This window comes from Spermophilus citellus (assembly GCF_964194105.1).
Source record: "Spermophilus citellus genome assembly, chromosome: 3".
Lineage (NCBI taxonomy): Eukaryota > Metazoa > Chordata > Mammalia > Rodentia > Sciuridae > Spermophilus > Spermophilus citellus.
In genome coordinates, this window is record NC_138184.1 from 2,817,009 (window position 1) to 2,951,184 (window position 134,176).

The 134,176-nt window shown below is 61.1% G+C and overlaps 7 protein-coding genes across 15 annotated transcripts in view; 2 read left to right on the top strand and 5 right to left on the bottom strand.

Moving 5' to 3' along the window:
- The first annotated feature begins 8,443 nt into the window (after positions 1-8,443).
- On the top strand, positions 8,444-32,352 carry HDGFL2 (HDGF like 2). 2 transcript variants are annotated; one of them, XM_081287808.1, is made up of 16 exons: positions 8,444-8,642; positions 10,299-10,375; positions 10,469-10,607; positions 18,440-18,640; positions 24,529-24,642; positions 24,735-24,806; positions 25,607-25,766; positions 25,920-25,995; positions 26,157-26,469; positions 27,686-27,789; positions 28,960-29,033; positions 29,317-29,387; positions 29,761-29,862; positions 30,045-30,258; positions 31,068-31,197; positions 31,808-32,352. In XM_081287808.1, the coding sequence occupies exons 1-16, from the start codon at positions 8,571-8,573 to the stop codon at positions 31,902-31,904; spliced, it is 2,016 nt and encodes a 671-aa protein (XP_081143934.1). In that variant the 5' UTR covers positions 8,444-8,570; the 3' UTR covers positions 31,905-32,352. The 2 variants fall into 2 exon arrangements, with proteins under 2 accessions (XP_081143934.1, XP_081143933.1); XM_081287807.1 differs by having other exon boundaries at positions 8,446-8,642; positions 31,805-32,352.
- On the bottom strand, positions 32,092-44,193 carry PLIN4 (perilipin 4). 3 transcript variants are annotated; one of them, XM_081287788.1, is made up of 7 exons: positions 43,588-44,189; positions 43,088-43,235; positions 42,255-42,331; positions 36,513-40,065; positions 36,235-36,422; positions 35,076-35,162; positions 32,092-35,003 (listed from the first exon to the last, which is right to left on the bottom strand). In XM_081287788.1, the coding sequence occupies exons 1-7, from the start codon at positions 43,636-43,638 to the stop codon at positions 34,674-34,676; spliced, it is 4,434 nt and encodes a 1,477-aa protein (XP_081143914.1). In that variant the 5' UTR covers positions 43,639-44,189; the 3' UTR covers positions 32,092-34,673. The 3 variants fall into 3 exon arrangements, with proteins under 3 accessions (XP_081143914.1, XP_081143915.1, XP_081143916.1); XM_081287789.1 differs by having other exon boundaries at positions 42,255-42,316; positions 43,588-44,188; XM_081287790.1 differs by lacking the exon at positions 35,076-35,162 and having other exon boundaries at positions 43,588-44,193.
- A 2,407-nt stretch (positions 44,194-46,600) lies between these two features.
- On the bottom strand, positions 46,601-54,181 carry PLIN5 (perilipin 5). 3 transcript variants are annotated; one of them, XM_081287810.1, is made up of 8 exons: positions 54,041-54,181; positions 53,225-53,305; positions 52,320-52,444; positions 51,458-51,540; positions 50,780-50,960; positions 49,895-50,094; positions 47,866-47,976; positions 46,601-47,551 (listed from the first exon to the last, which is right to left on the bottom strand). In XM_081287810.1, exons 2-8 carry the CDS (start codon positions 53,272-53,274, stop codon positions 47,018-47,020), a joined length of 1,284 nt encoding a protein of 427 aa, XP_081143936.1. In that variant the 5' UTR covers positions 53,275-53,305; positions 54,041-54,181; the 3' UTR covers positions 46,601-47,017. The 3 variants fall into 3 exon arrangements, with proteins under 3 accessions (XP_081143936.1, XP_081143935.1, XP_081143937.1); XM_081287809.1 differs by having other exon boundaries at positions 52,320-52,515; XM_081287811.1 differs by lacking the exons at positions 53,225-53,305; positions 54,041-54,181 and having other exon boundaries at positions 51,400-51,540; positions 52,320-52,446.
- A 1,248-nt stretch (positions 54,182-55,429) lies between these two features.
- LRG1 (leucine rich alpha-2-glycoprotein 1) lies at positions 55,430-57,917 on the bottom strand. Its single transcript, XM_081287813.1, has 2 exons — positions 57,645-57,917; positions 55,430-56,691 (listed from the first exon to the last, which is right to left on the bottom strand). The coding sequence occupies exons 1-2, from the start codon at positions 57,872-57,874 to the stop codon at positions 55,710-55,712; spliced, it is 1,212 nt and encodes a 403-aa protein (XP_081143939.1). The 5' UTR covers positions 57,875-57,917; the 3' UTR covers positions 55,430-55,709.
- Positions 57,918-59,872: 1,955 nt separating this feature from the next.
- On the bottom strand, positions 59,873-70,951 carry SEMA6B (semaphorin 6B). Its single transcript, XM_081287806.1, is given in 17 exon segments — positions 59,873-61,688; positions 62,238-62,296; positions 62,412-62,489; positions 63,210-63,356; positions 63,430-63,612; positions 64,023-64,172; positions 64,389-64,520; positions 65,100-65,317; positions 66,582-66,670; positions 67,226-67,345; positions 67,740-67,830; positions 68,225-68,326; positions 68,832-68,894; positions 69,003-69,063; positions 70,538-70,661; positions 70,808-70,864; positions 70,867-70,951. Coding segments are annotated over 17 exon segments (2,649 nt in total). The 5' UTR covers positions 70,928-70,951; the 3' UTR covers positions 59,873-60,774.
- Positions 70,952-113,227: 42,276 nt separating this feature from the next.
- On the top strand, positions 113,228-123,191 carry TNFAIP8L1 (TNF alpha induced protein 8 like 1). 3 transcript variants are annotated; one of them, XM_081287129.1, is made up of 2 exons: positions 113,228-113,344; positions 121,425-123,190. In XM_081287129.1, exon 2 carries the CDS (start codon positions 121,430-121,432, stop codon positions 121,988-121,990), a length of 561 nt encoding a protein of 186 aa, XP_081143255.1. In that variant the 5' UTR covers positions 113,228-113,344; positions 121,425-121,429; the 3' UTR covers positions 121,991-123,190. The 3 variants fall into 3 exon arrangements, with proteins under 3 accessions (XP_081143255.1, XP_081143256.1, XP_081143257.1); XM_081287130.1 differs by having other exon boundaries at positions 113,243-113,344; positions 121,422-123,191; XM_081287131.1 differs by lacking the exon at positions 113,228-113,344 and adding an exon at positions 118,537-118,558 and having other exon boundaries at positions 121,425-123,191.
- An 850-nt stretch (positions 123,192-124,041) lies between these two features.
- MYDGF (myeloid derived growth factor) overlaps positions 124,042-134,176 on the bottom strand; it is a 10,325-nt gene continuing 190 nt past the window's right edge. The window contains exons 1-6 of one of the 2 annotated variants that reach the window (XM_081287128.1): positions 134,141-134,176; positions 133,422-133,472; positions 128,852-128,913; positions 126,726-126,807; positions 125,569-125,641; positions 124,042-124,401 (exon numbers count right to left, since the gene is read on the bottom strand). The exon at positions 134,141-134,176 is cut by the window's right edge and continues 174 nt beyond it. In XM_081287128.1, the coding sequence (XP_081143254.1) occupies positions 124,322-124,401; positions 125,569-125,641; positions 126,726-126,807; positions 128,852-128,913; positions 133,422-133,472; positions 134,141-134,176 (384 nt within the window). In that variant the 3' untranslated portion in view covers positions 124,042-124,321. Of the gene's footprint in view, positions 124,402-125,568; positions 125,642-126,199; positions 126,325-126,619; positions 126,808-128,851; positions 128,914-133,421; positions 133,473-134,140 lie in introns of those variants that run through there. The other variant, XM_081287127.1, reaches the window with a different exon arrangement.

Sequence of the window (134,176 nt, forward strand, 5' to 3'; positions counted from 1 at the left end):
AAAGATGGGATGGGGTTGTGGCTCAGCAGTAGAGCGCTTGCCTAGCCCATGCAGGGTGCTGGGTTCAATCCTCAGTACCACATGAAAGTAAAATAAAGGTATTGTGTCCAGCAGATGGCAAAGAGAAATTAGAAGGTTCTAGGTATGGGAACCATATTTAATAGAAGGAAAAGAAAGTGTTTCTGGATAAGAAAGTCTTTATGTGATGAAGTAAATAAAAGGGTTTAAATAAGTCAGAAGGAAGATCTGTGTAAGTTGGTTATATATGTATGTAAAACAATCAGTCAAAGTTATTCAAGGTTTTTTCCCCTAAGGTCAAATCTTAATGTACTAATATAAACCAAAGTTTAATCTAGGTGTTAAAAGGACAAAGATTTCTTAAGACATTAACTTACCCATAACATTGTGTTCATTAAATTTTGGTTTTTTTTTTGAGCAAGTAATCTTGAAGGAATTAAGGCCTGTGATTAAACAATAACTTATTTTGGAATATTGTAATATGTTTTTACTCTTGTTAAATTTATTTTGTATTTTCCTTATAAACTGTCTAAATGTTGCCTGTTCATGTTTTGCAGAGGTATTCCTTCAAGAACACACAACCTGATAATAAGCCGTCACCTATAGGACAGATAGGATAATACAGAGGCCAATTAATGAAAGTGTCAATGACTGTAAGCTTATAGACATTGAAGTTCGAGCCCAGTACTCTTAATTTAAGACTAATGAGACTGACTTGCTGGATGTTTAAGATCAAGACTTAAAAATTAAAGTTAAATTAAAAGGGCCAAGAGAACCAATATTTTATTTGGCTCTTGCCCTCTGAGTCAGTCTGAATCCAGGGAACAGGGAACTACTCTGGGGCGGGCGATTAAGGAGGCCACTGGAGAACAGGAAGCCACTCGGTGCACTTGCTATGAAGAGGACAGTCACTGGAGAAGAGAGACACCCCTGATGCTTTCAAGGGAAGCCACGTGGTCAACAAGACCTGGACCCATCCTAGCGCAAATGGCACGAGCAGAGCTAAGCAGCTGCTCTCCAGTTCCCCAAGAATGACTCCCATGGGAACTCGGTGGCTTTTAACAGCAGATAGAAACAGTCAGTTTGACCTGCTTCGTCTTAAACACGTAGCAAGTCAGTTAAACCAAAACAGCCGTCCCTGAGCATTTAAAAATAATAGTAGTTAAGTGTCACTTTGGATATACATTTGTGATAGCCCCCTAAAATAAGTAAGACTGGAGGCTACAAAAGAGAGATTCTTCGGAAGGAATGCCTGATAACTACCAAGTGAAACTGCCAAGTCAGAAGTTTTAGTCCGTTTAAGGCCTACACATCTTCCTAACCTCCTTCACAGGTAGGATTGATATGTGCTTACGTGGGGGCTGGGGTTGTGGGCTCAGTGGTAGAGCCCTCACCCAACACATGCGAGAGGCCCTGGGTTGGATCCTCAGCACCACAGAAACATAATAAAGGCATTGTGTCCAACTACACCTAAAAAATAAATATTTAAAAACTGGCTAACATGATTATCTAGCCCCAAGTACAGAAATAAATGGTTCTCTACCAGACACAGAGGTCATACCAATAGAAAGGTTTTACAAGATCAGATGACATTAAGTACCTTAACAGCATCTTGAGAGGACGGACATCTGTGACATTAAAAGTTAACTGATGTGTTTATATTCCTGATAACTCTGGGGATGTTAAGGATTTATATCCCCAAGTAAGGGCCCTTGTCCTCTCCAACCTTGTTATGGGGACAGCTTGTCAGGCCTCACACCTCCTGGCGAGAGATTCTGGGCTGCTCTCACTTAGCAGCAGGTCTTCTGGGCCTGAACAGCTCCTGGGAAGTCCCTACTCTACTCGTATGAGCCCTGGACACAAATGGGCTATGCAGTTTGTTTCTCCATTGGCCACCCTGGGGTCATGGCAGGAATAACCACCCCTTGCCTGTTTCCATCACTCTCCAATCAGCTGGTAGGGGACATTCAACAGGTAGCCAGTCCACACTAACCCTCCAGAATCAACTGGACTCCTTAGCCTCTGTGGTCCTCCAAGACGGCCATGGGCTGGACCTACTAACAGCAGAGAAAGGCAGACGGTGTCTTACCTGCAGGAGGAAAGCTGTTTTTCTGTCAATCTATCTGATATAGTCAAAGACAGGATACAGCGACTCCAACCGGCCCTGGGACGTTGGAGACAACAGCTCTCCTCTCTCGGGGGATGGCAGCTAAGCACCCCCCTCTCCAGGGGCACTTCCTTTCCTGACCCCTCGCCTTGTCATAGGCCTTCTGCTAATGCCCCCCTTGCGTCGTTAGATTTGTTCAAGATCAGATTCAAAAAATCTCGAACCAAACCATGAACCAGCTGCTGTCACAGTACTTTCAACCCCTCACCAACATTGGGTGTCCAGGGTCACCATCACCTCCTGACCCTCACCACGGCCTCAATGACACCCTGCGCCCCTGACAAGTGTCCAGATGCCGCCCCTTCCCGGCAGGAAAAAGATTGGTTTACGCCCCTGTCCCTTAAGGGGCCCAATAACAAACAAAAAAGGGAGGAATACAGGGTCTTGACTTAACATCTGAGCAGCCACCTTATAAGTTTCCCTTTCCTGTACTTCCTTCTACTCAACCCCCACCCCAATTAGTGACCTACCCCATGTACCATAACCCTAAGCCAATTGCAGAAGGACATGACCCCTTGGCTCTGGAAAGCCCCAGGTGCCATCCACCTAAGCCAATCCCATGCTATTCCCACCGCCCAGCTCTGAGGTCCCCAGCCTGTCGCACAGCGCCACAGCTCCAGCTCCAAAGCCCAACCTCACAAAAGCTGAAGCCCGAACATCTCGGGGCCTCTCTCCTCTTAGAGGGGTGGCCTTTATTTGTCTGCTCTTTTTTTTAAAAATTTATTTATTTATTTTTATTTTTTATTTTATTTTTTTTAAATAGAGAGAGAGAATTTTTTAATATTTATTTTTTAGTTTTCAGCGGACACAACATCTTTGTTGGTATGTGGTGCTGAGGATCCAACCTGGGCCGCACGCATGCCAGGCGAGCGCGCTACCGCTTGAGCCACATCCCCAGCCCTATTTGTCAGCTCTGACAAATAAACTCTCCTGTGTAATCTCTGCCTGTTCTCCACCCTTCATGCCTCGATTTCCTTTTAGATATCACCTGGGCACTGTGGGGGAAGGGCCCTCCGCCACCTGATGATCGAAAACCAAGGAAGTAACTCCCCAGGAATAACACTCGGGCTCCTCAGCCTAACTGTGGCCATCCTGAGGCTCTGGGAAAGTGAAAGGCCTCATCCCTGTCACCATCCACCTTTGCTGCAGTCTGGCTGGGCACAAATAACCGGGAGGTCACGAGCCACTTGTAGGTTCAAAACAGGAACTACTTTATTGCCAGAACCCAACGGGAACTCAAGGGGAACTCCGCGAGAATTCAACAGGAACTCTTGGAGAACTCAAAAGTAGCGGGTACCCGAGGTAGCAGGAGCCGCCTTATTGCCGGACAGCAGAGGTTTATATACACAACTGAATACACAGCTTGTTTCAATTTAGCATCATCCAGTTACAGCAGTCAGTCATTATCTTAATAATTATACACAGCTTAACTCAACCATCATCATCTTTTTTTTTAAAGTGAGAGTGTGAGAGAGAGAGAGAGAGAGAATTTTTTTTAATATTTATTTTTTAGTTATTGGCGGACACAACATCTTTGTTGGTATGTGGTGCTGAGGATCGAACCCGGGCCGCACGCATGCCAGGCGAGCGCGCTACCGCCTGAGCCACATCCCCAGCCCCAGTTATCTGGAATTTTTTAAAAATTTGAGATGGGGTCTTGCTAGTACCAGGCTAGTCTCAAATTTGAGGGGCCAAGCAGTCCCCCTGCCTCGCCTCTCCAGTAGCTGGGACTGCAATTGTGTGGCCCTGGGTCCAGCTTTTCCTGGAACTGCTGAAACTCACCTGGAGGACCCGCCCGGCAGTCCCCTCTGGTGGAAGGGACCTCATTTGTCTAACTCAGTCCTCTTCTTCCAGAAAGCCCCCTGGCTACCTTCCTGATGGGGCTGACCTTCTGTGTCAGCCTGTGTTCTGTTACTTCAGTGAAATACCAGAGGCTGGGCACTTCATAAAGAAGAGAGGTTTATTAACTCACAATTGTAGAGGCTGAAGGTTCTACAAGAACTACCTAATCTTGACAGGGCCTGCCCCCATGACCTAATCACCCCACCTCTAAAGGTCTACCCCCCATCTTCACCCTATGAGGATCAAGCCTCCAATACACAGCCGCGGGGACACAAACCCTCACACCATGACACCTCCCCGTTGTAATCACCATTGGTGACAATTCCCGGGTGCTCACGACATGTCAGGTACTTTCCCAAGCGCTGGACTCATTTTCTGTGCATAATTTTCCCAGTGACCCTGCTGATAAGCTCTGTGTCGCTGTCAGTCAGGAGAGCCGCCCAGGCCGCAGGGCTCTTTAGCCAGAGAACAGGAGGACATCAGCTCTCCAGAGTCTGCACTGGGCAACCCTGAGATCAGAGACAATGCCACGCCCCCAAGGTGTCCAGGACCTAATCTGTGAATATGCTACCATTTGTGACAAAAGAGATTCTGCAGGTGGGATAATGAAGGAGACAGAGACAGGGTTGCCCTGCGTCCTCAGGGGAGGGATCAGGGAGAGTGCCTGGTGCTGGTCTGCTGGCTGAGGAGGTGGGGCAAGAGGCGGGAAGAGGCCAGGTGGGGACTCCCTGGAGCCTACAGGAGGAGCACCATCTTGCCAGCACCTTGGTTTTAGCCCCAGAGGATTCATTTTGGAATTCTGACCTCCAGAGATAAGGATGAATCGGGCGAGTTGGAGCAATTCAGATTGTGGTGATTTGCATGAGCACAGTCAGGCCGACGCCATCTTGGGCCAGGCAACCCTGGGAAATAAGGCCTGCCAGCTCTCAGCGCACAGGGACACTGCAGGGACTCAAAGGCTGCCTCCAGGCCTCCCCAGTGCGCCAGGGCTGGATTCACGCCCAGCACCCAGGGCTCTCTGACGATGGGAACACAGAAGTGCAGGTGCGGAAGCTGCTGGTCTCTAGGAGGCTGAGAGTCCACGTTCCCAACAAGCCCTCTACCAGATGCAGAGGTTGGTCCACATAGGATGGACAGGTCAGGGCGCTGCCTGGTGCTTCCGCAGCACCAACCAAGTCCACAACAGATGAGGATGTAGGCCTCGAGGCTCAAGTAGGGAGAAGCTCTGGCTCGAATGGAGTCGGGCCCCTCCCGGGTTCCATCCCCAGGTGCTCTGCCCAGTTCCCCCACCCAGACAGCAGGAATGGAAAATAACAGGTGACAGGGGAGCAAACCACCTTAGATTCATAGCATACAGGGTCTGGCACACAGTGACTGCTTAATAAGTGTGTGTTGTTACCCAGGGGGGTGCGGTATCCACCAAGCATTTCTGAGCTAAAGGTCTGGAGGTTTAGGTCTCAGTAGGTAAACAGGAGAGCAGAGGTCAAGCCCCTAGCACAGAGCAGGTGCTCCGGACGTCAGCTGATGGGGTGGGGGAGTCTGTGTGTCAGTCTGGAGTTGGAGCATTGCCTCTGCCCACTTGACCTCCCCTGACCAGGTGCGTCACCTCCTCAGGTGATGATTTCTGGCCCAATCTTTGCTTTGACCAGACTCTGTTTTGGCAAGAAGCTGGAGATTCCCTCTCACTTCAGCCTGCCACTGGTTGGCTGAGGGGTCCCTTGGGCCTCCCCTTGCTCTTGGGGAACCAGGTCCCACTTTCCATCTTTCTCTGGCTGCTCAACCTAATATAGCCAGGCCTGAACTGGCTCAGGGTCTGGGAGAGGAGAAGTGTGCGTCCAAACAGCAGGGTCTGGGGAGGGGGGGCAGAACTCGCAGAGGTGGCTTCTGTTCTTCAAACTCCCACAACCTGGAGCAAAGCCTGTCCCTCCCCCAGCCTCAGTCTTTCCATCTGTACCATGGTCTAGCCCAGGACCCTCTCCTGCATAGGGGCAGCTTCCATGCTGGTCCCCATGCTTGGGACCTGGAATTCAGACCAACCACCACCAATACACAGCATTAAATTTATGGTTTTACTTTTTTTTTTTTTTTGTACTAGAAATTGAACCTGGGAATGTTCTACATTCCCAGCCCTTTTTTATTTGGAGACAGGGTCTTGCCAAGTTACTGAGGCTGGCCTAGAACTTAGGATCCTCCTGCCTCAGCCTCCCGAGTTGTTGGTATTATAGGCATATGCCACCACACTTTTACTATTTTTAAAAACTACATGTTAGATATTTTTATCTGATGATATGTACATTTATTACACTTATTATTATGTGGCTAGGCAGTGACTCCAGGGGTGCTCTACCACTGAGCTCCACCCAGGCTGGTACCACCACACCCAGATTCTATACAGGTGTTTGTGTGCACATTTATTTTCATTTCTCTTGGGTAGATATCTATTGTGTTAGGTAGGGATGCTACAGCAAAATACCATAGACTTCGTGGCTTAAACAGACATGGGCAGACATAGTTCAGGGGGCTGGAGTCCAAGATCATGGTCAGGATCTGGGGAGGGCTATCTTGTGGATGGCCACCTCCTCATAGTGTCCTGTGTGTGTGTGTGAGTGTGTGTGTGTGTGTGTGTGTGGCGCTGGGGATTGAACCTAGGGCCTTGTGCACGCGAGGCAAGCACTCTACCAACTGAGCTAGGTCCCGAGCTTCCTCAGTGTCTTCACCAGTGTCCATGGCCTGGCCCCACACTGTGTCTTCATTTAACCCAGTCACCTCCTTGAGGCCCTAGCTCCAAGACAGTTGCCTCTGCTGGGCTTAGAGCTTCAACATAACTTTGTGGGTGGACATGATTAGTCCCATAGCACGTAGGAATAGATTTTCTGAATCACAGCAGAAGTCTGTCTGTAACTTTGTAAAACAAACAAACAAAAACTGTTTGCAGGCATGATGGCGCATGCCTGTCATCCCAGTGGCTCAGGAGGCTGAGACAGCAGGATCAGGAGATCAAAGCCAGCCCCAGCAATGGTGAGGTGCTAAGCAACTTAGTGAGACCCTGTCTCCATATAAATTACAAAACAGGCTCAGTGGTCAAGTGCCCCTGAGTTCAATCCCGGTACCAAAAAACAAAACAGAACAACAACAACAACAAAAAAACTATCTGCTAGATCACATGCATAGTGATGTTTTTTGAGATTCAGGTAGTATCTTCATACCTGGGGATGTGGCTCAGTGGTCGAGTGCCCCTGAGCTCAATCCCTGGTACCCAATAAATAAGTAAATAAATGTCATTTAATGCCCTGCTAGACTTGAATTCCTGGAAACCAGGGTTACAGCATTGAAAGCACCCAGTGTTACCTATTGCTAGACATAGGTAGTGCTTGGGGCTGGGGAAGTCACTCCACCCTCACAGCTCTGTAGAATCTGTACCGTTATGAGTCCCTTTTCGCAGGTGGGGAGACTGAGGCACAGAGCAGTTAAGGAACTTGGCAACGCAGTATTTTATTTTATTTTTTTTTACTAGGGATTGAGCTCAGGGGCACTCAGGCTGACAAGGTCTCTCACTGAATTGCTCAGCGCCTCGCCATTGCTGAGGCTGGCTTTGAACTTGTGATCCTCCTGTCTCAGCCTCCCTAGCTGCTGGGATTACAGGCGTGCGCCACCGCGCCCGGCTCATTCACTTTTTAAATCAACTAACGTGAGTCTTGAGTACTCTGTGGCCGTGGCACGCAGTAAGCGCTCGGTAAACTTCTCTTCGCGATTAAGTAAATAAGCGGAGCATTTTGAGGCTGTTTATCCTAGGCGATCCCACATGGCCCGCCCCTTCCCTAGGCCCCGCCTCCTAGGCCCCGTTTTGAGTTGAACGTCTCCTGGGGCAGCCAATGGAAGACGCCCTACTAGGCCCCGCTTCCTGTGGTAGCCAATGCTTGTTCCTTAGTTCGAGAGGCGGCTCTTGTGGTATCCAATGTCCTGCTTCACCATTTTGAGACCCTCCTCAGGGAGGTAGGCTGTCAATAACCCGCCTCCTACGTTAATTGGGCCTTTCTTCCTGTGGTATCCAATGGTTGGTCCCACATTTCACGCCCCTCCTCTTGCGGCGGCCTATGTTCCGCCCCTCTCCCTTAAGTCCCGCCCCTTCACTCCCGTAGCGACTCCTTTTCCCTCCTCATACCTTTTCCCTTTCACCTCCCGTAACCTCCGCCCCCTCCCATTAGGCCTCTGGGTCACGCCTCTGGATTCGCCCGTTACCCAATCCCGTTAATTTGCTCCGCTCCTACCCCTCTTCTCATTGGTCGCCGCGCTTCTCTGTCCTCGCACGTGGGCCTGAGCGACGGAGTCACCGGCCCGTGACGGCCTGAGGGCGGGACTTCCGGTGGCGTCGAGGCCAATAAGTGCGCGCCGGTCGGCTGCCTGTGCGGCCGTCCCGCCCCCTCAGCGTCCGGCTCCCGCCCCCGGCTTCGCCTCCCGCTGCCGCCGCTGCAGCCGCTGCTGCCGTCGCCGCCGCCGCCGCTGCCGCTGCCGCTTCCCGCGGCCTGGGCCTCCCGCCGCCAGCATGCCACACGCCTTTAAGCCCGGAGACCTGGTGTTCGCCAAGATGAAGGGCTACCCTCACTGGCCGGCCCGGGTGAGGCCGCGCGGGTGATGGGCCCTGCGGGGGGTGGGGCAGCGGGGTCCCCGGGCCTGAGGGGCCGCGCGGGGCTCTGAGGGCCCTGTGGTTCCCGGGGTCGGCGGGCGATCAGCGGCCTGAGGTGCTGAGTGCGGGGGTCCGGCGACTCCGCGTCCGAGGGCTCGCGCGCCGGGGGTCCGGGTCCGAGGGGCTGAGGGAGCCGCGCGCTGGGCTCGGGACCCGGGGCCTGAGGGGCTGGGTTTGGGCGCGCTGAGGCCGGGGGTCCGTGGTGGGCCTGAGGAGAGGGTCGGGTCTGGTGGGCAAGACCGCGGGAGGCGCGGCGGGGCCCCGTGGCCGGCCCCGGCGGGAGAGGCGGCTGGCGGAGCCCGCGGCGGGGGGTGCGTGGGGCGGCTCTCCTTCGCTGACCGCGCGGACTTCGGGTTCCCCTCCGGCGGCAGCCGGTGCCCCGCGCCTGGGAGTGCAGCGTGTGCGGTGGCCGGTGGCTGGGGTTGGCCCTGTCTGGGGGGCTGTGTGCAGCGGGGACCCCAGAAGCTCCTGTCACCCCAGGTCTGAGGGCTCCAGTGGCCCCGGGCTGAGGGTGGTGCAGTGGGCAGGGGGACTGAGGGAGGCTGGGTGAGCTGAAGACGAGCCCCTGGGCGGACGGGCAGTGGAGGGGTGAGGCCCAGGAGTGTGGCCGGGCTCGGAGGGCGCTCACAGCCAGCGCTGACCTCTGAGGGGTGGGGGCCAGCTGCCCCGGAGGCGCGCTGGGCGGTCCTGGGGCAGAGTTTGGGATTCTCTGCAGGAGAGGGCATGTGTGGCCGGGATGCCCATAGCCAAGGCCAGGAGCCACGGGCGGAGAGAGGAGTTAGAGAACCGAGGGACAGGGAAGGTTCCAGCGGCCACCCAGGAGCTGGAGAGGTGGATGGGGAAGGCAGAATTTGGTACCAGAGAACCCACTCCATCCTAATTTGCTGTCACTCATTTTCCTGGGGGAGACCATAGAGGTGAAACTTTACCGACACTTCCCTCCTTTCCAGAGCTCTAGCTTTTCCCTCCCCTGACCCCCCTTCTCCAGCTCAGAGAGCCCAGAACATTTCCAAGCACCTGATTGGAAGTGAAGGGGCTGCTACCCTCTTGTGGGGAAGTGACTGACAGCTGCTGGAGCCCGTGGGCCTGCGGGGAGAGGGTGGGACTTCCTGGATGCTCAGGGCCTGTCTCCTGCAGCCCACCCCCACCCTCTGCATCCTTGGAGCTGCCAGCTGCATCCTTTGGGAGGCCTCCTGCCTGCATGATCTCCTCTTTACAGGAGGGGTCCCCAGGGGAGGGTCCTGGGAGTTCACAGAAGCTGATCTTGGCCCCACCCCTTATTTTCTTCAGGGGGCTATATTTGGCTTTGCTTACGTGAAGCACCTGCCTTGGAACCAGCTTTCTCTGTAGGGGGAGAAAGATCACCTTGGGTGGGGGATAGGTGCAATGAGGGGTGTCTAGAAGAATGCAGATTCCTATTTGTAAAGTGATGTGGCTTCCTAGGTTGAAGGCTCCCCTCTCCTTTCATGCCTTTCCCCAAGTAACTTGGTTGGTTTCTTGGTGATTTCCTGGGTTGTTCTGTGAAGTTGTCTCCTGTCTCTCCCGCTAAATCACCCCCTGATTGGGCTGATTGACCTCTCACTATAGATTGATGACATTGCTGATGGTGCTGTGAAGCCCCCACCCAACAAATACCCCATTTTCTTCTTTGGTACACACGAAACGTAAGTGTCTCCAACTGGGGCTTGGTTACCCCCCTTGGTGCCTCTCAGTGTGGTCTGGCTCACCTGGAGGTGATCTGTTGTTCCTTTCTCCAGAGCTTTCCTGGGACCCAAGGACTTGTTCCCCTACGACAAATGTAAAGATAAGTACGGGAAACCCAACAAGAGGAAAGGCTTCAATGAGGGGCTGTGGGAGATTCAGAACAACCCCCACGCCAGCTACAGTGCTCCTCCGGTGAGTACCCTGGAGATGGAGAACATCCAGTTGGGGGTGTATGTGGGGCCCATTTGGGGATACTTCTTTACAGTGGGGGCTAGAAATAGCCTTTTCCTTATCTCGTAGGAAAAGGAAGTTTCTAGGGCAGGGTCTTTCCTCCTCAGTACTGTGGACTTTAAGGACCAGATTGTTTTTTGGGGATGGAGCGTTCTGGAATGCAGGATGCTAAGTGGCACCTGTGGTCCCCGCCCACTCCATGCCAGGGGTGCTGTGAAGTTCCCAGACACTGCCTTGTGTCCTCTGGGTAGGGAGAGAGGGTTGAAGAATCACCCTTTGCTGAGAATCACTGCTATAGAATGAGCTTTAATTGTTTGTGGTTTTGTTTTTGATTTTGTACTGAGGATTTAACCCAGGGACCCTCTACCACTCAGCCACATCCTCAGCCCTTTTTATTTTTTAGTTTGAGATAGGATTTAAGTTTAAGTTGCCCAGGCTGCTCTTGAACTTGTGGTACTCCTGCCTCTGCCTCTTGAGTGGCTGGGATTATTGGTGTATGCACTATGCCCGGTGAGCTTGAATTTATAATAGGATGTTATTAAAATTCTTATAAAACCTATTTTTTTCTAAGGAAAATAATTTCTTTAAAAAATCATTGCCTGGGCTTGGGGTATAGTTCGGTTGGTAGAGTGCTTGCCTTGCATGCACAAAGCCCTGGGTTCAATCCCCAGCACCACAAAAAAAAAAAAAAAAAAAAAAACTGCCTTTCTTTCTCCTTAGGTTTTGGATGCAGGAGAATAAATGATAGTTTTTAGATGTGAGAGTTCATGGTCAGGTGGGAAAAAATAGTCAGGAACCATAGCAATGGGGACATCTCACTGGCATATCAGTGTCTGGGAATGTTCTGGGAAAAGAAGAACTTTTGAAAAGTAAGTCATTAATGGAAGGCCTTGAAAAGCCATTTTGGAGTGAGGTGTGGGTGGAGGAAAGCTGGGCTGGGGTTCTTTACTTTTTTTTTTTTTTTTTGTACTGGGGATTTTACTCTTTTTTTAAACCAGTGCTTTTGTGGGTAGGGGGCAATGATGGCCTGGATTTAGAAGGGGTGGGCATGAAGATGGGGGAGGCCAAGGGAACAGATCTCAGTGAAGGAAAATTTGTTAAGTGAAGGAAAGGATATCCATGGTTGTCTGAGGAGTGGAAATTGGGAGTTGGTGAGCGTCAGATCTGGCATGTGTTTTTCATCAGCTGAAGATGGATGGAGTCATTTTGTCGCCCCTGGTCCTGCTTGAGAACTCAGGGTCTTGAGACGGTCTGGACGTGCCTCTCTATCTCAATCTGGGCTGGGTGCTGCTTGCGAGCAACCACTCATGGGTCCACACACGTTTTTGTGTTGACACCTGCCATGTGCCATGGGCTGTGGGTCTAGAATTTGGGATATACTCAGCAGATGTGTCCTGGACATTGATGGTTTGGTAGCCTCTTATCAAGGGGCTGGGGCCCATGTGTATTCATGTTGATGGTATTTAATTCTTGATAAAGAATCTGTGTCCAGGAGGTAGAGGGTTCCCCTGTTTGATAACTCAGCATCTTTCCTGAGGCTTTACTTGTCCCCAGTCTGGCTCTGTGGATCAGAAAGTCTTTAAGGCATGAGATCCTTTTCTGGCCCTGACTCAAGTTCTCTTTGGTTATGTCCCAAGCTTATTACCTCCTGGTGAATCATCGCACCATTTAATATTTATTGGAACCCACAGCTTACTAAGTACTGCATAGATGCTGCCCTCGAGGAAAGGAAATGCAAAAATAGTGCACCCTTGAAATGAAACAAGTTCTCTGCAGGTCCCCCAAGTAGCTGTAAGTGTTAGAGCTTATTTGTGCTCTTTGGTTCTCTAACCGTATGTGCTTTCAGTGGAACATTTGTTTAAAATGCAGGTTCCTTGTGATGTAGCTTTAGTAGTGTAGGACTGAGGCCTGGGACCATTGAGGTCTTCCCTGCAAAGTGCTGTCTCCGAGCCTTTGGATGTAGCCAGGGCATAGGTAGGTTTTTGAAGTCATCACTTTTTAGGAAACTGAGCATCTCTTTTTTTCATCCCCAAGGTTTTTGGTTTGAAAGGCACTGGTACCTCCATTCTAAGCCTACTGCCTCCTTTTTTTTTTCTTCCCAAGATAACCACAGCTGCCAATTCCTTGTATACCCTTCCAACATTCTTTTCTTAAGCATATAATTCTGAACTTTGATGTATTTACTCAAGAGTAAATCTTGAAAATTGGTCCATCTCAGCCCACAGAATAGCCTCAATACTTTGACAGTCTTGGCTAGGTCTCCCAAGAGGAAAGGAGGGCCAAGTTCTCATCCCCTCAGAAGTCAGCAGGTAAAAATGGCATCTGGGGTGTTTTTTTACTTAAGTGTGTTTTGGTCCCCACAGTGAGAGTGGCCTGGGCACGTGCTGTTTTTCCATTGTACAGATGAGCAGACTAAAGCCCAGAGAGTTTGCTTGAATATCCACAGGGCCCCAGCTAAAATCTGATAACCCTTAGACCTGGGCCAGGTTTCCCAATATTTGTCCTTTTTAGCAGTATAATAGTGAAATGTGGGGCCAGATCATTCTCTGCAATAGGGTCTCCCCTGTGCATTGTGACTGCTGAGCAGTATGGCTGGTCTTCACTTGCTAGCTGCGGTACTACCTGTCCATTTCACCCCAATCTTTTTTTTTTTTTTTCTTGGTTCTGGTTATTGAATATTGGATGTAGGGCTCCACTCATGCTAAGCAAGTACTGTAGCATTGAGCTACATTCACAGTCCTGTTATTTTATTTTATTTTTTGGCACTGAGGTTTGAACCCATGGGTGCTTTACTATTGAGCTACATATCCAGCCCTTTTTATTTTTTATTTGAGACACTGGCCTCAAATTTGCCATCCTCCTACCTCAGCCTCCAGAATTGCTGGGATTAGAGGTGTGTGTCACCATGCCCAGCCTTTATTTTATTTTGAGACAGGGTCTCATTAAGTTGCCTAGATTTGTTTGGAACTTGTGATACTCTTGCCTCAGCTTCCCAAGTTGCTAGGATTACTGGTGTGCACCAACATGGCTGGTTCCACCTCCAATCTCATTAACCAAAATATGTCTAGAAATTGATAGATGCATCCTGAGGACAAAATCACTCATGGTTGAGAACCATTGGCTTAGAAGGATCCCACTTCATATATCCTTGTTCCTTGATAGGTGAAGAGGCAGAGACCTGTACAGGGCTCTCAAGTTTGTCAGCAACAGAACTGAGCTGAGACCAAAGTGCAGGCCTGCCTCCCCCAGGCCCATTTTCTTTTCTTTCTGTGGGGAGGAGGAGGACCTGAGGCCTGCCCGCTCACAAGGGAGCCTGGGGCCAAGTAGACCTGGGTTCAGGTCCTGGCTTTGTGCCGCCTGCTGACTGTGTTCCTAGGATCATGCTCATGGTGTTCTCAGCCTCTCAGTTATTGGGAGGCTTCAGTGAGAAAATGTGCAGTAAGTGCTCAGTGGATAGCAGAGGCTACAATGGGAAATGAGGAGACCACGCGAGGTCCGGCCTCTTCTGCACCATAGTTACCTCCAGGCTTATTCAGACAGCCAGCTGTTTCTCTCATACCCATCCGATGCTGGGATGTTTGGAGGTGGCAAGCTTTGGCTTTTTATTTCTTCTGGGTTCTTCTCTGGGCCACCAGCATTCACATCCACTAAATGTTTCTGTGTGGGTCAGATTTCCCAAAACCTTTGCTGAAAGCCACCTCCATAAGATGCAGAGGTCCTGGCTGTACGCATGTACTCAGGGTGAGCAAGTTGGTCCCAATCGCTTGATGGGCTATGGAGGCCCAAACCAGACTGCAGCCGGTAAAGAGAAGGGATGAAGTGAGGAGGGGCTTTGACTGCGTGTGTGCCTGTGTCCAGTGGCCCAGACTTTGAGGCCAAAGCAGACCTGAGCTGTGTCCCTGCTCTGTTAGTCATTCACTCTGTTTTGGTACTAGGGATTGAATCCAGGGCAGTGTCCCACTGAGCTACATCCCTAGCCCTCTATTTGTTTGTTTGTTTTTTATTGATACTGGGGTTTGGACCCAGGGATGCTTAGCCACATCCCCAGGTGTCCCCCCCCCCTTTTTTCCTTTCTTTCTGTTTAAATATTTATTTTTTAGTTTTACGTGGACACAATATCTTTATTTTTATGTGATGCTGAGGATTGAATCCAGTGCCCCACGCATGCCAGGCGAGCGCGCTACCACTTGAGCCACATCCTCAGCCCTGTTTTTTTTTTTTTAAGAGAGAGAGAGAGAGAGAGAGAGAGAGAGAGAATTTTTTAATATTTATTTTTTAGTTCTCGGCGGACACAACATCTTTGTATGTGGTGCTGAGGTTCGAACCCGGGCCACACGCATGTCAGACGAGTGCGCTACTGCTTGAGCCACATCCCCAGCCCCCTGTTTTTTTTTTAATATTTATTTTTTAGTTGTAGTTGCACACAATACCTTTATTTAATTAATTAATTTATTTTAATGTGGTGCTGAGGATTGAACCCAGGGCCTCACACGTGGTAGGCAAGTGCTCTGCCGCTGAGCCACAATCCCAGCCCATCCACAATCCAAGTTTGAGACAGGGTCTTGCTAAATTGCTTAGGCCCTCGCTAGGTTGCTGAGGCTGGCTTTGAATTTGCGATCCTCCTGCTTTGGCCTCCAGAGTTTCTGGGATTGCAGGCATGTGCCACTGCTCCTGGCTTCATTCTGTTCTTGAGCTGTGACTTAACCTCTCTCTGACTGTATCCTCATCCCCAGAATCAGAGTGGTACTTCCCACCTGTTGCATAGAGAGTCATGACAAGCTCAGTATCACTTAAATAGTGGTAGATCTTGGAATGGTGATGTAGACCTTTGACAAAAGACCTTTGGTCCCATCATTCAGTCACTTAGACTCTCTGAGCTGCTGCTTCCCCTTGTGAAAAGTGGAGCTGAAGCTCTCCCTTCTCTACTCACCAGGTGTGCTCCAAGGGGAAGTAACAGATTTGAGAGCCTCTGAACTCTCTGAAGGAAAGGTGTGAGAGAAATCACTGTGAAAATGTTGTTATTCTCTCCTGGCATATTCAGTTTGGGGCTTGACCTATTTAAGTATTGTCCTTTTTAATAATCTTGTCAAAAATTATATAGGCAGGGGGCCCTGTTGCTGTGCCGAAGGGCCATTGGCCACAGTGGCAGAAGGCAGACAAAACATGCTTGGTGTTGAGCAGCGAGGTCATTTCAACACCTGTTTCTCATTTTTCTTCTCTGTTAAGCAGGGATTGTTAGCTTGAGACTGTGTGCAGAGGTTGGTGGGGGAAGAATAAGGGGCTTTATAAAACAGGGAGACTGGAGGGGGCAGGAAACTGAAGGCGGGCTGAGTTCCCCTCCTGTCATTCCATCGGTCCAGGTTCCCTCGAGCCCAGCTCTGCTACCCAAATTCTTCTTCCCACGTTTCCATTCTGTTCTGCCTGTGTGTGCGCTGATGTGCTGCAGAGACCTGACCTTCAGCATCTGTCTAGCCCTTCCACTGCTACCTCCCTCCAACACTCCCACTCCCGCCCACCCAGCTGCAGCACCTCGACACAGACTTGGCTCCTCTCTGCTTCTCCTTCCTGGTCTCACTGTCAGCATGTGCCTTGAAACTCCTCTCACATTCTCTCAGGCCCTTAGTCCTCCGTCCTCCTCCTTGATTTTACTTGGCCAGTAGGTTGCCATCTAATCCACTGTACCCTGGCTAGCTAGTTATAACAAGAGAATTTGCCTTTCTCTGTGATCTTTTTTAAAAAATTGAGATAAAATTGACATAAAATTCATCACTTTAGCCATTTTCTATTTCCTTTTTTCTTTAAAAAAATTTTGTGGTCCTGGGGTTTGAACTTGGGGCCGTGCACATGATTGGCAAGCCCTCTGCCATTGAGCTATACCCTTGGCCTCCATTTTAACCATTTTAAAACTCTACAGTAGCTTTAGTACATTTGTAATGTATATAACCATCATCACTCTAATTCCAGAATATTCCCCTGCTCCACAAAGAAACCCACTCACAGTCATCCTCAGTTCTCCCTCTAGCTCCTGACAACCTCAGATCTCCTGTTTTGATTCGCCTAATTTAGCCAAGGAATTCCTTTCAGTGGGATCTCTTGCTTTGGGGCCTTTGTCTATTTTCCTTGCTGCGCGGAGGTCCAGGTTTCCTCTGCTTAGAGTGTCAGTGCCCCCTTCCTTCTCTGTGCTTGACTGTTCCATTCTGTACCCCTGCCACGTGGCGTATCTATCAGTTGATGGACATCTGTGTTGTTTTCAGAGATTGCGGCCTTAAAAAAATCTTATCCCCGGGCTGGGGATGTAGCTCAGTGGAAGAGCGCTTGCCTAGCATGTGTGAGGCACTGGGTTCGATTCTCAGCACCACTTACAAATAAACAAAATAAAGGTCCATCAACAACCAAGATTAAAAAAAAAAATCTGCCTTCTCTTCTGTCTTAAGTGATAGATATTCAGAATAGAAACGACATGAAATAGCTTGGGTGGGTTTTACTCGGATACAGCTAGGCTGGTGTCACCCAGCGCCTCTGTGCTCGAGAACTGTTGTGGCATCCCCTTCTTGTTCTTGTGACTGTCTATTTACTTGGCTGTCTCCCCATTAGACCATGAGCTCCCTACGGGCAGGGACCGTGTCTTATTCGTCTCTAGCCAGGGCCTGGCACATAGTAGGTATTCCAGGATGTTCGTTGGATGAAGGAGTGATGGCTGAATATTCCTGGGGCTCCTGCGTTTTCCTTCCACAAACGTAAGACATCCTAACTGAATTCAGAAAGGGACCCAAGAAAGCCCCGTGCTTTCACTGTGCGCTTTGCCTGATGATTTTAGAGCCTCAGTAACACCTTGAGTGACCCACCCAGTCTCACTGTGTGCCTCTCCTTTGCCATCTCATCTTCCCGGGCCCGGGGAAAGCCATACCAGCCTCTTCTGGCTGCTAAGGGGACCATCATTCATGCCATTCCTGCTCTTTAGAGTGCATATAGCCTGTCCCCCTCTGCGTGCTGGGGACAGATTCTCCACTGAAATGTCATCCTCTAAAGGGCCTCATGGACCACCCAGTGCAAAATACTCCCACCCCTCAGTCTCTACAACCACATGCAGTGATTTTCTGCCCGTTGCCACAACTGGGAACCATATTTATGTTATCAGTCACTCCCGGGGTCAAGGGACCATGCCTCAGTCCCTTCTGTGTCTTCACTACCCCCTCATGTGGTGCTGGGCACATGGCAGTATGCTGTCCCACAAGCATTGACTGATGGTGTGAATGAGCCTGGCACTGGCCAGCACAGAGGAAGCCCGCAGAAGTGGTGGCTGTTCTTGTGCTTGCTGCTGCCTCTGCTGTCATTTTGAATGCAGTAAAAATTGAGCAGCACCTGGAAGGTGCTCAGAGGTCTTGTCCTAGGCCAGCTTCCTCAGGATAGAATGATTAAAAAAAGAGAAAGCAAACATTTCTGAGCCCTTGCCACAGCCTGGGCCCTGCCCTCGGTACTCCACGCACCACTTCAGGCGCACCCTCGCCATAGCCCTCTACGGCCAACACTGTGCTCAGATGTGGAAACTGAGGTACAAGAAAGGCTGGAGTTACTTGCCCGAGATTTAACCCTGGGTGCCACTTCATGACCTTGGTGTCTACCATCTTACCCTCCTGTCTCCTTCTCTGGGCATTCTGGGCCTTGGTTACCCCATTTGTAAAGCAAGGAAGCCAGGACCTGACATTTGAAACCCCACTGGTGGGTTCCCCCTCCTATTTGGGAAATCCACACAAGACTCAGGGTGACACGTATTCTTTGACCTCCACACCCAGCCGGTGAGTTCCTCCGACAGTGAGGCCCCTGAAGCTGACCCAGCAGGTGGGAGCGACGCAGACGAGGACGAGGACGACCGGGGAGTCATGGCCGTCACAGCCGTTACTGCCACAGCTGCCAGTGACAGGATGGAAAGTGACTCGGATTCTGATAAGAGTAGTGACAACAGTGGCCTGAAACGGAAGACATCAGCATTGAAGGTAGGGGTGAAGCCGGGGCATGGCCTGTGCGTGGCACAGGCACCCCAGCACCCTGAAACCTCTCCCACCAGCACCCTTCTCTTCTTTAACAAAATTGAGATAAAATTCTTACACCACAAAATTGACCATTTCAAAGTGTACAACTCAGTGATTTTTAGTATATTTGCAGAGTTGCCATCTTTTTTCTAGTTCCAGAACATTCTCATCACCTCAAAAGGGACCCCAGAACCATGCATGAACTGTCACCCCATCCCCTCAAATTTGCACCCACAAATTCCTATCTCCGTACTTTTCTGTTTTGGGGCGTTTCTTGTCAGTGGAGTCGGGCGTTGTGTGGTTCTCATGAGCATGATATCTTCAAGGTTCTTCATGTGGTGAAGAAGCGATGCTGCACTGTAGAGATGGCCCCCGAGTTTGTCCATTTGTGCTTTTTTTTTTTTTTTTTTAAATCTTTGTTTATTTTTATATGGTGTTGAGGATTGAACCCAGGACCTTGTGCATTCTAGGTGAGCGCTCTACCGTTGAGCCACAATCCCAGCCCCATGTCCATTTGTCAATGGTCATTTGGCTTCTTTCCCACTTCTTGGCCAGGATGGCTCATGCTGCTGTGAAAATTCCTGTACAGTTTTTTTTTTTTTTTTTTAATGCAGATGATGTGTGTTCAATTTTGTTGGGGACAGTCTTTTCCCTGTCTTTTGACTGCTTCTAAATATATGGGTACATGGTGAAATGACCAGGTTCTAGTAGTAAATTCTTTGATAGAGAAAGAAATTTAAAAATTTCTTTTTAATATTTTTTTGTTTTACTTTTTTGGTGGTGGAGATTAAACCCAGGACCCTCTACATGCTGAGTACCTACTCTACCACTGAGTTATCCCCCGGCCCCTATTGTTTTTTACTTGTTTATTTATTTATTTTTTTATTGTGGTGCTGGGGATCGAACCCAGTGCCTCATGCATGCTAGGCAAATGCTTTACCACTGAGCCACAACCTTGGCCCCCTATTATTATTATTTTATATCTTTTTTTTTTTTTAAAGAGAGAGTGAGAGAGGAGAGAGAGAGAGAGAGAATTTTTAATATTTATTTTTTTTTTTAGTTCTCGGCGGACACAACATCTTTGTTGGTATGTGGTGCTGAGGATCGAACCCGGGCCGCACGCATGCCAGGCGAGCGCGCTACCGCTTGAGCCACATCCCCAGCCCCTATTTTATATCTTTAATATGTGGTGCTGAGGATCAAACCCAGGGCCTCACACCTGCAAGGCAAGTGCTCTACCCCTGAGCCACAACCCTGGCCCCTTATTTTTATTTTTATTTTTATTTTTAGTGGTGCTGGAGATTGAACTCAGGGCTTTGTGCATGTGAGGTAAGCACTCTACCAATTGAGCTATATACCCAGCACCCCCCATTATTTTTATTTTTAATTTTTAAATTTTTTTAAATTATAGTTGGACACAATACCTTTATTTTATTTATTTTTACGTGGTGCTGAGGATCGAACCCAGAGCTTCACACATGCTAGGCAAGCGCTTTACAGCTGAGCCACGACCCCAGCCCCCCCCCAATTATTTTTTTATTTTTTATTATTTTTTTAGTTATATATGGGCACAATGTCTTTATTTTGTTTATTTTTTGAGGATCGAACCCACGGTCTCACACGTGTGAGGCAAGCGCTTTACTCCTAAGCCACAACCCTAGCCCCCCAATTATTATTATTATTATTATTATTATTTTAATATTTATTTTTCAGTTTTCACTGGACACAACATCTTTATTTTTATGTGGTGCTGAGGATTGAACCCAACGCCCCGTGCATGCCAGGCAAGCGCGTTACCTCTTGAGCCACATCCCCAGCCCCCCAATTATTTTTTATAATAACATTTGCTTTTGCTTCTAAAGCCATGAGCCATATTCATTGTAGGTATTTTGGAAAATGCAGAAAGCTAAAAAAAAAAAAAAAACGTTTCTTGCTATCTGTGGGGTGTTACTGAACCAAGCAAGGATACATGATATCCTGATGTATTGGGGAGCTTGTTTGTTGTATAAGTAGTGTTATGAGCATTTCCTTGCATTACATTTTGGTTGGTTGGTTGGTTGGTTATTAGAGATTGATGTCCTTGGGGCACTTAACCACTGAGTCACCTCCCCAGCTCTTTTTATTTTTTAGTTTGAGACAGTTTCTTGCTGAGTTGCTCAGGGCTTCGTTAAGTTGCTGAGGCTGGCTTTGAACTTGGGATCCTACTGCCTCAACCTCCCAAGTTGCTGGGATTACAGGAATATGCTCTTGTCTACATTTTGTTTTACATTGAAGTTTTCAATGGCTGAGAAATTGTCTACAATATAAATTAATTCTAACTGCTGTCCTAAGATTGTTGAGTAGTTTTTTCCCCAACTTTTTTTTTATATTTATTTTTTAGTTATTATGGGACACAATATCTTTATTTTATTTACTTTTTTTTAAAGAGAATTTTTTTAATACTTATTTTTCATTTTTTGGTGGACACAACCTGTTTATTTTATTTTTATATGGTGCTGAGGATCGAACCCAGCACTGTGCGCATACCAGGCGAGCGCGTTACCGCTTGAGCCACATCCCCAGCCCTTATTTACTTATTTTTATGTGGTGCTGAGGATTGAACCCAGGGCCTCGCACGTGATAGGTGAGCGCTCTACCACTGAACCCCAGCCCCAGCCTCAGCCTCTGCCCTTCCCCAACTTTTTATGATATGCTTTGACATTGTTTTTTAGAAGTTCCCATTTATTTCCACTTGTTGTTCGAGGAGTCACACAGAAATATATAGAATCCGTCCTCTCACACTTAGAGGTAGTCAGTATGGTTCAGTATGTATTCAGTATGTACCAATTTTTTTGCAATTTTGCTTTAAACAAATATAAATTATTATAACTCTTTTTAATAGCACTGGGCATTTGTTGGAAAGCCCTTCCATTTGTGATCTTCACTATAACATGCCCTTGGCGTTCCTTTCCTGTCTTTGGGGCTGTGGTTTAATAAGCAATCAGCTTTATACTCTCCCTTTGGCCACATTATTTTGTCAGAACTTTTCCTTGTAGCTGTAGATCTGGACTTCATATTTATCTTCTGAAGGCCCCATTGAGTACCTCCTTTTGTAAGGATTTTATGGGTTAAAACACATCCTAGGGCTATGGTTGGGCTCAGGGGTAGAGCACTGGCCTAGTATGTGTGGGGCACTGATTTCGATCCTCAGCACCACATAAAAATAAAATGAAGATACTGTGTCCACCTAAAATTAAAAAAAAAAAAAAAAAAAAGACATCCTAGACCCCCACCATGAGCTTTCTTGGAGTCAGGCCTAGCATGGTGCCTGGCCAGTAGGGACACTGAGCTGGTCTTTCCATCTGGACACTGCCTGTGTGCTGTTTTTGCCATGGTACAGAGCTGTCCTGCTCAGGGACACTTGGCGCCCACCCCCTGGCCTCCTCTTCAGCCTTCCATGTGCATATAGGAAGAGTGTGTCCTTTTTTAGAAGGCCCTGTCCAGGACCACATGCTGTTGCTCTTTTTTTTTTTTTTTTTTTTTGGTACCAGGAATTGAACTCAGGGGCCCTCAACCACTGAGCCATATCATCAGCCCTATTTTGTAATTTATTTAGAGACAGGGTCACACTAAATTGCTTAGCATCTTGCTTTTCCTGAAGCTGGCTTTGAACTCATGATCCTCCCGCCTCAGCCTCCTGAGCCAGTGGGATTACAGGCGTGTGCCACCACCCATGCCAGCTCAGTTGCCCTTTTAACATCCTGGTCGTCTTAGTCCTCCTGGTCTGCCCTATTGTCCAGGGCACCAGGCCACACCCCAGCTTCAAACGCTTAACCTTTCTCAGGGTCTGGAGCTGCTTCAGAATCTGATGGAAACCTGGAATTAATAACGTGAACTCAGGATACAAAAAATGTATAATTCGGGCATTCCCTGAATGCTGGGTTAAGAGTCTTCATCCTAATGCAGATGAGGAAGGAAACAAAGAATATTTAATTTCCTCGCTTCCTTTTTCTTGATGTCCTTTCTCTCTGACCTTGGCCTAAGCTCGCTGCTCATCTCGGCCCCCTCCTTTTTTGTTTTTTAGTACCTTTATTTTATTTATGTGTGCTGAGGATCAAACCTAGGGCCTCACACATGCTAAGCGAGTGCTCTACCGCTGAGCCACAACCTCAGCCCCCCACCTCCCTTTTTAAAGGTGTGGTGTGAGATGAGCCTCAGCAGGCCTTGGCTTGGCATCTGTAAGATGGGGTCTAACTCCACACAGCCTGTGCAGCCCTGTGGATCCAGCCCCAGCCAGAGCCCTGTCCTCTGACTGCCTGCTCCGCCACCAGGCCTTCTTCACATCTTCTGAAATTCCAGGCTCCTCATCCCAAAGGCCTTGGCACCTGTGGCTGTCCAGCCTCTGTTCCCCGTGTTCTGCCCCAGGCCTCATAGCAGCATCTACCTCTGAGCTCCTGATCTCAGGCATCCCAACCAGCCCTTTTTTTATTTTACAGGACTTCTTGTTCTAACAGAGTCTTCTTTAATATTTACATCTGTCTCTGGACTAAAATATAAGTCACCCAGGAGCAGGGGCTTCACCTCTCATTGAGGGGTCACCAAGTACACGTATGTGCTAGGTTGGCTGCCGCAACTGAGTGCTGCAGCTGGAACAGCTCAAATGGTAGGACCTTACTTCCCACAACCCTAGAGCCAGAAGTCTGAAATCAAGGTGTGGTGGGGCTGGGACTTCCTGATGTGTCCCGTCATGGTTGTTCCTTTGTGTCTGTGTCCTAGTCTCCCCTTCTTAGAGAGACCCAGTCATACTGCATTAGGCCTACCCTAGTGACCTCTTCTTACCTTGTGCCCTCTCTCAAGACCTTATTGCCAAACATAGATACACAAGTAGTCCCTAATGCTGAGGCCTCAGGTGGGGCACAGAGTAATCAACAGTTGTTAGGAAGATGAGCACGTCTCTGGTTGTGGCAGAATGGGCAGAAGTGCTTTGTGACTCTGAACAGATGTCCTGATGGGAAACTGTGCTGTTGTTACTGGGCAGGGATTGATTTCTAAGGCCCATTTCTCTTTGCTGCCTCAGTTAATCCTTTGCATGATTCTAAAGTTGTTTTCTTCATGTGGACTTCAGAGAACACGTATGTCCCTGAAATTGAATAAAGACTATCTGATTTTTTTTATTGACCTGAAGCTCAAATAACATCCCACTACCATTCTTTGTGTGTGTGTGTGTGTGTGTGTGTATGTGCGTGCACGCTCGTGCGCGCACTCGCGCGCCTAGAATTGAACCCAGGGATTTGCAAATGTGAGTCAAACGTTTTGCCCCTGAGCTACACCCCAGCCCCTCCCACCCCTTTTTTATATTTTATTTAGAAGCAGGGTTTTGCCGAGTTGTTTAGGACCTCACTAAAGTTCCTGAGGAGGCCTTGAACTTGTGATCCTCCTGTTTCAGCCTCCTGAACTTCTGGGATTGCAGGTGTGCGCCACTAACCATCCTTAAGTGTATGACTCAGTGGTATCAGGCACATTCATGTGGTGTGCGCCATCACTGCCATAGATCTCTAGAACTTTCCAACTTAAACTGAAGCTTCTTCCACTCAACACTAAACCCAGCCCCTCCCAGCCCCAGGCTCCTTCTCTTCTGCTTCCTGTGTCTGTGGCTCTGACAACTCCTGTGAGTGGAGTCCTGCAGTGTGTCACCTAGTGTGACAGGCTCATTTCACTGACTATTATGTCCTCAAGATTGGATCCCTGGTTTTTATTAGATTCTCAAAGATTCCCGTGAAAGCTTCTAGGATTGACCTCTACTGAGCTATGAGGAACCAGGTGGGGATCACAGGTTTCTCAGCCGCTGATATGACCAGACTGTTCCCTCACAGATGTCAGTCTCAAAACGAGCTCGAAAAGCCTCCAGCGACCTGGATGAGGCCAGTGTGTCTCCATCTGCAGAGGACTCGGAGAGCTCATCAGAGTCAGCAAAGACCAGTGACCAGGTCAGCAGGCAGCAGCTCCTTGATGGGGGGCTCGGGGGCCTGTGAGGGAGCCAGTCAGCAACGGACCCTGAAGCTCCTGTCTCTTCACCCAGGACTTCACCCCCGAGAAGAAAGCCGTGGTCCGAGCGCCTCGACGGGGCCCTCTGGGAGGACGGAAGAAAAAGGTAGACCCTGTCGGTTTTGTTCCCTTGCTCACCCAGGGCTTCTTGTCACGGTGCCAGGCCCTGCCCTCAGTGCAGAGTTTGGCCCTTGTGGGAAGGGGGACCGGGCCGCAGGCAGGTGCCACAGAGCAGCAGGTTTCTGAACGCCCACGTGCTCATGCTGCACCAGGATCAGGTGCTGAGAGGCCGCCATCAGGCTTGGAAAAGTGGATTCTGGAACGATACAGCCTCAAGGGTTCCTGTGTCTGATTGTGTGTGTGTGTCTGCTAATATGAGCATGAATAAGTGTGGGTGGTGTGTCCATGGATGTGTTTTGTGTGTCACTGAGTTTTTTTTGTGCATGAGTGTGTTGTGTGTTTGTAAACGTGTGTCGGTGTACCAGAGTGTGTACAAAGCTGTGTCGCTGTGTCCCTGTATGCTTGCACTATCTGTTGGGGCTGGGCGGTTGAAGGCAAAGGAAGCAGCTTGTCTGGGTAGCCCCTGTGTAGGACTGCACGACGATCCTGCCACCAAACCCCGGAGCTCTGCTCTGCTCCCTGTCACCTGTGAGGAAGTGAGGCCTGGGGAGAGGCCCTTTACCCCAAGTGAAGGATCCAGCCGTGGCCCAAGATGCCAGGGCTGCCTGTGGCCCTGTGTTTTCACTGTGGAGATGGGGGTGGATTTAGGGGGTGATGGGATGCTCAGAGTGAGCCCTGAATGGGGGGCGGGCCAGGGCAGATTCAGCCTCTCCTTGCCCTGTGTACCTGGCCTCCCATCCCACCCCTCAGCCTCCTGACCTCCTGGCTGGCCCTGTCACTTTCCAGAAGGTGCCATCAGCCTCTGACTCGGAATCCAAAGCAGATTCAGACGGGGCTAAGGAGGAGCCAGTAGCCTTGGAGAGGTCAGCGTCTTCCTCCTCCTCTTCCCCCTCCTCCTCCGACTCGGATGTGTCTGTCAAGAAGCCTCCACGTGGCAGAAAGCCAGGTAGGGCTGACCCGGGGCTGAGGCCTGCTCTCTGCAGCTGCTACTCTGGGCCGCCTCTGCTAGGGAGCTGGGGCAGGCTTCCCGTCCCTGTCCTCCTCACCCAGCAGCCCTGGGAGTGATGGTGGACGAACCACCCCCTCCCCCCTTCCACAGTTGAGAAGCCTCCCCCAAAGCCCCGAGGGCGGAAACCAAAGCCTGAGCGGCCACCATCCTCCTCCAGCAGTGACAGGTAGGTGTCAGCCAGGGTTACTTGTGGCTCAGTCTCGGGGTGGCAGTATGAGTTCAGGCCAAGTCCTCTGTCCACCTAGGACAGAATCCAGGTGTGAGGTGGGCTGGGGTCCTGGGGCAGAGTCCAGAGGGAACCAGAGGCCTCAATGCCATTTGCCCCAGCGACAGTGACGAAGTGGACCGCATCAGTGAATGGAAGCGTCGGGATGAGGAGCGGCGGCGGGAGCTGGAGGCGCGGCGGAGGCGTGAGCAGGAAGAGGAGCTGAGGCGGCTACGGGAGCAGGAGAAGGAGGAGAAGGAGCGGCGACGGGAGCGTGCGGAGCGTGGGGACGTTGAGTGTGGGGGCAGTGGCGGCAGCAGTGGAGAGGAGCTCAGGACGGAGGACGAGCCCCTCAGGAAGCGCGGCCGCCGGGCCCGGGCCCGTGGACCCCCGTCCTCCTCTGACTCAGAGCCGGAGGCTGACCTAGAGAGAGAGGTGTGTGCCTTGGAGGGTGGCAGGGGCTGCTGCCTGTGTTTGTCCCCATCACCCTGTTGTGGCCTTAGTGTACAGTTCCTTCACCTGCCGGGGAGGAAGTGCCGAAGCAGTGAGTGGGCCTGGAAGCCCAGGCTGGGGGAGCTGACGAAGAGCCCTAGTGACGTGGGTGTCCAAGGCTCAAACTGGAGAGTGGTACGGTTTCCATTTTTGTGGTGCTAGGATGGAACCCCGGGCTTTACACATGCCAGCAAGGCCTCACCACCAAATACATCCCCAGCCTCTTTTCCACTTTAAATAGGAGTAGATCCCTTAGTTGAGAAGGTGACATTTAAGGAAGGAGCCAATGAAGTGAGAGGGGATCTAGGGAGAAAAGCATTCTAGGCAGCAGTTACCACCCATGCAAAGGCCCTGAGGCCTCACATACTAGAGGCACAGTGAGGGGCTCCTGGCTGGAGCAGAGGGAACAAGGGGAAAAGAGGAAGGAGGGAGGCAGGAAGGGCATGGGGCAAGTCCTACAGGGACCTATGGGCCATGGGGAGGACTTGGCCTTTGACCCTGAGTGAGGTGGGAGCCATGGAGGCTATAGGCAGAGGGGAGAGAGGTCTGATTTTAGGTGTTCACACGTGCCCTCTAGCCACTGTAAGGGAACAAACAGCTTGTGGGTGGGTGTGGGAGCAGTTAGGGATCTGAGGAGTGGTGGCAGCTGGTCAGCCTGTTCTGTGCCTTGGGCTGTGGTCCCATTAAGCTCTCTAACTTGGGACGCTGGCAGTCTGGCAGAATTCAGTCTGGCCTCATAGTCTGAGCCCAGGGACCCCACATGATGGCAACCCCAGGCCAGGTCTTCTTTCTTTGTTGGAACCTGGAAAAATACCTCTTCTCTCCATCACCCCCTTTATTTACAAAGGGGAACCCAGCTCCTGGCAGAGGAGGGGTCCCCACCCCACCCTGAGCTGCTGGGCAAGAATGTGGCTCAGTCCCCCCATTGGTGGAGCCCTGGACTCCCAAGTCTGCTTAGCCCTCTCAGGGCCAGAGAACAGGAGTCGACCTCGGAAGGCCACACGTGGTTCTACCTCGTCCGCCTCCTGCCCACCAGCTGCAGGCAGGGAGAAGGGCCACGGAGTGGGGAGCTGCAGCTCTAGGTGGGGTGGTCTGGGGTCTGGGACCATGAGCCCCACCACCTATGGTCCAACCCCACCCCTGGCCCTGGCTGCTGTAGGCAAAGAAAGCGACCAAGAAGTTGCAACCGCAAAGCACAGACCCCCCGAGGAAACCCAGCCAGAAGGAGAAAAGAGGGCGGCCTGAGGAGAAGCCCAGAGCCAGGTCAGCTCCACAGCCCCCAGCCTCACCCCAGCCTGGACCCCGTGCTTCTCCGCCTCCCAGGAGGTCTCCTCCCTCATCGAGGCCTGGCTTTGGAATTTAGCCCTGGAGCCAAATCCACTTGAGGGTTCAAGTTGACGGGGAGCCAGGGCTCCGGGATTGTGGTCCTTCCCAAGGCTAGGAGTTCTGCCCCTAGGTACCCCTGGTGACACTTGGGGGCAGTGGTGGCTGTCATGACTGGAGGAGCTCCTGGTGTGGAGCAGGTGAAGGCCAGGGATGCTGCTCAGCATCCTGCAGTGCCCAGGACGCCTCCCCCAGAGGAGGACTCGGCCAGTGTCCACAGGGCCAAGGGCAGCAGCCGAGCCCCAGCCTGGTAGTTTTGGTTCTGAGACCCACTGAGGGAGGGAGGTGGAGCCCATCCCTGGCCCTCTTTGTAAATGGAATTCCAGCCATTGGTGAACCGACAGCCCGGGAGAACCGGCCAGCGTGGCCCTCTGACTGCTGTGCCGTGGAGTGTGATGTGCGACTTGCTTGCTTTTTTTCCTTGTTACTGGGATAAACCGAAGACGCTCTACCGATGAGCCAAGTTGCCCCAGTCCTTTTGGGTTTTTTAAATTTTTAATTTTTAAAAAAAAATTTTTTTTAAGTTATACATGGGCACAATATCTTTATTTTGTTTGTTTATTTTTATGTGGTGCTGAGGATTGAACCCAGGGTCTCACACGTGCGAGGCGAGCACGCTACCACTGAGCCTCAACCCCAGCCCCTTGTTTTTTATTTTGACACAGGGTCTTGCTGAGTTATTGAGGCTGGCCTCAAAATTGTGATCTTCCTGCCCCAGCCTCCCGAGTCACTGGGATGCCAAGCGTGCTCGCTTTCGTTGGAATATAACTCAAGCGCTTTCTGTTGCCAGCCCTCTGCCACAGGGGTAGAGGAGGAGTTCTAGCACACCGCTAGAGGGGCTGGGTCTTGGTCTACTTGAGGCCTGTAGCTGACTTGGTCCTGTCCTGGAGCTAGATAGTGACAAGCTCTGACCTGTCCTTGAACCCAGCCCCTGGGGCCTCCTAAAGGTTTCCTTCTGCCCTCTGGGTGGGTCCACCCCCAGGCGCTAGTTCCTGGGTGGGAGGACTATATGGTTTGCTGGGTTCCATATGATGGGGTGCCTCTCCACAGGCCCATGAAGGTAGAACGAACCCGAAAGCGGTCTGAAGGGTTCCAGTTAGACCGGAAGGTGGAGAAGAAGAAAGGTGAAGAGCCAGCAGCCTGGGCTTCGCATCCCGAGTCTGCTGGGGGTGGGGGCAAGTGCATGGAGGTGGGGTTCTCTGGTCCGAGAGAGCGCTAGGCAGGTCTTCAGCACCCCTGAGGCGGGGGCTGGAGCATGTGCAGGGTGGGCTTAGCTGCCCCCTTCCCTCTTAACCCCCTACCCTGGCTCCTCTGGGGGTCTTGAGGCATTGCCCCAGCTGGGTACTCCTGTGGCCTGGGCCTGGAGGCTCGCTAAGTCCTGCCGCTTACTGTCTTTCCTGGCCCTAGAACCTTCTGTGGAGGAGAAACTCCAGAAACTGCACAGTGAGATCAAGTTTGCCCTCAAGGTTGACAACCCGGTAAGACATTTTTGGGGCCATGGTATCATAGCACAGCCACTTCCCTGAGCCGTGTGGTCCCCTCTGCCACCTTGCATCCAGGGCTTCCTTAGAATTCTTGGGAAGCTTGGGCAAATCCAGGGCCCCACTGGTGGAGTCCCTCATTCCGTCAGCTGAAGGCCTGGGATGGCCTTGCCAAAGGCAGTGCCTAGCTTCACCAGCAGGGGCGCCTCAGGAGGATCCCCAACAGTGGGATTCTGGGTTCTCCCTGCCTGTCCTGAGTCCCTGCCAGTGGCACAGTAAGTGGCACTGCTCTGCAGGATGCAGCCTTCCCTGCAGAGAGGCCAGGATATCTCTTGCCCAGAGCTGCCATTTTTCACTCCCCATCCGACAGGACGTGAAGAGGTGTCTTAATGCACTGGAAGAACTAGGGACCCTGCAGGTGACCTCTCAGATCCTACAGAAGAACACAGATGTGGTGGCCACACTGAAGAAGGTGTGGTGGGACTAGGGATGGGCCTGTGGTGGGCCAGGCACAGTCAGGAATGCCTGAGCTGGGGTTCCTGGTGGGCTGGTGGCTGTGGGCACTCCATGGAGGGTGGCAGCCTCAACTGGAGAGGAGGGTCTGGGGTGGGCAAGGCCAGCTGCCTTCAGTAAGTGGGGCCTCCTGGTGGCCAGATTCGCCGATATAAGGCCAACAAGGATGTGATGGAGAAGGCGGCAGAAGTCTATACTCGGCTCAAGTCACGGGTCCTGGGACCAAAGATTGAGGCGATCCAGAAAGTGAACAAAACTGGAACAGAGAAGGAGAAGGCCGAGGCAGAGAAGGCTGAGGAGAAGCTGGCTGGGGAAGAGGCCCCCAAGGAGAAGGTGGAGGAGGAGCCCAGCACCGGTGAGGGGTGGGATGGGCCTCTGAGCCTTGGTCTCCTGGCCAGGAGAGCAGGTGCTTGCAGGATGTTTTGGGTGGGAACCCAGCTCTGCTCTCTTCCCCAGACTGTCTGGAGTGAGTGTTCCTGTTGGTAGCGTCTGCAGACCGGATTCCATCCCGGCATAGGTGGCAAAGGGTGTTCTGGCTCTGCTGAGTGCCAGACAGGGTGCAGGTGGCCTTGAGGCCTTGACAGTGCCTGCTCGTGATGGCAGGTGCCTGTGCTGCTTGTGGGCCCATAGCCCAGATGCCTGGGGGCCACACGTGCCCCTGGGATCCAAGTGTGTGTGAGGCCAGCAGCTGGGAGTTCCCAGAAAGGCAGCTGTGGCAGTGTGGGTGCGAGGCTCAGCCTAGCTTCTGGGCCCCAGGTGGCTGAGGAGGCTGGAGGCATTGAGAGCACAGAGGGATTCGTAGGGTGGCCAGGGTCAGGTGGTCCCAACTGTAGGTGCTCAGGTCAGCCCTTCATACCAGGTGGCTTGGCTGAAGGCCAGTCAGGACAGCCCTGAGGCTGCTCTTTATTTATATGTCAGGCTGAGATGTGCTCTTCCCTGTTGTCACTTGCGGCCCCCCTCTCTTAAGACTGGTGCCCTGAGGGCCTGGAGCTGGCTGTAGAAGTGACTCACCCAGCTAGCACCTCGTGGGTGACCCTTTGAGGAGGGTCGTCTGTCCTTCACCGTCCTTCAGCATATTGTCTCAAAGCCGACTCACTCTGGACAAAAAGGGTAAGGGAATCCCAGACCTAGTCCAGCAGTGTGCCATGGCCCTCTGTCCTCCAGGTCTCTCAGCGCCTGTGAATGGTGAGGCCATGTCCCAGAAAGGGGAGAATGTGGAGGACAAGGAGCAGGAGGACGGGCAGGACTCTGAGGAGGGCCTGAGACGTGGCTCCTCTGAAGATCTGCACAACAAGTGAGTGTCACCTGCAAGAGGGGAGCCTTTGTGGGAGGAGGCAGTGGGCAGTGTACCCCACTGTCTTATCACTGGTTCTTGATGGACCTGGTCTTGCTGGGAAGAGTCCCAGAGATGTTCCCTCCACTTTGGACCCCCGTCACAAATTCGCAGCTAGCCTTTGGTCCACCTGGCTGGCACTGGCCAACAGTGCCCCCCCTCGGGCAGCTCCAGGCCTTTGAGCTGCCTGGGCCAGGCGTCCTGGGCAGGTGCTGTTTTGCAGACCCGTGGGACAGGCAGGCACAGTTTGTGAGCACCAGTCCCTGCCTGCAGCCAGGGCTGAGGCCACGGGCTGTGTCTGGCAGGTGAGGCTGGTTAGTTCAGTGCCCACTCACCCAGCCCTGCTCTGTGATTGCCCATCTGCCTCCCACGCGGCACGTCCACAGCTGGTGGGCGCTGCGCTCCAGGTGCTCTCAGTCGCCTAGCAGTGGGCCGGGCAGGAGAGGAGAGCAAGGCAGTGCCTGGGGCCAGGACCAGCTCTTCCTCAGGACTGGCCCTGCCTGACAGCTCCAGAGGTAGGGACAGGGCCAGTACAGCCTCATGTGCCACCTTTGCTGTGCCCCACCAGCAGCCTACGGGAGGGCCCCGATCTGGACAGGCCTGGGAGCGAGGAGCAGGAGCACGAGAGGGCGCAGCTGGACTCGGAGTCCCTGGACGAGGAGAGCTGAGCCCGGCAGCCCTGGCCTTGGCCCAGCTCAGCCACAGTAGAGTCCTAGGCCTGCCCCGTCTCTTTCCCAGCCTCCCATGAGAGCAGAGAACTTTTGGGGAAACGCTGTGCTGTTTGTATTTGTCTCCTTGGGTTTTTTTCTGCCTAATTTCTGTGATTTCTGACCGACATGAAATGACTATAAAGGGTTTTTTAATGAAAAAAGATTGCTTTTATTGACTTGGTTTTCCAACATCACTGGTGGGGAAGCGGGGCCCAAGGCCAGGGAGCAGTTTGCAGCTGTCAGAGGCCCTTAGGGGACAGAGGGTCAAGCTACTGGGCCACCATGAACAGTGAGAGTGACTGTTTTTGCAGTACCTCAGGCCCTATGGTGCTAGTGGCAAAGGAGGCTGGATGGAGCAGGGCCCCCAGGAGAGGAGGAGAAACGAGGCTCGGAACGTCACAGCTCAGACAGAGGCTGCGGGGTGGCTCTTCCTGCCTTTGGCAGCCTGGCGCGGGCAGGCCAAGCAGGAACAGAGGTGGCTCAGAGGGCAGAGTGCAGAGTACACCTTCCCTGAATGTCCCAGCTTATGTGCCCTGACTCTAGTGTGTCTGTCGCCCCTAGGCTGTAGGAGGCATTGGTGCCTAGAGGGGTGCTGCAGTTGTCTCCTCTATTGAGCTTTTACCCCGCATGAGCCTTGGTGTGGGCCTCCCCGCTCGTGCCAACTGCGTTGCCAGCTCCTGTGAGCTTGGCGTGTGGCCTTCCTCACGGGTGCAAGAGGGTGACCCCACCTCATGACTCTGCTGTATGGACACCTATTACTTGGTAGTTCTTTCAACAGTGGCTTCTAATGTTTGTCCCCTGCCTGTGATGACCAAGTTCCCCTATCCAGATGGGAAGTAGGTGTGGTCTGCAGGGAGGAACTCCTGAGCCTCAGACCCAGGTTTGGTTTGGATGGACCTGATGTCCTGGCCCCGCCGTCTAGTGACTGCATGTGGCACAGACAGAAGGAGCCTTGGCAGAGCTGGCTGGGCACTCAAGAGTAGCTCTGTCATCTGAGGCACAGCTTCTCCAGCTTAGAGCTAAGCTGATGTGACCTGGTCCTGCACCACTCCAGGCATCCACTGTGACCCTTGGGCGAAGCAGCTCACCCATCCTGCACCTGCTGGAGCTCAAAGGACCTGGGTCCTTTTCTGAGAAGATGGTGTTTAAAAAAGAGATGCAAGTTTCGATGTAACATGGTCATCACTGTGCTGCAGGGTTCTGGGAAGGGCGGCTGAGCAGGTCTCTGGTCACTGGCTTTCCATGAGGCAGCTGCTCCCCACTGTAGCAGTGAGTGGGGCCCAGCAGCAAGGAAGCTCCTGGCTCATGGACACCCTGAGTGTCCCCATCTCTGGGCACTCGGGGCAAGGAGAGGAGAGGGTTAGAACTGGAAAGCGGGCTGGTTGGTCACCTGTCAGTTTTTCTGATCGATGCAGCTCCAATGTCCTCATCCCCCTCTCAGGGTCCCCCTGAAGATCAAGGGGAGTATGGCTAGGGAAGAAGGGGTCTCCATAGTTATCACCCAGGCAGGCCTTGGCCTAACCCAGATCTCAAAGCATGCTGAGCAGGCTCTGTCAGGCTCCGTCCCCTCTGCCTCCTCAAGGACCAGAGGACTGTGGGTAAGTGGCCAGAGACAGGAAGTAGCTTGGTTTGTCACTTCCCTCACCCAACAGCCAAGCCAGTGCAGAGCTGTGGAGGTGACTCTGCTGGCTGGCAGCAGCTTTGTCCTCAGAAAGCCCTTTCTCAGCCTCAATGGCTGCTAGCAGAGGTGACGAGCGTCTGTCTCAGAGTGGCCGTGGTATTCTAACACAATTCTGCAACGAGGGAGCAAGGTTCTCAAGACACCTTACGTATGAGGTATGGGGGTGCACCTGTCACCTAGGTAGGAGGCTGAGGCAGGAAGATCTTAAGTTCAAGGCCATCCAGGACAGCTTAGCAAGACCCTATCTCAAAATAAAAGGACTGTGAGCGGAGCTTAGCGGTGGGGCACTTCTCTGGCATGTGGGAGGTCTTGGGTTCCATACCCAGTACTGGGTTGGGGGGACCATATGGGTCGGGTATGGTGGCCACACCTGTAATCCCAGCAGCTCAGGAGGCTGAGGCAGGAGGATCACAGGTTCAAAGCCAGCGCCAGCCTCTGCAAGTTAGTGAGGCCCTAAGCAACTCAGTGAGATCCTGTCTCTAAATAAAATATAAAAAAGAGGCTGGGGATGTGGCTCAGTGGTTAAGTGTCCCTTGGTTCAATGGTTCAATCCCTGGTACCAAATGAGAAAAAAAGACTGTGGTTTCTCAGGGCTTTGGGATTGCTTTCAGAGCCAGGTGGTCGTGGGAGCCACCCGTAAGACAATAGCAGTGGAGCCACATTGAGGGCCTAGAAGAGCCCCCTAAAGATAAGGAGTCTGCAGTGGGGCAAGTGGGGCACACCTTACACTGGGCGCGTTTCCATTCTCCCAATTGACGTGCTCACTGGAGGGCTTCAGGCGGGGCCCTGGTCAGCGGTCTGAGCGAGCCCAGCTCCTAGGTCAGGAGAGGGGAGAAAGGAGTGGGGACACAGGCCTAGGCCCTGGAGCATGGTGGCTGAACTCAGATAGTCACGTGCCCTATGGCTCCTGTTTCGGCCAGCTCTAGCCTGTAGGGCCCAGGGCTCTGAGGGACCAGAGCTGGATTGGGGGCCAAGAGGAGGCTCTGAGCGTGGCTCCCTGGGCAGTGCAAGCAGTAGGAGACACTTGCACTCTGGTCTGCAGATGCCTATGGCTGCCCACCAGGGGCCAAGGCGAAGGGCCCCACCAGCCAGCCAAGCGGGGGCCTGTGCTGCAGGCCATCTAGCACTTGGTCCAGCCCCTGCCATGCCTGGCTCACTCTTGCTCGGCTCTGGGCCAGGCGCTCGGCTGGCAGCTCCCCAATGGACCCAGCCGAGGACACGATGCCGTAGAGCTCACAGAGGCTGTGCCGCATCTGCCCGACCTGCTGTTGGAGCCCGGCCGGCAGGCCCTGGAGGCCGGAGGCCAGACTGCTGGAGGCTGTGTGCAGCTGCCTGAGGAGGGTGCACACCCTGGACAGAGCCGCTGTGTCCTGCGCCTGTGGGAGGAAGGAGCACGGTGAGCGGACCCAGGGCCAGGCTGGAGGGGGTCCACCCAGTACCAGACACACCTCTTGGGGACCCAGATCTTCTGCTCTGGCACTTGATCCCCGGTCCAGGCACAGCTGTCCTTGTGGAGCCTTCATGGCCTTCTCAATCTAGAAAGAGAGATGCACTGGGGACATGATGGTTGCCTTGGCCGGGACTGGGGACGTTCATAGTGTGCTGGCCTTAGAGTCTCACAACCAGACCTTCCCCATGGCCTGGCAGAAAGGCCATGAGCAGTGGGCTCCTCTGTGTTGAGGACACAGTCCCATCCCCTGAGGTGCTCAGGTGGACTGCCAGTGGGATCATGGCACGCTCAGCCCAGGACCCTACATGGCTTCCCAAGTAAAACCCAAGTCCTCACTAGGCCCGTGTGGTCTAGCCTCAGGGACATCTATGGCCTTATCCCCACCAACACCCCATCATTCTCTCTGCAGGGGTCACTCAGGTTCCTATCTGTCCCTTGACCCCTCCTAGCATGCTCTGGCCTCAGGGCCTTGACATGTGCTGCCCACTCAGCCCTGGCATACTCCTCCAGGCTGCCTCTGGGTGAGCCCTCCCTGCGCACTGCGGGAAGTGGCTCTGTCCCTTCCTGTCACTAACTGTCCATCACTGTCCTTCACTGGATGTTTCTTACCTCACTGTTGGTCGCTGTGTCCCCAGCACATACACCCGGCCCTCCCAGGACCTGTTGTCCTGTCCCACACAGGGCCTTCACTCCAGCCTTCCCTGCAGTGAGACTGAGCCTGCTGCTCCTGCAGAAGCCTCCAGGGCCAAAGCCAGTCTCAGGGTTCCGTCCCCAGCTGCCCAGCACCCTGCTTTCCTCCTGTCGTCACCAGGGCCTTCCGTCCTCACCCACACACCTTTGGGTGCTCCACGTTTGCAGTATACCCCGAGCCCAGCTGCTCCAGCTGTACCAGCCTGTGGCGCCCCTCCCAGCTTCCCACTGCACCACTGTGCCCAGCTCCTGGCACGTGCCCACCCAGGTTGCTGTCCTGCTGTCTCTGTCCTCTCCAGGCTTTCACACTGCCGCCTTGTTGGCCAGAACATGCCTCAGAGGGCCACCCTGCCACCTGCTCTCTGCACAGCATGGCCTGGGCCTAGTGCTGAGGCCCTGTGGATGCCTTGGCACAGGGGCATTTGAAGGGTCTGGGGGCAGGGGGCCCGGGAGGGGGAGTCTCTTACCACCTGGAAGGAGTCCTGGAGCTGAGCCAGTGTGTCCCTGGCTTGGAACTGGTTGTGCTGCAGGTGGCTCAAGGCATGTTCAAAAGCCCGCTGGCGGAAGCCCGGGGCCAGGTCACCGAGGCGGACAAAGTAGCTTCCCTGGTCGGCCGAGAGCACCCGGGGCCCCGGCCCGGAGGCCGCCAGCTGAGCTGGAGGGGAAGAAGCCTTTAGCCCAGGCCGCCCTGCAGGGTGGCTGGGCGCCCCGGGCAGGGAGACTGCCCTCCCGCGGCCCCACTCACCTTGCTCCTCGGAGCTCATGGGGTGGAAGATCTCCCCCAGCCCCTCCAGCTCGTCTTGAAGCATGGCGAAGCCAGTGGTTCCTTGGCACACAGCTGAGGCCCTCTGCTGCCCCGCCACCGCCTCGCTCAGGGCCCCTTGGGTGCTGGTCAGTGCAGTGGTGCTGGGGTCCAGGGCCCCCTGCATGGCTCCTTGGGCCAGGCTCACCGCATGGGTGACCTCACCACAGACGGTGTCCTTGGTGCCGGGCAGCATGGTCTTGGTGGTGTCCACGCCTATCTGGACGGCCCCCTTAGCCACTTTTGCAGCCCCACTGAGCCCAGTGGACACAGTGTCCTTTGCACCCATAACCACAGACTTTGTGGTGTCCAGGCCCCCCTGGACAGCTCCTTTGGCCATGTTCACAGCACTAGTCACCCCACTGCAGACGGTGTCCTTGGTGCCCGACAGCACGGTCTTGGTGGTGTCCACGCCCCCCTGGACAGCTCCTTTGGCCACATCCATCACCCCTGTCACCCCACTACAAACAGTGTCCTTGGTGCCCCTCAGCACGTTCTTGGTGGTGTCCATGCCAGTCTGGACGGTTCCTTTGGCCACATTCACTGCCCCAGTGACCCCAATGGACACTGCGTCCTTGGTGCCAGTCAGCACGGTCTTGCTGGTGTCCAGGCCCCCCTGGACTACTCCTTTGGCCACATTCACAGCCCCCGTCACCCCACTACATAGAGTGTCCTTGGTGCCAGTCAGCACGGTCTTGGTGGTGTCCATGCCGGTCTGGACAGTTCCTTTGGCCACATTCACTGCCCCGGTGAGTCCAGTGGACACTGTATTTTTGGTGCCTGTCAGGACAGCTTTTGACGTGTCCAGGCCTCCCTGGACAGCTCCTTTGGCCACATTCACTGCCCCCATGACCCCAGTGGACACTGTGTCCTTGGTGCCAGTCAGCACGGTCTTGCTGGTGTCCAGGCCCCCCTGGACTACTCCTTTGGCCACATTCATGGCCCCCGTCACCCCACTACATAGAGTGTCCTTGGTGCCAGTCAGCACGGTCTTGGTGGTGTCCATGCCGGTCTGGACAGTTCCTTTGGCCACATTCACTGCCCCGGTGAGTCCAGTGGACACTGTATTTTTGGTGCCTGTCAGGACAGCTTTTGACGTGTCCAGGCCTCCCTGGACAGCTTCTTTGGCCACATTCACTGCCCCCATGACCCCAGTGGACACTGTGTCCTTGGTGCCAGTCAGCACGGCCTTGCTGGTGTCCAGTCCGGTTTGGACGGCCCCCTTGGCCACGTTGACTGCTCCTGTGAGCCCCGCGGACACAGTGTCTTTGGTGCCCAGGACCACAGACTTCGTGGTGTCCACGCCCCCCTGGACAGCTCCTTTGGCCACGTTCACGGCCCCAGTGACTCCACCACAAACGGTGTCCTTGGTGCCTGTCAGCACGGTCTTGGTGGTGTCCACGCCCCCCTGGACAGCTCCTTTGGCCATGTTCATGGCCCCTGTCACCCCACTGCAGACAGTGTCCTTGGTGCCCATCAGCACGTTCTTGGTGGTGTCCACGCCCCCCTGGACAGCTCCTTTGGCCACGTTCATGGCCCCCATCACCCCGCTGCAGACAGTGTCCTTGGTGCCAGTCAACACGTTCTTGGTGGTGTCCACACCAGTCTGGACAGTTCCTTTGGCCACATTCACTGCCCCCATGAGCCCAGTAGACACTGTGTCCTTGGTGCCCGTCAGCACGGTCTTGGTGGTGTCCATGCCGGTCTGGACAGTGCCTTTGGCCAAGTTCACTGCCCCAGTGAGCCCAGTGGATACTGCATCTTTGGTGCCAGTCAGCACGGCCTTGCTGGTGTCCAGTCCGGTCTGGACGGCCCCCTTGGCCACGTTGACTGCTCCTGTGAGCCCAGTGGACACAGTGTCTTTGGTGCCCAGGACCACAGACTTCGTGGTATCCACGCCCCCCTGGACAGCACCTTTGGCCACGTTCATGGCACTGGTCACCCCACTGCAGATGGTGTCCTTGGTGCCTGTGGCGATATTCTGGGTCGTGCTCAGTCCAGTTTGTATGGCCCCTTTGGCCACGTTCATAGAGCCCATGACCCCTGTGGACACTGCGTTTTGGGTGCCTGTCAGGACAGCTTTTGACGTGTCCAGGCCCCCCTGGACAGCCCCTTTGGCCACATTCACGGCCCCCATCACCCCGCTGCAGACAGTGTCCTTGGTGCCAGTCAGCACGTTCTTGGTGGTGTCCATGCCGGTCTGGACAGTTCCTTTGGCGACATTCACTGCCCCCATGAGCCCAGTGGACACTGTGTCCTTGGTTCCAGTCAGCACGGTCTTGGTGGTGTCCATGCCGGTCTGGACAGTTCCTTTGGCGACATTCACTGCCCCGGTGAGTCCAGTGGACACTGTATTTTTGGTGCCTGTCAGGACAGCTTTTGACGTGTCCAGGCCTCCCTGGACAGCTCCTTTGGCCACATTCACTGCCCCCATGACCCCAGTGGACACTGTGTCCTTGGTGCCAGTCAGCACGGTCTTGCTGGTGTCCAGGCCCCCCTGGACAGCTCCTTTGGCCACATTCATGGCCCCCGTCACCCCGCTGCAGACAGTGTCCTTGGTGCCAGTCAGCACGGTCTTGGTGGTGTCCATGCCGGTCTGGACAGTGCCTTTGGCCACATTCACTGCTCCAGTGAGGCCACTGGTCACTGTGTCCTTGGTGCCAATGACCACGGCCTTTGACGTGTCCAGGCCCCCCTGGACAGCCCCTTTGGCCACATTCACGGCCCCCATCACCCCGCTGCAGACAGTGTCCTTGGTGCCAGTCAGCACGTTCTTGGTGGTGTCCATGCCGGTCTGGACAGTTCCTTTGGCCACATTCACTGCCCCCATGAGCCCAGTGGACACTGTGTCCTTGGTGCCAGTCAGCACGGTCTTGGTGGTGTCCATGCCGGTCTGGACAGTTCCTTTGGCCACATTCACTGCCCCGGTGAGTCCAGTGGACACTGTATTTTTGGTGCCTGTCAGGACAGCTTTTGACGTGTCCAGGCCCCCCTGGACAGCTCCTTTGGCCACATTCACTGCCCCCATGACCCCAGTGGACACTGCGTCCTTGGTGCCAGTCAGCACGGTCTTGCTGGTGTCCAGGCCCCCCTGGACTACTCCTTTGGCCACATTCATGGCCCCCGTCACCCCGCTGCAGACAGTGTCCTTGGTGCCAGTCAGCACGGTCTTGGTGGTGTCCATGCCGGTCTGGACAGTTCCTTTGGCCACATTCACTGCTCCAGTGAGGCCACTGGTCACTGTGTCCTTGGTGCCAATGACCACGGCCTTTGAAGTGTCCAGGCCTCCCTGGACAGCCCCTTTGGCCATGTCTACTGCCCCCATGACCCCGCTGGAGAGCACCTCTTTGGTGCCCGTGAGTGCTGACTGCGTGGTGTCCAGGCCTCCCTGGACCATGCCCTTAGCTGCATCCATCACACTGGCCACTCCAGAGGAGATGGCCCCCTTGGTCCTGGTCACCTGGGAGCATGCCAGGGCTTTGGCCTCTGACATCGGCTGAAAAGAAAGAGCACAAGTGGTCAGCAGAGTGGGGGGGCTGCACCCTGGGGCTCACCGTCCTCCCTTGGCAGCAGGCCCTGCGGCGGCTGCAGTCACAGAGCCCTGCTCCCTGAAAACACTGCCCCGTCCCACCGGACACACCGGCCCTTTGTCAGCCACGTTGGCCCCGGTGTTACAGTGCGCCCAAAGGTCTTTTCCAGTTATTCCCAACGCCCCATTCCGTAGAGTCCCCACTGGTGGTTCTCGCATACTCGCCAGGGTCCCAGGCCTCAGGCTTGGCCATGTCACGAAGGTCCCTGTGCTGTGGTCACCTGTTGTATTCTCTGGCAGATTTCAAGCCTGGCTGCCCAGCAGCAGTGGAGAAGGCAGATTGGTTTGGGGGATTTTGTTTGTTTTTTTGGTATCAGGGATTGAACTCAGGGGCTCTCAACCACTGAGCCCCATCCCCAGACCTTTTTGTGTTTTATTTAGAGACAGGGTCTCACTGAGTGGCTGAGGCTGGCTTTGAACTCGTGATCGTCCTGCCTCAGCCTCCTGAGTCGCTGGGATGACAGGTGTGTGGCACTGCGCCTGGCGGCAGATTGCTTTTTGAAAATTGAACTCGAGTAAAAGAAGCAAATCAAGATTTAGAAAAGTAATAACCAGAGTAGAGGCACTATTGGGTTGGAGACAGAACGTCTCGGTGACCTGAATCAGTTTTGGCCTCCAGAAGGGCAGATTTCTGTAGGCTCCCCAGGACACTGGGTGGCAGGCTGGTGCTCACCACCTTCCGGAGATACTATAAGCGTGTGCCCACCCCCCACCCCCACCCCCGGTACCGGGGACTGAGTTCCAGGGCCCTCGACCACTGAGCCCCATCCCCAGTCCTTTTGGCATTTTAGAGGCAGGGTCTCACTGAGTTGCTTAGTGCCTCGCTTTTGCTGAGGCTGCCTCTGAACTCCCAATCCTCCTGCCTCAGCCTCCTGAGCTGCTGGGATGACAGGTGTGTGCCACCGCACCTAGCCCAAGCATGTGCTTTTTAATTCAACAGGTCTCAACTGGGGAGGTCCTGCCTTCTGGGACACTTGTGGTGTCATGACTGGTGTGCTGGCCTGGCGGGGATAGCGGCCAGGGATCCTGCTCAGCACCCTGCAAGGCCAAGACGGCTGCACTGCAGGGAAGGAGCTGGCCCCGGTTTCCATGGTTACTAGGCTGGAGAAGCTGACATTCTCCACACTTGGCTCTGCCCACAGTTAGCTCAGGTGCCCACCTTGGCTCTGAAACAACTGGGTTTGAGTCAGCTCTCTCCTGTACTCGAGATGTGACCTGAGACAAGCCACAGTCCTTCTCTGAGCCCGAAAAATGGTGATGACAATGGCATCTCCTTCAGGAACGGAGAAGGAGATGCATCAGGGCACCTTAACCCTGGGAACACAGTAGGTGCTCAATTGATGCAGAGGGGTGTGGCCTCTGCTGCTGAGTGTATATTTTGTTTGTTTTTGGTGCCAGAGAATGAACCCAGGGCCACTGAGCCACACCCCCAGCCCCTTTCATATTTAGAGACAGGGCCTCCCTGAGTTGCTGAGGTCGGCTCTGAACTCGCGATCCTCCTGCCTCAACCTCCCAAGCCACTGGGATTACAGGTGTGGCCCCATGCCCGGCTGCCAGGTGTGTTTGGACTGGGGCTCAAGAGCCTTCAGGGGTGAGCCCAGCACTTCTTGGCCCTCTGAGGTCCCCGGATCTGGCAGATGAGCAGAGCGGGGAGTCATGGAAAGCTCTAGACTGGGGACCTGTGCTGGGGAGATTGGTGCCAGGGCTCTGCTGTCCTGCTGTGACTTTCAGCTTAGCCAGGCCTCAGGGACTCTGATACCACAGTGGGCCCCCTTTCTAGGATGAGGGTGAGGCGGCATGGGTTATTGAGCTTGTGACTGCCAAAGGTCCAGACCACGGCCTGCCACACCCTGCTGTGTGACCTGCGGTGGCTCAGCACCTCTGTGCTGCCTTCCCTGAGGGGCGGTGGAGGACTCAGCCGGGTGGAGCCCGAGCCCGTTCCACAGCGTGGAGACAGCCGGGGGGGGGGGGGGGGGGGGTCCATGCGGATCCCCCAGCAGGACCCGCAGGGGCGTGCCTGCCTCCTCCCCGTCCTAGGTGGCAGGAATGGGACACCCAGAAGAGGCCCCAAGGCTTCAGCCGCCCGCCCCTCTCACCTTTTCTGGAGGCCGCGTCAGTCCTTCTGTACCCCTGGGCACCTGTGCTGGCTCCGTGGCCACTGCGGGGACAGAAGCTGTCAGGGAGGGTGTGGAACGCCGTTGGGATCAGCTGCCCTGAAGCCTGTTGCATAATTTCCCAGCACAGCCCCAAAGGTCAGGAGTGTCCCAACCATCCCGCCAGGGACAGCAGGAGGTGACATCGAGGGTCCAACCAGGCTCAGCCACTCACCCCTGCAGGGTCTCCCTGCCCCCTGCAGCGCACTGCCCTGGAGCAGGACTCGGTGGGGTCCTCAGCTGGCCCCAGCCCAGCCCCGGGCCCACACAGCCCTGGCCGCCCCTGCCCCGCCCCTGGCAGCTGCCAGCCGTCTGTTGGCCAAGGTATGTGAGGCACAAGTCAGCTGCCCGGGGCCCCGGGCCCAGAGCGAGGCCCAGCCCTGGTGGCCGCCCCAGACCTGGGTTCCCTCAGCAGCTGCTCTGCGTGTCCTGGGCCTGCCCCGAGTGTCCCAGCTGACTCTTGGGACAAGGAGACCCAGGCTGTGTGGCCCCAGGGAAGCTGCTGCCCTCTCTGGGAGCCAGGATCGCAGTCCTCCAGGAGCTCGGATGGGCAGAGCCCCCGGCCTTTCCCACAGGACACCAGCAGCCGGGTGGGAGCCCAGAGCGTGGGGCCTGCGAGAGCGTGCTGTCCCCACGCTGTCTGTGCCCCCACGGCCAGCTCGCTTCCCGTCCTCACGCCTATCAGGCCGCCCGTGGGGTCTGGGATGCAGCTGTGCCTTTGGGGGCTCCCTCTGCCTGGGCCCACTCAGACCCCCACCCCACCACCGTCCACTCACCCTGGGCCTGAGGCTGGGTGGCCTCAGGGGCAGGGGCACCTGTGGTGCTGGCTGCTGGCCGGCTCTGTCTGCCGGAGCCCTGGGCGCTGGCCACCAGGTTGCGGGCGGAACTGAAGCCAGGCAGGGATCCGAAGAAGCTGCTCAGGGTCTGCGGGGTGGGGCAGCGTGAGCTCGGCCGCCCAGGGACCCCCGGCCCCACCCCGCCTTTGCAACAGTGACCTTGGACGTCTGCGCAGCAGCGGGCAGACACAGCCTGCCCCGTGGACAGAAGGGACTTGGCCACCGGAATGCCAAGGCCACTGCTTGCTGCTGCCCTTGCACAGATGGGAAACTGAGGCCGGTGGGGCGGGGCTCACCTGGGTCACGCCACAGGGAAGGCATTGGAGGCTGTGAGGCCCTCAGGCTTCTCCAGCCCTCCCGCCCCACGGGGGCCTTGCCCAGAGCCGAGGACACCTTGGAGGCTGGAGTCCCCAGGCCAGGCAGGATGTTCCCCCCCTTACCTTGCCCTTGGACTTGGGGGGGTCCTGTCTCCCTTCCTCTGCAGCAGACATGGTGACGGTCTCCACAGCTAGAAAGGACAGAGAAGGAGCGGGAATGGGGTCCTCGTGGCCCTGCTGAGTGGTCCGGCAGCTCCTGTGCCCACCTGCAGCCCGGGTCACAGCGCAGGAGGCGGCCGACCTAAGTGCGCGAGGCTCCCACGGGGTGACAGGCTGCAGCTGGCAGCTGCCTGAGCTCCCTGTTCCCAGGCCTTATAGGGTCTGGGGCGGGTGCTGCCGGGCCAGCAGAGGCAGGCGGCCAGTGGGACTGGGGGGGCAGTCACATGCCTGCCTGTGGGCCCGGCGTGGGCTCAGGGCCCAGCACCTTTCCCCTGCTCTCAGCACAGGCTGGTGACTGTGCCCACGGCCCCCGCCCGCACCAGGCCAAGCGCCTCAGGGGCCGCTGGGCTCCCCTCCCAGGCCCCAGGGAACCCCCTGCCTGCCCTCTGCCTCCATTTCCACCCACCAGATGGACACAGCTCAGGTCCTGCCCCCCGGGATGCCTTAGCTAGCTACCATCTTGGTGCCTCGGCTTCCCCCACCCCCGGCGCCCCACTGTGTCCGCAGGTGGCCTCCCTGCCTTGCCCTCCCCCAGCCTCGCTCCCCTGCTCCAGGCACACAGGCGCCTGGCCATGAACTCGGCACACCAGGTGTGGCCCTGCCCCAGGGCCCTTGCACAGCTGTGCCCTCTGCTGGCTCACCTTCCCCAGACACCCACTCGGCTGCCTCCATCCCTCCCCTCTGCCAGGCCTGTTTTGTCTCCCATCGAGTGCCAGCACCTAGAACAGTGCCTGGCACACGTTTGACACTTGGGAAACTTTGAGGCCCATCAGGCTGGTGCTGAGCAGGAAGCAAGGTCACACCTGTGACCTCTCCGCCCCAGTGCTGGCACCCCACGAGCACTTGCTTAGCAAGAGCAGGGGTGTCCTGACAAGGGAAGGGACATGTCTCTTTCTAGAAAGGACTTGGGTCAAAATACAGACCAAGATGGAGCGGAGCAGAGCTGGAGGTGCCCTAGGAGCTGGCTGGGTCTCCTGGGAGCCTCCCAGGAGGAGGTGTCGTGGGCCTGAGGCCACAGGGCCCGGAAGTGACAGAGAGGATTTGGACAGTCTCGGGTCCCACGCCAAGTGGGCTACGGGTGGACCAAGGGGGCCAGCAAAGCAGAGCGCTAACACTCGCCCTCCCTGGGTGTCCCCTGCCCACTGCTGGGACCCCTCCAGAATGGGATCCCAGCCCCAGCGCATCCAATCCGCTCCGGCCCGAGCTGGGAGGAGGCAGGGTCTGGCCTCTTGGCCTGGTGACCCCAGGCCGTCTCCTTGGAATCAGCAAAAACAGTCGGGACACAGAGGGGTGCCCCACGCCCTCCCTCCTCGGGAGGCTAGTGCTTCCAAGGGTGGCAGGAGGGCCCCAGACGTGCCCTTCCCTTTCCCAAAGGCAGCCTCCGCCAAGTGGGCGAGAGAAAGCCAGTAAAGACGATGATGGACACCCCTGTGAAGTCCCCCTCCTCTGCCCAGAGTACCAGGTCCCCTCCCTAGCTCCTCTCCCCACCCTCCTCCATGGGGGCTCCCTGCTGCTCCTCCAACACGTCAGGCTTGGTCTAGTCCCAGGGCCTCTGCACAGGCTCTGGCTCCACCCAGGCCACCTTTCCCCAACCCCTTATCTCCATGCCACCTCCTCAGAGCAGCCTCCCTAAGCTTCCCCAACTTAAAATATTCACCCTTTTGTACCGCCCCCCCACCCCTCCCCTTTCATTTTTCCCATCTATTAACACTAAAATCCCTTGTTTTCCTCCTCATTATCTGTCTCCCAGAGGACATAATACTGTGTCCCCAGGGCAGAGAAGTGCCTGCACACAGCAGGCACTCAATAAGTGCTTGTTGAAGGAACCAGCAAGCGAGTGCATGGCAGTGTCCACACTGGGTCTTTACTGGGGTGGGTACAGCTGCCACCCCTTCGCTCCCAGCTCCCAGAGAGGAGGCTCAGGGGCATCCCTTGCCCTTGTAGCTGGCGGCAAGTTGGGACCCAACCCAAGTGGCAGGGTAGCCTTGACCACTCTCTCCCCTCTCCTCCGCCCACCCAGTCAAAAGTGACTCCCCGTCACGCCTCTGCCAGGGCTGGTCCCGATACCAGAATGCCCTTCCCCGCACCCCTGGGCACCCCTCACCAGGCCTGGCCCTGCAGCCTGGCAGCCTGGTGTGGGAGGGGCTGTGGCCCAGGGCGGGGCAGGAGTCCTGGCCTCTCCTAGCTGTCTGGGGGCGGAGGAGGGCCTGCCAGTGGGTGCAGCCCGCAAGGCTTCCTGGAAGAGGCACAGCTGGGGCTGGAGGGTGGGTGACACATGTCCTAGAGTCAGGCAGGAGGGTGGCAGGGCACCTGGGAGGTGGGCACAGACCAGTGTCAGAGGGAGCATGGAGATTCCAGAGCAGAGGCCGGAGGCTAATTGGCTGGCGGGAGGGGGCCGGGCTCCCAGAGCCATCCTCGGGACGGGCACCAAGGAAGCCAGGGGGCAGCCTGATCTCACCAAGCCACATGGTGGTTTCCCAACACCCTTCCAGCCACAGGGGAATCAGAGGGGCAGCCAAGAATGGGGTCAGGAGATGGGAGGGCCCCCAAGATTGGCTGTGGCCTTGCCCTGCCTGTCTCCCCCCCCACCAGTGCAGCAGGGGACACAACCATGCCAGCCCAGCAGGTCGGGAGCGGAAGAGGGGCCTCCTCATCCGCTTCCTTCTCTTAGGTCTTTCTCCCTGCGGTCTCCAAGAAATTCATTTATACTAAGGTGAGAAGGGCTTCCCCCTAGGCGGTGCGCCAAGGGCCCAGCTGGCTCAGGCAGCAGGCTCCACACACAGGGGGGTACCACTCCTCTGTGGCCCCAAATGCTGACTTGAGGCCACCCTCCTCGTGTCCTGCAGTCCCATTCTGAGGCCCCCGTACCCTGGTTCTGAGGCCCATCCACCAGGTACAGAGGCCCTGGACCCTTGGACAACGCGAAGCGTCTTTATTCTGGAGAGCAAACGACAAAGCACCTGGGTCTGGTGGGCTGAGCGGGCCCAGCTGGCATCTCTGGAGACCCCTCAGTGTGGGATGACCAGTCTGGAGGACAGGGGCTCCCTTCCAAAGCCTTAAGGACACCACTGGGCAGAACGTGTCCTTCCCAGGGGATTCTGAGCAGCCCTGGGGGCTGGGGCAGGGCAGGGCGGTAAAGAGCTGAGGATGGCCTGAGAGGCTTTGCGGCCACGCCCCTGCCTAGGCCGCGCGATCCCCAGTGTCCAGGGAAAAGTGGGAGGGCCGGACCTGAAGGAAGGTGCCTGTCAAAGGTCCCAGCCACGCCCAGGCCGGGCCAGGCCGTTGGCGCGAGCGCTGGCCACCAGGGGGCAGCAGAGGCCGGCCCCGCCCTGGGCTAGAAGTCCAGCTCCGGCATCAGCGTGTGCTTGACCTGGCGCCGGGGGGCCTCGGGCTCCTCCACGCCGGCGCCCCCAGGGAGGCCCGTCCCGTCGCCGTGCTCGGCCTGCCAGGCTCTCTGCTGGGCTGGCCAGTCCATGTGCGCCCAGCGCGGGTCGGGGTCGCCCACCACCTCGTCCACCCAGTCCTCCAGGCCAAGCAGGGGCTCGGACCGCTCCATGAGGATGGGCGCGAAGGGCCCCACGAGCCAGGGCAGCGGCACGGTCTGCACCACCAGCTCCAGCAGCTCGTCCACGCAGGCGTGGGCCCTGGCCACGCGGCCCCGACCCTCGGCCAGCGCGGCCGCCGGCACGTCCCCAAAGGAGCGGGCGTCGGCGAAGGCGGCCTGCAGGGCGTCCACGCTGCGCCGCACCTCCGCCACCTTCGCCTGGGCGCCAGCGGGCAGGCCCCGCACGCTGGCCTCGAGCGCCTCCACCGTGCTCCGCAGCTCCAGGGTCAGGCTGCGCGACAGCACCAGGGTCTCCAGCTCCGCCTGCGGAGGGCGGGACCTCAGGGGCCTGGCCGCGCCCCGGGTGGGGTCCCTCTGGCCCTCAGTGGACCTGGAGTGGGGCTGGGGACTTCAGTCTCCGCCGTGCAGACACAGGGCTACTGAAACCCCGCTCGGCCTCAGTTTCTCTCTGGGACACACAGTAGGGCCGCTGCCCTGTCTTGGGTTCTCCCCAGGGTCCCCCAACCAGCTGACCTCAACCTTGGTTTAGGCAGCTCAAGACTGGCTCCTGGCCGCCCACGATCGGTCCAGAAACCCACGTTCCCGGCAGCCTCCCCTGTCTCCTCCCCCCTCCTCACCTGGCTGCGCCTGCGTCCATTCTCCAGGGGACGCTGGTCCTCCCACTGCGCCGTCACCTTCCCAGGCTGGGCTGCCGGGGAGGGGCCGGCCCCGCTCTGCGATCGGTGGATCTGCAGGGATGGAGGCCGGGACTGAAGGATCTGGGCTGGGGGCTTGAGGACCAGCTTCAGCCTGGACTGGCCTCAGTGAGCACTTAGTGAGCACCATCTGGATGCCACCTTCCAGGTCTGAGGATCTGGCAGGCCAGCCTGCCCCCCCCCCACCTCACTGCCTCTAGGACCCACCCTCCCCGCAGCTCCACAGCTGGCCCGTGCTCCTCTCCCGTGCTCCTGCCTGGCCACCCCCAGTCTCCATCTAGAAGACGCCCTCCCCAGGACTCCGCTCCTGCCCTCGGGCTGGCAGACCCCTGGGGTTCCAAGCACACATCATGGCCTGAAGCGGGGCACTAGGCTTTCAGCGTCAGGGACAGGGCCTGCCCAGAGGGCTGCTGGGGACCGACGTCCCACCGAGGTGTAGCCCCACACCTGGGCAGGGGCAGGACAGCACCCGGCAGAGCGGGCCCTGGGTCCACCCCAGCACTGCCAAGGAAAGTAGGTGGAAGCAAACCCGGTCCCAGTGCCACTGGAAGTCACCGGCCTTTTTTTCCGCAGGACAGAGACCCTGGGGGGATTGAACCCGGGGCACTTGACCACTGAGCCACGTCCCCAGCCCTTTTTAGTTTTTAGTTAGAGACAGGGCTTGACCTCTCAACCTCCTGCCTCAGCCTCCTGAGCCGCTGGGACGACAGGCGTGGCCACCGGGCCGGCTCAAACAGCCCTAAAAGAAGGAAATCCCACACCTGTCTTCTGGGGAGGGCACCCTGAGGACACTGTGCTGAGGGAAAGGGCCAGACGCCGGGGGCCACCCACAGGACAGGAGTGAAGCCTTCAGAGCCACAGACAGGACGCAGCCTGTGGACTACGGCAGGGAGGGTGCTTCAGGGGGACAGAGCTCTGGGTGGGGGGTGGGGACGCTGTGCGGCCCTGGGCACGGGCTTCCGGCTGCCGAGCTGCTGTTTGGTGGGGTTAAAGGGGCGAGTCTCCTCGCATGCTCTGGAGCCACGGCGGGCAGCACGGCCACGGGCAGGGCCGCTTCCCACGGTGGGCAAGCTGCGCGGGTGGCGGCACGCGGCACACGGCTGACTTCCCGAAGTGTATTCAGTAAGCCTCAACTATGTGCTGCTGCCAGGGATGGGCCAGCCAGTGTTGCAGCAGGGCCCGGCCCACAGCTGGTGCCAGTAAACACCACTGAGTGGTTGAGCGGGGCAGGTCCCTGTCCTCACAAGCTCTCAGTCTGGAGGGGAGATGTCAAAACCCAGTAAGTGAAGCGGCAGGTCACATGGTTTCCCAGAAGCAAGGTGTGACCAGGCAGGAACTGGAGTGCCCCAGGCAGAGGGCGCAGCTTGTGCAAAGGCCCTGGAGTGGAGGAGCCTGCCCTGTGGGCTGGAGCAGAGGGAGGGAGGAGGGAGGAGAGGAGGCGGGGGAACCGGGATCGCACCAGGCGTCGTGGGCCACCGGGAGGACTTGGACTTGGATCCCGAAGGAGGTGGGAGCTATGGAGGGCTGGGGGCAGAGGAGGGAGGGACCTGACCCGGTGCTCACAGGTGCCCTCTGGGGCCCACTGTGGGGAGGACAGGCCGTGGGTGAGGGGAGGGGCTCAGGAGCCAGGCGGGTCCAGATGGAGCTGGAGCCCTGGAAGGTGGGGGACCAGAAGCCAGTGGCCCGGTGAGGGACCCCGGAGGGGATGAGGGGGCCTGGGGTCCTCCCCGGTGGGGTCCCGAGCCCCTGAGGTGGAGGAGGCCGTGTGGACACAGGGGCCGGGCAGGGAGGGCAGGCCCTTCCTCCCGAGCTGCCCTGGGAAGTCCAGCCCAGGCTCGTCCTGGGGCCTCCGCAGCCCGCCCTGGGGCCCAGCCACCAGCCTCTCGGATGCGCCCGGCTCAGCCCACGCCCACTGGGGGCACCGTGGACGGGAGAGGGGGAGGGCGCTCACCAGCTCCAGGGCCTCCTGCAGCTGGCCCAGGGTGTCCTGGGCCCGGAGTCGGCTCTGCCTCAGTTTCCCCAGGGAGTGCTCATAGGCCAGGTGGCGGATCTTTGCCGACAGGGAGCCCAGACGCACGAAGTAGCCCTGCTGCCTCCTCTGGTCCTCCACGGAGCCCACCTCTGGGCTCTGGGCCTCAGCTGCCAGTGCCGCTAGAAGACAGGACAGGGACAGGGGTCAGCGTGGCTCCTCCCAAAGCCAGCATCTCTCTACTGTCAGCCCACGTCACTGAGGGGCCCTGAGGCGGGAGGCAGGAGGCAGACCATCACACCCAGGCCGCTGCCTCCCGACTAGCCCGACGCCTCTCTAGGGGCTGGTCCGCACTCGGGATGCCCACTGGGCCTCAGCCTCTCTTCCCAGGGGCGTGACCCGCGTGCTCTGCTGTGCTCAAGAGAGGACTTGAGAAGAATTGTCTCCGGGTCGACGACCCCAGACAAGACAGGAAGCTCGGGGACAGTGGGGCTGGGGACCCTGTCCACAGGACGAGTGCTCGAGCCTGTGCCTGCTTCTCCAAGACCAGCCAGAGGCCAGGAGCGGCGTGCCCCCTCTGCTCGCTGGGTGCTCGGAGGGAGGACACGGCCACGGAGACCGGTTCCGAGGCTCGAGACCCCGGTCCTCAAGCCTGTAAGCCCGAGATGCCCTGCTGGGGTCTGGGTGTCCTTCTGCAGAAGGACAGGCTGAGGGTCCACTGGAGGGGGCTGGGAGGGCAGGCCTGGGTTCGAGTTTCCTACTGCCCCACTGTGTGTCCTCGGGCCAGTCCCGGACCTCTGATCTGGACACTGCGGAGAGGCTCGCTGGGCAGAAAGGGGGGGGTGCTGGGGAGGGTGCTGGCCTCACCGAGCTCCTCCTCTGACATGGGCAGGAAGTGGTCCACCAGCTCCTCGGACTTGTCCAGCACAGTGTCCAGGGCGTGGCTCACAGAGCGCTTCAGCTCCACACTCCAGCGGCGGCTCCGCCGGGCCAGGTCCACCACACCTGTGACACTACGAGCCACCGCGTCCTTGGCTGAGGTCACCACCTGGTGGGAGGGGCCCACTGCAGGTGCTGCCCGTTTCTGGTCCTGTCCCCTGCCCAATTCCCTGGAGCGGGGACTCAGAGGCCTCAGACTCCTGACCCCGGGCCTCGCTTTCCCTCTATAAAATGGCCCCCGGGGTCCGTGGGCGGTCACCAGCACCCACGGGCGGCGTGAGTTGGTGCTGATCACTGTTTCATCTGGCTGGTCTTCGGGAACTGGGGTTGAACTCGGGGGCACTCCGCAGCCCTGTTGGTGTTTTATTTAGAGACAGGTCTCACTGAGCTGCTCAGGGCCTCACTAAGTTGCTGAGGCTGGCTCCATCCTCCTGCCTCAGCCTCCTGAGCTGCTGGGATGACAGGCCTGCACCTGCGGAGTTTTCTGCTGGGGCCTGTTTTCGCCTGGAGGGAGCAGGAGTCGGACGGTGCTCCCGGGCGGCACCCACCTCCTCCCACTCTGCTCTGGCCCAGCCCACGCAGCCCCGGGCCCTGTGGTCTGGGTACCGCGTCTGAAGGTTGCTGGAGAAGGGGCAGCTTCTCCTCCACTTTGTCCAGGCCCCTGCAGGCGAGGTCATTCACTGTGGCCACTGAGGGGAGGGGTGAGGAGAGAGGGACACAGGCAGGGATGCAGAGGGAGGGCGGGCTAGAGAGGAGCGATGGGGGACCGTGGGGGACACGGGGGGTGGGGAGAGACTGGAAGAGATGAAGCTGAGAGGCCCAGCTGGGGGGGGGCAGCTGTGCAGGCCCCGAGACGTCCAGAGAGCCCAGAGAAGCTGGGTGGGCATCAGGCCTGTGGGACAGGGACCTGGAGGAGGAGTTGGACCCTGGGGACCTGGGAGCCTCCCAGCCAGCGGCCATCTCCCAGGGAGGGTGCAGGAGGGCCACCAGGCAGGACCCGCCTCCCTGGCCCTGGCTCTCCCCCTGCCCCGCCCCTCAGCCCCAAGGTGACTTCTCAGCGATGCCCAGCGGGCAGCCCAAGGCCACAGCAGGAGAGGAGCTGGGGACCCAGGCCAGGGCAGCCGCTTCTGGCTCACATGGGGGGCAAGGGGTCTTTCTGCCCGTCACCAAGGTGGACCCCTGAGCTGGTGACAGGGGCCTTGGAGATGCGGGAGGTGGCGGCTGGGCCGAGGCTGTGGGGCTCAGGACAGGGGAGGAGAGGCCAGGGGACAGAGGTGGACAGACAGTGGCCGAAAGGCATGGGGGGGAGGAGGGGAGGAGGACGGGAAGCAGGAGCTGGGGGGGAGGGGCCACAAGGCACCAGGTGGGCCGAGGGAGGTCACATGAGGGGACAGGCAGGGTGGCGGACGGCCAAGGAGGGACCCCTGTTCAGGGGACAGCCCAGGGCGTGTCCTGTGGAGGGACTCACGCTGAGGCTGCAGGCGGTCCAGCAGCGGCTGTGCGCGGCCCAGGGCCCGGCTGGTGAGGCCCCCCAGGCAGTGCTCGGCCAGGTGGCAGGCGGAGCCCAGCAGCGGGTGCCTGTCCTTGGCAGCGCTGTAGGCCCCAGAGATGGCTGTGCAGGTGGTCCTGACCAGGGGCAGTGCCGCCACCCGCTGCACCACGCTCTGTGGGAAGGGGCGCCGTCAGGGTCCAGGGGACAGGGGCCCAGCCACCCCAGAGCCCGCGTCCCCTCGCCGGGCCAGGCTGAGGGACGGGATGGGAGTCAGGGAGAAGCCTGGCGGCCCCCTGTGGTGCCAGCCTTGGTTCTCAGGAGCATCCAGAGTGCCAAAGCTCTGGAGTCCTCTGTGTTCCTGGCGGGCACTGGCGGGCACTGGCGGGCACGAGGACCCAGCCGTCAGAGCACCGCCTCTGACACCTCGGCCCAGTTCTGGTGGGCTACTGTGGAGCTGTGTGAGCTCAGGCAAGTGACCTGCCTGCTCTGAGCCTCGGTTTCCCCATCTGTAAAGTGGGTTTCCAGGGCAGTGGGTGGTGTTCAACCGTGAGCGAGGGGACTGGCCAGTACCATATCCTGACAGCTGCCGTTACTATTACTGTGGAGAGTGACAGTGGACACAGGCAGGAAGGGGCAGCAGGGATGCAGAGTGGACGAGGGACTGTGCTGGCCAGGGCCAGTGTCCTGGGAGATGGTCCCCGGCCAGGACCTCCTCACAGCCTCGGGAACCAGCAGGCTGCACCAGCCTCTCCGTGGCTCTCAACGTGCCCAGATTGGTTCTCCCAGTGAGGGCAGGGTGGGACGTCGGCCTGAAACTGCCCCGGAAGTACTGTCCCCTTCCCTCCCTGAGCCCCTGCTCCACGGAGCGGGCAGCCCCTCACCTGCTGGTCCTGCTCACACAAGTTGGGTTGGGGGTCCTGAGAGGCCTCATCCTCAGACATGGCTGCTGCGAACAGGGTCACCTGGGGACAGGACAGAGTGAGGGGACTCCTGCCTGCCAGCCCTCCCAGCTCCTGCCCTCCCTAAACTCGCAGAGCTGGGGTCCTATCCACCTGGGCTGTGACGTGGGCAAATGGCTTTCCCTCTAGGGTTCATGGAGTGGGTGTCCTGCAGGGCACAGACAATGCATAAACCCACAGGTGCACAGTGCACTGCCACTGGTGACAACCTGGGCTGGAGAGAGACAGACTTGGCCCTAGTCCTGCCATTACCTGCTGTGTGACCATGGGCAAGGTCCTTCACCTCTCTGAGCTGTTTCCTCTTCTGTAAAATGGGGGCGATCCCTACTGCCCCTGCCAGGGACAGACCTGCCTAAGCAGCCCCTGCACACGCGGGCAGAGGTACAGGTGGTAGCTGCAGGATCCGGATCCGCCCACAGTCCTTTGGCAGAGGGGGGCAGGGTGCCCGGGCTGCACGCAACAGGTCCTCACTGCGCCCAAGGTCACTCAGCTAGCAGGGTCACAGCTCGACCTCAAACTTCAGACTGGCCACTTGCGGCTCTTTCCCCTGTTGCCACCCCTGCGCCCTCTGAGCCCTGGTTCCCTCCCAACTGGGTCCTGAGCGTGGGCCAACTGGGCCAAGGGTCTCAGCCACCTGTTCTGGCCCATCGAACCCCTGCCACACCGCCGCACCCTCTCCAGCCACCGACTGGGGGTCCCCAGCCTGGGGGACTCCGGGACACAGGCCGCAGCACTCACCTGGTCTTTTGCAGCCTGGGACCTGAGCCAGGTGCCTCCGAGGACCCCAGTCCCGGCTCCAGTCTCGGGCCCCAGTCTCCGCCCCCGCCGGCTCCGCCCGCCTTATAGCTGCTCGGAGGCGGGGCCTCTTGGAACCGACCAATAGGAAGAGAGCACAGAGCACAGGGCAGGTCCATGGGCGGGGCTCCAGTCTACCCTCCTGGGCTCCTCCCCTCGCCTAGCACTCTGAGGTTGCCATAGTAATCCAGGGACGCCAGATGCCCAAGGATTGGGCTACTGGCCTTGGCCAGACAGTGTCACCTGTCACCTTCACTGCTGTGCCGCAGGGACAATGGAGGGCGATTACAGCCCTCCTCACTACCTTGCCAAGTGACCAAGTGAGCTTGGGCAAGTCTCTGATGATTTTCTTTTTTAATATTTATTTTTTAGTTGTAGGTGGACACGATAACTTTGTTTTTATGTGGTGCTGAGGATCGAACCCAGTGCCTCACGTGTGTTAGGCAAGCGCGCCACCACTGAGCCCCAGCCCCAGCCCCTCCGAAGATTTTCTTTCTTCTTAATTTTGTTTGCACTGGGGATTGAACCCAGAGATGCTTTACTGCCCAGCCGGGTCCCCGCCCTTTTAATTTTCTTATTTGAAACAAAGGTCCTCGACAAGTAGCTGAGGCAGGCCTCAAATTTGTGATCTTCCCGCCTCTGCCTCGGAAGCTGGGATTACAGGTGTGTACCAGGGTGCTCTGCTCTTAATTAAATTTGCCATTTAACTAAGCTGGGAGCCAGCAGCCCGTCCCTTGGGTTCACATATTTCCAAAGAGCAGACTGAGGCTCAAAACCTAGACCACTTGCCCCGTGTCCATAGGACTGAAGAATCTGATTTAAACCAGCTGTTAGACTTCAGGTCCCTGCTTTTCACTGGGGACATAGCCTTCCAAGGGGACTGTAAAGCCTGTGCCCCAACACTTCAGGATCCCCCAAATCTGACCCCAGCCCCTACATGCCCAACTCTGTACTGGCAGGGGCCCAGTATCTGAGCCCTGAGAACATGCCCCTCCGACCGGCCCCTCCAGTGCCTTCAGTGCCCCGTTGAGCTGGCCCTGGGCAGGCGTCCCCTCAAAAGATCCCATGCCGGCATGAGGCATTGGAGACCTGGGCAATCTGGGACACAGGCTCTGGCAGGAATCCACCTGTAAGACGACACCCAGCAACTGTCGGGATTTATTACCAGTCAAGGCCCCAGATAGGGGAGGGAGAGTAGAAGCCACAGGGCCATCTGATCCCAATGGCCATTGGCTTGGGAGCTTCGTCTTGCACCCCAGGCTCTAGGTGACCGCCACCTCTTCCTCCACCCTGGGCATCAAGGGTGCAGAAACACAAGATTCATCCGATTCGGGCCAGCAGGTGTTTATTAAGTCCCTGGGGCCGTGCTGGGTCACGCCAGCACTCAGAGAGCCCCCAAACTGGGGAAGACAAAGCCAGATGTGGCCAGGACACCGCCAGAGGAGGAACCAGGGGCTTGTGGGAACCCGGGGACCAAGGGATGTGGGAAATGGAGCATCGGCATCCAGGGAGGGCGGGTGTGGGCGCAGGTCAGGAGGCTGCCAAGTGGGCCCTGGGCTCATGTACCAGTGGGAACCCTGGGGTCTCGGCCACCCCACCCCGGCCCCAGGCCTCACGGGGACCCTGACACCTCCAGCAGCATCCGGCCCCTCAGGGCGTCAGGCCCAGCACAGCGGGTGTCATTCTGGGAGAACATCCTGTGCTTGTTGGCCACAAGCCAGCGACAGAGGTCATCCAGGTTTTGGTCGCAGACCCAGGGGTTGCCCGAGATGTCAAAGCCGTCCTCCATGTCCCTGGAGGGCATTCCCAGGGATTCCCAGAGCCCTCTGGGCACGCTGGACAGCAGGTTGTTGGAGAGGTCCAGCATGTCCAGCTCCTTCAGGTTGTGGAAGGCGCCGGCAGCCACCGTGGTCAGCCTGTTGTCATTGAGGAAGAGGTAGCGCAGGGCCGGCTGCTTTGCCAGCAGACGCTCTCCAAGGACCTGCAGCCGGTTCTCCTCCAGGTGCAGCCGCTCCAAGCGCAGCGGGCCCCTCAGGAGGTCAGGTGGCAAGGTCTCCAGCTGGTTGTCCCCAAGGTCAAGGGTGCGCAGGGCCCCGAGATTGGCCAGCAGCCCCGGGGGGAGCATCTGGAGGCTGTTGGAGGACAGGTCCAGGTGCTCCAGGGCTTTCAGGCCGAGTAGCCACGAGGCCTGCAGGGCCTTCAGCCGGTTAGCCTTCAGCACCAGGACGCGGAGCACGGTAGAGGCCCGGAAGAGGCCAGGGGGCAGCTGGGTGAGGTTGTTGTGGGTGAGGTCCAGCACCTCCAGCCGCGGCACAGGAAGCAGCAGCGTGGCGGGCAGCTCCTGCAGCCGGTTGCTGGCCAGGTGTAACTCCTGGAGGCCCGCGGCGCCGCGCAGGGCGCTGGCCGGCAGCTGGGTCAGCGTGGAGAACTCCACCGCGAGGTGGACCGTGTCAGCCGGGAGGTGGGCGGGGAACCGGGCAGGCGAGAAGCAGGAGACCGTGCTGCCCCCGGGGGACGGCAAGGTCAAGCACCCTTTGGGGCTCGGTGTGATGCCCTGGGCCAGGGCCACCAACAGCAGTAGTAGGAACAGGGTTCTAGAAAGAGGGGGGTCAAGGCCGCCTGAGCTTAGGCAATCACAGAGGTGCTGGTGAGCAACAGCGGAAACGCCCCGCTAGCAACAACACCGGGACCCTCCTCGGCCTCCCGCCACCTGGCCTGTGCCCTCGCCTGGCTCAATAGGGCTAGGGCGCTGCAATCACTTCCTCCTCCTCTCCCGGCCTCCTTCTCGCCCCACCCCACAGCTACCAGGAGGGACCCTGTTCCAGGGGGAATCCTCAGTCTGTGGCTTTGGGTTTCTGAGCTGACTCCTGCATCTGCCCTACCCCATCGCCGGCCCAGCCCTAATGGGCTATTAACTGTTCACGGTCCGACTTGCTAGTGTCTTCTGATCCAGCTTGTTTTCTGGGTCAGTTCTTGTCTCCCTAGTTGTGTGTTCTGATGGCAGAGCCAGTGAACTCCTATTCAACCTACAAAGCCCTGGATCCAGTGCCCCTTTTCCATGAAGTCTTCCTGCCCTTCCCTACAGGGCAGGAGTGCCCACTCTAGCCTCTTCCTCATTCTGTCTATTTGTGACCAAATAGGGTTCGGTTGTCTTTGTTCTGCACCTGAGAACAATTCAGGGCTCAGGTGCCAAGAGGGGATCCTGGACATGGAAGTGTGTCCTGCTTTGGGCAGGTCTGGGGATGAGTATTGGGTCAAGCGGAGGGTGGTTTCTCCTTGGTACCATAACCCTGGGAGGCTTTGGGGGACTTCTCCTGCTCCTCCAGGCTTGGCCCGATTAGCAGACATCGCCTGGACAGTCTCCGTCCACGGCCCCAGGTCTCTCCCACTACTTGCCTGACCTGAGGCCCCTTGGGCTTCACAGGTGTGTGCAGGTACGGGATTGGTCTGTGCCAGCCGCTCGGCCCCCTGCGGCTTTTGGGCTGGGACGGCTGCCTGTCTCTACACAGCCTGGCCTTGGGCCCGCTGGGGTGCACGGGGGACCTACCTCTGCATTTGCTGCCCACTCCAGGGGGACATGGTGGCTTTTCTCTGGTCGTCCTGGGTCTCTATGGCCTGCGGAAGTGGCATTATACCTGCTTGGACTGGGGCAGGGGACCCAGTCATGTGGAAGGCCCCACCCATCGTGTTCCCGTTAGTGCCAGAACCCGGCAGGCGGGGAGGGGGGGGCGATTGCGAAACCGCTTCCGGGCAGCAGTCCGCCAGCCCTTCTCCCATCTCTGGCTTATAAACCCAGTTTTTCTCCCCTTTCTGTTTTTGTGGCACCCAAGAGTCTCTCGAGCTGAGTCCCACTTCCCCCAGCCCAGGATTCCAAGGGTCAGGACTGCCAAGTGCCACCTGGAAGGGGGCACCACCCTGGCGGGAGTCACCATGTCCTTTTTCTTTTTTAAAATGAAGTGGGGGTTTTGTTGTGGTTTTGTTTTAATCAGGGAGGTCAGTAACGAGTAGTGTCAAATAACAATGGCTGGGGAGGAGCCTGGCTCTGGTGCAAGGCCCCTGGCTCTGCAGGAGGGTGCAGGTTGGAGCAGTCTGTCTGTCCATGGGCAGGGGTGGTCTGTGCCAACCTGCAGGCCTGTTCCCCTGTGGCTTCATGAATAGGGAGGACAGAAGGTCCACCTGTCTCTGCACAGCCTGGCGTCCAGGCCTGCCCAGGGTGGAGGGGCAGGGACATACCTCTGCCCTCTCTGTCTCCGCCTGGAGCACACGCTGCCTCTTCGCCCCGGTTCTGAATTACAGCTCAGCGCAACACAGCTCTGCTCGATGCGCTTAGACGGTGCCCAGCTTCCCCGGGGCTGGGCCTCCCACCCACGAAGCCAGACTCACCCTCCTCCCAGGGCTTTCTTAGCTATCTTGTTCCTCAGTGGAGACTGGCGTGCTCTGTGTGTGTGTGTGTGTGTGTGTGTGTGTGTGTGTGTGTGGTGCTGGGGAAGGAACCCAGCCCCGAGCCCCTCGTTTCCACGTCGATGCATCTGGGGGCTACACATTGTCCTTGGGGAACTGCTTTGGCTGCACTCCACGGCTCAGCCACGCAGGGCCGCTTCCAGCCTTAAAACCCAGTTCCAAACACTCAAGTATGACGTGCCAGCGCACCCGCCGTGCCTAGCATGGCCCTTTCTTCCAGCCCAGACACTCGTGGGCTGAGTTCAGCTGTGAGGGTGACCTAGGAGTCTGTCCTAGTGGAACCCCTAGGCTCAGAGATGGACCCCTGGCTCACGGTGGCAGCCCCGGTTGAAAGGCAGGGTAAACACTCAGGAATACACGGACCAGATGACACAAAGACAGCAGAGGCCCAGACAGAGCCAGAGACTCAGAGCTGGACACCCCGCACAGAGTGACAGGCCCACAGAGCCACTGTCAGGAGCGGACCCACAAAGACAGACACACAGGGTCGATAGAGAGCAGCTGTGGAGGCTGCAGCAGGCTCTGCCCTGCTGGTCTCCCAAGGCCAGGGAACTGGCCTGTCCCTTCCTATCCTGTGCCCAGGGTCCAGCCTGCAGCATTCGGGTGCTACATGGAGAGCCATGGTGGCGTGGCCAAAGCCCTCTCCCAAAACCAACAGGTCACATCCCATCTTAAAATCCCCATAGCTCTGTGTCCCAATTAAAATTCACAAGGCCAGGGGGAGGGGGACTCGGGGTCCAATGGACCTGAGGTTTCGGATGGGAAGTGGCAGCTCTGGACGTGGATGGCGGTGACGGCTCACCTCCCGGTCCCCTCGCCCCCTCTTTCTCCTGCACCCACTCTCTGGCCATAGGCTTCTTGCACCTGGATACTCTCTGAAGCCCTCCAGTGGCCTGCTCCTCCGCTGACCTCTCAGTTGACAGGACACCTAGGAAGCCCTCCCTGGCCACTCCATACCTCTCCCCCACGTCAGCCTGTACCGTGTCCCGCTGTCTGTCTTGGTCATACCCATCACCAGCTCAAACACATTTTCCCCGACCCTGGCCGTCACACCCGCCCTATATGCTCAGACTGAGTTCACCACAGGCTACTGGTCCCCAGACTGGGCTTCGGGTCCTGCAAGGGTAGGGTCCTCGGGCCTCAGTGGGGGTGGGCTGTACAGGTGGCGCACACTGAATGTCCGCTAAAGAAACACTCAGAAATGGGGATCCCCCTGGACTCCCCACATCTCACACCTGACTCCCTTGACCTGGCTGTGGGTGTCAACCGTGTCCCCAGTTGTCCTCAGCCACCTCCAGGTAACAGAGCACACTCGGAGCCTGGGGGCCGGTGGTTGTAAACAGAGTTTTATTGATGGGGAAGGATCGGGGAGGCAATCTCCAGAGAGGGTCTGGGAAGGGGCTGGCCACGTGGCATGCATGGTCAGCCGGAGGCTGAAGGGGGAAGTCACAAGGGGTAGGGTGGCATGGGACTCTCTGACCACCCTGGGGTCATATTTACAGGGGGGCCCCACCCGCCTCTGCCGCCCCCCAGACCCCCAGCCCTTTAGATGGCTGCTGCCAGTGTGACTTCCGGGCAGGCTCTCCGTCCCCTGCCGCCCGGCCTGTCCCCGCTGCCCTCCAGAGAAGCGGGTTCGAACTCCTAACCGGCACCTCGGAGGCCCCGGCCTTCCGGAAGCCGGGGGTCGGCTCAGCCAATGCCCAGGCGGCGGGCGCCTGGCTCACACGTAGACACACACACGGCCCCGCGGCCCACCCCGACGCACACGCCCACCGCAGCCCACAGGCACGCACACGCACGCCTCCCCGGCCCCCTGCACACGAACACGGCATGCACACGCACACACACCCACACACGCCAGGGGCCAGGGGCGAGGAGGGACCTGGGGGGGCTTGGGTCTGCAGCTGCGGCCCCTCCCCGCCCGCCGGAGCCCGGCTGCCACCCCGAGAACGGAGTTGTGCAATTAATTAGAAAACTGCAAAAGAAACCAAAATCCATGTGCAGGCCACCCCGGGGGGTAGCCATTCCCCCGCCAGCCCCGGCCCCTCAGCGTCCTCGCCCGTCGGAGTCGGCGAGCTCTTGTGCTTCCGTGTGGCCGAGGGGACCCCACGAGGGCGGGGCGGGGCGGGGCCGGGCCCCCGGGCGCTGGCCTGGGCCTGGCCGCGGGGCCTCTGGCTCGGTTCCCGTGGCTGCACTGCGAAGGCGTCCGCCCCGGCCTAGGGCACCGGGGGCGCAGTCCTGTCCCCCGCCCCATAGGGGAGGAGGTGGGCCAAGTCCGTGCTGGGCCGGGCGTGGCGGCCGCGGTGGCGGTCGCCGGGCCGGCCCTCGCCGCTGTTGAACGTGTGCGTGCGGCGCAGGGCGGCGGCCGGCGGGCCGTGGGGGCCCGGCCTCCGGAGGCTGCCCGTCGGGGGTGGGCTCCAAGGCCGGGGGAGGCCGTCGACGGCCGAGGCGGGGTCCAAGGGGCCCGTGGGCGCCGACACCACGCGCCGGCGGTCCGGGCTGGCGTGGGGGGTGAGCGGGAAGTCGCCGTGCGAGGCGCGGCCGGGGCGCGGGGCGCAGAGGCGGCCGTCGGGGCCCGGCTCGCCGGGCGCGGGGGGCTGCTCGGGGGCGCGGGCCGGGGCCAGCAGCAGCAGCGAGGACGAGGCGGAGGCGGACAGCAGCGCGGGGCCGTGGTCCCAGGCGCGCGGCGCTAGGGCGTGCGCGTGCGGGTGCGGGGTGGGCAGGCGCTTCTGCGGCAGCGGCGTCTGCTCGGGCGTGGGCAGCAGCCCCGAGTCCAGGTCGTGCGGGCCGCCCTGCAGCAGCGTGGCCTTGGCCCAGCCGTTCTGCATCAGGGGCGCCAGCAGCGCCTCGGGGGGACCCCCGGCGCCGCCGCCGCGGCCCCCGGCGCCCGCCCCGCGGCGCTCGCCCAGCCGGCTCACGCTCAGCACCGCCTCGCCGCCGCCGTGCGCCAGGATGGCCTCCTTGTCCTTGCGGCGGGCCAGCTCCCGCCGCTCGCGCAGGCCCACGAACCAGCCCACGCTGAAACCGGACACCACGGCGCCCACCACGAAGGCCGCCACCGACGAGGTCACCAGCAGGTTCACGGACACCAGCCCGGCCCGCTCCTCCGAGAGGCTGGCTCGCAGGAGGCCTGCAGGGCGGGTGGGTGTGGCCATGAGCGCAGGCCCGCAGGGGGGTCTTCTCTGGTCGCCACCGGGTCCTTTCTTTCTTTGGGAGGGGGCGGCTCTCTAGATTGAACCCAGGCCTCCCACCACTGAGCGGCGCCCCAGCCCATTTTATTTTGAGACAGGGTCTTGCTAGTTGAGGCTGGCCTCAAACTTGCCATCCTCTCGCCTGGACCTCCTGAGCAGCTGGGATGACCCCTGGCGCCACACCTGCCTTCTCTGTCCACCTCAAAGCCTGTCAGTCTGTCTGTTGGCATCTGTCCCCAGTACTTGCCTCTCAGGACGTGCCCTCTGTCTGCCCACAGTGTCTCCTTGCCTCCCAGAGCTTGTCTGTCCATCTATCTCTTGGCATGTATCTCCTGGTGTCTGTCTGTCTTCTGGGATCTGTCTTCCCCCACCTCTCTAGCCAGGAAGTTGACCCGTGCACTCCCCAAAGCCCACCACCCAGGGCAGGGGGGGGACCAGGACTGAGGTTGGCGGCCCCTCCCCCGCCTGGATTCCCTCTGACCCCTTACCTGTGCAGTCCCCTAAGCCTGAGGTGCTGGCCCCGGACACATCCTGCTCGAAGGTGGCTCTGGCGGAGGGGGACAGAGGCACGGTCAGCAGTTGCCCTCCACACAGCCCAGGCGGGGGAGGGGCTTGGGCTGTCGGGCAGGTCTGACCCCCTCTGCTCCGCCTGTCCCCGGTACCTGGTGCCAGGGCTGAGGAAGACGCAGGAGCCGTCAGGGGTCCACCCACAGTAGGGGTCCTGGCTGCCGACGCAGTTCCTGGAATGGACCACGTCACAGTCACTAGGGTGGCCCCTGGGTGCCAGGCCCTGTCACTGTCACTAGTTCCCGAGTCCTCCTGGCCGGTCTTGGGTGTTCTTCATTTCCCATTTTACAGGTAAGGAAACTGAGCCTGGAGCAAGGCAGGCTGGCCCCAGTCGCCTCCTCAGTGCGAATGCTGTGGGGTCCTGTCTGCAATGACAGCAGGCAGGGCCCGGGAGCTGGGGGTGAGCCCAGGCTGGGCCACCACAGGACAGGCCTCTGACCTTCCCACCCAGAGGCAGGGAAGGAACCAGCCTCCCACCCTGGCCTCCCTTCCCAGGTCCCCCACAGAATGTCCTCCCCATAGCAACCACTAGAGGGCACCCTGAACACCTGAGCCAGGTTCCTCCCTGGTCCTCCCATGGTCCTCCAGGGCTCCCACCTTCTCAGAGCGAAGGCCAAGTCCTCCCTGCAGCCCACAAGGCCCTGCACGACTTGCCCTTCCCCTCCCTGCCACCCTCCTCCCCTCCCCCCTCACTTCCTCTGCTCCAGCCGCATGGGCTCCTGGCTGTCCCTCCAACACACCAGGCTCAGTCCTGCCCCAGGGCCTTTGCACAGCTGTGCCCTCTGCTGAGTTCATTGCTCTGTGAGTCAGGGTGCTGCCGAGCCCTTGACTCGACCTGGTTCTCTCCCACGACCCCCCCCCCGCTTCCCCCGCGCGGCCCAGGGGGGACTCACTTCATGCACCCCGAGAACTGCTGGCAGCGGGCCACAGGTACACGGACCACGCAGTGGGGAAAGGCTGCCAGCAGGCCACCCGAGGCTGCGTCCAGCTCCAGGCTCAGCAGCCGCTGCCCTGTCTCAGCACCGCCGGGCCGTCCACACCTGGGGCAGGCGGGAGGCTGCATGAGGCTCAGGCCAGTCCGGCCGCCGCCCGCCGCCCGCCGCCCAGACTCACCTGTCCGGCCGGTAGGTCTCAAACTCCTCCAGGAAGACGCTGGGCCCAGCAGGACCCGAGAGCCTGGTGCTGGGCCGAACGAGGAACTTGAGGACAGTACCCACCTCGGAGCCCAGGAAGACCACCGTCTGGTTGCCCCAGGGGCCAGCGCCCACGTCCACAGCCACGCGAGTCAGCGGGTGCCTGGAGGCCGGGGCAGGGGTCAGGGTGGCCAGCAGTACCCAGGGCACCCTGGTTCCCATGTGCCACCAGTGTGGGGGTACAGGCATGGTCACAGGGACACTGTTACCCATAAATGTGAGGCATAGGACAGAGTGCGTGGGTGGGCACCAGCCTGCAGCCACACCGGGACACCCTGTGCCCAGCAGGACAGAGACCCCGAGGGCCCGGCCTGGCCGCCTCTGTGTCTGCCTCGCTCTCCTGTCTGTCCCCTCTGCCCCTCTCTCTCTGTCCATCTCCAGCTCTCTTGGTGGCCTCAGAGGCTGGCACTCAGCCACGTTGTGCGTGCCCACACAGGACGACTCCCTGTGTCCTCCACGGGCTCAGTGGGCCCTGTGCTACCCGGACCCCAGCCCCTGGCCCCCAGCACTGACCGCATCAGGGTCCGCACGATCCAGGGTGCGTGGCCCAGCGAGGGCACCGTCTCGTCCATCAGTGGGTGGGTCTTGACGAAGCTGAGGATCTCGTCGGGCAGGGCGCTGGACGCGTTGTACTGCATGCCCGGGGCAGCGCAGCACCCAGGCCTGGGAGGGAGAGGCCGGTCAGGCAGATACGGGTCCCCACAGAGGGGCCTAGTCCACCTGGGAATTGGCCACGCTGCCCCAGGGCCTTGGCACCCCTTTGGCATGATGGACACAGGTAAACTCAGTGACAGCTCAGTGACCACCCGAGGGCCCCACCCAATGTCCGGGGCACCAGCACACCACAGGGCCCATGTCCCAGCACTGAGGGGCTCTCACCGGGGCCGCGGCACCTGATCCTCGGGCACTGGTGTCCAGATGGACTCGGGGGACTTCTGCTCGCGAAAGCGGCCCTCAAACACGGCGGCCACCTGGGTCATGTCGAAGGCGCAGACGGCCGAGCCGGGGATGCTGGGGTCAGAGGGCACCCTGGTGAGCCTGGAGGGGCTGCGCCCCAGGAAGGCACCCGGGGTCCCTGTCCTTGGCCCTGGGACGTGGTGCAGGCCCCTCTCCAAGGCCACCCCTGCTCAGGGACGTCCCTGCTTGGATGTCCATCTGCCAGCGGCTGCTCTTGTCCCGTGGACCCTGTCCCCGCTCTGAAGCCTCAGCTCTGACCTCCCTCGCCCGCTCCTCGGTCTCCTGTGTCTCCCCAGCGCTCTCAGGAGGGGGGCCAGGCTGCTGCATGGCCTGTCCCCCTGTGCTCCTCCCGTGGCTGGGACCCCAGCCGCCAGCCTCGGGCCTCCCTCCCGCTGCTGTGCCCTGGCGGCCCTGCCTCCTCCTGGGACCCGCACCCCGGCCCGGCTCAGGAAGCCCTCCCTCGTCCCCAGCTTCGTCCCCAGGCGGCCGGCCAGCCCAGGGTCGCAAGCCCTCGCCTGCTTTGCCTCGCCCTGGGGGGCTGTGGCCCTCGGCTTCAGTCTGCCCACCCAGGACCCGGGACCATCCCCAAGGGCGGCACCCCCCAGGCCGCCTGCGCCGCTGGTGCCCACCGACCTGTTGCTGGGGGTGGAGAAGACGGCCAGGACCACGGGCCGGCCCCCCAGGCTGACCACGCCCGTGACGGCCTGCAGCACGTTGAAGTAGAAGTGGGAGTCCCCGGGCACTGAGCAGTTGAGCCGCGCCTTCAGGAAGGACGTCCACTGCTTCTCCAGCACGCGTGGGGAGCCCCCCACGTCGTTCTTGCACACGCGGGCCACGCGGGCCACCACCACCTGGGCACAGCCGACGGCAGGGCCTGAGCCTGCGCCTGGGCGAGACCCACCACGGCCAGCTGCCCGCCGGCCAGGGCCAGCCACCGAGGCTCCTCCGGCTCTCCAAGGAGGCCACGGTCCCGCTGCACACGCGGACGCTGAGGTGCAGCAGAAGGAGTGGCCAGCCCCAAGTCACACAGCAAAGTGACGGCCTTTGCCCCTTATTGCTGGGTGGCTGCCTGGGTGGGCTGGGAGGCTGGGTGGACAGTACAGCTGGACGGACAGCGGCAGGTGAGTAGGGAAGGGAGGGCGGGAGGGACGGGGCTGGGGACAGAGCAAGTCTGGAGAAGGGACACACGAGGAGGAGGCTGAGAAAGGAGAGAGCAACAGGTCAGCAGGCGGGTGGACAAGGGGCTGCCCCCAAGAATGGGCGAGGGGGAGGGGAGGGGGGGGAAGCAGTGGTCTCAGGGAGGGGGGTGGATGGGCAGGCAGAGGAGGGGGCCGTGGTGAAGGCACAGAGAGTGGGACAGGTGGGTGGGTGGTGGATGGGAGGCTGGGGTGGGGGAGTGGGGGGTGGATGGGAGGCTGGGGCAGTGGGTGGTGGGGGGTGGATGGAAGGCTGGGTGGGTGGGTGGTAGGGGGTGGGGTGGGGGATTGGGGGGTGGGTGGTAGGGGGTGGGGTGGGGGATTGGGGGGTGGGTGGTAGGGGGTGGGGTGGGGGAGTGGGGGGTGGATGGGCGGCTGGGGCAGTGGGGGGTGGGGGGTGGATGGGCGGCTGGGGCAGTGGGGGGTGGGGGGTGGGGGGTGGCCTGTTGGTTCCGAGGGAGAAGCCGGTGGCTAGGTAACTGGATGCACAGGCGGAGGAGAGGTGGGGGGGTGGACGAGCTGGTAATCAGGACAGACTGATGGGCGGCGGGCCGTGTGGACACAGGGGCAGGAAGGTGGAGGGATGAACAGGTCTGTGGGAGGAGCAGGTGGGTGGGTGGGTGGGGGCAGGATGGTGGGGTCAGTGGGTGGCAGGTGGGGAATGGGCCAAGGGGTCAGTGGAGCCGTGGGTGGCTGGAGGGCAGATGGGGGAATGGAGGGTGGCAGGGAGGTGGACAGTGGATGGGGGTGAGTGGACCGCAGCTGGGTGGGCGCGACAGCACAGTGTATCCAGGTGGCCTTCCCGTGGTGTCTCCTGCAGAGCTGCTGGAGCGTCACCGATCCACTTCCGCCCGCCACACCCCCCACAGAGCCCCTGGGGCCTGTGCCCACTGCACAGCTTCCAGGAGCGTGGCCTCACCTTCTCCAGGTAGTTAAACTCCATGGCGATCTCCCGGAAGAAGAAGTAGACGTGGCTGCCCCAGTCCACCGCGTGCACGAAGTACGGCTCTGCGGGGGCGGGCAGTCAGCACCCTGGACGAGGGGCGCTCGGGGCGGGCCCCACAGTCTGGGAGGTCTTTTATGGTCAGGGGCACTGAGCGTGGCACCAGGCAAAAGGAGCCGGGCTCAAACGTTTCGTGGGAGGGAGGAGGTCAGAAGCTGAAAACCCCGTGTCCGCCCGGTCCCGATGGCCACATCTGCTGCTGTTTGTCCCCTTCCTCCTGCCTGTGTGCGGGGCCGTGTGTGCGGGGCCGAGGCCAGCGGTGCCCAGCCTGTCCCTCCATTTCAGGCTCCTGAGCCGCCCGCCTCCGGCCAGCTCTACTTTAGACCCAGTCTTCTCCAGCTTTAGCTTCAAAAAAGCCAGCAGAAGGGGACAGGCTCGGGGCAGAGCGGCGGGCGAGCAGGCGCCAGGCCTGGGACTCAGCTCGAAGCCCCAAATCAACCACCAAGTAAAAATGCCCGGGCGCTTCCAGAGACGGGGAGGGAGTCCTCTCCTGCACTCTGATTCTGGGGGGCCTCGATAACGCCAGCCCCCAGGTCTGGGCCCACTGTCCCCAGCCTCACCTTTGAACCACTTGGAGTCGTGTTTTACGGTGCGCAGGGTGGGCCGGTCCCCGAGGCTGCGGTAGATGACGGCGTCAATGGCGAGGAAGTCGGTCACAGTGGCTGTGAAGAGCATCCCGTCTGGACGTGGGGAGGGTGGGAGCAGGGGAAGGTCTGAGAGAGATTTAACTGAAGGGGCCCAGACTCCATCTCCCAAGACTCAGCCCTGAGCCTGGGGCTCACTATCCCAATCCCAAGCCTGGCTGAGGCCGGAGCCTGGTGAGTCCCAACCCCATGGCCCTGAGCCTGGGCTGAGCCCCAGACCCAGCTGATTTTGGTGGCAGGTTGAATCCCTGACCCCAGGCTGAGTGTAGACCCTCTCCAAGTTCCAACCCTCAATGAGCCTCTGAGTGGCTGAGACGCTGCCCATTTTACAGACACTTGGTCCCCTGCTGCCTGTTAAGCCACCTAGTCTTCAAGAATGGAAAGTGCCAAGACTGGGGCTGATCTCAGGGTCAGGGGCCAGGGTACTCACCTGAGAAGAGGGCGACGTTGGCATGTTTGGGGTCATATGGACAGCGGGCCATGCCACTGATGTTGTCCCCAAGAGGCTGCAGCGTGTCCATCTGTGGGTAACATGGGGCCTGAGTAGAGGTCTGGCTGTTTCTGGCTTCCCCCACCCTCCATTCCAGGGGGATCCTGCTTCCCCCTGGACCCTGTGACCGTGGCCAGTCCCTGCGCCTTTCTGAACCCCAGTTTCCTGCTCAGAGTGGTCCGAGTCACTAGTCCACCTCCTTCTACACCGACTCACTCTTCACCCAAGAGTCCATCCCAGTTCCCACTGAAACCGGCTCTTAGATCACCAGCCTGGCTGCCCTGGCCTCCTGTGGAAACACTGACCCTTCTTGAGCTGGGGTGGGGGACAGATCTGGGGGGCTTCTCGTAGGGGTCACGGGGTCATGGCCGGATGGGACGGGCTGGAAGCCGGCCCTGGGGTGGGAGGCCCTGAGGGACACTCACACTGTAGTTGGCGCACACGGGGTTGAAGGCGTTGGAGCCGCACACGAAGAGCGTGGACTCGTCTCGGAGCAGCAGCACCTTGACGAAGTTCCGACACTCGCCCTAGAGTGGGGGGGGGCGGAGGCCAGTGTGGGCGTGGCTAGGACTGTGGTGGGCGTGGCTAGGGCGGGGGAGGAGCCCGGGGCTGGAGGGAGGAGAGCCAGGAGGCGCAGGGACCAGGTGGGGGCTGAACGGAGGGCCGCTGGGGACAAGGGAAGGGCCAAGACCAGGAGATACTTGGTTTCAGCAGTTAGGCAAGGTCAGGGCTGTGGGCGTGGCCACAACGGAAGACCCTCTTGGGGGCGTGTTCAGGCTCTGAGCATGACCGTGGAGACGGCAGGTTCGAGGCCTGGTGAAGGAGGAGCCCTGACCCTGGGCCAGGGCGGGTCGGGGCGGCATAGGCGTGTGGCCATGTGCTGGACAACCGTGGACTGGTCAGGGCGGCCGGGAGCGTGGCCACCTGGGCAGAAACTCAGGGTCCTACCAGGGGATGGAGGAGGAGCAGGCCCTGGGCGCGGCCGGGGGCTGGGGCGGGGCCGAGCCTGGGGGTGGCCAGGGACGCGCTCACCTCCTGCTTGCCCTTCATCCGACACACGTCTATGTCGCTGGGGTTGGAGCGCCAGGTCAGCTTCTGTGGGCAGAGAGCTGGTGAGCGGGGCGGGGCCCCCAACAGCCCAGATATGCTGGTGGGAACCCCCGGTCCCGGCCCCCTGCCCACGGGCCTGCACCCCGTCCTCACCCGCTGGTACCGCAGCTCGGTGGATGTGGGCGGCTCCAGCTCCACCCTGTACAGGTTGTCCCTGTGAGAGGGCAGAGGCAGGCAGGTTGGAGGTCTCCGCCATCCCTCCCCCATTCCACCCTGTCCCCCAAATGTGGTGTCTGACAGGTGACATGCAGGCACACACCAGCCCCTCTCCCACGAGCATGTCCAACACCGAGTGGACCCTCTAATGGCCCAACCCGACCTGTAACGGGTCCACTCACAGGGCAGGCCACCTCATGCCCGGATGTCCCACCTCAGCGGACCAAGGTCACGTGTCCCCAGACAGACTGTCCCACACGCCCACCTCGGCTCACTTCCTGTGTGGAGTGTCAGAGCAAGAGCCGGGTGGGGGTGAGGGACTGTCTCTCTGCAGGCATGTGCCCTTGGTCCTTCTAACCTCTCGGTGTTACAGCGGTCACCTGTCCACCCTCCTTGTCCTCTTCAAGGCCTCCACCCCAGCTGGTCACCCTCTTCCTGCAAAGGCCATTCCTAAGCAGCCCCCGTGCCCCACGTGCCCCAGGCTGCCTGTGACTCTCTGGGACGTCCCCTGCCTGCCCTCTCTTCTATGGGCCCAGGACTGGGGACTCTTCCCTCCTCCACGACACCCCTCCTGTCCACAACCCCGTGACGCTCAGCCGATGCCCATGCTCCCACCTCTCCAGCCCTGCGCTTCCCAGGTAGGCAACGTGGCCAGGCCACGTCTGACAGACCCCCAACCCTGTACCTCCCGAGTCTGTCTAGGGGCTCAGGCCGCTCTTTGGGAGGAACCCCTGGACACCGGCCCCCTCCCTTCCTGGTCCCACACAGCTCAGGCCACCATGCCTGCAGGCTGTGCCAAGACTCCCTGCTGACCCCAGGCCGTGTGGCCCTCCAGGGCGTCTCCCTGTCCAGCCCCGAGTGCTGCCAGCTTGGACCAGTACACTTTGGGCTCCCTGCCTCTGCCCTGGTCCCCAGTCTGTCCTCCTTACAGCAGGCACCGGAGGGTACCTGTGACCACCTGAACCAGGACCCCTCTCTTTTCCCTCCATGACTTCCACTGTCCTCGGGTCAAAGTCCAAGTCCTCCCACAGCTCACAGGGTCCTCTGCCAGCTGACCGACCTGTCCTCCCCACTCCCTCTGCTTCAGCCACCAGGGCCATGCTGTTCCTCCAGCAGACTGGGCTCCACCCTGTCCCAGGGCCTTTGCACAGTCTCTGCCCTTCACCTGGAATACCCTTCCCCCCAGGTGCCCCTGGCTGAAGATTCACTTAGGTCCCACCCAATGTCACCTCCTCAGGGAAGCCCTCCTGACCATCCCCATGGCATCTGTGTGGTTAGTTCCTGGCTGACTGGACCTCCCACCCCAGGACAGCCTTCTACCACTATGATGGACCACCAGGGACTGTCCCCACCTTCACACACCCGAGCCAGTCCCACCCAGCACTCGAAGGCCAAGATCACACAACCCGGCCAAACAGCAGGCCGGTCAGGCAACGCCACCCCTGGACACGCTGCCCCCAAGGGCCCTGTACCTGTCCCCGATGAACAGCGTCCTGTTGACCCGCAGCACGCGCTGGATGTTGAGGTCTTCGGTGTCCTCCACGGGGCTCGGGTGCCCAGGCCCCCCGCCCACGAACACGGGGTAGTGGCTCAGGTCTAGGGAGAGGTGGGACGGGGGTCACGCCCCTTCTAGACTGGCTCCTGACTTGGGGCCGCCCCTCCTGGGAGGGCCAGGGGACCCAATTTGGAAGCAAGAGCCTGGGTCAGGACTCGACCTCCCCCAAGGTCCCCTTCCCACTCACAGTCCCTGGGGGCCACGCTGAGTGGAGGCGGTTCCTCGGGGAAGAGGCCCTGGGAGTCCCCAGTAGCAGCAGCAAGAGCATCAGGGCCGGGCCGGGAGGAGGCGCCCCCGCGGTCCGCATGGCGAGCGCCAGGTGGCGGGAGGTGACACCTGCGGGCGAGGACCCGGCGGTGAGCGGCGCGGCCTGCAGTCCCGCCCGTGGCCGGCAGAGGGCGCGCGAGCCTCCACCCAGCTCCATGCCCGGAAACCCCCGCGGGGATGGGAATAAATAAATAACCACGACGGCAATAATAGTAACGAGGACAGCAACGGTGGGGCACTTCCCGGAGTGACAGGCCCGCTTCACGGCCACACGGAGTGAAGCGCAGAAACGACTTCCAACGAGAATGCACCGGGCAATTAAAAGCCAATCACAATAATTACAATAATAGATACACTTAAACTCGGTACTTAAGATCTAATCTCAAAATGGGAATTTAAAAATTCTTGGAATTAAAACACAAAGATCTTAATGATGCAAAAAAAAATCAAAGTTTCCTAGTACTTTATAAACCGCCACCTGGCGAGGGCAGGAGTGCAGACCCCGCTGCAGCCCGCGGGGCCTGGGGGGCCCCCTTCCCGCCTTCGCCCTCTGCGTGACCACCCTGCCACAGGACAGGCGCCTCAGTACCTCCGGAGCGCTGCTCTTTCTGCTCCCACGCAGGGTGGATCCGCCGGGCCTTCTGGGTGTGGGGCTGGAGGCCCCACCCAGGTCACTGTGGGGGGAACTCACGCTCTGAAGCCAGCGCCTCCCGCCCGGGCCACTTCCCTACCAGAAAGGGCCGCCATCCTGGTCTCAGAGGCCCCAGTGAAAGTCCTGGCCGCCTCCTGGGGCGTCTCTGCTAAGCCCCGGGCCTCAGTCTCCCCATCTGAGCAGCAGGGCGTGTCCCAGCCCTGCCCTGGCCCTGTGGCTTGGAGACCCTGCAGAGAAGGTGGCGGGCGGGTGGCCTCAGCGCTGCCTCAGTCAGACCCGAAACAGGAAGGCCCGGCGGGGACCAGCTGGCTTCCTCCCCTGACCCTGAGCTTCCAGGATTTGTGACTCAGAAGACGCTGCGGCCACACGTGCTTGGGGCTCGGCCCTTTGTCCTCAAGCGCTTCCTTCCCTGGCCCCTGCGCAGCTCCCAGCCTCTGATGCCTCCCGGGGACCGAGTCTAGGCCCCCGTGTCCCCAGAACACCGCCCAGTGCTGTTCACAGGGGGCCTTCCTTGACCATCATAAAACACAGGTGACATAAAACTGACCGACTTGGCATTTTTTGCTGAGAGTTGCCGGGATGGAGCCGGGCACCCGACCGCTGAGCTGCGCCCCAGCCCTTCTTATTTTTTATTTGAGACAGGGTGCTGCTAAGTTGCAGAGGCTGGCCTTCATCTTGCAATACTCCTGCCTCAGCCTCCTCGTTGCCGCAGGGCCAGGCCTGAAGGTGGAACACTCCCCCACCCGCGTTTCTCTGTTGGTCAGGCTACTATTTACCACCTATTTACCACCACCTCCCCCTCACCCTGTGCAGTGTGGGACTGGGCTCCAGAGCCGCTCCCTCTCTTCCTCGAGCAGGTCACTCGCCCTCTCTGGGCCTCACATCAGTGATGTTCCCACCGTATTGGCCTGGGAGGCCTGGCGCCTGGCATGCAGTGGGTGCTCAGTAAGTGCTCACTGTTTTTGGAGGTGAACGCTCTCACGGCACCCGAGTGCCCCAGCCGGGCGGGCGCGGCAGAGCTCATCTGCAGGTGGCTGGACGAGGGGGCTGTGGCCTGACCCGGGAGAGCACAGCAATGGGGCCCCAATTTCTGCCTCTGGAGTTGTGAGGTCACAAGAACAGGAGTGACAAGCCAGCCCAGTCGCTCAACACCCCCCATGGGCCGGCGGTGACTTTGTGCCCCGTTAACAGATGGGCAGCTGAGGTCCCAGGCCAGGGCACCTCAAGAGTGATGTTCTCTCTGGGCCTTGGCTCTGCCCAGCCCAGCCCGGGACGTGCCCCCAGGGCCCTGAGGCCTGCCTGTGTGGCCTGGACCTGCACCCCCCCCCAGGCCTGTGACTTGACATGACCCATCATCCTGAGCCCCGCGCCTGTGCTGGCCTGGCCTGGGCCCCCTGACCCTCTGGGCACCGGCTCCCTCTGCACGGCTCAGGCCTCCCCATCCCTCCCTGCACCAACCCGGTCGCCCTCTGCGCCAGAGGACCGCTGTCCAGGGCTGGGTGCTCTCTGGGTGGGTCCCAGCAGGGTGCTGAGGAGTGTCACTGGCCTCTGCCTCTCCAGCCCCCGTCCTGACAGCCACAAATGTCCCCAGGCAAGGCTGAGTCCCCTGCAGCGGAACCACTGCTCGGTACCCCTCCGCAGAGGCTGCCCAGTGCCCTGAGGCGGTCCCAGGTCCCCTGAGCTCCCCCGCAGGGCACCTTCACCGAAGGCCACTGCCTGGCCCCGGGCCCTGGGAAGGCATCTGGGGATCTGGAGTGTCGCCCCTTCCCAGAGTGGCCCCTAGACCAGGGGCAGCGTCCCCGTCAGCATCCTGATCACCGAGCCCTGTCTCCTCTGTGGGACGGTGAGCCTGGCCGGGCAGGGCTGGTCTGCACTGGCCACTTGTCCCCAGCACTCAGAAGAGGGCCCAGCATACAGTAGGAGCTCAATGATTGAGAAAAACAGCAAACACTGGCTACATGTCAGGAACTGCTGAGGCCTTCAGTCCACTGTTGACGCCCTTCAGACACCGGGGACAGCTCGCAGGTCCCTCTACAGACAAGGGACCGAGGCCCCGGGCAGGGCAGACACTGCCCAGGCCGGGAGCCTGGCGTCGGGACCAGAGCCCTGGGACACCTTCACGACACAGCACTGGACCCAGGAGCCGGGGGGCGCCTGACCACCTGGGGCCACCTCACCCGCTGCCCCAGTGCACCCCGGGGCCTGCGTTACCAGGGCTTCGGCACCCCCGTCCCAGGGCCATCTGCTTCCCGCCATGAACTGGAGGGGCCTCTGCCAGCAGCCGCCGGTGCCCACCCGCTTCCCGGGCGCGCCTGCCACCTGCCAGGCCAGGGCTGCCCAGCACCTGGCCACGGAGCCGCCACGGGCCCAGGCAGCAGAGCCACGAGGGCCCAGGGCGTCCACTGTGTGTGCTGGGCCCTGCCGGCAGCCCTGTCCCCTGGCCTACAGGAGGCACCAGGAAGCAAGAGCCCGTCCAGGAGGCCACCTCATCCTCCGCCCGAGTCCCACGGTCACTCCAGCTCTGGCACCAGCCACGGCACAGAGGGGACAGCCGCCTGGTGGTGGCCTTCCCTAAGGCCACGGCCCTCACCCCACCCAGCTCCGTCCCTCCTGGTCCCTGCTGGGGCTCCTGGGCGTCCCCCCTCCCCAGGCCCCTGGGGCTCTGAGCCTCTCCACCTCGCGCACCGGACACCAGCTGCTGCCCCCGCCTGGCACCCTGAGTGGCCCTGATGTCTCTACTCCGAGCTGCGCCCGGGCTGTGCCCACCCAACACGCCCCTGGCTGGCCGTCCTTGGCGCCCCTCCACCCTGCGCTCCCGGGCCCCAGGATGCCCTCGGGGACCCTCTTCTAAGTTCCAAACAACGAGGCAGACGCCTGTGGGTTTCCACGATCGCGTCCACAGCCTGCCCGGTCCACCCACGCCCAGGGCGCCCACTCTCTTCCCCGTCCACTCCTGCCCCGCACACCCAACGCCCGCCCTCCTGGGCGCTCTCCCTCCCAACCAAACGCATCCAGAATCCCGCCCCCGCCCTGTCCACGCCCGCCCGCCCGGGTCAGCATCTGACTCAGCCATGGCCGCCCACACCCCAGACCGTCCTGGACACCAGAGGGCACTGAACTCCCGGCCCTTGGCCTCCAGGGCTCCCACCGCCCTCGGGGTCAAAACCCAGCCTCCCGCAGGCCTCAGGGCCCCCGTGACCTGCCCGTCCCTCCCTGACCCCTTCCTCCTTCTCCCCTCACTCCCTCTGCTCCAGCCTTGGCCCCGGGCTGCGCCTCCCTCCTGCCAGGCTGAGCCCTGCCCTGCCCTGCTCACAGCCCTGCCATGGCTCCCTAGTGCCCCTCAGGGGAAAGAACCCAACCCCCCCCAACCTTCCTCCTGCCAGAGGGTCCAGGCCACCTCTGCTCAGCCTGCCCCCTCTGCCAGGAGACCTGCCTGGCCTTCCCAAGGCCCAGCTCCTGGGTGCTGTAGCCACACTTGTAACCCCAGCGGCTCAGGAGGCTGAGGCAGGAGGATCCCAGGTTCCAGGCCAGCTTCAACAACTCAGCAAGACCCTGTCTCAAAATAAAGAACTAAAAGGGCTGGGGAGTGGCTTGGTGGCAGAGCCATCCCCGTCAACCCTCAGGCTGCAGAGGACCCAGGCCCGCCCTGCACACAGGGCCAGCGCAGAGGGCCCAGGGCAGAGGGCCCAGCACAGAGGGGGGCACATGGGGGGCTGCGGCCTGGGGCAAGAGGGAAGCAGCCATGTGGACAGGGACTGTGGTGTGGACGGGTGCAGGTGGTGTGGACGGGTGCAGGTGGTGTGGACGGGAGGGCACAGGTGGGCGGGACGAGGGAGTGGCAAGGGCCAAGCTGGGGCTGGGTGCCTTAGAGCAGCAGCAAGAGGGTCAGGAGGCGCCTGTCCAGGGAGGCCTGGCTTCTCCCGCTTCTCCCTGGTACCAAGGCCCCAGCTTGGCTGGCCACGGACTCACTTTATGTCCAGTGACCTTGCTGTGTGACCTCAGCCAACAGCCCGCCCTCTCTGGGCCTCTGCACAGGATGGTGAGGGACTCGGGGCCCCTGACCGGGCGCTTCCTCCACGGGCCCTGCGAGGGTGGGCGCCTGACTCCAGACGGTGGGGGGGCTCCTGTCGGCCTGGCCCTCCCAGCATCCAGCTCAGGGACAGGCGTCCCTCGGGGGATCAAGTGACCCGGCCCGGCAGCCGGGCCCCTGCGCCACGCAGGTCTGGTTACCGGCTCTGCTTACAGCTGCCTCCCCCAGCTGCCTCGGTGGCCCCCATGGCCGCCCCGCCGGGCTCCGGGGCCGTCCAGGAACTTGGCAGGAAGGCCACAGGCCCGGGCCCTGCCCGCCCTCAGCCGTCCCGACAGTGACGTCCACGATGAGGGTCCCAGGGGACGTCTCCAAGGCCGTGAGCCCCGCGATGACCACCCAGCCAACCGCACGGCGCTCTGCAGCCCCGGCCAGACCCTCGCCCTCTCTGGGCTTGTTCCTCCTCCGCAAAATGGGGGGAGAGCTTGGCTCCTGAGGGCAGGGGGCCTCCGTGCTGGTCTCCACTGTGCCCCACCCCCCGTGCCCGCACGAGGGGCTCGACACATGCCAGCAGGGTGTGCACCCCAGGAAGGGCCCCGCTCATCCCACGGGGGCCAGGGCGTGTCCACTGCAGGCTTCCTGCACACCCACTGCATGTCAGGACCCACTGTGTGCCAGGACCCACTGTGTGCCAATACAGCAGGGCTTCAGCTGTGACGGGGACATACGTGTCGAGGGCTGGGCCCGGAGGCCCTTTGCGGGTAGGAGCTGGCGTCATTGCCACCCCAGGCCTCAGAGATTAGCACGTCAGCCTCATTGTGCCAATGGAAAACCTGGAGCCCAGAGAGGTGAGGCCGCTGGGCTGAGGTCACACAGCACGCAGGGGGCTGAGACCCTGAGCTATCCTGCCTCCCACCGGCGTTTTGCTGAGTGCTCGCGGGTGCCATCTGTCCTCCGTGGTGGCACAGCCTCAGGAAGCACTTTACAGATCAAACATGGAGACCGGGGAGGCTGTCCCTGTCCCTGGGCCACTCGGGGAGAAGGGAGACGAGGTGGCAGAGGCAGGACCTCACGTGGGACACCGACAGGTCCCCAGGCAGCAGGGGGGGGGGGGCTCCGGTAATTGATTTTAATCACTGTTTGGAAATCGGGCCTCCAGGAGGCAGAGTGGAAGCAGCAGCTCCTAATTAGGAGTGGGGGGGCCGCGGCCATTCAGTGAAATTAAAGTGTCATTTACACCCAGCAGGGAGCTGGGGGGCAGGAGACCCAGGGGAACCGGAACCGGGACGGCTGAGGGCCAGACACCCACAGACCCAAGGCTGCAGCCCGGGCCAGGCAGGCGCGGCCGCAGACCCCCTGGAGGGGCCCGGGAGCCGGCTGGGCTCAGGCCTGGATCTGGGGCTCTGTTTCAGGGTCCCTGTCCTCAGAGTCCTTGATCTAGGAGCAGAAAATAGGGACCCTGACACCCAGCGCCTGGGCCTGGGAGCCCCTCTTCCACCCCTGAGCCCCTCAGAGTTCACCCAGCCACGCGCCCTGGCAGGGGCCTTGTTTGGAAGGACACAGGGACCCCTGAGTGGGCAGTACCAAAAGGAGAGTCCTGCAGGGGGACACCTCTGAGAGATACGGGCGGGGACAGGAGGGGCCCTGCCAGAGCTGCTGGGAGTGGAAGACTGGCAAATGAACTCAGAGAAGACAAAGGCAGGAAATAGGTCCCCAGGGAAGACCCTGGGGTCAGAGTGGACCACAAGTCCTGGTGAGTCAGGGCTCAGGAATGGCGAAGCTGGCAGGGTGATGATGTTGCTGTAGGATGGGGCGTGAGAACTGTCCCACAGTGGAGAGAAACGGCCAGGAACAGGGGCCCCTGGGGGTTGGGTGACCTCGGGGACTGGCACTCTGAATGCTGCCCTATCTGTGTCGTCACCTGGCTCAGGCCTCACAGGGCAGCCACAGCGGATACTACGGGAGGGCCCTGACCGCCCTCCCAGCCCTGGGCTGGGCCTTGAGAGAGGTGCCTCCTTTAGCAGGGGAGCCAGGGCACTGCTCTGCTATTTAATAGGAGGAGAAACTGAGGCCCAGAGTGGGCACCAGGTGAGGCCCAAGTTGCCCAGCCAGGAAGGGGCCCGCCTGGGATTTGAACTTGGCCTGTGTGGTCCAGGACAGACTCCAACCACAGCAGAACCCACCTCGCTCATCCACCAGATCCAGGGCTCAGACCCCACAGAGCTGCCCTGGAGCCACCCTCCTCCCCACAGCCCCTGCCTGGCCAGTCCCCAGCCTCACCAGCCTGCACCAGCTGTCACCTCCGCACTCACTGGTCTCTCCACTGCACCCCACGGCCTGTGGTCCTGCAGCCGCCGCCAGAGGGCGCCTGTGAGCACCTGAGTCAGGCCCCTCCCTCCTCTGCACACAGCCCTCCAAGGCTCCCACCTCCTTCAGTGTCAAAGCCAGGCCCTCCCTGTAGCCCACAGGACCCTGCAGGTCCTGGCCACCCTTCCTTTCCCTGCCTCCCTCCTGCCCCCTTCCCCCTGCCCCAGCCACACGTGCTCCCCCCTCTGCCTCCAATATGCCAGGCTGCTCCTGCCCCAGGGCCTTTGCACAGCTGCATCCTCTGCCTGGAGTGCTCTTCCTCCAGATCTGGGCTGGACCTTCTCCATCTCATCTTCCTGGTCTCAGCTCAAATGTCACCTCCTCAGAGACAGCCTCCCTGACACCCTGAGCTGAACAGCCGCCCCCTCAGCCTGGTCCTCCGTCTGCGGGAGCTCACTGCGGAGACTGGCCCTGTTTATTTCTATGCCCACAGCCCCGCCTGCTGCAGATTCCACAGGGACAGGCCCAGTCTGCCTTCGTGGTGGCCTCTGTTGACAGATGGGGTGCCAGCGAGGGAAGACGGGGGTTCAAGCTCAGGGCAGCCAGCTCCCTCTGCTGCCCCGGGGCTCTGATCCGTTGGCCTGCAGGGAAGGTGGGCCAGTTCCCCAGCAGGAAGGAGTCCTGCGACTGTCAAAAGGCCAGCCTCCTCCCGGCGAACTCCTACACATCCATTGAGGCCCCAGATGCGAGGCCCTTCTCACGCACTCCTCTTACCCGACTCTCCCCAGCCCTGACCCCCCACGGCAGAGGGGGCCCCTATCTGTTCCCCTCCCCGCATCTGGAAGCCTCTTGAAGGCCGGCCAGACCCCAGAGCTCCGACTCCTTATCTGGGATCCAGGTCACACAGACGTGGGCCACTGCGTGTGGGGCCTGGGAGCGCTGGTGACTGTCCTGCCTGAGGCTGCCCTGAACCCAGGCCCACGAGAACCCATGATCCTCCCAAGCTCCAGTTCTGCCAAGATCCCTCCCAAGTTCGCCCTTGGAGGCCCAGCTGGGCAGCGCCAAGGTGCATCCTGGGACATGTAGTCCTCTGTGGCTGGGCCCAGCTCCCAGCAGGCCCCGGGGCCAGTGGCCAGGGGACACATGTCCACCCAAAGGACTACAGGCGGGGTCCCCAGCCTGCAAAGCCACCTCGTTCTAATGTCCACACCTTACCTGGGCCCCCAGGAGGGGAGGTGGCGGACACTAACACCGAGTGGCCCTTCTCAGTTTTGAAGGGCCCCGGGGCCGTTCCCACGACTCTCCTACGGGATGTGGGGCAGGTGCCTGGCCACCCGTGTCCTCAGCTGCCATCAGCCTCGGTTTTCCCGTTAGCACTACAGGGAGGGGGAACCGTCCATCGCGGCTACGAGAGTCACAGTGAGGACAGGGCTGCGGGGCCCGGAGGACCACGGGCCGAGGGCCCTCCCCGGGACAGCCACCGTCTCTTCCTGTCCCCGCGGTGGCCGACCTCTGCTCACCGGCTCCGGGCAGCCCCCCTCAGGACAGCCGCGGGCTGAGAGCTGCCAGGTCCCCTCTCCAAGACCTCGCGTGGCTCCCGAGGACCCCAGGCAGGAAGCTGGATGCTTTGGGGCCACTGCCACCCCTTGGGGGTGCATTTCTCATGTCTCCTACTCTTCACAGTCTCCCCCTCAACGTATGTCCCTGTCCCCTGGCTCATCTTCCACAAGCCCAGTGCCCGTGCCCCTCCAGCCAGCCCAGCCTGTCCCGTCACCCCCACCCCAGCACCACAGCCACACCCCAGGGCCAGCGCAGGACACCTTCCCTGGAGGTGGGCAGTGACCGGCACACCCCGCATCCCCAGGGACCCAGCTCACCTGCACTGCCCGCTGACGTCATGGTCACCTTCCAAGGGCAGTTGGGTTCTCACCCTCTAGGTCCCGCCCCAGGTGACCCCAGCAGATGTGCCCGGAGCGCTGGGTGGCCCCTGAAGACCCGCACCTTCCCCCAGCCCCAGCCTCCAGCCCCAGCACTGACTCCCAGAGACCCGGCCTTTCTCACCTCCAAGCAGAAGGGGTGACGAGGACCCCAGGCCCATGGGTGCTGAGCCCCCTCACAGCAGGTGGGGACAGAGCCCATCCAGGCCTAAACCCAAAGAGCATCTTCCAGGGAGGCCGCCCAGAGAGGGCTGGTGACCTGCCCGAGGACACAGAGCAGGCTCTTTCTCTCAAAGGCCCAGCTCTAATTCCTGCCAGTTGGGGGGTGGGATCCAGGCAACCCTGGGCTGAGAAGGGAATGCAAGGAGGTGACTCTGGCTCCGAGTTGACAGAGGGGTGTATCCCCCAGCCCTGTCCAGCTGCCTCAGGTGAAGGAGCTCCTTCCCTGCTCACCGCCGGCACCCTGGGCCTCACTGTCCCCAGGTGCTCAGGGGAGCAGCAGGTTCAGGTGGACGTGGACAGTTACAGAGGCTTTCTCCAGACAGCCACCCACTCAGCATCCAGGGCACCTCGAGTGGGTGGCCGTGGCCCCCTGCCACTTCCTGGAGCTCTTAGGACCCTTCCCAGAAGGGGCTGCCCCCAGAACCCCTGGCCATCGCCTCACACCTGGAGTCCCCCCTGGAGCCGCGGGCCTCACAGGGAGAAGGGGGCTGGTCCGGTGGGGCCGCCCGGGAGCGCTGAGTATTTTGGCTGGAGGGGTCTGGAGGCCTTGGGGAGCTGAGGGAGCCCAGAACAATATGAAGGAGTCTAATTTTGCAACTGGGGCTGGGGTCCTTCAGTTACCCTGTCATTAGTCAGCCCCCAACTCCTTCCCTCTTGAACTTGACCCCAGCCCCCTCAAAGCTGGAGCACGCCCTCCTGTAGTCCCAAACTCCAGTTCCTTTCCAGTCTGGGGGTCACAGACGACCACCTGGGTGGAGGGTGTCAAAGACCTTAGCCAGAGAGGGCCCGGTTCCGGTGAGGGTCTGCAAATCCGTCCCTCAACCCCAGGACTCTTGCAAACACTCCCAGCCGAGGTGTTGGCAGGTCGGGGCAAAGGTGGGGGTTCACCACAGCAGCGCCCCCTCTGGGAGGTGCCCCAAACTCCCTCAGGCGGAGAGCAGGATTGGGGGGCACGTGACCCCCGCCCCAGGGACCAATCAGCGCCTGCGGGCGGGGGGCCACACTCCGCGCCCCCCACCCAGCTCGGCGCGCCTGGAGAGAGACATTTTCTTTGTCCCTTTGTCAGCTCTTGGGGGGCCCCGAACCCCCAGGCTCCCACTGCAGCAGGGGGGATCCGACTGGCCGGGCCTGTCCCCGCACCGCGGCTCCTCTCCGCGGTCGGGGCCCGGACTCGCTCTGGTCGCGGCCAGGCAGGAGGCCGAGAGGACTCGGGCGCCCAAGGTGCGGCGGCGGGACCGCGGAGCGGGCGGAGGGGCCTCCGCGCGTCGGGACCACCGCGCCAGCCCCCGGTCGCCTCGACTTAGCTCTGGGGCCCCGCCCCCCACCCTGCCACCCTGCCACCCTCGGGCCAGCAGGCCCCCGCCCGCCAGCCTGCCCCGAGCCCCCCACCTGGGCCCGAATCCAGCTCCCCGCGGCGCAGCCACGAGCCCCCATTATTGTGCCTCCCACGGCCCCCCAGGGACAAAGTCCCCGCCCGCTGCGGTGCCCACAGGCCCCCGGGCCCAGCCGCGGTGCCACCAGACACCCCCGGGATGGAGCCTCGCTCGGCGCCCCAGGCCAAAATCCAGCCGCTTCCGCGCGAGGCTCTTGGACGCCGCCGGTGCCGCCCGAGGGTCCCCAAACCCTGCCCCCGCCCCGATGCGCCGCCGCCGGGTCCTCGCGTTCCGGCGCGCCCCGAGCCCGCTCCCGGCCCCGAGCCTCCCGTGCGCGCAGGGCCCGCGGCCCCGTCCCAGCGCCCGCCCGGCCACCCAGCCGCCACCAGCCCCGCGGCTGCCGCCCGCCACCCCCGCGGGCGCCCCCGGCCCCTCGCGCAGACGCCCCGGGGCGCTTACCTCGGAGCCGCGGGGCCGCGAGTGCGCGGGCGGCGGGCGGCGGGCGGCCGGCGGCGGGCGGGGGCGCGGGCCGTGCGCGCACCTGTCCCGCGGCCGCTCAGCCGGGCATCCCGGGGGGGCTGGCGCTGTCCGCCCGGCCGCGCGCTGGCTGGGCAGGGGGCTCAGCCCCGGCCCCCCGCGCGCTGGCGTCGGCTCCGGGGGGGGCGCTGCGCGGCGGACGGACCGGGGGCGCGCCGCGGCCGCATCTCCATCTCCTCCGCCGCCGCGGCGGCCGCTGCGACTCGCGGCTCCGCCACCTCCGCCCCCTCCCCGGCGCCCCCCACCGCCCCGAAGCCCGGCCGGAGCCGCGCAAAACCCGGCGCGGAGCCGCGGCGGCGCGGAGCGGAGGGCGGAGCCGCGTGGGGGGCGCTGCGGGAGGGGGCGGCCCGAGGGGGCAGCCCGAGGGGTCACCCTGCTGTTGTCCAGGTGGTGGGCTCCGGTTTTCTGCCCCGGCTTCCTCTGTTCCAACTTGCATCCCCAATCAGATCCGCGGGCATGGACGCTGGGTGGATGCGGTCACCTCGTGGTCTGGATGGCCCCCAGCATGAGTGAGGTCACTTATTCCATCCACAAGCTTTCCCGTTAGCAGCACTCACTGGACAGGTGAGGAAACTGAGGCACGGGGAGGTGCCTGGCCCAAGGTCACCAATAGAATGAGGACTTGAACTTCAGCAGGTTGGCTGCAGAGGTCTCTAAGGTACACCCATCTGGACCCTTGAAGCTCTTCCTCTGTCCCAGTGCCCACGGGGGTCTTGCTAGAGAGGGCTCTCCAGGGGGTCAGGTCCCCTTCTGCTCCCAGGGAGCTCTCTCGTCCACTGCCCTTGAGATCCCAAGACTGCAGTGGGGTTTCATTGACCTCCCTGGCCCTCTGTCATCAGGAGGGTAGGGACGTCACCGAGTGCCTCAGTTTCCCTCATAGATCAAAGCACCTCCCCATGTGGCCAATTGGGAGCACCCCCCCTGGGCCAGTGCTGGGCTGGTCCTCAGCATCTCTGGTGTGCAGCTGGTGTCCCCAGACACTTGACTCTTGTGTACTTAGTGACATTTCTTGCACAGCCGCTGTGTGCTAGGGCCACCATGGCTCCCCATGTGTCCAGAGCCTTAGACCAGTGTGTGCTGACTTCCCAGTGGCCATACGGACTGAGCCCTGGTCCGGGTCCCTCTGGCCCTGGGCAGACTGCAGGCTCCCGGTGTCCATGGAGACAGCCCTGGTCTTGCGGCTCAGTGTGTTCCTGGCCACTGGGGCGACCACAACCTCCAGGCAGCAGGGCCTTCCCGGCTGCTTTCCGGCGGCCCCAGCCTCCCAAACAAATTAGCCACAGCACCTGTGTGCGGGCAGCCCGCTCCCGTCCTGCCCTGGGCAGACCGAGGCCTGTCAGGCCAGGGGGGGTGCCACCCAGCACCTCCGTTTTCCGGCTGAACTCACATCCCTGTGCTGGGCAGGCCCAGGCACCCCCTCCTGCACCTGCAGCCCTGGGCCCGAGGAGCTGTTCTGCACTCCATTCATTCAACGAACATTTATTGAGTGCCAAGTGTGTGCCAGGACCTGACCTGGGCAATTGACAAGACTGCCTTCAGCTTACAGTGCAATCAGGAGACAGAAAAACCCAGGGCTGGGAGATCAAGGCGCAGACTCAGGTCCAGAAGCACCGGCACTGTAGGCGCCTGGGGCCCAGGAAGCCTGTGGGGGGCGGGACACTAGAGCTTTGGAAGGGTCACAGACAGATGTGGCAAAGCACAGGGGGCGCGGTGGGGGTGCTGTGGGAAGGGCGGGGTAGGCAGAGACCTGCTGGGACAAAGGCCCTGAGGGAGGCCCCACCCCCGCGGCCAGCTCAGCTGCCACCCAGGCTGGGCGGCCATGAATGGGTCTTTCATGCCCTGGACCAGGGCAAGGTCAGGCCGGGCTGCTCGCTCCCCCCGCCCGGGGCTCCTGGCTGTCTGCGACCTGACCTGGAGGGGGGTGACGGAAGTTCACTGCTCGCCCTCAGGGTGAGCCAGGGAGGCCCAGTGAGGGGCAGGCCTAGCCCGAGGTCACCGGAGCCAGCACTGTCCCCCTAGTGGGACTCTGGGGAAGGCCCCGCCCCCTGGGCCTCAGTTTCCCCGGCCTGGGCGGGCGGCCTGCGCAGCGCGGAGCTCCCGTCCCGCTCCGGCCGGAGCGATTCCAGTGCGGGTTTTGCGGGCGCCCGCGGCTCCTGACACCTTCTTCCCAGCGCGGCCCGGCAGCGGCCCCGGGTCCGAGGGGGCCCGGGGACACCCGGAGGGGGCTGATGGCCCGCGGGGCCCCGGGAGGGCTGCGGCCGGCCGGCTCCTGGCGCCCGCGCCCGCGGGAGCTCAGCCCCGCCCTGCGCCCGCGCTCGCCGCCCTGCTGTGTGCCTCCCGCAGGTCCCTGGCCCTCTCTGGGCCCGGCTGCAGCCACACTGGTGGGCAGCCTCTTGGAGGGGTCACCTGGGTCCCCCTCTTCCCAGGTCCCAGCCTCGGTTTCTCCCGCCGGGTGCGTGCACTCTGGAGCCCAGGCCGGGGGTCTCCGCGGCTCGCAGGGCTCGGTCGCCCCGGGGTCCCGCTCCGGCCACGGAATCCCCCCGGGGGGGGGCTCGGAAAGGGCAGCTCCGATTGGCTGAGACCGCGTGTGACGTCAGGGCCTCCCCGATGCCCCCTGCCCCCGAGGCACGTGGGGGGAGGCGATGGGGGGAGGGGCCGGGGTCGCAGGGACTCGGGTGTCCCCCGCCGGAGCTGGCAGCTGGGCGGCGCAGACGCGATTCTCCTCGGACAGGTTTCCCCTCGTCCCGAGTCCCCCTCCGGCCCCCCCAGCGCGGCAGCTGCTCGGCGGCAGATGCGCCAGATAAATCCGCCCAGCTGGTCCCTCCGCGAGCTAACCGCCCCGAGCCCGGGGTGGGGGAGTCGGTGGTCTGCTCCAGACCCCTCTCTGCTGTCCGACCTCTGCCCCCTGCCCCCTTGCGGGCCCGAGGGGTCGTCTCGAGGACCTTTCCTAAGCTCCATTTCCCTCCTGGATCTTTGGAGAGGATTTGGGGGAACTGGTGCCCAGAGAGGGTATAGCCCTCTCAGAGACCGCACAGCATTCCCGAGCCTGCTGCCCAGAAAAATGCCCTATATTGTGTGCATATTAATGGTGAGAATGATGAGCTAGCATGTATTAGGTTCCTACTGTATGCAGGGGCAGTACTCTAGAATGGAACTACAGCTATTATCCCATATTCAAGTGGCAACTGGGGCTTGGGGACCAATGGCTGGGCTTGGCTGGCCGCACAGCCAGAGAATGGTGCAGTCACTCTTGGACCCCAGGGTTGGGGCATAACGTGCTGGGTCTGGGTCTGCGGGGTCTCCTCACTTAGGGGACTCTCAAGACCTGGGATGTGGCATGAGACAGAGCCGCCACCAACACCTCCTGGTCCCCTGCCTGGTTGCCCCTGAGCCTGACTTGGGCCCTCCCTCTCTGTTGCCTCATCTCCATCCTGGAGCTGTGGAGGACAGGCGCCTTCCTGGAGGAGGCCGCAGCCGCATTCTGAAGCATCAGGGACACCGTAAGCACCAGGCAGCCTGCGCTGCGCCAGGGCCTTTGCATTGGCTGCCCCCCCACCTCCCAGTTACAGCCGCTACAGTCCCCGGCTCCTGCTGGGTGACCCTCGGGTGTCTGGAACAGCACCTGACACACAGTGGACGCCCCATGGATGATTGCTCCCTGGGAATCTCAGGGGCAGGGTGCTGGGGGCAGGACAGAGGCAGCCATGGGTAGGCCACAGGGCAGCATCACTGAGTCCCCCACCTCCTCCGCCTCCCCGGGCCTGCTCCCTCCTCCGGTTCCAGGCTCCCTCTGCCTGTGTGCTCTCCCCATCCCTGAGGGCTCCATGCACATGTCCCCGCAGCCCTCCTCTGAGCTGGCCGGCTCCCTACCCCTGTTGGATTCCTTTGCTGAACATCTCGGCCGAGGGGACCCTCCTTACCCACGGGCTGTTTTCAGGACCTGGGTCTGCCTTGGCCTCTGCTGTGTCCCGGGACCTAGAACAGGGCTGGCATGTAGTCGGCGCTCAACAAATGTGTGTGAGTGGACGAACAGTGGATGGCGAGGGTCTGAGCCCAGGAGCCTGTGGGGGGCCTCATTTATGGAGGGGAAGAGGCCAGGAGGCAAGAGGAGTCCAGGGTCACCGCTCTCTTCCTCCGCAGAGCTTCCTTTCCAGGAGTGAGCAGGCGTGTCCAGTGAAATCACCACCTCGAAAGCACACAGTCAGCACCTTCTGTGTGCACTGGACACCTCTGGAGCCAGGGCAGGGAGGGGAACTCAGGACTCCGGCCCCAGGACCCAGACTAGGCTTCGCCGCTGGCCGCGAGCAGATGGGTGACGTGAGGCCGTTTCTAAGCTGCACAGCACACAGTAGGTGCTTAATGAAGGTGGTCTCCTGCTCCCGCTGCCTGCGGGTTGTGAGGCTCTGCCTTTCCCCTGGGAAGCTGTGAGGGGCTCCAGCACCCGGAGGCGGTTCAGGTGAGAACACAGACGGCCACTGGACAGACAGACGGCCACCGGACAGACACACTGCCGCTGGACAGCTGCTGGCCATCGGGGTCCGTGGCATTACCTTGAGGGCAGCAGCAGCCTGAGTGTCCACTGCGGGGTGAGCACCGTGGACACTCGGGCTGGTCCGTCGACACCAGGGGACAAGGGACACCTGGGGACACGGTGCTCAGTGCCCCGGGCCAGACAGCAGGACACGGGCAGGGTCAGCCCAGGAGGCCCGGGGCCAGAGCCACAGAGATGGGAGGCGTGTGGGAGCCGGGCTGGGAGGGGACGTGGGGGCAGAGCCTGGCCCCGGAGGGGAAAGCCCTGGAGAAGGTGGTGCCGTGGCCCTCAAGATGGTGGCCCTGCTGAGTGCTGTGCTGTCCCTGGCCTGGGTTCAGGACCAGGGCGCAGGGAGTCGGGAGCCTGTGGAGAGGAGGGGCGGAGGAGCGCCTTGAACGACCTCACTCTCGCCTCCTGGCAGTGCCACCAGGGCCAGCCGCACAGGTGACACTGGCGTCACCCTCACACCCTCGCACCCTTCACGCGGCACCTGGCTGAGCTCAGCCTGGGCGGAGGGGCCCAGGTCCTGCCTGGTGACCGACTGGGCCACCCGCCTTACTGAGCACCACTGCCGCGGCCCTACCAGGACGCCTAGGGACACCCCGTCCAGACACAGCACAGTCGGGCTGAGGCTGAGTCGTGGACCAGTGTGGGCTGCGCGCTGCCGGGGCCCGTGGAGCTCTGGTCATCAACTCCGCAGTGCACAGGAGACAGAGGGGCTGGCCCAGGGGCTGCTGCCCAGGGAGGCAGGCGGGCGCAGGGGACGGAGGTGTGTTCTGGGTCGGAGATGCTGCGGGGCCAGGAGCCGGAGCCCACCACAGGCACCCAGGGGACTGGCTGGGAGGTGGCCGGGGTCCGGTCAGGGCAGAGGGGAGTGAGGACGTGTGCAGGAATACAGGGAAAGAGAGCCCCAGGCAGGGAGCGAGGCCTTGCAAAGGCCCTGGGGCAGGTGGAGCAGAGGAAGACAGCCCAGGGGACAGGCCTTTGAAATCCGTCCTGGCGTCTGCCCGCCTGTCCTGCAGCTGACCTGTTCACTTGGCCCTCAGCTCCAGCCCAGCCACACCTGCAGCCCAGGTACACAGCAGGCGCTCAGGAGAGACTCGGGATTGGGTGAGGTCCGGGCTGCTGTTGCAGAACTCTCTGCCCTCAGGATCCAGGGAGCTGCCTGTGGCAGGTGGCTTCCCCCGGCTGGCTCCAGTTTCCCCTTCCAGAAGGTTCTAAGGGCCCTGACTGGGATGGGAGTGAGGGTCCCTCCTCTGCTCAGGAGGGTGGCGCAGACCCCTCCTGTCCCTGACCTCCTCCACAGCCCCGACCTCCTCCGCAGACCCCTCCTGTCCCCGACCTCCGCAGCCCCTGACCTCTGCAGCCCGGCTCTGGGCCTCTGACCCCGGCCTGGCTCCCCTGGGTCTCCAGGGTCTGAATCTGCAGGGGGGGGGGGCAGGTGCTCCACAGCCGGCCCCCTTGGGTGCCAGCAGGTCCCCAGGGCACGTGGGCTGACAGCTACCCCCTCCCAGCTCGGACCCCCCCAGGCCAGTGGGGAATTTCTAGGGAGAGATAAACACACGTGTCATTTGCATAAAATCTGCATCATTAGCATGTGCATCACCAGAGCCTCCAGAACAGGCCAGTAGAGGGACACAGTAACTGTGATGGCAAATGAGGCCCCTCTTCTGGGGACCCTGTCACGGGCCCACCTGGCTTTACAGATGGGGACACTGAGGCCCATGGAGGGAAGGTGCAGGCAGGGCCTCTGCCATCGCTGAGCCTCCACAGGCAAGGGGGATGAGGGTAAATGACCCGAATACTCTCGGGCCACTGCAGGGCCAGGGAGAAAAGAGAATGAGGGCAGCGATTGTCTGGGCCATCAGGGGGAGCTTCTCTGAGGAGGTGATGTTTGAGACGGGTCCTGAAGCAGCGTAGGAGCCATTTTGGAAGAAGAAATAGGAGAGGCCTTGTGCAAAGGCCCTGGGGTAGGTTGAGTCGAGTGTGGGAGGAGGTGCCTGGAGCATGGGAGGAGGGGAGCAGCGAGGACAGGGCGGGTCGCGGGGCAGAGTCTGGACTTGATTTCAAGGGTGCTGGGGAGCCGTGGGAGACTGAAGCTTCTCTTGCTTACAGTGGGCCAACAGGGTGGTCTAGGGTTTCCCTCAGGCCGCCTTGGAGAAGGTCCACCCAGGGCAGGGTGGCCCCTGGGGAGCAGGGTGAGTGCACTGGTGTGCGCAGGGCTGAACCAGGGCAGGGGGCCGGCCAGGGGAGGAGTGGAGAGAGGCGCACACTGAGGATGGAGCCCAGGGCCGCTGGCCGCCCCGCCCCGTTGGTTGGACGCAGGATCGCTGAGCCGCTGGGGCTCCCCTGGACCGGCCCCCGCCTCGGCCTCTGAGCACTGGGATGACCGGCATGGCCGCTGGGCCCTCCGGAGAGGGGCAGATCTGAGATGTGGACTTGCTTCTGGATGCTTCTCCCCTGGGCCACCTTCCGCAGTCCCCTGGGACAGGGCAGACAGGCCTGGTCGGTGGTCTCTTCACCACAGGGGCCTGAAACTCCCCAGGCCACCGGGTCATGTGGGACGGTGGCCCCTGGGCAGAGCAGCCATCCCAAGGGACGGAATGGCGCTGGTGGCCTCCAGGGCTCCACAGCAGACCAGGCCCGGCCCAAGGGACCCGCGGCTCCAGGGTGCAGCCCTGGTGGCCCTGCTCCCCGTTTCTGTGTCCCTCGAAGACAGACCTGGGGCCCTGGGGTCCTGTCTGCTCCCAGGGGGCTGGTCGCGTCCCTCTCCTGCCCCGTGGGACCCGGGGACCGGCCTTCGCCGGAGGACACTGCCGCAGGAAGGACGGGCAGAGCCAGCCCCTTCCCCACCGCCCCCAGCCCAGCTCCTGTCTGCATGTCACCGTCACCTCTCCTGGCCACAGTGAGCCACGCGTGACCCGCCTCCCGGCTGGTGCCAGCAGGAGCCCTGCGGTGGCCCCCGGGGGTGGGAAGCCCCGGCTCAGAAGCCCTGCTCACCTGGGGACAGGCCGTGGCTCCCCTTCCCCAGTCCCCGCTGCGGAGGGCAGGGGCGTCCTGGGGGGACCGGGGCCTTTGCTGCTCTCTGTGGGGTCCTGGGGGCTGGGCCCGGCCGCGCTGGCGGGAGGGAGGCTGCGCGCTGGTTCCCTCACGCAGTGGCAGTGTATTTATAGATTCCTTTGATGTCCCCTGGCTCCTGACCTGGTTCCTGGCTGCGGGGGAGGAAGACAGGTGGGCGCCCCACACCCTGGGCTGGGCAGCGGGAGGTGGGCGCTGGCCTCAGTTTCCCCGTTTGCCACACGAGGACGTGGGGACCCAGTTGTGAAGACCTGGAAACCGGATCCCCCAGACTCCAGGGCACACAGCGGGCGACCCCCTTCAGGCGCCGGGTCGGTGGGCAGGGGGTCCCGGGCCTCGGAGGAGCAGGGCCCTGGGGTCGCTCCTGGGATTGAGACCTGAGCGGCACCCGCACTCACTGAGTGGCTGAGGCTGGCCATCCTCCTGCCTCAGCCTCCCAAGTGGCTGGGACGGCAGGCGTGGCCACCGCACCGGGCTTTGCGGGATGTTTTAAAGGATGTGAGGATGCCACCAGGAAGCCACCAGGCCGTGCCCGGAGGGGAGCGCGGCAGGGCTGTCACAGGGCACTCTCCCACCAGGACACCCGGCCCTCGCAGCAGAGTGCCACACAGGCCAGAGGGCAGGGACCCGAGGGTTGTGCTGCCCAGAACTCTGTGTCCTGTGACGCGGTGGCCACTGGCCGGTGCGGCCAGATAGGGAACTGGACTTTGCCCCTCACTGGTTCTGATGATTTCAGCTTAGCTCTCAGCGTCCTCGGGGCCAGGGGCAGCCAGGCTGGGCGAGTAGTGAGGTGAAGGCCCCCAGCCGGCCACGCAGGCCCGACCCAGCGGAGCAACATTGCCCACAGGACACCCCGTCTCATGTCCGAGTTTTGGTGACATTTTCTAAGTTTCCTCAACGGGCTCAGCAGCGTCCTGCCAGCCACACCGTGCTGTGGACGTCTCCACGGCAGGCGCCTGAGGGCGCCAGAGAAGTGTGCTGTCCACCCAGGGGTCCCCGCTGCACACTGAGTGGCTGTGTGACTTTGGGACAATGGCCTGTCCTCTCTGGGCCTCAGTTTCCGTATCTCTAGAAAGAAACCTGAATGGACATTTGAGTGTGGGGAGAATTCCACGAGTCAGGCATGCAGAGCGCAGAGAGCCCACCAGGCTCGCAGGGAGCACGGCATGACCCTCGAGGTTGCTCTGACTGGAGTATCCCACCCTGTAAGTCCCGTGGCTGCAGGAGCCTCGGGAGACATCCGTGCCATGGCCTCAGCGACGCTTGGTGACTTATTGAGGAGAATATGTGTGCATAGAAAGCCTCTTGGCACAGGTGCTGGCCTGTCATAAGTGCGGAGAAGGTGACCAGAGAGGTTCACTAGTGTACTTAAGGTCACACAGCAGCAGTGCCAGAGCTAGGAGCTGAAGCAGGGTCTCTCCAGCTGAGGTTGGGAGCAGTGCCAGGGCTCTCCACAGGGTCAAGAGGGCCGGCGTCGGGCCTCTGAGGACCCGGCGCCCAGGCTCCAGGGTTAAGCCAGTGCAGCAGCTGAACTCCTGTGGACCTGCAGCTCAGAATTCCCTGGGAAGTGAGGCATCAGGTGTCCCGGAACAGGGCGCCTGCTCTTGACAGGCAGCCGCACACATGGAGGGACAGCTGGCAGGAGACTGGTGGCCAGGGAGGAGGGCCCGGAGAGAGGGGCCTTGGCCAGAAAATGAGGTCATGAGCTGTCCCAGCCCCCTACCCCTGCCCCAGCAGGTGGGAGCCGCGCACTTCCTGTTGGTGACCAGGGCCCAGAAGCCCCTTCCTTCACCCACATTTGGGAAATGGTACTGTCTCCTAGGTGTGCCAGGGACCCCCTGAACCCGACCCCCTTACAAGGCCCCCAGGCGGAGTCACTGGTTCATCACAGCAGGGACAGCCGGCCCTGGCTCTGGCTCTGCCGCAGGGCCTTGCACCCTGCCCTCTGCCTGGAAGCCCTCCTGGCCCGGCCGGGAGCCTCACCTCTCCGCTCAGGTGGCACTTCCTGGGGAGGTTTTCTGGGACCCTCCCTGTTCCCCATGGCTGCCCGCATCCTTCCCATCCGGGACCCCTGACCACTGCCCCCACACTGGGCTGTGAGCCCTGAAGGTGGGGCTGGCCCTGTCATGGTCACTCCTCATCCCCAGCTCCCAGCCCCGGTTTGCGCCCACTCAGTGTCCCATGGTGGAGAAGCAGGTGGCGGGGTGACGCCCAACCTCCTCTCCATCCCACTCAGAGCTGGGGAAACTGGCTCTCCGTGGGACCAGGTGCCCAGAGTCTCTCCTGGGACTTGAAACCGGGATGGATGGGGGCGGTCCTTCTGACAGGGTCCTGAGGAGCCCAGCCCAGGCCTGGGGCACAGGCAGGGGGTCTCCGCTGATGTCACTGAGGAAGCATCAGGGGACCTGTGCAGGGAGCCCAGAAATCGCTGGCTGTTCTTGTCACCAAGGACAGGAGCAGGCCAAGCGATTGGTTGGCGGCCTTCTGCAGAAGCTGAGAGGGAAGGTGAGCAAGACGAGGGTCTGCAGAGGAGACTGAGACCCAGGGGCTTCCTAGAGGGCGGGGCTTCACGGGGAGGGGCTTACTAGGGGCGGGGCCTAGCTGATGGGGAGGGGCTTAGCAGAGGGAAGGGAGGGTCTTCCTAGAGGAAGGGGCTTCCCAGAGGAGGGTCCTCTAGGGGCGGGGCTTCCCAGAGGGCGGGGCTTCCCAGAGGGCGGGGCTTCCCAGAGGGCGGGGCTTCCCAGAGGGCGGGGCTTCCCAGAGGGAGGGGCTTCCCAGAGGGAGGGGCTTCCCAGAGGGAGGGGCTTCCCAGAGGGAGGGGCTTCCCAGAGGGAGGGGCTTCCCAGAGGGAGGGGCTTCCCAGAGGGAGCTTCCTGACCACTCCCCCCACCACTGGGCTGTGAGCCCCTGAAGGTGGCGCTGGCCCTGTTGTGGTCACTCTTTCTCCTCAGCTCCCAGCCCCGGTTTGCGCCCACTCAGGGTTGCATGGTGGAGAAGCCCTCCTGGCCCTTCCCTGGAGCCTCACCTCTCAGCTCAGGTGGCACTTCCTGGGGAGGTTTTCTGGGACCCACGCGCTTCCTGTTCCCAGAGGGGAGGGGCTTCTAGGGGCGGGGCTTCCCAGAGGGGAGGAGCTTCCCAGAGGGGAGGAGCTTCCCAGAGGGGAGGAGCTTCCCAGAGGGGAGGAGCTTCCCAGAGGGGAGGAGCTTCCCAGAGGAGGGTCCAAAAGAAGAGGGGCCTGAGAAGCGGGGACTCAGAGAGCGCAGGGCTTGAGGCGCCTGGCCGGAAGGCTGGGGTCGCCTTCCTTCTGTCCTCCCCTGGGGCCCCAGGAGGCCAGGGTCAGGACCGTATCATGTCACCGGGTTCCATGTCCATCCAGAAACCTGACCGCATCCCCAGGGCTCAGGGCGCCCGGTCCCGCGCCCTCCCCGCTCTCCCCGGGTCCTCCGGGTCCCTCTGCGGACCCCCCCACGCGGTCAGCTGTGTCCGTATTTAGAGCGGGGCGCCCGGGGCCACTGCACTTCCGAAAGGGATCGCGTCCCTCCTGGGCTGCAGGAGCCCACACCTGTTCCCGGAGGGCCGCCTCCTCGCTGGAGCCCGCGGTCCCCGGCGACGTCCTTCCCCGAGCCCCGCCCCCCGCGCTCGAGCCCCGCTTCTCTGAGTCCGCAGCCCTCCAGGCCCAGCTGCCCCTCCTCCGGAGCCCCCTTCCTGGACACAAACCCAAGCGTCTTTCCCAGGCCCCCCAGACCCCAAGCCCTGCCTGTCCCCCTCCTCCCCTGGCCGGTGCATTGTCCTGGATCTGGGGTCTCTGTGGCTGGGCGGGCAGGGGTCGGCACGCAGGGCGGGGGCTGCCTGCTGCCCCCTCGTCTCTGGGCAACGCTGGCACGCGACGAGCGACGAGCCGGGACACAGAGGCGCGCTGTTCCATGGAGGGGGGAGGCTGGAGGCGCGGGGGAGATGCTGCGGGGACAGCGGGGACAGCGGGGAAGGGCGGCTCAGGCCGGCGGGTCCCAGGCAGAGGGCCTGCCCCAGGGTGGACAGCTTCCCCTCCTGACAGCCTGGCCAACTGGCAGATGAAAAGGGGACCCTACGGGCACCTGCCATGCCAGGTGGGGGAGGGGTGGCCCTGCCTGAGGGCTGCTGGGTCCCCATGGCTCCCTTTGCCCCTCACCACCCTTCTCCTCTGTCTGGACTCGGTGACAGCAGAGCCCTGGAGGACCGGCACCTCTCAGCCCTGTCCCTGCCCAAATCATCCCCTGGAGAGCAGAGCACCCCAGAACCCCCACCTACTGCGAGGCTGGGCATCAGGGGCTTCGGGTTCTGCACTCTGCTCTGCCTGGCAGGCCCCACCAGAGAGGGCATGTCCCGAGGGGAGAAGGGCAGACCCTGAGGCGCTGTGGCCAAGGACACCCTTCCCAGGGAGCAGGCTGAAGCCTTCCAGGGCCCCACAGTCCTGCCCTGCAGCTTTTACAGCTCCACAGCACACATGTGACCATCAAACCCCCCAACAGCCCCAAGGAGGCACAGAGAGGTCCCTTTAGTTGCCCAAGGTCACACAGCAGGAGAGTGTGAGATTCAACTCTGGGCTGAATACTTAACCACCATGGCCCTTTCCTGCCCAGGGGAACACATCCACAGCCAAGCTCTGGCTCTGCACTGTAATCAGCCCCATGGCACTGAGGCCCAGAGAGGGGTAGGGCCTGGCTCAAGGGCACACAGCAAGTATGTGTGTGTGGAGGGATAAAGACTGGCCCAGGGTTTATCCTGATTCTAGCTGAATGAATGCATGAGGGAGGGAGGGAGGGAGGATGGGTGTGTGGTGGGAGATGGACAGATGGGACGGGCAGGTGGGTAGACGGGTGGACGGCTGGACAGGTGGGTGGGTGGATGGAGGGTTTGGGTGGGTGGCAGGACGGAAGGGTGCTGGATTGGCTTCCCACCCTCCCTGTAGCTTGGTCCATCTGCCGATGGGGGTGAGGGGAGGGTGGGGTTGTGGCTGGGGGATCCTGGGCCAATCCGGGCGGGGCCTGAAGGGGCCTCCCGTGTCCCTCCTCTGCAGACCCTTCCCCCACACCTGCCTGGAGCCCCTAGGGTGTGGCGGGTGGGAGGCGCCAGAGCCCCCCCTGAGGGGCCTCCAGGAGGCGGAGAGAAGCCCAGAAGGAGCCTGTTCCCAGGTCAGCGCTGGCCCTGCTCGGGGTTGGGCTCAGGTGACCTTGGGGAGGCAACTTCCTGCTGGTGGGTGGGAGCCCCCTGGAGCAGGCCAGAGGGGCAGCAGGAGGCCGGGGAGGGGGACCCAGGCGGACAGCTCTCAGAGTCTTGCCACGAAGAGAAGCAGACAGAGCGGGGCCCGCGGGAGGGGTGCAGTGTCCACAGAAGGTTCTGGAACTCTGGGAGGGGCCTTGAGCAGTGTGCCGCTCACCTGCGGGTGCTCTAGATGCACCGCATTAGATGATGATTAAGATCATTATCCTAATGACGGTCATTACCCGTTCCTGGGGCTTTGGGCAAATCCCAGACAGCTCCAAAGCCTGTCAGCCCCTTCAGCCACAAACAAGGGTGACCGGGGCAGCAGGCGGCCAGGGTCCAGCCCAAGGTTGAGGCCCTGGGTCCGCAGGCGCAGGTTGCTGGGTTTGATTTCACGGGTTGATTTCAGAGCCAGGAGCAGCAGTTCCTGGCTTCTCCAGCCCTGAGCCTTACTGAGGCTTCCGCAGGAGGGTGACAGCTGGACCAGCTTGCGGAGGCCAGGGGGCTGGGCGGGGAGCTCAGGAGGTTCCAGCTGTGCCCCAGGCTGCACCTGTGTGCCCGTACTTTCATCCATCCCACATTTATTGCGGGAACGGCAGGAGCAAAGGTCCTGGGGCCCCACAGAGCAGACTGTGGCAGAAACGTGGACCTGGAGAACCCTTTTTCTCCTCAACTCAGGGCCTTGTTTACCCGACATGTGACATGGAAAGAGTCACAGCCGACCCCTCCAGGCTGTGGGGGGCTTTTCACTGAACTCAGACCCTGTGTGCCCACCTGGTCACCTCAGCGTAGGCCAACCTGTGTTGTCGTTGTTTTCGGTGCTGGTTTGAATTCGGCGAGCTGCAGGACAGGCCACCTGGTGTGCAGGAGCCCCCAAAGGGACAGCGCGGTGAGGAGCCACCATCACCCACCAAGTTCCCATCTTGCCATCCTGCTAGGGCTTTTCTGCGGCCGGAGGCTTATGGACCCTAGTGGCCCAGAAGCTCGAGGGATGATGGGACACAGGCTCACGATGGCCGGCGCGTCACTCTGCCCACCCCACTGGGACTCCTCGGCTTCATGTGCTCTCACGGGCCACCCTGGTGTGGACAGTCCCACGTCAACTGAGAAGCTGCCCCAAGGGAACCTCACAGATGGCCCCGAGGCCTCCGCAGGTGGGGACCTGCCCCGGGCTCCTCTGCAAGGGACCTGGGGGGACCAGGTGCGTGGCCGGCACCCACAGGGGCTCGGGATGGGGCCCCGCAGTGCGGGGTCCTGGGCAGGAGGCGGCGGCCAGGTGGGCAGCAGGCCCAGCCCCGGGGCCTGGTTCCTCCCTCCCGCGCGGCTGGCCCCGGCCCAGCTGCCGGCTCGGCGCGTCCCCGAGGCAGCCATCCATCAGCCCCACAGCCGCCTAAGTAAAAGGCTCTTCAAAGATGAGGCCCGAGCTGCGCGGCCTGGGCTGAGACTGAGTGGGCACCGCTGGCCTCCAGGGCGGGAGATCCAGGGAGCGCAGGCGTCCCCAGCCCCGCAGGGGGATGCGGCTGGGCTGCCGGGAAGCAGTGGGCCCCAGGACCTTGGTGTTAACTCCGCCTGGTTAAAAGCCATGTCACCACACAGGACGCCTGTCCCCCAACTGCCCTGTGTGCGCGGGGCTGGGACTCCAGCCTGGGAGGAGTAGGGGGAAGCGGAACAGGGACAGAGAGGGGCCATACGGCCACCCACAAACCCCCACATCCGCTCCTCCCTGGGGGACCCCGGGCCGGGAATGGGGTCCCAGCGCCCAGCGGGCCGAGCCGGACCTGAGAGAGGAGGACCCATTCACCCTGAAACTGGGCGCATGTCACAGGGGCCACTGTGGCAGGGCCCTGGCCCCCCCAGTTCCTTCCTCCCCTGTCCCCCGCCGAGCGACAGTTTCACCCAGTGTCTCAGGAGAGCAGACCGAGGCTCCAAGAAGGGAGGCGTTCTCCAGCCATTCTCTCTACCTTCTTTTGTCTAGAAAGCGTGTACTGAGCGCCTGCTGTATGCCAGGCTCGAGATGGGGTCCTGGGTTCACTGTGGTGACCAAGACTTGCAGCGAGGCAATGACAACTGGGGCGATGTGGGTGACAAGGTGGGCAACTCTGCAAGACCCGGCACAGGGTGCAGACAGACAGCACCCCCTGACAGGGCCCACTGGCATTGGACCCTGGAGCAGCTGGACAGCAGTGAGGGCAGCGGCCTGTGCAAGGCCTGAGTGACCACCGGAGGAGAGTCTTCTTAGCCAGCTCTTTAATTTTTCCTTTTTTAAAAATTAAGCGGGATGGGGGGTGGGGGGCTGGGTTGTGGCTCAGGGGCAGAGCACTCACCTTGCACATGCGAGGCCCTGGGTTCCATCCTCAGCAAAGTGAAGATATTGTGTCCAACTACATTTAAATAATGAATATTTTTTAAAAACTTAGCGGGGAGCGGTGGCACCCACCTGTGATCCCTTTTAACATGTGTACTTAGCTTGTCCCTCCAGAGGCTGAGGCAGGAAGATGGTGAGTTCAAGGCCAGACTCAGTAAGTTAGCAAGACTGTTTCAAAATAGAAAATTAAAGGGCTTGAGTGTAGCTCAACGGTAGAGCACCCCTGGGTTCAACCCCCGTATCAAAATCATTAAAAAATAAAAATGAATAAATTTTGGGGGGTACCGGGGATTGAACTCAGGGACACTCAACCACAGAGCCCCATCCCCAGCCCTGTTTCCCCTCCTTTTCACATCATTTTGAAGAAAATTCCAGACAGAGGATGATTTATTCATAAATATTTCAATTTCTGTCTCTAAAAGGTAAAGATGCATGCTTGTCTTTAAGTTTTCAATTGTATGAGAATGTCATTTTCAGTGTGTTTGCAGCAGAATCCAGATAAGCCCCCATGGTCACCCTGTCTCTGCGTCTCCCTTGCATTCCCATCCATGGCCTCTCTCTTGGTTTTCACTTGCAGTGTATTAGCTGATGATGCACAGTTCTGCTTTAGATGTGTGTCTTCAAAAATAATCCAAACACGTGGATTTTGCCTTCTGTTGAGTTTCCCTGCATCCACTCTGAGGGAGTCTAAGACTCTTTCTCCCTCCGTGTCACCAGGACCCAGCCCAGGGCCTGAGGCATGCTGGGAAGGCTCTGCCCTGACCTGCACTCCCAGCCAGTCTGTGCCTTTTAAGTCGCGAGTCTAATCCCTTTACATTTATTGTGCTCACCATCATATTTGGACTTATGTTCAGATGACCTTCTTATATCTTCTCCTTGATGTGGCTCTTTTCTGTGGCTTCCTGTTCTCCTCCTCCTCCTCAGCCTTCTGCTGGATTGGTTGGGTCCCTTTTTCATCCCCTGCGATGCTGCTGGCCCTTTTAACATGTGTGCCTAGCTTGTCACAGCAGAAAGGAAGCCAGCGTCTCCATTCCCTCGGACCAGAGGACTTAGGATACTTGCCCTCCAGCCCTCCCCAGCTCTGAATGTCACTGGTGCTTGAGTCCTGGTGTCCCCAAGGATGAAGAGTGGGCTGGGGACAGTTGCTCATGAGAGGTGCCATCTGCTTGCAGGAGGGCTGGAGGTGGATTCCAGGGTCACCAACTCTGAAGCAGGAAGGTGCAGTGTGGGGCTGTTTCCCTGCCGGGGATGACCCTGAGTCCTCCAGTGCTGACGTCTGAGGGTCAAAAGCCCCCACTGTGCTTTGCCCCCCACTCAGAGTGAAGAGGCAAAGACCCCAGGAGCCAGGAGCAGGCTGCAGGGAGGGGCTGCCAGGCCAGCCACGGAGGGAGCTTGCCAGGGACGCGATGGCTAATGTCCTTATTGACCTCACTGAGCTAAATGACCTGGCGTGCTGCTCATCAGGCCTGACGACTTGATTAGATTTCATGCACAATTGGGCCTTTGGAACGGAGGCCTCGGTTGGAGACTTTGGAGGATACCGGCCTCCTGGCCTGAAAGGCTCCCGGTGCAGGGCGGTGGCGGGGCCCTGGCCCCAGCCCCAGGGAATGGTCAGTGCGCAGGTCAGAGGGAGGAGGCGCAGCTCTCCTAAAGTCGGGGGGCCCATCCTGGCCTGGAGTTGAAGGCCCACAGTTACAGTCGACCTGTCATTGTTCATTTATTAATTGATTGATTGGTAGTTGAAGGTTTTTTGTTTTTTTTCATCCCAGGGATTGAGCCTGGGGGTGCTCTACCACTGGGCCACATCCCCAGCCCTTTTTATTTGTTGTTTTGAGTCAGGGTCTTGCTAAGGTGCTTAGCAGGTCACAAAGTTATTGAGGCTGGCCTTGAACTCCTGATCCTCCTGCCTCAGCCTCCCGAGGTGCTGGGATTACAAGGGCGTGCCACTGCGCCCCCCAGCTATTTGGAGAATTTTTAAAATAAATAAAGTCCAGAGGGCAATATAGAGTAAGGGCCAACCTAGTGGGTACGCTGATGTTTGTTCACTTTTACTTGAGACTTTTGTTTTCCTTCTTACATGAAAAATTCAGCCTTCCATGGCTCCCGCCTCCCTTGGGACCGAAGCCCAGGTCTTCCCCATGACCCACAGGCCCAGCAGGACCTGCCCTTCCCCCCGCCTCCCTCTTCCTGCTCTCCCCGTCTCTCCTCTGCTCCAGCCGCACGGGCTCCCTACTCCTCCAACACTCCGGGCTCCATTCTGCCTCAGGGCCTTTGCCTTCCAGAGACATGTCCCCTCACCCCACCCCTCTAGGACTCCCCCTGGGTGAGCTGAGCTGTGCCTTGGTTTCCAGCAGGACGTACCTCCTTCCTCCTCTCTGGGCTCCTCAGTCTCTGTCTCCGTCCCTGACCCCTTGGTCAGTGTCCAGCTGTGCCCAGTCTTATCTCCCCACAGCCCGGTGACCCCTCATGTGCCCGACTGGGGCCTCTGGGTCCCCAGTGCCTGTATGTGGGGGACCCAGCACAGGGGCCGCCGCCCCCTGACGTCGGACGCCCCCGCGCACCGCCCAGCAGAGTGCGAGGACAGCCCGGCCTCCCCTCCTGCCTCTGCGGGCCTCTGCTCCTCCTGCTCCTTCCTCTGCCCTCCTCCTCACCACTGGGTGGACACTGCTCCCCTCATTCCTGGCCACCCGAGGGGTCTGCTCTGCGTCAGTGTCCTCCCGGCTGCGCCCCGCCCCCGTCCTCTCCTCCCCGGTCCCCTTCCCTGTCTGCGGGTGCGCAGGGGGGCGTGTCTCTGGACCTGTCCACCGGCCCCTCCCAGGCCCCGCCCACTCCCTGCCTCCCAGTACCCAAGGCAGAGCTGGGCGACCTTGTGGCCTTGCCTCCCGGTCCAGCTGGGGGGTGAGAGGGGCTTCCATCAGATCCCGGACCCCCTGGCGCCTTGGGGAGGTCCCCACAGGCTCTGGATGTGAGTTCCAGAAGCCTCTGCGTTCTGTGTTACCCCAGGCAGGTAACCCTACATCTCTGAGCCTCAGCATCCTCATCTGTTTGGGGACAATGGCAAAGGTCCATCACTTGCTCAGTCACGTTCAGCAAGCAGACTCAGGACAGTCACTGCTGTCCTTAGAACAGGGAGACAGGGGCTTGTGACAGCCACGGTAGGTGTGTCTGTTCCTAGGAGACCGCAGGGGAGATGAGGAGGGGCTGCTGGTTGGGGACCCTCAGGCAGAGGCCAGCTTTGTTCAGAAAGTGTGGCTGGGCGGGCGGGGCAGGTGGGGACAGCTTAATTACTAAAGGAGGGTTGGTGGGGTCCTGGGGGAGTCTGGAGCCTCGGGGTCGCCTAGCAACAGGGATGGAACTGCCAGGATGGAGACCCTAAAGTCGGGCCGGCATTTAAGAGAGGGGCGCTGACAGCCGGGTGCCTCTGTCCTGGGAGGACCCCACGGTCCCCAAACTTCAGCAGAGCTTACCCCAACCTCGAAGGTCTTGGAGACCCAGGGCCTAGAACAACAAATTGGCATCAGCCAGAGGTACCTTATTAGGGACATAGTGGGGACAATTTGCCTGGCACATCTCAGTGTTCCCAGCCTGGGGTGTGGAGGCAGGTGTCAATCGACAGGCCTGGGGACAAATCCATTTCTTCCATTGCTACTCACCGAGCTCTTTTTCGTGCCAGCCAAGGGGACACCGCAGGGAACAGAGTGAACAGATGTCACTGTTCACTGGGGAGGTGACATCCCCTGCGGAAACGGATGCAACTGCGGGATAGGCGAGGCCCAGGAAGGGCTCTGGTGCACAGTGAGTTGGGTGGCGTGTCTCTGTGGCCACCTCACCCAGAACAGCCCGTGGCCTGCAGGGACGCCTCGCGGGCTCTCCAGCCAGCGTGTCCACTGCGTGGTCGCATTGCTGTACTCCTGGCCCCGGGGCGGCCACCTGCCTTGGAGGAGGCTGCCGCCAGTCACCAACAGGCAGAGGATGCTCTGTCCTCCCTGCTGACCACGCGTGTGCAGAGCCCGCGACCCACTCCTCACCAACAGTCAGTCCTGGTGGCCGCCCAGCCGGGGGCTTGGCAGCCTCGGATCCGACCCATCAGAAAACGTTCCCAACAAACTGCAAAACAAAATCGCATCCGGACTGAGCCGCGGGCTTCCTTGTGGTCACTCCCCGAGGACGTGGGGTAGCGCCCAGGCACGCAGCGTGTCACCGGAGAGGACCTCACGTCTGCAGGGGGTGTGGGCAGGGTCTGTGCAGGGCCACACAGGGACAGAGTGTGCCGAAGGGGCCCCTGCAGCCCCCGGGTCCCTGCGGATTCCTCGGGACCCCTGGAGAGCGCCAGCCATGCGCACGGGTGCTACTGAGGTGAGGCAAGTTCTGGAACAGCCCAGACCAGACCTGGGCCACTGCTGGCCTCGCGGCCTGGAGGCCTGGAGCAGGACCCGCTGCTGAGACCTCTCAGCAGTGGAGGCCGGGGTGAGCCTCCACAGTCAGAGCTGACCCAGCAGGTCCTCTTCCCTTGGGCTGTTTCTAGAAGGGAGGCTTGGAGGCCAGGGAGGAGCACGGGCAGAGGCCGGAGGCGAGGCCACCAGTGGCACCGAGCTTGGGCGTCCACGGCTGGGTTTTCCCCTGGCCACTCGGGTCATGGCTGCGTTGGGGGCTGATGGGGGAGCAGGGGAGGCTGGGGCTGCCGCTGGGCAGAGGGAAGGAGGGAGACCAGGGCGACATGGGGACCCAGGGGCTCATCTTCCCCGTCCTGGGGCTGTGCCTCTGGCGCCCGCGCTGCTGGGTAGAGATGGTGCTGCACTTTGGTCCCCTGGAGCAGACCCACGGGCACCGGCTCAATATAAAACAGTGGACCCTTGGAGGCTGGAGGCGCCCAGCCGCTCCCTTCGGGGAAACAGCCTGGGTTCAGGTGGCTTCTCCCTGGGGACGCTGGGGGCAGGTGGTGTCCCAATGAACCGCGCCTGTCCTGAGCTAGGCCCAGCCACCTCTGGGGTCCTCCAATGCCCACGTCCGTACCCCAGGGCCAAGCGTGGACCTGCCCAGGCCTGGCGGGTCCCCCTTCCCGGACACCTCTCCACGTGTCCCCAGAGCTGCTGACCTCCTCCAGAGCCCCAGAGTGCCCTGCCCAGCACGAGGGCCCGCACTCACCCACCGCGGGGCGGGAAGCGGGCGGCTCTGCGCCCATCGTGTCTGCGTGGCCTGGCTCCCTGGGGCGGGCGATGGAGTTTCCTGAGTGCAGCCAGGGGAACCGGATCTTGGCTGCCCCCTGCACCCAGGTCCAGCAGAGGCCAGAGGCCAGCAGGGCCCCTCCCCTCCCTTCCCATCTCCTCCCTGCGCCTCTTGCCGGTGCTCCCTGTGATCTCACCGCTGAGCCCCAGCTCCTCAGGCAGAACCAAGGGCCTCCAGCCTCCACCTCCTCCCCACCTCGGGTCCTCTCGGTGAGTATTCTGGGGCTGGGAACGGCCTCCGCGGCCCAAGTGAGCCTCCAGGATGAGAGTGGCTGCTGCTAGCCCCTGTTTCCCCAGGAGGCCCCACCCCCAACCACCCTGAGGGTTCCCCTCAAGCTCTACTCTCTCCTGGTTACAGACGGGTGTGTGTGTGCGTGTGTGACATTTACATGTGGTTGATTTGCCCCAGTTTTCATTGGTGATTGAACTCGGGACCCTCGACCTCTGGGCCCCACCCGCAGCCCTATTTTGCATTTTATTTAGAGTCAGTTTCTCACTGAGTTGCTTAGGGCCTGGCTAAGTTGCTGAGGCTGGGTTTGAACTCTCCATCCTCCTGCCTCAGCCTCCCGAGCCACTGGGATGACAGGCGTGGCCACCCACCGGCCAGGTATGTGTCAATTTTGACCAAAGTAAACCAGAGACGTGCTGGGGGTGTGCGCAGAAGAGGCACCGTCCCCCCAACAAGGCAAACACCTCTCATGTTTGCTTCAGGGTATTTTCATTTTATGAGAAATGAAATATGGATGTGCGGCCTGCAGAGGCTGCGGTCAATCACAGCGCTGACGAGGGAGTGAAAAGTTTCATTACACGTGGACATCACATAGGGACAGCGTCACACACGTGTCCATGAACCATGGATAGTGTCATTTGGGCCTCCGAGGGCATGTTCTGGTCGGGTGAGACAAGTCTTGCAGGCTGCCGTCTAACACCATCCCATACCCAATGTTCTGGCTGCGCACGCCCTGTGGCCTGGGCCAAGTCCCCTAACCTCTCTGAGTCTCCTGTCTAGTGTGTTGGTGTCTGTTGCCAAACACCGAGGCCCCGATGCACGACCTGCACAGAGTGGGTGATGTTCAGAGGGTGAGGGACCAGGGAGCGGGATGTGCGGGTGGTTCTGTCTTGGGGACACAGAGGACGTTGCCGGCAGGACACTGGCTGGGGCTGCAGCTGAGAATCAGGAACTGGGTGGCTCTGACCCAGGGTCTTGGTCAAGTTTGCAATCAGGGCTTCAGCCACGGCGCCCTGTGAGAAGGTTCCCGCCAGCGGAGCTGATCCCACGGGGTCCACGTGCTTGGTGAGAGCAGGAGGCCCCAGCTCCTCACCCCGCCCTTCTCCTAGAGGTGCTCACGCATCCTCTACACCTGCGGGACACAGGGGGCAACCCACGAAGGCCCAGGAGGAGCGCAGGCCTTTGATGACCTCGACTTGGAAGTCACATCCCGTCACTTCTGCCCTATTCTATGTATTAAAAGAGTCACCAAGTGCCAACTGCACCCAGAGAGTGGAGAGTCTCCACCGCGAGCAAGGGTCAGCGAGTGTCAGGCCACTCTCAAGGTGCTGCACACGGAAAACACGCACCCACGAGCCCTGTTACGTGGATTTCTGGGGATTCTGCATGCCGCCATGCATAAGTGCTTAATAGTGACCTGCACGTAGTAGGTACTCGATAAACGTTAGAATTGTGGTCTGGGGGTGCAGCTCAGGGGTAGAGCACTTGCCAAGCGTGTGCAAGACCCTGAGTTTGTCCCCAGCAAAGCAAAAAGGAAACAAGTTAGACACTGTTCTGTGTAGATGTTCCTGGGTATTTGCGATGCTCTACCGAGTCCACCTGTGAACACCCTCCCTATCCACTCGCCTTCCTGTCTGCAGACTTCCAGGCGAATTCCTGGGATCTTGTTGTTTTGACTTGAGGCCTTGCTGTGTTGCCCAGGGTGGCCTTGGACTCCTGGGGTCCGGAGGTCCTCCTGCCTCGGCCTCCCAGTAGCTGGGACTTCCCCCCCCCCAATTCCTATTTTGTTGTCAGTGAGGTGGCCCTTGCGCCGGGTTCGCAGACCTCTTCACACACCAGCAAAGGACTTCCGCAAGGACCAGGAGCAGGTGGGCCCCTGGGTCGCTGGCCGCGCCCCCACTGCCCTGCTGGGCCCAGGGGCAGCACTCGCCCGCCCTGCAGCAGCTCCCTTCCCCCACATGCTCACCGCAGCGCGAGTCTGTTTTCAGGTACTATGTCCCCCGGATCCCTGGACTCTGCCCCATGGCCACCCACTGTACTCGCACCTGCCCAGCACCCCTGACCCCAGTGCTCCAGGGAAGGCCTGAAAGAACCATCTCTGGCTTCCGACTCCTCGACTTTGGGGAGGAATCTCAGGTCTTGGCCCTTTTCCCAAAAATATCCCAGAAGTTCCTCGACCCTACGCATTATTCAGGAAATGTCCTTCCCAAATACGTTACGGTCATCGACACAACCGCAACAAGACACAAACGATAACAAGAAAGGGCAGAGGTGCAACCCAGAGCAGGCTACACCGCTTCAGGTGTAGCTGGATCCAGGGCTTCAGCTAATTCCTAGGAATTAGGAGTTCTCCTCCTCCCTCCCGCTCTGCTTTCCTCCGGGTGGGCTTCACCCGCAGGTGGGCTCCCTGCTCCTGGTGGCAAAGCCCTGGCTGCCAGCTCCCCAACACACAAGCCCCGGGAAGAAGATCCCCTCTTCTCACTGTCATTGGCTCATCTCTGACCAATCACTGTGACTCCAAAAAGCTGTCGTGCTCTGATTGGCCAGGCCGCGGGCGGGGGCGGAGTCAGCTAACTGGGAAGGGGCTGGACTCAGGTGCCCAAGGAAGCGCAGGCGCAGGCTGAGCCAGCCTAAGGCGGCCACCGGGAAGTCAAGGGAGAGCTCTCAGTTCTTGTCATCTGCAGTGACATCAGGACATCACAACATTGGGGTCCCAGCCGCGGGCTAGCCACCAACTGGCCCTGGGACCTGGGGACATGGTGTCTACTTGACTGAGCAGCTCTGTAAAGCAGGGCTGGGAAAGCCCACGTCCCAGGACCTTTGGGACCGGGGAGGAGGCGTGGCACGAGGCACCCGACAGGACCCCCCCTCTCCATCCACCCCCAAAGGACAGCTCTCCGGGATCAGCGCCCCCGGCCTTTGCACGTGCTGCTCCCCCACCCCCTCGCCTCCCTCGGGTCTCTGCTCCTTGTCACCTCCTCTGAGCTCCCTCCCTTGGTCACCCTGCCCCTCCCGGTCCCTTCCAGTAACCCGTCATTCACCTTGCCACCAGACACCGTGCTGCGCGGGGCACCGGCTCCTGCCTGGATCATGTCCCCTGGAAGATCAGCTCCAAGGGATGAGGGTTTGTGGCCACCTCCTCCCTAGGGAGTCCAGCGCCCAGAACAGCACCTGGCTCACAGGAGGCTGGGTCGGGAGTCCAGGGGCGCCAGGGCCCGGCGGAGCTCTCCAGGGTCCTGGCCCCTCTCTCCCGTCCTCAGCTCCCCTCAGCCAAATCAAGGTGGCGGCAGGGTCGCATCCTTTCTGCAGGCTCTAGGGGGACCCTTTGCCCCTGGGCTCCTTGGCGCACGCCCCTTTCTCCGTCCTCAAGTCCTGCCCCATGGGCCAAAGTCTGACCCTTTGCTTCTGCTGGCGGCTCTCTGAACCTGGCGCTCTCATGAGGACCCTGTGAGGACAGGGTGGCCTCCACTCTCAAGAGCCTTCACTCCACCCCTCTGCCACGGAGGGCCACGTCTGCTCAGGTTGCAGGCATCAGGAGTGGGGCACCTTTGCCAAGATCAAGGGGCCACGGGCAATGTGGGCACGGGTCCAACTGTTCATCCCACAAATACTTATTGAGCACCTACTGTGGGCCAGCCTGTTCTAGGACATGGAGACACAGCAAGGAACAAGAAAGATTAACATCCTGGCCTTCCGGGAGGGAATCGGGCACCAGGCTGTCTCCCCGGCCACTTGGGAGGCTGAGGCAGGAGGATCACAAGTTTGAGGTCAGCAGGCAACTTAGGGAGACCCTGTCTCAAAAAATAGAAAGGGCTGGGATGGAGCACCCCTGGGTTCACGCCCCAGTGCCAAAAAATGAATGAATGAAGAAATAAGTAAACAGATTGTCGTGGAGGGGTCAAGAGGGAAGAGTGCAGCAACGCAGGGTTGGTGCTGCCCAGAGGGTCGTCTGGACACCCGGTCCCAGGACGTCACGGCTGGTGACGTGCAAAGCAGCCGCTGCCCTCGTCCACACATGATAGCACCTGGGCGTGGGCAAGCTGTGAAGTGGCCCTGGGACCCGGTCACAGATTCCCCTGCAGCAGCCTGTCCCTACGCAGGACCCGGGTAAAGCCCCCTCGTCCCTCAGTCCCGCCCCCTGAGGGCACCTCCAGTCACTGCCATCTGCGGCAAGAGATGCTGGTCTCCCTTTCCCCTTTGCGATTAAAAACAGGTTTAAGGTATTTATGGATGTTCTAAATATGAGTGGTTTACAGGAAACATCAGGCAGCATGGACGTGGGGAAGTGGAAAGTCCAGGCGCTGCTGGTGCGGGTCCAGGAAGCTTCCTGACCGTTTCAAGACCGGGAGAGGCCAGTGGAAGAGGAGGGCTTTCCAGGGCCACAACCTCTGCTGGACGAGGGCTTTCTTCAGGAAGGGAGAGGTGCAGACACAGGAAGGCTTCTTCACCCCCAGCGCTCCTCTCCCTCCACTGGCAAGAAGGTAACTCTTATGACGATCTCCAGGGAACAGCGCTCCAGGCAGAGGACAGAGTTGTGCAAAGGCCCTGGGGCAGGATGAGCTTGCTGAGCAAGGAGCCGTGCGGGTGGAGCAGAGGGAAGAGGGGAGAGACGAGGAGGGAGTCGGGGAGAGGACCGGGCAGTGTTTCAGGGTTCTGTGGGCTTCAGGGAGGACCTGGGCTGTGCCCCTGAGGGAGGGGGCAGCCATGCAGGGCTGTGGGCAAAGGAGGAAGGGCCTGACTCAGGTGCACACTGGCGCCCTCTGGTGGCTACAGAGAAAGCATTGAAGGGGGAGCTCAGGGCCTGAGGGGAAACCTGCGGGGGTTCAAATGCTGTGAGTCTCAGGGCACGCAAATGCCCTCTCTGCGTTCAGGATCCATAATTGCTGAAGGGAGACCATAACAATGTCTCTGTCCCCAGGCCACAGCAGGGACTCAGACTTTGCAAGAAAGAGGACGTTGGCCCAGATTCAGGCGCCCGTGGGGCTGCCTCGGGTCAGGATTCTGCTCACGCCTCCTCCTGCAGGTGGGAGGATGAGGTCAGCCGCACCCCGGCTCAGGCCCGATGAAGTCACCCGGACGGTGGGGACAGTGGCAGAAATAGACTTCTCACGTGTGCCGAGCCCCTGGGGAGGTGCAGCTGGGCAAAGCGCGCCTCGGGCTCCACCCGCCCACCTGGCAGGGAGCCTCCTCTGCAGCGGATCGCCACTGGTGTCACCGGAGGCAGCGAGGTGATGGGGACCTCGGGGGCCGCCAGGCAAGCTGGCAGGAGAGGAGCGAGAGGACCCCTGACCTCGGGCGTGGGCTGGAGGCTGGCTCCACCCTCCTGCTGCAGACCCTCTGCTTCTCCCCTGGGCCCGGCTTCCCCAGCCACCAACACGGGACAGACATCTCCCTAGCTTATTTAACAAGCATTTAGTGAGCACCTACTATGTACCTATTGGGAGCATCAGGGACACAAGAAACAGGGTAGACCTGAGCTCTCAGTCCAGTGGGGACATGGACTCGTCCCTGGGTGACTATGACCGGGCTTGGGTCACTGGACTCTGGGTGCAAGGATGCCCTGGGTCAGCTGGGGCGGGCCAGGGAAGAGGGGCCAGCTTGCCTTCTGCTGACCAGGCAGAGGCAAGGAAGAGCGGCCATGGTGGCAGGCACCGCGAGGACCAGGTCTGCAGGTGAGAGAAGAGGAAGGCTGGTTTGAAGCAGGACCTCCTGGAGGAGTTGGAGGTGACTGCAAGGTCAAGGGCAGATGACACAAGGACCCTTCCCCAGCCCCAGCTGCCACGTGGCCTTCTCCCTGAAGTCCACCCGGATCCCACAGATGCCTCCTCCCCCTCTCTGTCCCCTGAGCTCTGTGCGTCCCTGCTTGGGGGTCTGTGCTGGACCCTGCCTCCTCCAGCCTGGAGTTGTGCTGTGTGTGCCAGGCCTGCACACAAGGGGGTGGGCTTAGGGGTGCGCGTGGAACAAAGCAGTAAATGCAGTTTTAAGGGTTTTTATTCTAGGGAGCTCTTGGGGCCACGGAGCTTCTTTCCTGACCCCCCCCACCCCCTCTGCACACATCCTGTAAAGTTTTATGAGGGTTTCCTTGGTTTCATCCAGTGGGTCAAGCTATAAAGTCCAGGGTCTTCAGGAACAGCTGGATCAGGGGGCTTCAGAATTCCATCTCCTTCCAGTTCTCAGTGTGCTGCCCCCCACTGGCTTGGTGTTTGAGGTCTCGCCTCTCGTACTGGCCCATGGCAGACCCCAGCTGTGCTTCTCCAGGTTCAGATCAACTCCCAGGGCTGGGTTCTGTCCGCCCAGAGCCAGCCTTAGTGGGAGGAGCCCCTGGGCAGAGCTGGCCAGGAGCTGAGGTGACATGCCTGCTCCCTAGTCAGGTCCCCAGTCTGGGCTCCCTGGCTGCCGGGTGCCCCCACCCAGCCCCTGGTCCTCCCTAGGCTCCTGGAGGTAGTGCGCCGAATCCCGGCCAGGCACAGTCTCTGTACCCATCTTCCAGAGGACAGGCTCCCAAAGCAAATGCCCTGCCGCCCAGGCTGTCGGGGTCACTACCCTCCAACACGGTGGCAGACTGCGCTGCCCTCCCCACCAATCCCGCACACCCTGGCGGGGCGCACGGCCATTTATGTCCCCAGATGCCTGCCTCCCACTCGCAGGCGCAGGCGGGCTGGCATCTGTGACCGACACTTGCAAACGTGTCTCCCCAGACGGCTTCTCAGGCTGCAGCGGGTGGGTGAGTGGGGGGACAGGGAACAGCAGTGCGCCCCAAACCTAAGCCCGCCCCTGGCCCTGGGAGTGACAGCGGCCCCACCAGTGCCCTGGGACAGTCCCTTGACACCCCCTGGCCTGGCCTGTAGTGGGGGGACTCCGGCAGAGTTAGCTCCCTCCCTCTCCCGGGTCCTCCTCTCCGGTGGCCCTGGAGGGTCTCCCGTAGACACAGATGGTCTGGGCACAGGGGACTCCGGCACGTGGGAACTGCCTGGGAGCGAGGCGGCCGGGGGACGTGGGCTCCGGGGTCCCCGACTGGCTCTCTGCGGGCTCCGCAGAGCCAAGGCCGGGGGCCAGGGAGGGACCCCAGACCCCTCCGAGCCCAGCGCCGTCCCCCTGCGCAGGCTCAGGGCAGAGGCCCCAGAAGGCGGTCGCAGGCTCCAGATCGCAAGCCTCGTGGTGTGCGCGGCGCGGCCTCGGGTGCGGGCCTGGCGAGCCCCGGGTCGCGGCCCCTTCCCGGGAGCGCGGGCGCCGCCAGCCCCGGGTTCCGTGCAGAGCGCGCCCCCTGCCGGGAGCGGCCGGGAGCGGCGCGCCGCGGCCCAGCACCGCCACCAGCTGAGCTGAGCTGAACTGAACTGTCCCCAGCTCTGTGCAGAGCACCCTGTCGCCCTCTGCGCAGAGCACCCTGTCGCCAGCTGGGCCTGACTCTGGGCTGAGCTCCCACCCCCGTGGAAGCCCCCACTGCAGGCGGATCCTGATACCAGGGCGCCCGACATGGGCTGAGCCCCCTCTGAACCTCAGCTCTGGGCTGCACTGGCCCCAACCCGGGCAGCGGGGCCTGGCCCGAGTCCCAACCCAGTCCCCTCAGCTGCACACGGAACCCAGACCCACTCACTATGCTTCCCTGCTCCTCCCAGCCCCCTTGCCCAGCGGGGGACCCCCAGGATGCAGCTGCCAGAGGGCTGGACCCCCACTTGGAGTCAGATCCCATGAGGCCCTAATCCACCCCTGCAAGCCTCTGGCTGTGTGGCCCTGGACAAATCACTTGTTCTCTCTGGGCCTCTTTGTCATCTGTGAAATGTGACATGGAATGCTCCCAGAGAACTTCTGACCCAGTGACAATAAGACAAGACAGTAGGATGTAGCCAAAACCTAAATAGGGGCCTTGGATCCATGGGAGGGGCCTCCCTGAGGGCTCAGGCTCCCTGTTGGGGGCACCGGGGTCTCCATTCCCTGGGATCTGATGTGGCTGGGGCCTGTGGTGAGTCTCCATGGACTGCAGGCGGTCATGGCTGGGCCCGCCATCTCAGGGCCAGCTCCAGGTCCCGCCATGGGGTGACCTGCTGCCAGGCCCTGCTGCTCCTGGAAGGTGAGGGCAATGGCTGGGACGTCCCGGCCTTGCTCCAGGGACAGCTGAATGTCCTTGCAAATCCTGGGACCACCTTAGTTACTCTTTTCTTGATGTCATCAGTCTTGAAGGGGACCAAGCAGGTGGGACAAACTTAAGGATGACCAAGCTGGCAGCACTGACTTTTGGACAGACATTGCTTACGGGGCTATTGTGCCCAGGTGTCAAAGGCCTCTCGAGGGTGTCTGTCCTTTTGTCCCTGTGGCGGACCTGATGGTCTCAAGAGGAGGCCAGATCAAGATGAATTAAAGCAAAGTGTGGACAAGAGGGGCTAGAGCCAAACAGCCCATAGCAGTGGCCACACCTGTAGTCCACGTGCCTCGGGAGGCTGAGGCAGGAGGATCTTAAGTTCAAGGCCAGACTGGGTAACTTAGCAAATCCCTGTCTCAAAATAAAACTTAAAAAAGAGGTTGGGATGGAGCTCAGTGTAGTGTCCTGGGTTCGTCCCCAGCACGGCACATGGCGAAACATCCTGCCTCTAGGGCATCAGGCACAGTGGCACTGCCACGTAGCTGTCCCCACTGCCCACCCCCAGGGCTTCCTTGTCTCCCCAGGCTGAAGCTCTGCCCCTCCAACACCAGCTCTGTCCCCTCCTGCCCTGCACCCACCTCGCTGCTTCCCCAAGTCATCTGGTGGCTCTGACACTCCAGGGACCTCCTGGGGTGGAGGCTGCAGGGTCCCTCTGTGTCTGGTGCATGTCACTCAGCATGATGTTTCCAAGCTTCATCCACCGTGTCCGGTGTCAGAATTCCTTTCCTTTTCAAGGCTGAGGAGCCCAACGAGGGCGGAGCCGACTGTGGGTCCACCCCCCCCCCAACAGGCAGAGGCCCCCCTCCTCTGGCTCCCTCTGGCTCCAGGGCCCAGTGCTGCTATTAACACCACACACAGCAGGTAGGTATCCGGGTCCTGCCTTTGACTTCCGTGGGCACCACCCAGCAGTGGGTGGTGGTGACTCTGCCCAGCTTTGGAGGACTGGCCATTGTCCTAGTGTGGCCACACCATTCTGCCGCCCAGCTGCAATGTGAGGGCTCCCCTCTCTCTGCGTCCTTAGGGCACTTTTTAGATCTCCTGCCTTATTTGAGGACCCGAGGGCTTTTTATTCTCACGTCACATGGGTGGGGACACTGAGGCTCAGAGACGCAAACTTGGGCAGGCAGGTGATGGCAGAGCTCTGAGGTGAGTGAGCCGTGCCCTGCCCGTGCCAGGTGCCGCCGACCACTGCAGAGAGCACAGCCCACAAAACTGTCCCTGAGCCCACCTCAGTCACTCGGTGCCCACTTAGTGAAGCCATTTTCTTTCATGTGAGATGCTAGAAACAGCCCCTCTGCTCCGGGCCGGTTACCCACCTGGGTTACCCACCCCATGCAGTTTGTGGCCTGGGGGTGTAAAGAAGCCCCCTCCCATCAGTGCAACTACCCTGCAGGGGACACCCAGCAGTGCCAGGGGACATTTTTTGGTTATTACAACCCAGAGGGGCCTGGGGTGCTCCTGGCACGGGAAGCCAGGGGTACTGCTGGCCACTCTAAAATGTCAGGAAGGGCCGCCACAAGCAAGAGTGACCAGGCCCAGAAGTGGACCTAGGGAGAGGGCAGGCCACGCTGGTGGAGGGACTGGGGGAGGCTCAGATGCTAGAGAAGCCCCGGGCACCTCTGGGCTGGAATCCTGGCCCAGCCATGTGCCTGTGTGGCCTCAGGAAGTTGGCCTTCCTCTCTGAGCCTCGGTTTCTGCCTCCCTAATGGGATATTTATTTTTGCCCCGTGAGGCCCTGGGCCAGGGTCCGCCTGCGCCTCCCCTGTACATGTTAGGGTGGCTACTGGGAGGACGCAGAGTGGTTGCTGTGGCTTCCAGGTCCTAGCTGCACTGGGACCCAGAGCTGGGGCAGGGGAGCAGGGAGGAAATGGCGCACTGGGGAGCTGGGAGCCGCTCCAGGGCCCGGTTCCCAGGACTCGCAGCTGCGTCCTCCTGGGGGGCCCAGCTGGCCCTGTCGCCCCGCCCCGCTGGCAGCCTGGACGCTCATCCTCATTCCCACGGAAACAGGCTGCACCTGGGGGCTGCGGGCTCCAGGTGACTCCGACTCGGAAGGCGCCCTGCCGGGCTGGGACGCGCGTCTGCCCGAACTCCTCCTGCCCAGGTGGGTAGCCGGGTTCCAGAGTGGACGGCGCCGGCGCAGAGCCTCGTGGGGTGCGTTTCCTTTGGCTCTCCCCTGGTCAGTGCCTCGGGGTCCCCACCCCCTTCTCTCGCTCGCTGCCCTTCCGCCCCTCCCCGGCCGCCGCGCCCCCGCATCCGGCCCCTCAGCGATTCCGGAGGAATCCCCCAGGGCCTGGCCCCGCCCCGAGCTCCGCCCCTCCACCTCCCGCCGCAGAGACTCGCTTTCATTGGTCCCTTTGTACGTCGCCCGCGCTTCCATTGGTTGAGCCAGGACCAAACTCCCGCCCCGTTCTCTTCCGCGCGGGAGGGAGAGGAACGGGGGCGGAGTTTCGTGGGGGCGTGGCCGTGGGCGTGGTCAAGCTGCCCGCCCCGCCCAGTCCCCCAACCTCAGGGGAAGGTCCCTCAGCCACGGAAAGAGGTCCGGCCTTACGGAGGCGGTGGACGGATCGTGGTCGCACTGTAGCGCCCCGGAAAGCAGGTGAGCAAGCAGTGCCGGGTGGCCCCTCGGCTGGCTGCCCTCTGTTCCCCCCACCCCCGCTCCCTCATGTCCCTGCCCCCCCTCATGTCCCTGCACCCTACATCTGCCTGTCTGCATTCCTACCTCAGTTTCCCCCGTCTCGGGCATTCTTGGGCCTTATGAGTTAGGGGAAGACAGATTGGATCTGAACTGCCCTCGCCTCAGGCGTGGGGACCCGCTCTGGGACCAGTGCCCAACCCCCTGGGGACTTTGATGGACTCTGCCCCTTTAACAGTGCAGGGCAGCAGGTGCTTGGACAGATTCCGGATCTGGAGGGCCTTCCGGGTGGTGGGCAGCGCCGCCAGAGGTGTGCAGGTGGGAATGAGTTGGGTTCTGGCTGGTCCAGGAACCCAGGACAGCCAGGGCCAGGCCCTGCAAGCTCGCCAGTGGCCTGAGGCCCTGGACTCAGTGTTACTAGCAGTGAACCAGGGCTGCCCGCCGCCAGGTAATTAGCGGGCATCCTGACCTGCGTCTCCGGCCTCCTGGCCTCTTCTGTGGTGGCTCACTGGGCCCATTTCCCAGGAGGGTAAACTGAGGCCTGGAAGGGAGCCAGCAAATGGCCAGGAGAAGACTGGAGACAGGGGTGGAGTCTGCTGTCCACCTGATTCTCTTTTCCTCAGCATCTTCTCTGTGGGGAGCAGCCCCAGCCTTAAACAGGCCTCTGTGGTCACTTCTGGAGCTCAGCTGGTGGCCGTAGGGTCTGAGCTGGACAGCCCAGTGGTTGGGGAGCTCAGGTAGACCCGACTCTGCCGGCCGCGGTGGCACTTGAACAGGTAGCTCATTCTCCAGGCCACTCTGTACAGTGACAGGGCTTCGGGAGGATTCAGCGCAGGAACCCGTCCCTCCCGCGGCCACCCCTGGGGCCAGCCTCGCAGACCTGCCTAGCCTCAGGGCCTTGGCCCTGCTGCGCCTGCCGTCACGCGGCAGGTTCACAGGCGCCAACTTTCAAACCTAACAAGTTGAGTGAAATGGGCTGGGCCAGAACCTGCCCAGCGGCGGGTGGCTGGGAGGGCGGAGGAGGTGAACCCAGGAACAAGGAGCTGCGCCCAGCCCCGGGACACCTGGGCTTGGCCGGAGGCCGCGCGGCCAGTGGCTGGTGAGTGCTGGACCACGCACTGACCGGACAAGAGGCAGTGCCCCTAAGCGAAGGGACTAGCCAGGTGGCCCTGGGTGGGACGGGTGTCCTGGGCCTGGTTTCTCCGCCGAGGCCTGAGCAGACCAGGGCTCCCGCCCAGTGGGGCCGCTGTTGAGTGAGGGCTCCGGGCCGGGAGAGTGTACCCTGAGGTCAGAACTCCAGGTGTCCTGGAGTGGCCCACCCAGAGTCTGGTGCTCCAGAACGGCTCGTGCTGTGGGGTGCAGCCAGGTGCCGGGGGAGGCCAGGAGCCGGGTCTTGGTGCAGTCACCAGCGTGCCCACTGCCCCGCACAGGGCCAGCCGCACTGGACATCCTCCCTGGAACCCCACCAGGGGAGCCTAGCTCAGGTGCCTCTGGCGAGGGTGTGAGCCTCAGCTCCCCACGGGTCTCCTTGTCCTTCTGGAGAGGCCTGAGATGATGGGGGCTGGGAGGGTGGGAGTCCCCCGAGTCCCCACCAAGGGCCCCTTGAGGGCACCTGCCCCTGAGCTCCCACTCCCAAGGGCCAGGGTGGGCCAGCAGAGCTTGCCAGGCCACCTCTACTCATCGGTGCCTCCCTTTGTCTGTCTTGGCCCTCAGTCTCCCTGGCTGGCCAACGGGGCCCTTGGATGACATCTGCGACATTGTGATATGTCAACCTGGTGCAGGGACCAGGGACCCAGCTGACAGAAGGGGACGTGGTACCCGCCCACACTTGGCTCCACTTGGGGTGGGGAAGTGGTTGTGGCTCTTCCAGAAAAATCACTGTGATTTGTTGGAGCTGCATGATGAGGAACGGGCCAGACAAATGGGGACGTTTGTCTGAATGGGAATCTGGGAGGGCTTCCTGAGAAGGTGACACATGAGCCCAGGCCTCAGTGACATCAAAGAACCGCCACATGGAGACCTGTGGGGAAGCACTCCAGGCAGAGGTACAGCCTGTGCAAAGGCCCTGGGGCGGGACAAGCCTGGCCTGTTGGAGGCGCGGCAAGGAGCTGAGTGGCTGCGGCAGAGGAGTGCAACGTAGAGGGGACTGGGCGGGAAGAGCAGAGCCTTTCGGGCCCAGGGGCCACCTGACTTTGAGCCCTAGGGAGGTGGGAGGTGGAGGGCTGTGGTGTCCCAGTGTCCAATTTTGGCCCCAAGCTTCCTACAGTGGAGAACGTCCACAGTGGGGAGTGTCCTGGCCCCCAGGACAGCCAGCAGGAGGACCCCACCCATCCTCAGGGTGGCTCCTGAGGACCCGGAGAACCCAGTTTGAGAACCACTGGTGGCCCCCAGGTGTGGCAGGCCCCTCTGTCACTTGCTGCAGGGCAGGTGGCCCCTGCTCCCAAGGCCTGAGGGGTGGATGGCAGGGTGGGCGTGGTGGGCTGAGGCCACCCTGGGACACCCAGCAGGGCTGGCACGGAGAGGCGGGGCCGGCTGGCCCTGCTGAGTCGCCATCAATTATTGACACCCTTTGTGTGGGACATGAAGAATTCATGGGACGGGGGTGCCCCGGGGTGGTGGCCCGCGGCAGCCAGCGGACGGGGCCACTGCTGGGTTGGCAGGCACTCTGCCATCTCCTCGTTAAACACGCGGTTGTTAGAAATGACGGAACCTGCGCCCGGGGACATAAATCCTGTTAAAATAAAGGGGGCTGTGTGCGGCCCAGGAGCGCAGAGCCCGCCAGCCCCCAGGAAAGAGGGTAAAGGCAGGAACATGATTCAGCCACAGAGAGGAGCGAGGTGACCCAGCGGGACGTGGGTGGCCCTGAGGACCAGTGAGGGCCAGATGTACAAGGTGTCACCCAGTGAGGGAGACAGCCGTGACAGAAGAGTACACAGCTGGCACGGGGACCCCTGGGTGCAGGGCTGGGGGCGGGGGCTGCTCCTGGGGCGGGCTCCTTTGGGGACGATGGAATGTTCTGGAACGAGGTAGAAGTGATGGTGGCACAGCTCGGCCGGCATGTGAGTCCCACGGAATCGGAGCTCTGGGTGCGGGAGTTCTGAGTGCGGGGACCCTGTTCAATGTGCTGTGACATGAAAGAGCAAGAGGGGTGAGTGTTCAGACAGGGACTTCCCACTACCTCGCAGCACGTGGCTGCTCCCCGCTCGGGGCGGTTCTCGGTGTTCGGTGGCAGTGACGGTGGCAGTGACGGGCGTCACCTCCAGCGGTGATCCCTGATACCCAGTTAGCAGGCTGCACTGGGCCGACGAGGGCGACCTACACCGGGGAATCGGCCGAGGACACACAGCGGGCTCCTTTCGCTGTTCTGCTGGGTGTCTGGACCAGGGCTGGCAGGTGTTTTAGAGAGGGCCACACAGGAGATCCTAGTGTGGAGACCAGGATGGGCCCTGTGGGAATGAAGGGGTGTGGCTGAGTGCCAATCAAACTTTATTGGCTGCCTGGCACGGTGGCGCACACCTGTCATCCCAGTGGCTTGGGAGGCTGAGGCAGGAGGATGGTGAGTTCAAAGCCAGCCTCAGCAATGGCGAGGCCCTAAGCAGATCAGTGAGACCCGTCTCTAAATAAAATACAAAATAGGGCTGGGGGTGGGGCTCGGTGGTCGAGGGCCCCGAGTTCAATCCCCAGGACCAAAAAACTTTACTGACAAAAACAGGCAGGGGGTCACAGTTTGCCAACTTTTTAATTTTTTTTAAGCAGATGAGTCACTCACAGCCGCTTTAGCTGGAAAGAGACTGTCTTTATTTCTGTGTTTCTGGAGATTGAGGCCAGGGCCTGGCATAAAGGAGGCACGACTTTACCACCACAAACCGCATCCCCTGCCTGCTGCCGGCTGTTTTTTTTTTTTTTTTTTTTGTTTTAGAGAGAGAGAATTTTTTAATATTTATTTTTCAGTTTCCGGTGGACACACATCTTTATTTTATGTGGTGCTGAGGGTCGAACCCAGCGCCCAGCGGATGCCAGGCGAGCGCTTACCGCTGAGCCACCTCCCCAGCCCTCCTGCCAACTGAGCAAGACCTGTCTCAAAATGTGAAGAGGGCGGGGTGTGGCCAGTGCAGAGCACCCTGGGGTCAGTCCCCGGGATGGGGAAAAGCATCTGCAGGGTCCTCTCTGTTCGTTGTGAGAAAAACAGGATGTTCTGCATGTGGCGGGCAGGGGCAGGGACCCCAGGCATCCAGCCATGCTCAGAGCAGCCTCTCGGCTCCGCCACGGCCTGTGCGTGGCTCAGAGATTGAGGACAGTCCTGCAGTGTGGCCCCTGAGGCAGGAGCTGGACTGTCCCGGGATGGGATCAGCCACATGGGGCCACCGGGACTCACTGTCCCTTTAGCGAGGGCCGCCAGCCTTTTAGGGGGAAATTCCTCTTTAAGGAAACATGTATTGAGCCCTACTGTGCGCCTGGCAACAGAGAAGCCATTCACAAACCTCAGTTTGTGTAATAGTTTCTTTTTCTTTTTTTTCTGAATTATAGTTTGGGTCAAATTCTGATTTTTGATTCCTTAGATTTACTTACTTATTTATTTTTCTTTTTGGTTCCGGGGATGGAACTCGGGAGCCCTTCTCCCCTGAGCCACTCCCCAGCCCTGTTTTGTGTTTTGTTTAGAGACAGGGTCTCCCTGAGTTGCTTTCCATCTCGCCATCGCTGAGGCTGGCTTTGAACCGCGGTCCTCCTGCCTCAGCCTCCCAAGCCGTGGGATGACAGGCGTGGCCCACCGTGCCCGGCTCCTTGGATTATTGAGCGTTTTATAGAGTGAGTTGTAAAACACAGTAAGGGCACGGACATTAAGTGATCAGCTCAGTGAGACGGGATTCCCAGGCCACAGAACTCGCCACTTTAGCCTCCAGTTCAGGGGTTCACGAGATTGTGCAGCCACCACCTCTGTCTAGTTCCAGAACCTTCCATCACCACAAAAGGCACCTGCCCCACGAGCTTCCCCCAGCCCTGCACCCACAGGTCCACAACTCGTCTTGGACCCTCCTGTCCTGGCATTTTTGTCACTGGGTCACACACTGTGGCCTTGTGTGTCTGCTGTCACCGAACACAAGGTCCTCAGGTCCATCCATAGTGCACCCTGCTCCTGCTGGTGGCCAGATGGTGCTCGGTGTGTGTGGACCTCGCCCGGTGAGTCCCTTCATCAGGGGTTGGTTTGGTGCTGGGTGAAGGCCGGCCTCGGGATGCGCCGGCCCCCGCTCTGCCCTCCTTGTCTCACCTGACGGTGGCGGAGGGCAGGTGCTACTGCCCAGGGACCCCACCTCGGGGGGACTGGAACGTTGGGAAGGCAGGGACAGGGTCTCTTTTGGTGTTTGCCGTGTTCCTGGTGCCTTGTACACAGTTGGTGCTCCATAAAGGCTTTTTTTTTTTTTTTTAAAGAGAGAGTGAGAGAGGAGAGAGAGAGAGAGAGAAGAGGAGAGAGAGAGAGAGAGAGAGAGAGAGAGAGAGAGAGAGAGAGAGAGAGAGAGAGAGAGAGAGAGAGGAGAGAGAGAGAGAGAGAGAGAGAGAGAGAGAGAGAGAGAGAGAATTTTTAATCTTTATTTTTTAGTTCTCGGCGGACACAACATCTTTGTTGGTATGTGGTGCTGAGGATCGAACCCGGGCTGCACGCATGCCAGGCGAGCGCGCTACCGCTTGAGCCACATCCCCAGCCCCATAAAGGCTTTTTGAGCCACTGAGTGAGTGAGTGAGTGAGTGAGCCAAGTTCCTGAAGCTGCAGCGTGCTGCCTTGGCCCACAATGACATGGGACAGTGGTGAGCAGGGACCAGGGACGCTGGTGCTGGGGAGAGGCCCCAGGGGAGGCTCTGCCTGTGGCTGGTGCGGCGCCCCCCTGCCTCCTGCAGGAAGGAAGGCCTGGGTTATTTTGGCCCATAGCCCTGTCCCCTGGGAGAGTGGCCACATGCCTGTCTGGTGGTGTGGGGGGACTCTCTAGAACAATGGGTCAGGGAGGAGGAGGTGTCGCAGGTCCAGGGCTGGCCCAGCGGGCCAGGAGGGGAGGCCGCAGCTGCTCTGCCCTCGGCCCCTCTTCCCGTGGGGGTGCTTCTGGGACTGGCCCCTCCTGATGCCTGCCCACAGCCCAGCTCCCCTCGAACCAACCTCAGACTTGCAGATGGGCCGCCCAGGCCAGAGAAGGGCGGGGCTCCACCCAGGGGCGCACAGCCTCTGAGGTGGGCAGGAGGGGCTCCTGGGCCTCCTTCCTGGAGGCAGAGGAAGGCCTGTGCCCTCGTCGTCCCTGCAGCCCGGGTTCCGGCCCTGGAGTTTGCCGGCTTCCTGTCCCACGCGCTGTCCCGGCAGGGACCGCGGCACCCAGGCACTGGGGCTTCCACGGGGGACCGTGACCTCCCTGGCTGCGGGGAAGCTCCAGGTGGAGGGAGCGGAATGTTCTAGAGAAGGCGGCAGGAGGAGGGCCAGGTGGCCAGCTGAAGCCCCGGCGCTCTCTCCAGGCGCTGGGCTCTGGCCCCAGGGACGCTGCCTTGACCCAGCCTCTGCCCAGGACCAAGCTGTTCCAGTTGTCTGCGTCTTGGGGACCGGGACTGAGACTCAGGGAGTTGTGCGGCGTGCCCCGGAGGCCAGCGGGAGCCGGCCTTCAGTGGCAGGGGACACTCCTGACCTCCAAGCCTGTGGGCATCAGGGAATGCAGGGGGCTGGATTCCGAGGGTCTGAGGCAGCCGATGGAGTCTCGCTGTGTGGTCCTGGGTGGGCAGCTCAGCCTCTCTGAGCCCGTCCCTTTTCTGCAGGATGGGCCACCAACCCGTCAGCTGGTAGGAATAGTGGCACGGTGTGGGTGGCCGCCACGTGGCACTGGGTCAAAGGCACTGGCCTGGCCTGTGGAGAGCAGGGTCCAGTGACAGGCAGGGGCAGGGAAGGCCTGGCCTGACCTCTGAGGGCGGCTGCGGCCGGGCCGCCTCCCGGAGCCTGAGCTGGTACAAAGAAGGGCTTTGGGGGACTCCGGGGGGTGGGGCTGTCTGGCATCCTGGCTGGCCCTGGGGTGGCGCAGGAGGGGACCAGGGCCCTGGGGGTGGGTCTCACGCTGCCCCTCCTCCTGGCTCTTCAGGCAGAAGGTTCTGGAGTCTCGAAGGACACAGTGGAGAAGGGGACCCGTGGGTGCCACTGCTCAGAGGAGGGCCTCACCCTCCTGGGGCTCCGGACGGCTTCCTGGGGTGGTCTCCAGGGAGGGGGGTCTCCAGGGACGACGGGGTGGTGTCCAGGGAGGGGTGGTCTCCAGGGACGACGGGGTGGTCTCCAGGGAGGGATGGTGTCCAGGTAGGGGGTGGGCTTGGGCCTGGGCCTGGGGAGGTACTCAGGGTCACCCAGGGAGGCGGCAGCCCCAGGCCCGTGGAGCTGCCCGCTGGTCTCCAGCAGAAGGGCGATGCCAGCCCTGCAGCCGGGCGGTCGGGGAGCCCCGGGCCGCTGGCACGAAGGACCAGGCAGAGAACGGGGGCACAGAGACCCTGCTCCCCAGCTGCCCGCGCACCCGGCCCTCGCCTGGGCCCTCGTGGGCAGCAGCGGGAAGTGGGAGCTGCGCAGAGCCCACTGCCTGGGGGCTGCCCGCAGCCTGTTCTGACCCTGCAGCCTCCGAGCTCTCTGTCCAGCTGTCCGTCTGTCTGTCATGGCCCTGCAGGGAGGGGGCTGGGGCTAGGGGGCTGCTCACCAGGTCCCTCTCATGGAGCTGCGGGAGGGGACTGGGGAGTTGGGGTGGGACAGGGGCCAGGATCCCGCAGCCACTCGCCCTGAGCCCCTCAGCTCACGGCCGGGCGCAGGGGCTTTGGGGGGGGCTGCAGCTGGCGCAGTTAGAAGGCCTTCCGGACCCACCATTCCGCACTCCTTCCTTCGACTCCAACACTCTTACTCTTTTTAAAGAGACAGATGCCCTGTGCCCCCCAGGGTCTGCTGGGGCTGTCTGTCCGCAGCCCTCCCCGCCCAGGCGTCCACAGACGGGAAGGGCAGGGGCCCTGGCGGCGGGGCGGCTGACACGTGGTCTCTCTGCCCCAGCAGGGCCCATGGACACCTTCAGCACCAAGAGTCTGGCCCTGCAGGCCCAAAAGAAGGTCCTGAGCAAGATGGCGTCCAAGGCCACGGTGGCCGTGCTCCTGGACGACACCAGCAGCCAGGTGCTGGATGAGCTGTACCGGGCCACCAAGGAGTTCACGCGCAGCCGCAAGGAGGCGCAGAAGGTGGTGAAGAACCTGGTCAAGGTGGTGGTGAAGCTGGGCGTGCTGCTGCGCGCCGGGCAGCTGGGGGGCCGCGAGCTGGAGCTGCTGGGGCGCTTCCGCCAGAGGGCCCGCGGCCTGGCCCTGACTGCGCTCAGCTTCCACCAGGTGGCCTTCACCTTCGACCGGCGCGTGCTGGTGGCCGGGCTGCAGGAGTGCCGTGACCTGCTGCACCAGGCTGCCGGCCCGCACCTGACCGCCAAGTCCCACGGCCGCATCAACCACGTCTTCAGCCACGTGGCCAACTGCGACTTCCTGGCCGCGCTCTACGGCCCGGCCGAGCCCTACCGCTCCCACCTCCGCGGGATCTGCGAGGGCCTGGGCAGGCTGCTGGACGAGGACAGCATCTGACCCCCGGGCGGCGCCCAGGACTCGGCCCGACCCTGTCCCTCCAGCCACACCTGCTGGGCCACCCTATCCAGCTCCTGCAGCAGCAGCTCCGAGGACCCATGGCGTCCTCCTCCCCACCCTGTGTGACAGGCAGGCGCCCATCAGGGCCAGGTGCCTCCCGCCCAGAGCCATTGCCTGCTCAGGCCACCTGTCGTCCTCCCCCGTTCCATGTCCTGGGCTGACCGCAGGCCACCTGCCTGCTCCCCTCAAACCACTGCGTGGGTTTCCAAAGCAGGGCTTCCCGGGCCTGGTGCTGGACACTGGTCACCCCAGCAGGTCACAGAAGGAAAGGGTGCAACGGGTCAAACTGTCCCCCAGTCCATGTCCCCCCTGGCCCTGGGAGGGGCCGCCTCTGGAAGGGTGTCCCTGTCGGCGCTGTCCCCATCTGGGGAACGTGGGCCCAGATGCACAAGCGAGGACATCAGGTGACCGTGGAGGCCGAGCAAGGTGACACTTCAACAAAACAAGGTGCTGAGGACCGCCGGCCACCTCCGGAGGCCAGGACAAAGCGCATCCCCGACTCGGGGTGGGCAAAGCCATCTGAGCGTGTCCTTTAATCATAATTTCATGATGGAAATCAACATTTTCTTTCTGGGACTGCAGGGCTGGGCGCGGCCGGGACAGCGCGGCCACACGCAGCAGGCCCAGATCCGTGGTCAGCAGAGGCCTGGCCTGGCTGTGCACAGGTGGGGTGGGGACACCTGCGCTGCCCGCTGGGAGGCTGGGCTGTCTCCGCCAGCTGTCGGGTGCCTGGGATGGGCAACCTGGCATTGAGGTGCCCCCAGGCTGGGCAGGTGGGGCTGATGGCACCCGGGGAGTCCGTACCAGCTGTCACCACGGAAGCAGGAGCCGCACAGGGCTCCAGAGCCCCGTCCGGGCACCGTGCCACCTGCGGAGCCCTGTAAGGGACGCCTGCTCCTCCAGACCCTGGCTCTCCTGCTGCCCGCTGCCGCGGTCAGAGCCAAGTTCAGGGCAGCCCTCGGGGCATGGCTAACGCTCCCCCACCCAGAGCTTTTGCTGAGAGCAGCTCCTGCCTCTGCCTGCCGAGGAGACCCTCTAACACCAGGGCAGGAGCCCACCCTGGTGTCCCCAAGAAGCCCCAGGCTGAGCTGGACAGGCCATGCCGGGCTGCCCCGCTGTGGCCATGTCTGTGGCCCTGGGTGATGAGTTCCGTTTCTGCCCCACTGGTCGCAGGGCACGACGGGCCGCGACCGGGGGTTCACCTCAGCTCCATTCGGACGCGCGGCCAGTCTGTTTTAGAGGCTGTGGCTGTCCCTGCACAGGGCACCCCCGGTCCTGTGTCCTAGGGTGGCCATCAGCTCTCAGCTGTCCTGCACAGGCTGCGGCAGCCCCTGCCCCAGTGTGGAGGGTCACACCCTAGAGGCCCTGGCGAGGGACCCTTTAGCACTGCCCCCTGGAGGCCGCTCCTGGGGTCCAGGGACCTCCTCTCAGGAGACCTGCACCGAGACCCCGCTACAGGTCTAGGGCCACCTTGCTCTGCGTCTTCCAGGTGTGGGCAGGTGCCCCACATGCTCGGGCGCTGCACAGGGGGACAGTAGTGTCACCTCCAGGGCTGGCCCAAGGGAGCGGGAGCAGTGCCTCAGCGGTCCTCTGCCGGCCAGCAGGGGCCAGAGGTCAGGCTGCAGGCCGAGGCCCTGTGCTGGGAGTGCAGTGCCCGAGGGGCGTGGCCAGGGAGGGGCCGCCCGCTCTCCTTTGCTGTGACCCAACTTCCCAGAACCAACCAGCCCTGGGCCAGGAGCACGCGCTGCCCCAGCACCAGTATGTGGACACCCTGCGCCAGGGTTGGGCGAGGGGCCAGCGTCCTGCCGTCCACCTGCAGTGGCGAGGCCAGAGCTTCATCCACAGGGAGTCCACTCTGGAGATGCCATGACGCAGGCGGGCCACGCCCGGCAGGGAGGACCGTAGGTGCCAGGGGCTGTCCACGGGCTGCCTTTTATTGGTTTTATTTATTTAAATACAAAAGAACAGTCTGTCCCTCCCCGGCTGTCGGGAGGGTGGTCCTGGAGCCGGGCGCTTGGCGGGGTTCAGAGGGAGCATGTGGCTCCTGTGCCTGGCGGGGCCCCACAGGGACGCAGGCTGGCTTCAGAAGAGCCCTCTGGTTATGGGGACCAGCTGCTCTAGCCCTGGGGGCCAGTGTGTGGTGGAGGTGGGGCTCTGCCAGCTGTGGGGTCCCCGGGACACAGGGTGGGGGGAACCAGAGCTCCCTGCAGAGCCAGCACCAGGCCGGGCCCCGGCTCCTCCAGCGAGTGACACCCGGCGCCTGGTGGGCAGTCACAGCTCACTGTGGGCGGCCTTGGCCACGATCACCAGCTTGGACAGCTCAGCCTTGAAGGCTCCGGGCCTGTGGGACACTGCAAGAGACAAGAGCGTCGTCAGACGGCCACCATGCCACCCGAGGCCCAGGAACCTGGGGCGCTGTGGGGGGGCAGGGGAGGCGCATCTGGCAGTGGCCCCACATGGCAGGCTCCGGTGGGACCAGGTGCGAAGGCCAGCCTGGGGAGAGCCAGGCAGGAGCAGGTGGCCCATGATCATCTTTCAGCACCGCAGGACGCTGGCCTCTCCCCTTGTCAGTGAGTGCGACGGCTGAGGGGGACCCTCTGTCCCTCCCCTGGCTCAGCACCGGTCCTGCACAGCCGCACATGGCTCAAGGACACTGATGGGGCTCAGACCACCCGGAGGACCCCATGCTGCCCGGCACCCCCAGCTCCCCTGGGCTACGCTGCTGCCCTCAGCCTCCAGCCCGCGGGCGCCTCGGGTGCCCAGCCCTGTTTCCCATGGAGCTCGCCCTGGGCGCCCAGCGGCAGTGACTTTCCACACTCGTGTGCGGCAGGCACTGCGGAGCTGGGCTGCGGCCTGAGCGGGCACAGCCTGTGCACCGAGCGCGGTTAACGTTCTTAAATTGCTTTTAAAAAAATAAAAAGAGATTTCTTTTGTTCCAAGTTTTGAGACGGGGTCTCGCTGTGCTGCCCAGGCTGGCCTCACACTCCCAAGCGATCCTCCTGCCTCAGCCTCCCGAGAAGCGGGGACCACAGGAGCTGCACGATGTGCAGCGGGAACAGCAGTGCGGCATGGAGAAGCCACCTCAAGTCCACCTGTCCCTGTCGTCCAGTCTCACTGGCACGTGGCCAACCCACTTGCTGCCACTAGGAGTGTGTCCCTGGGGCTGAGAGGTGTGGGGCTGGGTGTGGCTCAGGGCTAGGCACCTGGTGGCACGCGAGGCCTCGGGTCCCTTTCCAGCACAGGTGGGTCACGCCTCTGAGGATGGGACCCAGCCCGCCCTGGCTTCGTACCTGGCCCTGCCACTCTCCCTCGTCAGAGCCAAGGCAGCGACAGCCCTTGGCCTCCAGATCAGCCAAGTGACTCTCTCTTCCTTATGGAGCAGCTGCTCAGGCCCCGTGACAGCGACACGGTGGCACTGACCCTGTGGGCCCAGCGTGGGGGAAGCTTCTGTGCTGTGACACTGTCCCCAAGGCTTGGTGACTCACCCCACCCCTCAGGCCTCCTCTCTGGTCACCCACCTGCTGTTTTGGTGACTTCAAATTCCTCGGTTTTCAGAGGAACGTCGCTTTCTCTTTCAAACGCAGCTTTTGACTGGAAAGGAACAGGGAGACGTTACTAGAAGCCACAAGAGCAGCAGCAGGACGGGCAGTGCCCCGCAGCAGGCAAGGGCCCCCCAGGGGCAGCTGCGGACGTGAGACCTCGCCTGGCCCAAGCCGCCAGCATTGGACACAGCGTAACTTTCATAACTTAAAAAATAATTTACGGAAACGATTCTTGCATCCTAATCTCTTAAACGTGATTTTAGAAAATCATAACTGGTGGGCACACTTGCTGGTGGCCACGCCTGTCACCCCAGCGACTGGGGAGGCAAGTCCAAGGCCCTAAGAACCCGCTGAGACCCTGTCTCTAAATGAACAATAGTGGCCGGGGCTGGGCCCAGCGGGAGAGCGCTGGCCTAGCTAGCACGGTCGAAGCCCTGGGTTCGATCCTCAGCACCACATAAAATAAATTAAATAAAGGTTTAAATAACCAATAGAGAGGCTGGCAGGGCGGGGCGGTGGCCCAGTGGTAACGCACTGGCCTGCATGTGGGAGGCACTGGGTTCGATTCTCAGCACCACATACAGATAAAAATAAAGTTCTATCAACAACTAAAACACACACATTAAAAAATAACGGATAGGTAAATCATCTGGGAGGTGGCTCGCGGGGGAGCCCTGGGCTCTCTCCTGGAGGAGCGCTTAGCGCACCAGGCCCCGGGTTCCGCTCCCAGGGCTGGAAAAAATTTTAAAGTTAAAAAATCAAAATTATTTCTTTCAAGTCAGCCAAAAGGGAGGCCGTGGGCAGCAGGTCACTTGGAAGGGTCACCCAGCAGGGCATGTGCTGTGGCTGAGGTCTGTCACGCTGACCTAGAGGGCAGGAGACTCCTGGATCCCTGCCAAAACCGGGTGACCAAGGAGGGCCCCAGTGCCCCTGCTGCCCGCCAGGCCCCGGGCACCAGCACCTCCTTGTGGCACCCCGTGTCCCAGGGGGACGGGCAGATGTGAGGAGTTTCCAAACTGTTTCTGACCCAGATTCAAGTGGGTCCCTGGTGGGACCGCAGGGTGTCCACGTGGAGGCTCTGCGGCCCGGGGAGCAGCGCGGGGTGCCCCAGGCCGCTCTGCGGCTGCACTCACGTAGGCCATGGCGTACTCGATCTCTGCGCCCCGCACTTCGGCCTGGAACTGCGTGAAGTAGAGGTAGGACTTCCCCTGAGGCCTGCGGAGAAGCGGGGAGGTCAGACCAGCCTGGGGGCCGCCCGGGCCCTGCAGAGAGCTCGTCAGGACCTGTGCTGGGCTAGGCCTGCCGTGGGCGGTGGTCAGCTGGTTTGGAGCCCGCCACAGGGACACTGTTTCCCAGAATTGCCGACCCCAGGAAGGAAGGGCAGCGTCCATCCAAACCAGCCTCCTTCCTCTGCCGAACACACTGGCCGCTCACTTAGGAGGCCGCTCACCCCTGGCCATGAGCCCTCGGGGGCCTGGGACGCACGTGGTCATCGGCTGCACGTTCTTAGAGTCCACGCTGTTATTTCAGTGGGGGGCTGTGCGGGGAGGGCGGGGCGCGGCCAGACTCTGCAGCGGGAGCTGCTGCCTGGGTCACAGGAGGTTCAATTGGGGGCACTGGAGGAGCGGCAAGGTCGAAGCAGAGGGGTCACCAGGGGACAGCGGGAGCAGGGAGAGGTGCCCGAGGCCAAGGGGGACGAGGTCCTGGGTGCCGGGCTCCATGCAGCTGCGGGAGTGGACCATGAGAGGGCCCGGGCACCCGAGGAGCTCCTGGGTGACTTCCTCAGCCCCAGTGGCCACTGCCAGACCCTGAGCGGAGGGTCAAGGTGTGAGGTCTGGGCCAGGCCCGCTCAGGCCTGACCGCAGCTGGCAGGCAGCAGCCCCACTGCCGGAGGAGCCCAGGGGTCAGAAAGGAGGACACAGGCTCAGTCGAGCACCCCCGGCCCTACCACCATGGGCCTGCAGAGCTGCATCCAGAGAGGCCGGGCTCGGGGCATCACGAAGCAGAGGGTCACCACCAAGGGGTCTCCCTGCGCCTGGCCCCTGCATCTGCAGCACCCCTGGAGGCTGCACCACCAGGTCTCGGCGGGCTGGCGATGGCCCTGGGGTCTGTCTCCCCAGGATGCCCAGTGAACACCAGGAACCGCAGGCCAGCAGCCCGGTCAGATGGCACAGCCTGTCCTCCACTGAACAGCCCTCGGCTGCCGCCTGCTCTCCCAGGGTCTGCCGCACAGCTCTGGGGGCCTGCCTGAGCAAGGTGCCCGGGGAGAAGGGCAGGGACCCAGCGCTGAGGCCTCCAGGCCAACCCTGCCTCCCTCTCCTTGTCCCACCACGTCTAGGGTCGCGAGGAAGTCAGAAAGGCAAAGTCGCAGGGACACAGCCAGAGCGGGAAGGGCGGGCAGCGCTGCAGGGATGTGGGGCAGGGCTGTCTGATTCCAGAGGCCTGTGGCCTGCGGGTGCTCAGGAACCAGAGGCAGGGTCCGGCTCAGACAGCTGCCTAGAGGACACAGCAGGGCAGGTCCAGGAGGAGCTGACCACAGGCCCTGCTGGTGCCTCTCTGCACAGGCAATGGCTTCCCACGGCCTTGGGCCCCCCATGCCCAAGCCCCGCATCTCCCCCAGGCCCAGAGGCCCAGAGCCCACCCTGCCAAGTGCCACGCAGGCACCTCCCCAGTCCTCCAGTGCCCCCTCGGCCCACGCCCTGCCTCTCTGCCCCACAGTCTGCTGGCCTTGAGATCTCCCTGCCTCCTTCTGCTGGACAGGCCAGGGTCCCGCCAGAGCCCTGGGGAATGTTACTCAGCCACGCAGAGGACGGAGGCTGTGACACACGCTGCAGCCGCGGCAGACCTGACAACTTGTGCTCCGGGAGCCAGAGGCCCAAGGCCACAGTGCGTGACCCAGTGACAGGAGACGTCCAAGACGGGATGAGGCTTGTGGGTGCCAGGGGCTGTAGAGGGACAGGCTGACTATTCATGGGGATAAGGCTGGTTGTGAGTGATAGAATGTTCCGGAACTAGACAGAGATGATGGCTGCACAGCCTTGGGAGCGTCTAACTGTCACGGAGCCTGTTCCTCAGAAGGCTGACTTCTATCTCCGTGGCTCCCTGCCACCCCTGAGCCAGGGTGACAGTTCTCAGGAAGTCCTCACAGTGTTCCCACCAGACCACACCCCCCTGCGCCCTGTGCTCCTCCGGCCTCCTGGACAGCACCTGGCCACCGTGGTCAGGGCAGCGGCAGGGCCCTGTGCTGGGCGTGGCTCACCTCCAGATGGTGCAGGTGAAGTGCTGGTGGTCCTCGCTGGTGCCCAGACTCATCTGCCACTGCTGCGGGGAGAAGGCGGCACAGGTCACTCACCGGCGACTCCTGATGCCAGGCTGCCCCCCCTCTGGGCTCTGGTGACTTCCCATCCCAAGGTCTCGCCCCTCCCGAGAACCAGCGTGGTCCAGCCCCTGGGTAAGGGACCACGGAGGACTCGACCCAGGGAGGGCCCAGGCTTCTAGGAGGGAAAAGCTGGACGCCCACGAGGAGAGGGAGTGGCGGGGGCCAGGGAGGCCGCACCGAGGGCACCAGTGACCAGGCAAATCGGGTGCCCGCCTCTCCCTGCGTGACTCTCACAATGAGCAGGAGTCCAGAGACTCTGGAGAGAGAAGGTGGCGCCTGACACCGGTTCCCAGAAGAGTCCAGAGAAAGGGAATAAGACAGGCACCAGGCCCCGCTCCTGGCGCCCCCAGACACCGCGAGCTGCGGTCGGCATGGGCCCTGAAGCCCACCATGAGCCTGGGCGCCACGGGGTGGCAGCTGTGGCAGGACACCGGTGACCGGTGACAGAAAACCAGCCCAGGCTGGGGCGGGGGCTCAGCGGCAGAGGCTCGCCCAGCATGTGGGAGGCCCTGGGTTGGACTCTCAGAACCACATATCAATAAAGGAATAAAATAAAGGTCCTTCAACATCTAAAAAAACAGTAAAAAACATACACACGCTGGGCTGGGGGTGTGGCTCAAGTGGTAGCGCGCTCGCCTGGCATCGCAGGGCGCTGGGTTCGATCCTCAGCACCACATATAAATAAAATAAAGATGTTGTGTCCGCCGAGAACTAAAAAAAATATTAAAAAATTCTCTCTCTCTCTCTTTAAACAAAACAACAACAAAAATACACACACACAAAACCCCACTAACCCCAGAAGAATAACCCAGGAACTTCTCACGGCCTCCAGACTCCAGCCAAATGGCGGTGGAATGCCGCCCTGGCGTCCTGGCTGCCCGGCAACCTGGCCAGCATGACCCTCGTCGAGTCCGATCACTGGCCCCGGCTTAACACGGCAGCGTCCTCGTCCCTAGAGGCGAGGCCATCTCTATGTCACCTCCAGCGGGCGCTTTGCCTGGGAGTACAAGTGTGGGGACCATCGCTCCCTGTGACCAGGGAGTCCCCCCCCCCCCCACTCAGCCCGCGTTGGCTTATTTTCTAATCTGAAACACCTGTTTGTGGCCCCGCAGGCTCTGGACACCACAACAGTTCAGTTTGATGAGGTGCCTGGAGGGGATTCACCCAGGAAGCCCAGGAGGCTTTCCCCAGCTCTTTCTTTTTTTAATGTTTCTTTTGGTCGGACAAATACCTTTGTTTTTATTTATTTTTTTTTAATGTGGTGCTGAGGATCGAACCCCAGGGCCTCGGAGGCACCAGGCGAGTGCTCCGCCACTGAGCCCAGTCCCACCCAATCCCCCCCGCCCCTTAAAGCTTCCTAAAGGCGAGTCCCCTGAGAGCCAGGTTGAGGCAGGAGGATCACAAGTTCCAGATCAGCCTCAGCAACTCAGTGAGGCCGCCCTCAGCACAAACTAGGGAGGGCGGGGGTGGGGGAATGCACAACTCGGCGGCTTCCAGGACGGCCACATCATTCCAGAACACCCATATCACCCCAAGAGGAAGCCCGTTCCCACGAGCAGTCACCTGTCCCTCCCCAACCTTGCACCATGAATCCACGTCCTGCCTCTGGACTCTCCTGTCCTGGACATTCCCTGCCACTGGAGCCACATACTGTGTGGCCTTTCACATCTGGTTCTCCGTACGAGGTCCTTGAGGGCCATCCACACTAGAGCATGTCACCTCTCTCCTGTTCTTGACTGAACGATATTCCACTGCAGGGAAGTCCCACATCACATGTTCCACTCACTCGCTAATGAACACTAGGTGGCCTGTGCTTCGTGGCTACCGCAGGAAGCGCTGCTATGAACACTCTTGTGTGGGCCTAAGTCACCGCTGCGGCTGGCTCGGTCGGCAGGGCTCCTTTATTTATGGGAAACGGCCATGACGTTTTCCAGAGGGGCTGCGCCTGTGACTCTACTTTCTGGTGGCTCCAGATGTCACTGTACTGCAGTGCTGTGAGGACTGTCCCTCTGCCTGGGCCCCCGAGGCCAGCTGGCTGCACCAACCATGGTGAAAGGACACAGATGCTGCCCTCCGGCTCCCACCTCCTCCGGGCCTCGGGCCGCAGGCCTGCCCTTCCAGACAAAGTGCCCGGGCCTCTCCGCAGCTTCAGTGTCCGTGGCCCCAGGACTGCCTCTGTCTCCCTGGACACCTCAGGCCATCTCACCCAGTCTCTGCCATTTATTCAGAATCCATCCTGGCGTTTGCCCGCAAGGCGGCAGCAGGCAGGGAGACGGGAAGCCCATGGATCCACGTGTCGGGCAGCAGCCACAAGCACCATCCAGCTTGGGCGGCCAGTTCCCCGCAGCTGTCTGGGGACATTCGTGGTTGTTACAACTCAAGGTTCTCCTGGCCTGGAGTGGATGGAGGCCAGAGACTGCTCCACGCCCTGTGGTGCCCGGGATGCCCACTTAAGAGAGTGGTGAGCCCCGGTGTCCAGGGCGCAGAGGGGAGAGGCCTGCCCTTGGCACGGCATGTGCTTCTCTGATTGGGCAAGCGGAGGCCCGGCCTGCTGGGAGTGCTCCTGCCCTCAGCGTCCACCGTCGGGATTCCCAGCAGCGTCCATCTCTAGGCTATGTCCTTCCGGGGCTGCTCTGGAATTAGAGAGCGTTCCCTGAAGCCTGGGGGTGGGGAGGGACGTCACCCCAGGGGTGCAGGATGCTCTCCCGGGTTCCATGAGTAGCTCTGCCTCCTAACATCCTGAGAAGGTGCCCCTCCTCAGACGCTAACTACTGTCCCTCAGGGGACTCCACCTCGATCACAGGGCACCTCCTCTGACGTGGCCCTGGCTGCACTCACTTCCTGTGGCTGCTGCAACAGATCACCACACACTTAGTGGCTCACAGCGACAGAAACGGAGGCTCTCACAGTTCTGCAGGCGAAGTCCAAAATCAAGGTGTGGCCAGGGCTGTGCCCCCCAGAGGCCCCAGGCAGGGTCCTTCCTGCTCCTCCAGCTGCGGGGCTCCAGGTGACCCTTGGCTGGGGCTGCTTCACGCCCGTCTCTGCAGGGCTGTCTCCTCCGTGTGCCCCTCTTCCATCAAGCCAATCTCCACTGTGTCCCTCATCAGGACGCTCATATTGGACTGAGGGCCCAACTGGACACCTGGAGGCCGTTTCTATCTTGAGGTCCTTCACTTAATCACACTGGCCAAGACAGACACTTTCTACATAAGGCCCCACTCATGGGTTCCAAGACTTGGGTACAGACCGACCTTTTTTTTTTTTTTTTAAAGAGAGAGTGAGAGAGAATCTTAGTTATCGGTGCACGCAACATCTTTGTTGGTATGTGGTGCTGAGGATCGAACCCGGGCCGCACGCATGCCAGGCGAGTGCACTACCACTTGAGCCACATCCCCAGCCCCCAGACCGACCTTTTGTGGGGACGCCATTCAACCCACTATGCTGATGAACAAGTCACCACAGACTTGGCCTAAACCCCCCACTGGGTGCCGACCCCAGGCGCACACGCTCAGCAAGGGCCCTGCCACCCAGCTGCGCTCGATCCAGTCCTCTTCAACTCTATTTTGAAACAGGGCCTACGTTGCTGAGGCTGGCCTGGAACTCGTGGTCCTCCTCCTGGGCCTGCTGGGCAGCTGGGACAACAGTGTGCACCTCTGCCCCTGACTCACGCTCATTTACCGCTTCACAGTTCTGCAGATCAGAAGCCAGGACATGGCATGCTGGGCCCTGTTTAGTCTCATGAGGCTGAAACCAAGGTAGTGGCTGGGTCGTGTCTCACCTGCTGCTCAGGGTCCTCTTCCACATTCCCAGGTTGTGGCAGAATTCAATTCCTTGCAGTTGCAGGACTGAAGCCCCATTTCCTTACTCTCAGCTCCCAGAAGCCACCTGTGCTCCTTGCAATGGGGCCCCTTCAAAGTCAGGGTACACTGTATCCTTCCCACTCAATGAATTTTTCCTTTATTTCCTCTTCCGCTGTCAGCTGGAGAGAACAGCTGGCAAGGAATGGAACCTTGTTCCTCCAACTGCAAAGAGCTAAATTCTGCCCATAACCCAACAGGCCTCCAAGAGGACTCTCCCCAGAGCCTGCAGATAAGGGCCAGGAGGGAAACCTTGATTTTGGCTTCACACAGTGTCCAGCTGGGCCAACCCTGACTCTCTACAGACCTGAGAGACAACAAACGGTATTGCTTAAAGTCACTAAATGTGTAGCACTCTGTCATTCAGCACAGAAAAGGAATGCAGCACCTCTGGTAGAGGCCAATGAGAACAGCAGAGTCTTGTCTAGAGCTAGCTCGCTTGCTCGCTCGCTCTGTGGACAAAAGAGCACGATCGGCCCTCTATTCAGTGGCTCACCACCGGAGCTCAATGCTGAGGCTCATGTAACCCAGCCTCACTGTCCCCTGGGGAGCATCTCCACATGACAAGGTATATGGACTCCCCAACAACTCACCTCGTTGGTGCCCCCCTGAGAAGCGTAGGTGAACATGCAGGTGAACTTGTCCTAGAGGAGGGAAAGCGGGTTAGTAGGGAGCACAGGTCCCCTCCGAGGAAGTCCCTGGAGGCCAACCCTGACACGCCCCAGCAGCTACTGACCGCGGCTGCCCTGACCGCCTCTCTTCCTACCCCTGGGTTCCAGGGTCAGCAAACAATCCACCTGATTTCTGGGTAAAGGCCACACTCACTCCAGCGACCACGCCTCGAGGGACGTGGGTTTTGGAAGCAAGGGCACGAGGGGCTCCTGGCCAAGCGAAAACTGACTTGGTCCTCTGCGAACGGGGCTGGCGGGCACCCCTTATAAGGAGGCACCGGGCACCGCAGACACCACGGGCACGAGGGGAGGCTGCGGGCCGAGGGGACCCCCGACGGGCGGGGGCAGAGCTGGGCCAGGAAGGGAGCCGCCTCGCACCTGCGGGACCGGCGGTGACCTCGCGCGGCCCTGCAGGGCCCCTGCCCCTCTGCCTCGGGCCGCTCTCCCCACCTCAGAGTCGCGAGGCCAGGACACCGCGGCCAGGTGACAGGTGGGCTACAGCCCCGCCCCTCGGAGGCGCGGAGCCCCCGAGGCCCCGCCTCCCGCCAGGTCCTCAGTGACCGCCCCCCCACCGAGGGACGGTGCCCCTCGCCCAGACGGCACCACCTCGCTGAAACGCCCGGGGCGGCGGTGGCACGTACCCCGGGGCCCACGTTCTGGGAGAAGGAGTGCACGAC

Excerpts from the sequence above, each read along its gene's own strand:
- HDGFL2 (XM_081287807.1), top strand. The coding sequence starts at position 8,571 with ATGCCACACGCCTTTAAGCCCGGAGACCTGGTGTTCGCCAAGATGAAG. Across the intron at positions 18,641-24,528 it reads GGAAGACATCAGCATTGAAG|ATGTCAGTCTCAAAACGAGC; the intron begins GTAGGGGTGAAG and ends GTTCCCTCACAG. Across the intron at positions 31,198-31,804 it reads TCTGAAGATCTGCACAACAA|CAGCCTACGGGAGGGCCCCG; the intron begins GTGAGTGTCACC and ends GTGCCCCACCAG.
- TNFAIP8L1 (XM_081287129.1), top strand. The coding sequence starts at position 121,430 with ATGGACACCTTCAGCACCAAGAGTCTGGCCCTGCAGGCCCAAAAGAAG.
- PLIN4 (XM_081287788.1), bottom strand. The coding sequence starts at position 43,638 with ATGTCTGCTGCAGAGGAAGGGAGACAGGACCCCCCCAAGTCCAAGGGC. Across the intron at positions 43,236-43,587 it reads CCCCCAAGTCCAAGGGCAAG|ACCCTGAGCAGCTTCTTCGG; the intron begins GTAAGGGGGGGA and ends CCCACCCCGCAG. Across the intron at positions 40,066-42,254 it reads TGACGCGGCCTCCAGAAAAG|CCGATGTCAGAGGCCAAAGC; the intron begins GTGAGAGGGGCG and ends CTTTCTTTTCAG.
- PLIN5 (XM_081287809.1), bottom strand. The coding sequence starts at position 53,284 with ATGTCTGAGGATGAGGCCTCTCAGGACCCCCAACCCAACTTGTGTGAG. Across the intron at positions 52,516-53,224 it reads TGTGTGAGCAGGACCAGCAG|AGCGTGGTGCAGCGGGTGGC; the intron begins GTGAGGGGCTGC and ends CCCTTCCCACAG. Across the intron at positions 51,541-52,319 it reads GGACCGCCTGCAGCCTCAGC|TGGCCACAGTGAATGACCTC; the intron begins GTGAGTCCCTCC and ends CCCTCCCCTCAG.
- LRG1 (XM_081287813.1), bottom strand. The coding sequence starts at position 57,874 with ATGGGAGAAGGGCTGGCGGACTGCTGCCCGGAAGCGGTTTCGCAATCG. Across the intron at positions 56,692-57,644 it reads AGTGGGCAGCAAATGCAGAG|AACCCTGTTCCTACTACTGC; the intron begins GTAGGTCCCCCG and ends CCCTCTTTCTAG.